The sequence below is a fragment of the Rattus norvegicus genome, chromosome 14 (genome assembly GCF_036323735.1).
Source record: "Rattus norvegicus strain BN/NHsdMcwi chromosome 14, GRCr8, whole genome shotgun sequence".
In the NCBI taxonomy this organism is placed as follows: Eukaryota; Metazoa; Chordata; class Mammalia; order Rodentia; family Muridae; genus Rattus; species Rattus norvegicus.
This window is the reverse complement of record NC_086032.1, coordinates 34,979,445-35,108,060: the sequence shown is the minus strand read 5'-3', so window position 1 is coordinate 35,108,060 and position 128,616 is coordinate 34,979,445. Positions and strand designations below refer to the sequence as shown.

Here is a 128,616-nt window from a genome sequence, read left to right as displayed (position 1 = left end):
ATAGAGGAAAACACTTGATGTTAACGTCTGGCTTCCACATGTACAGAACACGCATGCACACACATACACGTGACACACATGCACACGTGCACACATCCTACTGGTATAAATAAAATAATTTTATTTCTATCAGTAATCCTGGAGAAAGACAATATGAATGAAATTATTTCTGCAGTGTTTTCAGACACACTGTCCAGCACACACAGTCAAAGACGCTGAGCCAAAACCACCATCCATAGAAGCAACAGACGTGAAAAGCAGACCTACCTAACAAAGCTTCAAGTACGGGGTTTATCAGATGCAGCCTCCAGAGTAAATGCAATTTCCAGGTTTAAGGAGAAGCCAAGTTGGAACATTTTGGCAAGAAACTAAAAGTGTGAAGACTTACCTAACAGATTGGAAAAAGAGAAAAATAAATTCTAGAACTCTAAAAAAAATTTACAACTGAAATAAAAAAAATTCACTGAAATGATTTTTTTTTTTTTTTTTTTTTTTTGGAGCTGGGGACCGAACCCAGGGCCTTGCGCTTCCTAGGTAAGCGCTCTACCACTGAGCTAAATCCCCAGCCCCGAAATGATTTAACATCAGAAAAAAAAACAAAGAGTTGGAGGAAAGTTGTGACCTGGAAGATAGGTCAGAAAACAAAAACAAAATCCCACTGATCCATGAGTTGGAAAGACGTAAGGACAAAACTCAAACGCACTGTACACAGACATCACTGTTATCTCTACAAATACACATACTGTCGACGCCATTGATACTTTAAATGGCAGTGTGCTCTGTTCAAATCAAGTACCCATCTCCAGCTACACGTAGTGTTACGTAATCTTTTTTGATTCATGCCTCTTACCCCAGTGCCTCGAACCACCCTGGCTTCACTGATGTTGTCCGTTGCTCGACTCCAGGATAAAAGAATGGCCCTGGTAGTTTGGGCGTATGCGTGGGGGAGAGGTGTGGCTAACCAGTTTCTCTTTACAGCCCAGGCAGTGCATTGTAGTGGAGATGGAGAGTCCAGCCTATGGTCAGTGGTGGGGCTGCCATCTTGATAACCGATGGTAGATGCTTTAGAGATAATGGTACCGTGATTGAGCTCATTAAAGACTGTTGTAATCTGTGAGCTCAGCACAATGGCATGTGGTCTCAGCAAGTCATCTATAGAGATTAAATGACTTCTATGGAAATCTGCGGGCCTCTTGGTAATACTAACACCAGAGCCAGTGTTCTGTGGTTGAGTCCAGGATCATGAGCTGTTCTGGGACCTAACTCCTTCCCTATGTAGAGAAGGACAGCATGCAAATCACTCCTGTTAAAACACTATATAAATATTTCTCCAGTATTTTTCCATAACAGAAACTTCCTAATAATATCTCTGTGAACACTTTCTAATGTTTTTTGGAACTTATCCACTTTCTTTTTTCTTACAAAGTGCTGCTGGCTGACAAGACATTATGGTTGGTTTTATATTTTTCTTAAATTTAAGATGAGAATAACACTTGTTTCTCTCTCTCTCTCTCTCTCTCTCTCTCTCTCTCTCTGTGTGTGTGTGTGTGTGTGTCTGTCTGTCTGTCTGTCTGTCTCTCTCCTGTTCCCATTTATTTTCGATGTGCTACTTTTAAGCTTCTATTTTTTTTCCTATTGAAATATAACACTGGCACATCTTTATGGAGTGGACTCCCATAGCTTGACACAGGACGGCTATGTATGACAAACTAACCAGGGTGTAAAGCACTTCTGTAGCCTTGGATATCAGTCAGTTTTATGTGCCAGGAATTTTCTATACAGCAGCCATTTGGAAATGATCATGGATTAGTTTAACCAGTATCTACAGTGCCGTGCTATAGAGACCCAGACGTGCACTTCAGTGCCTTCTACGTGGCTACATTCTGCTTCTCCCACACTTCCCAGTCTCTAGTGCCCACGACTCTGCTTCCTCCTTCTACATGATTGAAGTTACAATTTTTATTAAATTATTCTTGGACAATTCATACATGCAAATACTGAAGTCTAGTTACTCTCTCCTTCCCACTCCCACCCCTCTCTTCCCACCCCCACCCCTCTCTTCCCACTCCCACCCCTCTCTTCCCACCCCTCTCTTCCCAACCCCACCCCTCTCTTCCCACTCCCACCCCTCTCTTCCCATTCCCACCCCTCTCTTCCCACCCCTCTCTTCCCACCCCTCTCTTCCCACCCCTCTCTTCCCACCCCACCCCTCTCTTCCCACCCCTCTCTTCCCACCCCTCTCTTCCCACCCCTCTCTTCCCACCCCTCTCTTCCCACCCCTCTCTTCCCACTCCCACCCCTCTCTTCCCACCCCCACCCCTCTCTTCCCACCCCCACCCCTCTCTTCCCACCCCTCTCTTCCCACCCCTCTCTTCCCACCCCTCTCTTCCCACCCCTCTCTTCCCACCCCCACCCCTCTCTTCCCACCCCCACCCCTCTCTTCCCACCCCTCTCTTCCCACCCCTCTCTTCCCACCCCTCTCTTCCCACCCCTCTCTTCCCACTCCCACCCCTCTCTTCCCAACCCCACCCCTCTCTTCCCACCCCCACCCCTCTCTTCCCACCCCTCTCTTCCCACCCCTCTCTTCCCACCCCCACCCCTCTCTTCCCACCCCCACCCCTCTCTTCCCACCCCTCTCTTCCCACCCCTCTCTTCCCACCCCTCTCTTCCCACTCCTCACCCCTCTCTTCCCACTCCCACCCCTCTCTCTTCCCACCCCCACCCCTCTCTTCCCACCCCTCTCTTCCCACCCCTCTCTTCCCAACCCCACCCCTCTCTTCCCACCCCTCTCTTCCCACCCCTCTCTTCCCACCCCTCTCTTCCGACCCCACACTATCCCTTTCTAATGTTCATGATTATCCATTTTGTTACACACGTAGCTTAACCAGGGCCATCTGTGACACTGGACTATGATGTTAAATTAAAGAGAAGGGGCTTATCTGCAATACACGGCAATAATGAATTTATCTTGTCTTAATCATTTGGGCCAGTAGCCTTACTTGTCCATAGAATTTTTTCTTCTTCTTGTGACTTCAAGTTTAACTGTGCCTAAAAATATGAGATGGAAAACTTCAGAACTAAACATAGATGTAAAATTGGATGGTGTTCCGAGTCGTGTGGTAAACCGCATCTCTGCCTAGCGCATGCGTTCACACTGTATATGCTACTCACCCTTTACTCAGAAGCTGCCTTGATGATCAGATCCACTGTCTCAGAAACACGGTGTATTTGTGTGAGCACTTCCTGAAATCTTTAAAGTTTTATTTATTTGTGGAGAGGGGTACGAATGCCACGGCTCACATATGGAGGTCAGAGGACAATTTGTGGGAGTTGGGTCTTGTCTAGTTGGATCTACTACGCAGATCCAGGGAATAAAAGTCAGGTCATCATGTGCATCTGACCACTGAACCATCCCATCGACCTACGAATTTTGTTTTCATAATGTTACCAAAGAGCAAGAGGAGGGCTGCTGGCAATGTAGATATGTTAAAGAGAAAAGTGTTTCCCTTAAGGGAAGGGGGGAACACACCACAAAATACTTTCAAGGAGACTGCATATACTTAATTTGTTATTGTACTATACTGTGGTAATATTATTCTGTTTTACTTTTGGTTATTTTTATGAAATCACTGTGCTTGACTTAGAAATTAATATCTATATAAGAGATAATAGGTATGTAGGTATAGACTAAGACATGATAGATAGATAGATAGATAGATAGATAGATAGATAGATAGATAGATAGATAGACACACAGAGTTTGGTACTATTTGGGGGGTCAGGCATCTGCTGAAGGTCTTGGGATATATATCACTTATAAGTAAGGATAAGGGGGAGCCTGTGCTATCTACTGTGATTCCCATGGGTTTGGACAGTATTTGATTACTATGATTACAGCTTTCTACACTCTAATATCAATGCCATTTAATGTGTCTATTCTCTCTTATAGAATTAGTCTGTATTCAGGAGCTTTTAAGAGTGAATGCCTTTAGTTCCCTTCAATTCATGAGCTGCAAAATAATTAAAGACCCTGGAGGACACTTGGAGCTAGCTGTGGGGGTGTACACCTGACACCCAGCGCCAGGGAGTCCGAGGCAAGAGAATTCTGAGTTTGAGGTTAGCCTGGGTTACAGAGTAAGTCGCAGGTTAGCCTCCATCTTGGGCTAGACAGTGAAATGCACTCCCAAAATAAACATCAAAATAAAAAAGAAACAATTAAGAAAAAATGGGAGGCACCTAGCCAAGCATTGACTTGAGACAAATAATCAGACATGTTCAATACAGTCCTCTGCACTCAGTTTCTAGGTGAAATAGGCAAATCTTTAGAAAATATTCTCACAACACCCCTTCCAAAGGGCTGGAAGGGAAACAGAAGCCTGAGAATTCAGCTCTTTTTTTTTTCCCCAGGTGAGAAAACAGAATCTTGAGGCCTGAGGCAACTTGTGCAAAGACAAGACTGGTGATAGAAATTAGGACATCTGGTCTAGCTTTCCATCCTCTACATACACACACACACACACACACACACACACACACACACACACACACACACACACAGAGAGAGAGAGAGAGAGAGAGAGAATATATTATATATATGTATATATATACATATACAAAAGAACATCAGAGAAAGTATTTTCAGGGCAACTGAGGCCTGGATATATAGTTCAGACTTGCATACTATGAAAAGTGACATTTCTGAATACCAATTTAGCGGCCATCCAAGGCCCTGGTCTCTGAAGGGGTTAGTACTTGAGTTGAGGCAGGCTCATGCGTGTGTCAAACACATTGTAGCATCTGGCCCCAGCTCCTCATCCAGTCAGGACAGATACTTGCTTTTCACCTACAGCCTGTTTCTTACTCCTTCCTTCTTGCCCCTGGTGCTACCACAAGCCAGCTTCTCAATCTTAGGAGGAGACCCCTCTCCCAGAACCCTCTTTGACTTTATTTTTCTCCTTTATTTTGTGAGTTCTGGTATTGACATTCTATGGGAAATTTTACTGCCCTGTCTAATGGGGCCTCCTGAGAAGCGACTACTCCCTGGCTCCATGATCACGGGCAGTTTGCTTGACTGACTGGTTAGTTACCAGAGGTCACTCCTCTCACCAGCTCCCTTGCTTTTCCCTCCAATTTTGTTACCTCCCTAAGAGACGAGGACTTTGCTTCTTGTACATTCTAAAAGGACAGAGTCAAGATTTCCTGTGTGGCTGAGGACATTAGCTTGCTGTTCCTATGGAGGGACCAACGGGTTCCTATGGAGGTCTAACTGTTCTTGCTTTAGTTATGAGACTTTTCTGAAAGAAGAAATCAAAGCTCTTCAAAGCATTTTGATGGTTTTTTTTAATGAGCAGAAACTCTCACCATTAGTATTACTATAAATCCATTATATATACATATATAAACATTTATACATATATACACACACATATAATATGTATATAAATATATACACACATATTTGTGTATAAATGTAAATATATGTGTGTGTGTTTGTGTGTGTAAAAAATGTAAAAAGAAATAGAAATAGTTTCTCCTTGTACTTCCTCTCTACCTCATGAATGAGGTAAAGTGCATGCTGGGTACAGTGGCATCGTGCCATTATGACAGCTGTCACATTTAGAGTTCTCAATGAAAAGTAGACCTTTACATAAAATCCTGAACCCCTTGCTTCTCCACAGGTGCTCCATGTGTTAGACACTGTGTTTACCATTCTTTTGCTAAGAAATCGAGGCTGTAGGTGCCTGAGCTTTGCGCTTGAGTCTCCTGGACCGGGAGCCTGTGTCAATCACCGGGCCACCGCTCTGCAGGGCTTGAAGGCAAACATTTGCTGACCGTTTCCTTGCGTTATCTCTGCACCAAGAAGACAAATGGAGCCTGTGCCATCTTAAAACTCTTCTCCCAGCATCCGATAAGCTTTTATCTGGGTGAATATATTATTTTGTGATATTTTTTAAAAGTGATTGCATGACGTTGGTCGTGAGGATTTTTTTTTTCCTTTTCTTCTCATCTTACGAGGTTACCTGGTACACAATCACAGCATGTTGGGAATCTGTTGACTTTTTGTGGCATGATTCCTTTGGGCAAACACATTTTGAGTTGCAAACCCTCACCTTATGAATAGAGTTACAGAACATAGTCCTGTCAGGAGTTGAGGTTTCCTGAACTCTTTCCTAAGATGTGAGGCAACTGTAACAGGCCGGGGCTAGATTTCAAGAGAGAGTCCTGGCATTCTCCAGAGGAGGTGACTTGATTGAATGACTTGCCCACACAGTACATTGTGTAGGTGGGGAAGGAGACCTCAGAGTCCAACACCAGTGGGACCTCTGCCCTGTAGCTATGCATACATTTCTGAACACCTTGCTGCCCACAAAGAACAACGTAACACATTGCTACGACTTTTTAAAAAATCAGTGTGCCCCCCCTTTTTGAGGTAAGTTACTGGGGACAGGATTGAGAACCCTTGAAGACTCTGTCTGTCTCTCTATCTCTGCTGGTGTCTCTGCAGTGCTTGTCTCTTCCCATTCATCATTGACCTTTCCGACGTGGGACTTGGAGAGGCAGAAATGGGGGACATGAGAGGCCTTTTCCATTAAGAGGAGGGAGGCAGGACATTGGGATGGATTTTGCCTTTAATGTTCAGATTATCTTGCCTTCTGAGTAACTGAGGGGATTCTTGGTCTGTGACTAAAACCACTGTGGATTTAGATGGGTGGGGTTGGGAATATAAGGAATAAATAACAGGTGGAGAATGAGGGTGAAGTGATGATTTTTTAAATTTTTTAAAATTTAATTATTTTTACACTCCAGACTTTATTCCTCTCCTGGTCTACCCCTAGACTGTTCCATATCCCACACCTCCTCCCCGCACCCCACTTCCCCCAGTCTCCACTAGGATGTCCCCACCCCACACACCCTACCAGACCTCTAAACTCCCTGTGGCCTCCAGTCTCTTGAGGATTAGGTGCATCTTCTCTGATTGAGTCCAGACCCCTGGAGTCCTCTGTTGTATAAGTGTTAGAGGCCTCACCTCAGCTGGTGTATGCTGCCTGGTTGGTGATCCAGTGTCTGAGAGATCTCGGGGGTCCAGGTTAACTGCTGGTCCTCCTACGAGGTTGCCCATCCTTCTCAGCTTCCAGCTTTCCCCTAATTCAGCCAGAGGGGTCAGCGGCTTCTGTTCATTGGTTGGGTGCACATATCTGCATCTGACTCTTTCAGCTGCTTTGTTGGGTCTTTTGGAGGGCTGAAGTGATGTTTTGACTATACTCCTTAGCTTACAGGCGTTTCCGCTAGGCTCCTCCCAGGGACCTAGCAACAGCTTATGTCATTACCTGGTGCAGGTGCCTCTCCAGCTCTCTCTTTCACTCGCTCTTTGTTCCCACATTTTTCCATCTGGCTTTTCTTTCTCTCTTGTCCTTCTTTCTGTCCCCGCTTCTCTACCCTTGTGGATCCGTTCCCTCTGTCTGCCTCTACCTCTTCTCCAATTTTCTCACTCCCCTCCTTTCCCCCAAATAAACCTCTCTTATACCAGGTCTGTCACTTGGTGTGATTTCTTCGGGGGTGGGGGAACCCTTGGCATGGGCCGCTAGGTGTCCCGGCCCACTGCCACGTTGTATTTCATAACAATATCAATCAGTCCTTAAACTGAGACATTGTCCCTGGAAAGCAAGAGCACATTTCGCAGCAACTTTCTTGCCCAGTAACAATGATTCTCTTGAGGCAGGGTTTCAGTCTCCTTAGGACAGTGGTTCTCAACCTTCTTAATGCTTCAACCCCTTAAATCAGTTTCTCTTGCTATATGATCCGCAACCATAAAATTATTTTATGGTTGCTACTTCATAACTATAATTTTTCCACTGTTATGAATCGTAATGTAATTTCTGATGGGTTTTAGGTGACCTCTGTGAAAGGGTCATTTGACCCGGAAGGAGTCACTGCCCATGAGAACCACCGGGCTAGGAGTTCCTTATGCAGTGCGGGGTGACCTTGAACTCACCAAAGCCCTTTTGCTTCCTGGGATTACAGGGAGCCACCACACTGGACACAATGTTTCTTTTTCCACCCCGCATCTGCTGCTCTGCTCAGCTGTAGGAAGTCCTGCCATTATCTAACAGGAGGCTCTTTGTCTTTACTGGTAAACTCTTTCTACTTTCCTTTATCTCAGACCATCAGAAGAAATTTCCTTTCCTTGGTTGAAGCAGAGGCAACACCAACCTTTCCCCTGGTTCCTGTTAAAGCAGAATCTTTTCAGAACATCCTGGAGATTTAATTCCCTTCTCTAAACCTTTGCAAACACCTCCTTCCTTCAAAGCTCTGGGATTTGTCTTATTCACTGCCTAGAGGCCTTCTTTATTTTACACCAAATGACAACACGCTGAAGAGAATCTGGAGAAACCGGACTGTACAGAGGGATACCCCTCCAGGCACTCCCGGCTATAGCTCCGAGGCCTAGCACATCAGGTACACAGAGCCTGGACTTCAAAGGTACCACAAACTCAAATTCGATCAAAGCACTACTCACCCAGAAGGTTGTGCTTTGTGGCTGTCACGTCCAGTGTTGCAGCCCCTAGAACTCTCATGAAAGAAACAGAGGGCTGCAGAATGCATTCATTGTATTGAAAGTGATGGTGGCTGTTCTCACCAAGGGAAGGAAACGAAGGTGAAGGAAAGATTACAAAAGCCGAGTCAGGCGGAAAAGGAAAGCAGGTGTCTGAGCACGGTGGGGATCGGTGGGAGCACCAGCGAGCTCACCCTCCTCATCTTACCGGCAGGGTGGGAGGCCTGGGCAATTTCTGTGGGTTTTCTTCTAGCTGGTCTCTCTGCCTCCGGTTAGTACAATGGGTTTGCAAACAATGTTTCTTCTAGATCTGCCTGAGAAAACTCGGTGGGTGCAGGAAAAAGTATTCATTAGAGAGAAGAGGGAGGGAGGGGGAGGAGGAGAGGGAGGGGGAGGAGGAGAGGGAGGGGGAGGAGGAGAGGGAGGAGGAGAGGGAGAGGGAGAGGGAGAGGGAGGAGGAGAAGGAGAGGGAGAGGGAGAGGGAGAGGGAGAGGGAGAGGGAGAGGGAGAGGGAGAGGGAGAGGGAGAGGGAGAGGGAGAGGGAGAGGGAGAGGGAGAGGGAGAGGGAGGGGGAATGTTTGCATGTGTACGTCCAGGAGTCTGAATATCAGGTGTCGTCCTCCATTGCTTTCCCTCATAGTTTTCGAGACAAATTCTCTCACTGAACCTGGAACTCACTGGTTGAGCTCACTGAATGACTCAGCAAAACCCCAAACTGCCTCCCTTTTCCAGCACTTGGAAGATAGGCATGTATGCAGATGTTTTTAGGTGCATGCTGGGCCATCAAACTCAAGTTCTCACGCCTGCCTGGCAAGCATCGTACCAACGGAATCCTCTCCTCACTGTACCTCATCGTGTTCTAATATTCTGAATTTCTACCTCAGGTTATGTTTAAAGTGATGCCTTCGAGGAGATCACCACAGGCAGAATCAGTATTTCCTGTTAAAAATGCAAATTCTTGGGTCCCATCTCAGTCCTACTGCAGGTTGGAAATTCTGGGAGATCTGTGCTTCCAACCGCATGCGATCCTGGTAGCTGTGACAGTTTGCAGAGCAAATGGGTTTCCAATGTCTACAGTATACATATAAATAAGTGCGCATAAATAAGGATATATAAGGTATACCGGAGAGCTTACTACTGTAAGTCTGAAGACCATGCTATAGTGACAGCTGCAAAGTCTCTTAATTTCTTAATCTTGACGAGTACCCTGGGATGGGGTGTGGGTGTCATTTTGAGTCTTTTACTTCCTGGGTGAACTTAGGTGAATCACTTTACTCCTCTGGAGAGAAGCGTAATATAGTAGATGCCAAATCCTTGAAGGGATCCAAGGGCTTAACCCAGCCGCCGCATCATTGAGGGACTGAAGAAAAGACCAGGACAGACATACAGAGGAGCTGGGGCAGGGTGAAGCCACAGAACCCTGGGAGCTCAGTGTGTTTATCGTATACAGTTGAGCAGTTACTGTATACAGCTGAACAAGGCTTATTACATAGCAATAAACAAGAGGCAGAGTTACAGTGTACATCAAGGGGACAGGGTCAGCTAATCTCAGCAAAAGTTATCTCTATAGGGGAGCAATCTCATAAAAATAAGCGCCGAGAACGCTATGGTGGACATTGTCTATATATACTATGTGATGGTTTGTATATGCTTGGCCCAGGAAGAGACACTATTAGAAGGTGTGGCCTTGTTGGAAGAAGTGTGTCACTGTGGGGGTGGGCTTGGAGACCCTCCTCCTAGCTACATGGGGATGCTGAATCTGTTCCTGACTTCCTTTGGGTGAAGATGTAGAACTCAGCTCCTCCTGCACCATGCCTGCCTGGATGCTGCAATGCTGCCGTGCTCCTGCCTTGATAATAATGGGTTGAACCTCTGAACCTGTAAGCCAGCCCCAATTAAACGTTGTCCTTTATAAAAGTTGCATTGATCATGGTGTCTGTTCACAGCAATAAGACCCTAACTAAGACATACTATCAATATCTGCACTTGGGTCCACAGAAGGCTTCGCCATCCCTCAGAGCCTCCCCCAATCCCCCAGGGTAAAGGTTTGGTGTCTTTTCATGGGTCTGGAGCTAGAGTCCTTGACATGGTAATGCCCACACGACAGCACAGTCACCCAGGACTTCCTTCCCTCCTCCACTCCCTACAGTGAGAGGTTACCCTGCCGCTGCTACCCTGAGGACTAAGTGAGCTGGTACACACTCAAAGCACTTGAGCATGAGGTAGGTGCTCAGTTTCTCTTTTCCTCTGTAGCTGGAGACCCCAGGCAGAAGTAGTTTCTATTCCCCGGCTTGCTGGGGCAGAAAGATTATCAGTCCCCAAGCTCATTGCAATATTCCATATATGGAAACCAGAACCTGGTATATTTATTACTTGTTCAGAAGCCCTGACAATTAAAGGTGGATGGGGACAGCAGTGAACAGGGTTGTCCAACATATATTTGAAAGTCACATGTAATTTCCCACCGAAACGGCAAGCTGCGGGAAACATCAGTAAATCCAGCGGCTGCCCACTGACTGCAACCGTTCAACATCGCATGGCTGCAAGGAACCAGTGAAGCTGCAGGGATGTTTACCCTGGAGAACGAAGTCTGACTCCTGCCAGGAATGCTTCATCTTCACAGCTGGGTCCAGCTGGGCCAGCTCATGTACGATTACGACAAGTTTGACCGAAGTTTTTCACTAAAGACCCTCCGCCCCCATCCACACATGAGAATCATGGGGGTGGGTGGCGGGTTTTTGCTTCACCCACAGAGGGTTTGATTCTCTGGGTAGAAAATGGGCCTCCAACGCCTCATTTCCAAGGAAATTGCTCACACCGCAAGTGGTCGCACACAGAAAGAATTTATCTGCCCGTAACTGTGGACATTTTAGAACTGATAAACCGTGTAGAGTTCATCCTGTGTAGGATAGCTTCACGTTTTTTTTTTTTCTCTTAAGAGTCAAGATGATTGTCATTAAGATAAATGCATGACACTTTCTCACTAACATATTCAGGTTTGACAAAGCTATCAGAGTCTGTAAGATAACTGTCTATAATATTATATAGTATATAATATTATATTAATATTATAATATTCACCATGGACTGAAGCATAGATACGATTTGTTTAACTAAATGCCGTCTCTCCTGAAAACGTACCCAGGAAGAAAGAGTAAGAGTGAGCTCGGATGGCCTTGAATTTCTGTATGTTTCTAAAATAGTTTGTTAGTATGCACTTTATCAGTAATAGATTTCCAGAGAATACAACTTGCTCTATGACTCTTTTGTTCCTCTCTGTCTTGTGTGAGAACTTTCTAGTTCTATCTAGAAACAGGATGTGATAGCTCTTCTTGGTTGTCAGGTGGACTATATCTGGAATGAACTAAAATCCAAAACTGGGGGGGTACATCTGTGAGGGATTTTTGCTTAATTTGAAGTAGGAAGTTCCACTTCTATTCCAGATATTTGAAGCAGGAAGATACCTCTGTGCTGGAGACATTTAACCTGGGCCGTGTGGTCTGCTGGTAACCCATACAAGGACATAGAAAAAGGAAATGTTTGTTCTTTGCCTGCCTGCCCTCCCCTTGCTAACAAGTCTATTACTTCACTGACATTAGAGCCTATTTCTTTGGATTCCAGCAGATACTGGAGACCAATTGAGACATCCAGTCTCATGGACTGAGCAACTATTGAATTCTTGAACTTTCCGTTCATGGCCAGCCATTATTGGATTAGCTGGACCACAGCCTATGAGTCATTCTAACAATTCCCCTTTCTATATGTAGAGAGATTCATTCTGTAAGTTCTGTTATTCCAGAGAACCCTGACTACTACATATGGACACACAGAGAAAAAGACCACAACTGACTACAGACTACATACATGTCCCATCATCTCTGTCAGCCAGGCATGGCCATGAGCTTTCTTGCTAACAAGACAAAAAAGGGCAGCAATGTGTGACTTCCAGACAACATCCTCACAGAAAGCTCCAAAGGATTGTTTTGGTTTAAGATTGCTGGGTTTTCAGGGGCTGGAAAGGTGGTTTGTTTGGTAGAGTGCTTGCTGGGCAATAATGAAGACTGAGTTCAGATCTCCAGTGACCATGTAAAAGCCTAAATCCCGACACTGTGGAGGTGGAGACACGGAGATCCCTGGAGCTCACTGTCCAACCAGCCTCTGTTCAGTGAGAGAGAGTCTGTCTCAAAAGATTAAATGAGGATTAATGGAAGAAGACACCCAAATCAATCTCTGGCTTCTACAAGCATGTGCATACATGCACCTACATGCATACATGTACATATTCACATACATACATACATTCAGAGAGAGAGAGAGAGAGAGAGAGAGAGAGATTCTTAGTTTTCAATAATCCTGTGATGTCCCCCCCCCAGTTGCATCTCTCTCCATCACTCAAACAAGGGAGGGCATTGCCCTCAGAAGGAGAAAATACATCTGAGCCACAGAAAGGGGCAGGGAAAGAGATTGAACAGGAGTGGGAGGGGCCCAAGAGATGCTACCTGTATCATGGGAGCCCACTATAGGGACAAACATGAAGACAGGGCTCCTTGAAGAGATGATCTCTTTGGTCTCTGGGTTGCAGAAGATGTATAGTAAAAATCTTAGGGGGTGCTGGAGAGATGGCTCAGTAGTCAAGAAGACTCGCTGCGCTGCTCTTTCAGAGAACCTGGGTTCAGATCCTAGCATCAACAGAATGGCTCATGACCATTCATAAACTCTCGTTCCAAGGGATCCAATGCTCAATTCTGACCTCTGGGGACACCAGGCAGGCACGCACGTGCTGTACTTCCATACATGGAGGCAAAAAGCCTCGCACAGAAATTAAAAAAAAATCTCTAAAAAAATCCCACAGAGGTATGGTAGGTCTTGGTATACACACAACAAGATTGGAATAGGCAAGGAATTCATGACGATAACTGTGAGGAGGATGAGGAAGGTGGAAGCAGAGGATTTGCCTGTCTATGTGATTTCTAGTTTTGTTGCTTTTGATGCCAAGAACACAGTCCCTGGTCTGGAGAGTCACCTCAAAGTGTGACGTTCAAGAAAGGGGTGGGTCCAGGCCCGGCGAGCACGGCTTTGGCTGCAGTATGTATTGAGAATGACTCCAGTGGAATACAGTAAGGGCTTAGGGTTCTGTTGCTGTGAAGAGACATCATGACCACAGTAACTTGTATAAAGAAGAACATTTAATTGGGGCTGGCTTGAGTTTCAGAGGTTGGGTCTCTTGTCACCATGGTGGGAAGCATGGCATCATGCAGGCAGAGACGGTGCTCGAGAAGGAGCTGAGAGTGCGACATCTTGGTCCACAGGGCAGCAGAGGCAGAATTGTCTCATTGGGCATGGCTTGAACATATATGGGACCTCAAAGCCTGCCTCCACAGTGACACACTTTCTCCAACAAGGCCATCCCTCCTAATAGTGCTATGGGCCAAGCACAAGTGTAGGAGAGCTATACCTATTCAAACTACCACAGTGTCTTTAACTGACATGTTATAGCCGAGAACTTCAGGCTGAGTGGCTTAAACAACAAATATATATATTTCCACAGCTCTGAATTGTAGAAAGGCCAAGATCAAGATATCGGCCTATCACTGGCTTCTATTAAGCCTCTGCTTTCTGGCTTGCAACTGGCTACCTTTTCATCATGCCCTTGTTTGGGAGAGTCATGTAGTCTCTCTTCCTATAGGGATATTACTCTCATTATGGGGGCCAACATCTTTACTTCATATAAATTTAATTCCCATTCAAAGGCCCTATGACCGAACACCATTACATTGGGGGTGAGGTTTTGTGTTATTTGATTGGACTGACAGAGCAAAGCACCATAGACTGGTGGCCTACAAACCACTAAAATTGATTTCTCACTGTTCTAGAGGCCAAAATTTCAAGATCCAGGCATCAGTATCCTCTGAATCTGGTGAGGGCTGACTTTCTGGTTCGTGGGTGTTCCCCACTGGCTGTGCACTCCTGTGATAGAACAAGCAACGTGCTCCCCAGAGATCACTTTTACAAAGACATTCATTCCACTCATGAAGAAAAGGCTGGCCATAATCACAAAATCTGCTTCTTGAGGCCATCATATTTGGGGTTAGGAAAATGAGCCCCGAGAGGCAGCTTTGTGTAAGAGCTCTGGCTGCCCTTCCAGAAGATCCCATTTGGGTTCCAAGTAGCCACATTCACCAACTCACCAGTGTCGGTAGCTCCAGTCCTCAGAGATCTGATACTCTCTTCTGGCCTCCCTAGGCACCTGTACCTGTGTGCCATCTACGCAGCCAGACACATACATATTAACACTAGCAACATTAGGGGAAGGCACCTTCTGATCCTGGACGGGACGAAGGGGACAAAATGTCCACTGAGGAGCAGGTGCCTCACGGTGGCCTAGGATTATGGGTTTGTGAGTTATCGTTTCAGCACCTCTAATGCCTGAAACAGCTATTTCTATATTCAAAGTAGCCCTGATGGATGTGCCTCAAGAGGAAAATATCCACAAAAATAACACATTTAGATTCTCGGCGTAGCATCAGGCGTGACAGAATACAAACTAATAGCAAGCTGGGTAAATAATAATTCATGGAGGGAATAACTTTTATATTGCTGCCCCACAGAAAGGAGATCAGGGAAGCCTGGCATTTATGTGAGCTGACTTGATCAGAATCTTACTAAAGAGAATTCTGACCTTGACAGAATAGCTTCTCTGTAGTATGTCCACCCAGGAGGAAGCTAGGGAAGGGGTGCTTGTGGGCTTTGAACAGGTAGAGACAGGGAGTCATTTGAGAGCAAAGACTGACTGAATTTGTAAATCTGGTAAGTGACTGGAGCTGTCTCTGTTTTCTTGGGGTTTTTTTTTTTGTTTTTTTGTTTTTTGTTTTTGTTCTTTTGTTTTTTGGTGATGTTGTTAGGAAATGTTTTGTTTCTTTGTTTTGTTTTTGTATACAATCTCTAGTCAGACTAGACTGGAACGTCTCCATGTAGCTTCCTCACGACTTTATATTTCTATCCTTCAAAGTGTGCACCACCATGCCTGGTTTATAGGGGACCAGGAATTGAACTCAGGGCCTCACGCATGCTAGGCAAGCTCTCTTGGTCACTCTACCAACTGAGCTTCGTTCCCCAGTTCAAAAGGTTTTATTTCGGAATAGATGGGCTCAAAGGAGCAGCTATTAGAATTACTTAAGTTTAGGCAGTTCGTGCTGGGCACAGGAGGCTGATGGGATTTGTCTGTTTTGCGAACCTCGTTTGCCAATCACAGTTTCTACTGTGTTCTCACTGCGGCACGCAGCACAGCGCCTGTGTAGGTACTCAATGACATTTGACTGAGTTAGTAAGTTATTAAAGAGAAAAAAGCAAAATTAATGCTCTCACACGCCTGACTATACAGCAAGCATACGGCAGTGGCAGCTTGCTAAACATACAGGTTCCTAAGGCTGTTCCCATAGAGTCTAATTTAGTCGGTGTCTACATCAGGTGTCCTAGAGAATCTACTCTCTAGGACGAATGTCAGTAGAGTTGTATGGTGATGACCTTCCAGTATGGAGGCAGAGTCAGGCAGATCTCTGAGTTCAAAGCCAGCCTGGTCTACAGAGTGAGTTCCAGGACAGCCAGGGCTACATAGTGAAACCCTGTCTAAAGCAACAACAACAACAACAACAACAACAACAACAACAACCAAAAAACAAAAACAAAAAACAAAAAGAACAAGGACTTACAGTGTTAATATGAGAGAAAAGAGAACCTTAGAGCTGTCTCTCACCATTGATCCCAGGTAATCTAAGAGTGGCATCCCAGACTGGAGCTAAGCAGTTCAGAGCACTGTCTGCTCTTCCAGAGGTCCTGAGTTCAAATCCCAGCAACCACATGGTGGCTCACAACCATCTGTAATGGGATCCGATGCCCTCTTCTGGGGTGTCTGAAGACACCAGCTGACAGAGGAGAAAGCAGAATGAAATGCTTATCTCAGAATGCATGACCCCTTAGCAATCCATGCACCTGCATGGGGAGCGCACACGAGAGCGGGTGAGGGAAAAGGTGAGAATTAAGGAAAAGAGAAACTGAAGCAATTTTGTTACATGAAGGGCACTTTCGATTGTGGTGTCTGGTCACAGTGAATGTTGTCAGTACGTTATTTTTATCCATAATACCGTCCCTAAATTGGACTGCTTTATTAAGTATTTTTATTGCGGTGAAACTCACATAACACTAAACTGCTTTAAAAACAAACATTAGGTTTTCCCTGAGGTTGCACAATTACCATCAACTTCTAGCTCAAAAATATTTCAACATAGTGATTAAAAAAACTTCCCACTGAGCAACTCCTTCCCAGTATCCCAGTATTTACCCTCTGGAGTTCCTGCCAGTCACCATTCTCTGTCTGTCTGTCTGTCTGTCTGTCTGTCTGTCTGTCTGTCTGTCTCTCTCTCTCTCTCTCTCTCTCTCTCTCTCTTTCTCTCTCTCCTTCCAATTTGAGCTTACTAGATTGTCAAGGCTGGACTTGTTCCTTCTGCCTCCGCCCCCCCTCCGTGTCCCCCACCCCCACCCCCGTTGTTGCACCAGGTCTGGTATGCGAGTGAGTTTCCTGTTCTGAATGTCTTTTGAGAGGGTCTTCTTTCACTTATTGGAGTGTTTCAGAGCCACACCCCCACTCCCACCCTTACTCCCAGCATGGACTACAAACAGTTCATTCCCCTTTATGGAGAGTGATGTCCTGCTATGGCTGAACGATACAATAGTATTAGCCCATTGTGACTTTTTGGCTATTTTGAACTGTGCATTGTTTGTGCACAGATACTTGAGTTTTTGTTTCAGTTTGGGGTGGGTATACCTTGGACTAAAATTGCTAGGTCAGATGGCAATTCTATGTGTGAACTTTGAAAAGGAACTGCCAAATTATTTCACAGACTGGCACAAACATTTTATGCTGAATCAGAAATAGATAAAGGTTTAAGTTTGCTCACACCATCACTGACAACTGCTACTTATTAGCTTTTAGTTACACTCACACTTATGGAGGTGTTTAGTTCTCTGTGGTCTGGTCTTGCTTTTACTTAACAGTTAGTGGCCAGTGTTTCCTTTGCTCATCGATGATGTGTACTTATCATCCAGGGAAAGGTTTACTTCAGGCTCCTGTCCATTTAAAAATTTGTGGGTGTTTTCTTATTGTTGCTATATTGTAAAAGCACTCTCTCTCTCTCTCTCTCTCTCTCTCTCTCTCTCTCTCTCTCTCCTTTTAATTTTGAGCTTACTAAGTTGTCAAGGCTGGCCTGGGCCTTGGGTTCCAGGTCTGGTATGAGAGTTCTTTCCATACTCTGGATGCCAGGCCTTTGTCAAACCATGGGCACTATTTTCATAGCTGTACTTCATTCTCATGAGTGGTCACTATCTTTATTCTCTTTCCTCATAAGAATCAAGTAATCAATCTTTCTACCTATATAGATTGCCTATTCTGCACAGTTCATCAAAACTGGAACTGTGCAAGACGTAGCCTCTTTGAGTTAGCATAGTCTTATCAAGGTTCATGTTTCAATATACATGAATATTTCCTTCTTATCACTAAATAATGCTCCATTTTGTGTGTGTGTGTGTGTGTGTGTGTGTGTGTGTGTGCGCGCGTGTGTTACATTTTATTCATCCATTGATTCGTTAACAGATAAGCAATGTTGCCAGGAACGTTTCTATGTTCTTAAGTGGTCATGTGGGTTTGTTTTTTTTTTTTTTTTTTTTTTTTTTGTATTTTTGGATATGTGCCAAGGAGAATGGGTGGGTTATGGGGAGTTTCCATGATCAACCCTTTGAGAAATTACCAACTGTTCTGCAAGCCTGCGGTGGGCCTCACGTTTCCACTTGCCACACGTCCTCCCACCTGTTAGACAAGATTTTCAGTATTGACCAGCAGAGCAGGCCTGAAATAGCCTCTCATTATGGTTTGCAGTCACACTTTCCTAAAGAAATGGGATGTTGAATGCCTTTTCCTTGTTTGGGGCTGGAGGTGTGTATGCTTATTCAGCTACGTGCATGTGTGTATGCTGTTATGTTTGTAAGGGGCCGGAAGTCAACCTCCAGCGTGGTTTGTCAGGAGCTTTCTATCTTTTCCTTTTCCTTTTCTTTCTTTCTTTCTTTTTTTTTTTTTTGAAACAGGGTCTCTCAAATTTGTAAAGCAAACTCTTTACCAATCCCTGGTCCCTTGGGAACATTTTCATGTATCAATGGACATCTGCCTGTCTTATTTGTCACTGAGGACATGGGGTGCTAGGAATAGTGAGTGTGTTATCTATTTTTGTCTTCAAGGTAGAGTTAGTGTCCCTATTTGGTCAGATATGGATTCAAGGTATCTGTCCTGCCTAAAGTCGTACATGGAAGCGCTCTCCTTTGTGACAATATTGGGAGTAGGGCCTTAAAGAGGTAGCCACATCATGAGCAGCAGAGTCCGTATGTGTGACTAGTGCCTTGTGAAAGGTTGAGGGAACTTGCCATGTCTTCTTTGTCCTTCTGCTTTCCATTAGAGGCATTAGAGGACATGGTGGGTGACCCTTTTAATGCTTTTCTGCCATTGGAAGCCACAGCAAGAAGGCCTTGCAGAGAAGAGGGGCGAGCAGATCTCTGAGTTCAAGGGCAGCCTGAGACAGAGCAAGTTCCAAGTAAAGAACAGTGTAGGTCCAGATCTTTAATCTGGGCTGCACCTTCTGCTGGAAGCCTACGGAATGGAAGAAGGAAGGCTCACTCTTCTTCATCTGCTAGTACCGACTTGCCAGCACATCTGTTGGAACCTACTGCTTCAGGATTCCAGCTTCTACAGAAGACCAGCTGAAACACCCAGCCTCGTGGGACTGAGCAACTGCTCAATTCTTGCACTTCCCATTGTTGGGTTAGTTGGACTAAAAACTGTAAGTCCTTCCAACAATTTCCCTTAATGTTTAGAGACATTCCTAAGTTCCGTGACTCCAGAGAACCCTGACTAACACACATCTTCAAATTCTTTTCTGCTTCCAGTCAGGAAACCAGCTTTACCTGAGTTCCTAAACAATTATGAGAGTGTGCTTAGCTTCCTGCAGGTGAGAGAGTATAGTTGTGCTTCTGTCCCTGGTGCCTAAGACAAAAATGTCCACAAGTGAATCCTTCTTGTGATGCAGGAAATGTTGATTGAGTTTCTCCTTTCTTAGCCACATGGAGGAGATGTTTCCATGGAAACTATGAGAAGGTGAACCTGGCAGAGAGCATGAAGGCTGGCTAGATCAGAGGGGCCGTCCAGACAAGCTTTGCCTCTGTGTGTGTGCGTGTGTGTGTGTGTGTGTGTGTGTGTGTGTGTGTTTAACTTTACATATGTGAGTACACTGTCACTGTCTTCAGACACACCAGAAGAGCGCATCAGATCCCCATTACAGATGGTTGTGAGCCACCATGTGGTTGCTGACAATTGAATTCAGGACCTTTGGAAGAACAGTCAGTGCTCTTCACCGCTGAAGCTCCTGAGACTGGTTGTGACTGAGACCTAATTTGAACCACTGAGAGGCATTTTGGAAGGGCAGGATAGAACCAACATTTGAAAAACCAGCTGACCTTTCCTGGAAATGAATGTGGCTTCAGAATGGGGCTCCTGGCTAGGTGAGCTCAGTCTACATGGGTTTATCTTTGTACAGTGCCCAACCTGTGCAATTGTTCACAGACGTTGAACCACAGTTTTGGTTATACACAGTCTGAAAAACGACCCTTTTCAGTGCCTGCTAAGATGGCGGCTTTATTTTGCTAGTTAAGGGACATCTAATTAAGGAAGGTCTCCTCATAAACTCAGAAGCCCCATAAAGGGGGAGCAACTGTGGTTGTTTGTCGTTTCTAGAGTTGAGTGAGCTGAAATATCAGAAATCCTTGATAAGCAATGGTTATTTCGAGAATAAATGAGTGAATGGCTGCAGAAGTAAACGAATGTTTCTGTCATCTGATTCCCCAGATGCCTTTTCCCTGAGTGGGGGAGCTCTGATCTCTGGCTGCTGTGAGTCCATTAAGCAGAGCCTCTGTTTTGCCTTTACTGGTTTAAAATTCCAGGGAAGGAAGTTGATTGGCCCAGCTCAGGTCACATGTTCCCTGGAGTTGGGGTGGGGCTTCCTGACTGGCAAGCTTCATCATGGCTTTGTTTGGTAAATATTGGGGTCCAAAAAAGAGGGAAGTAAAAGATGGGGTGTGCTAAACAGGAACTGTTGTTGTCCCCTATCTATGCCTTTGCAGGTGTTGCCAGAAGCTCCTGGGGTTGCGGTGGGGGTAGCTTTCTGAGCTCACCTCTCACGTGCCTCAGCACCATCGTTCCATCCCCTTTGTCTTGGTTCTGTTCTGAGGCAAAATTCGGTTTCAGTGTTAGAGAAGACCTGTGGATAAAGCCATGACAGTGGGCAGCCTTGGCCAAGCAAGGCTTAATGGAGGTGAGTTGAGCGGAGAGAGGAACAAGAAGGGTGGGCTGGGGGCTGAAGGACGAAGGTTGGGGGGTGTTACCCCATCAATTTCTTAACTGATCTCTCTTTCTCCCCCAACTCAGTTTACCCAAGAACATCAAGCCTGTCATCCACAAGGGTCTGAGGAAATGAAACATTGGAAAGGCAAGTTTTGATAGGAGCAAACGGATCACAACATCCATCCATTGCTCCCTTAGTGCGCAGTCTCTCTGGGCCCCTGAAGGTCTTTACTCTGCTGGGGGTGGAGTCTGATTGACACTAAAGTAGACTGATCCCAAGGTCTGCGTAGGGATGCCTTCAAATCTAAAGCGAAAATACCAAAGACAATGAAGAGTAAAGGTTTATTTGGCCCCTGGTTCCACGGTTGAGGCCCGTGACTCGTTAACTGTTGTCTTGGACCTGTAGTAAGGCAGCACAGTACGGCAGGAGCTCACTCACGACTAGCAGGAAAGGATGCAAATTGCAGGGAACTCAAGAGGCAAAAGAGAGATTGGAGTACCACAGCCCCTTTCAAGGCCATGGCAAGTGGGTCGTCGTCCCCCCTCCCGCTTTCTCAGTGTCCTAAGCTTTGTGCCTAACTGAAGACTTAGCCTTTAAATCATGGGTTTAGTGGTTTTGAGAGGTAGGGAGGCATTCCGGATCCAAAGGATCGCTGGGAGACAGGGCAGCAGAGAGAAGTGTCTCCATCTTGTGCTATTAAGTTGCGAGATGCTCTCTACTGGTCCAGTCAGCCCCAACAGCTTCCTAGGCCCACTAAGATCATATGACCTTGGATCTTGTTGGCTCCTGCTTGGATTCTCCAGGCTCCTTGTCTGTGACTTTCCTCTTGGCTTTTGTTCCAGCCCATTGTAATTCTCTTCAACCCAGATAAGGAACACTGAGGCTTGCCTTCACCAGCTAAGGATAGGTCAGCAATACGAATCACTTTGGGCACGCCTTTCAACCAGGTCCCCTGGGTATCTGGAAAGGAAGCTGGGAAGGGCCGAAGGGGGGGGGGGAGCTCAGGGGAAGGGAGCACAGTTCTGGCCATGCCCCTCCCCAGACAACAGTGCTGCTTTGGGTCCTGTTCTAATATTCCCCTGTTCTAATAATGAGATCCTGCTTTAGATCTGCTCTGAAGCTTAACAAGGAAGGGAGGAAAGGCTCCTGCCCTGGACCAAAGATCGGTGCTTCTCACTAAGACTTCGTGGGGATGGAGAATGGGTTTGCGCCCAAGGACGATCTATGCTCAATGTGCCTAGCTACTAGGGCTAGAAGAATAGACTCGGACCCACTCGTGTTCAAGGGCTCCAGGAGTGTTTTAAGGGTGAACAAGCAGTCCTGGCTGGAATATCGTAGAGAAAACTGATAGAGCGTGCTATGCCGGTTAAAACAGATTCGGGGAGAGCCTGCTGGGGTAGATTTTCCCAGCTCTAACTGTGTGACTCTGGGCAAGTTATCTTACCTCTGGGTCTTGGTCTCCTCATTTGTAAGATGGGTTATACGAAAGAACCTACTGGGATGGTTGGGAGGAGTGAGTTAACATGGGGGTGTTCAGAACAGTACCTGAGTGAGTGAGCAGCACGTTTAGTAATAGCACAAATTTGTGAAGTCTGTTACGGGTGGTATCTTGGAAGGTTTTGCCAAGATGAAGTTATGGAATGTAAATGGAGCTTGTGGTGTTAGAGCTTCGGACCCAGAGATGGCGGAGATGGAGGGATAGAAAATATAACATGGGCTAGTGTGGACTTCAAGGATGGACTCAGGGTACACAACTTTACCTGCAGAATGGGGGGCAGGTCAGCTGGGAGCCCTTGTGTCCCTTTGGGGGAGAGGCAAGATGTTGATTTGGGGTCCTGGAGCCAGGGGAGTGAGGAGAGGACATCATCATCATCATCATCATCATCATCATCATCATCATCATCATCATCATCAGATGACAGCAAAGACATATAGAAGGACCGTGGACAGGGCACAGAGCTCGAAGGGTGGCCTCAGAAGAAGCAGCGCTGGCTTGGGTCCAAGTTGGACTTGGAAGAAAAATCTGGAACGAGATAAAGTCTATTCTTGGCATTTCTGTCCCAGAGAACACGACTGCTCTTGCCCAGTGCCCAGGATCTTCTCACTGAAGGCGCCATAGGAGTTCCTCAGCCTAAAGCGGCTACCCTTACCTACCAGCTCTTCACCAAAATTCACATTCGGGTGCAAGCGCAGTTGTCAGCAGTGCTTGGGAGGAAATCTAAAAAAGAAAGAAATGAATCCCACCTGACAAAATTACAGGTGACCACCAACTGTTGCCAGAAGCCCTGGGACTTCAAGAAGGCAAAACCTGCCAGCCCGAATGAATGTCTAAACCAGGCATTCTTAGTGGAGGAGGGTGATGGTGGGTGGTTATGGCTGCATTTCAGACCTTCAATAGAGAATTATCAATGACTCTGAAAAGGGTCTGAGGCGTCTCAGAATGCTAAGGACACTGCCATAAGGAAAATAAAGTAATAGGGAAATATCTGGGTTAGTTGAAGGAAATAATTTTCAGGTAGGTAAATATGAGCTCTGTTGTTCGTGATTGGGCCAGCATTTGAACTACGTGTGAGTGTTTGTATGTTCTATCCCTAGTTTGGAACCATTGAACTTTCTTGAGTGTGTAAGATACCTTGCTTTTGTCCCATCAGCGTGAGACCCATGGTAGGTTGTGGAGAGAGAGTATGTGGTCGGAGATGGGAAGAGTCTAAGGCAGCTTCAACTATGTAGGCTAGGCGAGGCTGGAATTTGCTGACTCATGGGGTTTGGGTATTCTGCATGCTAGTTCTTTCTAAAACAGGAAGTTCTTATCCCATAGAGTAGTATCTCCTCTCTCCCCTCCCCCCTCTTCCCTACTGCAGTCTGCCTTCTCCATCCACTCTCCCAGCATGCTTCACTCTGCCATAATGAGATGCGAGCTCTGGAGATGGATGGGGTCTCCTGTACCGCCCTGAGAGGGATGTTAAAAAGACATTGTGTTCATGAAAGCAGGAGAGAGGAGGCAACAAAACGGAGAGCACATCAACACACAGAAGCCATTGTACAAGGAGAATGGTTATTCTTTCTGTCCATCTCCTGCTAGCTGCGGTAATTGAAGAAATGCTGTATTCATGAGAGTCAGCGCCAAGGTCAGGCATTGTTCAGAATTGGGAAGTTATTCCTTCTGAGATTGAATCAAATGCAGCATCATTAGGACTTGATTAGCTCAATGTGGAGTAAGGAAAGAAAATCCAATTCGGAGAGGTTGGGGTAAGGAATGAATACATTTTTATTCAAACTCTGTTAATTCCCTAGGCAAGTGTAATCTCCACAAAGTGAAAGGCCCTGGATAGAAAGGAAAAACCCCACTGAAGCATCCCATATCTGCTCTAGAAGAAACGATTAGTTAAAAGATCGATTAATGCTACCTGATGACAAGAAATCTTGGAAGTTAGAAATAGTAAAAAGACAACCCCCCAAAAAACAAACAAAAACAAAATAAAAAAAATCCCACCACCACCACCACCACCACCAACAACAACAAAACCCAAAAATTCCTGTATTGCCACTATAGGCAAAACAAATTCATTGCTAAATGAGACCAAAATGAAAACACGATGTTAAGTCTAATTGGAAAATTCTCAGCTCTGTTAAGGGATCCTCCAGATGACTGCTTCATCAAGAAAGAGTCATTTTTAGTTGAAATTATCCCTGAGTTGGGAAGAAGCCAGCTCTACCAGACAGACATGTGTTAGGCTCATCAGGAAATAGGAAGAGATCCTGGGCAGTGGGAGTTCACACGCCCCTTCCTGCTGTATTCTCCTATAGAAGTGGTTTTATATACTTGACATCCTGAATTACACCTTGGTGAAATTATTCCTGTTTTTGTAGATGAAGAAACTGAAGCCCAGACAAGTTGGCTTGTTTTTTTGTTTTTTGTTTTTGTTTTTTCTTTTAGACATGCCCATGCAATAGAGCCTTGACCTTGTCATCCTCCTGCAATCAGTCCCCTGGGTCCCATTGTACTACTTGGCTCTCTGATAAGCTTAACGTCTTCCTTTGATGATTGGAAATGGTAGGGTCTTTCTTACTCCAGCTTGCCTCCTCATACAAAGCACTCAAAATCATTTGCTTTCACGTCAGCCTACCTGATTCAAAGTGTCTTAAGCAGGACTGGGAAGGTGTCTTGGTAGAAAAGGTTGCTATGGGTGCAGGAGGCCAGTAAAAAGCCTTAGTGTAAGCATGAAATCTTAGCAGTGGGAAGGTGGAGTCAGGTGGGTCCCTGTGGCTTGCTAGTTAGCCATTCTAGGTGAACAACAGGTTTGGTGGGAGACCCTGTCTCAGACAAAATATTGTAGAGAACAACTGGGGAGGGCACTTGATAGCATTCTGATCATTGCATATGTGCACGCAAGTATATGCTTATGCAAACGTACACACACACACACACACACACACTTGCGTGCACACATACAGAGGCACACGTGCACACACACACATACACACAGTGTTTAATATCAGCAACTGTGGCTCTCAGAGAAGAGTAATTATTTCAAAGTACAAAGAAGGGGTTGGGGATTTAGCTCAGTGGTAGAGCGCTTGCCTAGGAAGCGCAAGGCCCTGGGTTCGGTCCCCAGCTCCGAAAAAAAGAGAAAAAAAAAGTACAAAGAAGAGAAATCATTCATTATGGGAATACAATATGAGTGTTCATAGAAAATCTTCTGGAATGTACTTCAGTCGGCTCATTTTTCGGATACTAACTTTCTGTACTCACAGGACTTCCCTGTGTGATTCCCGATATGAACATGACTTTTTCTTTGCTATACGAACGTTTGCATTTTCTGCAGAAGCAGGCTGCACTGGTGACTTGTCTTGTCTAGTTTGCTCTTGCATCCCTGGCCTCTACCCCCACCGTTAATTTCCGAAGCTAGTGAAGAAGGAACGCAAGTGTCCCGGTTAGCTTTCTGTTGCTCTCAGAAAGCACTGACCAAAAGAGCTTGGGGAGGAAAGGGTTAATTTGGCTTCCAGATTCCACGCCATCGTCTTGAGTTCCTACCTTGGCTTTCCAAGACGATGGCTATTGCTTTCATATACAACCCAAGAACAGAACACGTGCCCAGGGTTGACATCACCCACAGTAGGCTGGTCTCGGCCTCACTGATCATTAATCAAGAGGACGCCACGCAGACATGCACACAGGCCAGTTGGATGGAGGCAAGAACTCCATTACATCCCCCACCCGCCTTTTCCAAGTCACTCTAGTATGTATCAAGTTGGCAAAACCCAACTAGCACAGTAAGTAAATATCTACGATCCAGTGAGGAACTAGCTTAGGTAAAAGAAAGAGGTGGTGTGCGAATCAGCATGCAGGGGATGTGATAGTACTTAGAGGGTGGTAGCCATAGCAACCGTCTCACCTGTGTTCCGGGACTCAGAGTCTAAAGTGTTAACCATCACTATGATATTGAGCTACACTGTGCCCAGTATTACAAGCAATTATAGAACCTGTTGTTTTTTTTTACTATTTTTGAGAAAATGAGCAGAAGTATATTCCTTAAGCCAAAAATGGCCATCGAGGTGTTGACTCAAGAACGGTCTTAAAATTCTATGTGTTAATTAAAAAAAAAAACTATTTGGGGGACATGCTCTAAAGAGTTATTTATTTTTATTGTGTCTGCGTGTGCCTGTGTATATGTGGATGCAGGTAGCCTGGGAGGGGCTGGGAGTCCCCAAAGCTGAGTTCAAAGGCTGCTCTGTGCTGTTTGACGTGGATGCTAGGAACTGAACTTCAGTTCTCTGCAAAAGTAATGCTCTCCCTTAGCCACTGAGACACTTCTCCAGCTTTCCGTTTTGAGGCTGTCTTACAGATACAGTGGTGGCTTGTAAGAAAATGGAGGCACCATTAACGTGTCCTCCCTGCACAACAGGGTTTTTTGTGCATTTTAAGCTCACAGACGAGTAATATCTATTCTAAAAGGTTTGAGGAAATTAACTATCCTGTCCTTTATGAATACACTTAAATTTTTATTCATTCTCATTTCCATATCTTGAATACCTACTTAGCCCGACTTTTGATAACTGGAGGAGTTTTACATACGCTGTGGAATCAAAGGTTACATGAATTGCAACATGCTATGTTTCTTTTCTTCAAGCCATACCAGAGACACATTTATCTACTAATCTAAAGGCTGAATTCTATCTAAGTCTCCAGGGCTATGCTGTTTTCAATTCAGTATCCCAACCTAGTTTACACAGGACAAGCATACATAGTGGAATTTGGGATATTGGGAGGAAACGTTTAAACCCCAAAACTTGTGCTATCCTTTCACTAGACTCCCATCAAATTCTCAACTAACAAAATAGGTAAGTCAGGCACCAGTGACTTGGCTATTCCTAGTTGGCAACATGACTATATCTGGAATGAACTAGAATTCAGAAATGGAGATCCTGAGACTGGAAGACACAGGCTTTTGGTCTAGATCTTGAGGCATAGTGGCCAAGAAAAGCTTGGGCCCAGACATGGTAGTGCATGCCTTTAATCCCAGGAGAGAGAGGCAAACAGATCTGTGAGTTCGAGGCCAGCCCAAGACAGAGTAAGTTCCACATAAAGAACAGTTTAGGTCCAGGTGTGGTGATAGAGACCTTGAATCTGGGCCATACCTTCTGCTGGAGGCCCACAGAAGGACAGTGGAAGGAAGAAGCTTCTCTACCTGCTTGCACTTACCTGGCAGCACATCCGTTGGAACCTACTTCTTCAGGATTCCAGCTTACACAGAAGACCAGCGGAAGCACCTAGCCTTGTGGGACTGAGCAACTACTAGATTCTTGGACTTTCTATTCACAGCTGCCCATTGTTGGCTTAGCTGGACTGCAGACTGTAAGTCATACCAGTAATTTTCATTAATAGATTAGAGACATTCCTAAGTTCTGTGACTCTAGAGAATCCTGACTAATACATTTTGAAACTTGTTCATATTGTGTTTTAAATCCTAACCAAGTCAATAAAGTGATGTGTTATATTCTCAAATCTGCCCACCCCCAAGTCTCAAGACATTCTCCACCCCTCCCCCGCCGATTTGAATATAAAAGATGGTATTTCAGTAAACATTTCTATAGGGGGACCTTGCTATTTGGGAAAGTTATTGAATGAGAAGAAAAATTGAAATAAGATTATTTATTGAATGATTCCTTGAAGAGGCTATATTTCAAATATGAAGAATAGACTTTGTATCAGCGTGATAGAACTCAAGTAGTCAGGGAGAGTACTGTCCCAGGAATATGAGATTTTCTCATTTGACCAGTGTGGTGATGGAGAGATATAGACAAGGAGCTGGAAACTTGAGTTTTTAAATACTGCTTTGTTCTTGTGTAGCCCGGTTACTCGGATTAGATGTTTAATTCCTTTGAACTTCAGGTCTCATATTCTTATAACGAGGAAGTTGGGTTTGGAATCTCCGAGGTTTCTTTCAGAGATAAAATTCCCCAATAGTTGTCATCCCTTCACACTCAGGAACAGTGAGCCAGTATCCACTCTTGGAAGCCACTGGACTAAGTGCAGGAGAACGGAGAACATAACTATAACAAATTCCCTGACCATGAAGATTTTTAATCTTATGGATGGTTGAAATGTCTGGGTGATAGTCAAAGAGCGTCATTTCGTTGTTTTATTATTCATGAGACTTGTGGAGTAATGAGGCTCAGCTGACTAAGAAATAGTATTTCCTTCTCAGGCTCTAGCTGACCACGATTGGTTCTGACACCTCGCCTCTGATCGCCTCTGGTGGAGGCCACTATTTTGAACCTACCCACTACTCACGACCACTACCCTGGTCTGAGTAAATCAAATCTTTATTTTACTTGAAAACAATCGGTCTGACTTTACTAGAACAAACTCTGAGAAACAGCAAAGGTTAGAATTCTGTTCATATTTTTTTTCTGGATACTTTGTGTCAAGGAAGTTCTGAGAGCCAGGGAGAAAGCAAACTGGCAGGTCCTTTAGGTTTAATAATCTCACAACGATAAAGTTTGCTGCAGATAAATCAATATAGCAAATTAATTGCTAATATAAACCATGGGGTTATTTTAATTTTGAAGTACCAAGAAGCAAGCCCTTTTCTTGCAAAACAATATGGGAAAACAAAACTCAAACACATACAAATATTATACATAAAAAAAAATCCCAGGAACAAGAATAAACTGTAGTTCTTATTGGATTAGGCTGAAATCAGGAACAGAAAAACAAACGCAAGAAGACTTTGCCCACAATAAGCCTTTTTTTTTTTTTTTTTAAATTACAGAAGTTCCCTACTTAGGAGCCCACAAGCACCTTCCTTTGTCTATGAGGCTTAGCTTACAGAACAGCTAAGACACTGTTCTGTTAAGTGAACCCAAAAGAATGCTTTATGAAGGATTGTCTTCAGGTGCAATTCTGAGATTCTGCAATTTGATGACGTGAATCCTATGCACTTGAATGACAAATATGAGAGATAACATTACAGGGATTCAACTTAATTACAGAGAAATAGAGGGTGATGGGATGGAACACATCCCAGTAACACAGTAATGTAGATGACAAGGACTGTCAGCTACTTCGCTATTGTAACATCCGTCCAAACATCCGTCCAGATTTCGGAACTCTGCAACTCAAGAGCCAAGGCGGTAGAATTCAGAATACTAACGCTGGACCGGACCCCTTTGTTATTTTTGGACGTATCATCCAATGTCTGTGGCAGAATCTATAGGCAGTCCAGGCTGTGCTTGGGGCAAGGGCTGTTGGAGGTTCCCAAGTGGAGAGTGTGTTCGCGGTGGGGGCGGGGCGCCCGTCCTCCAGCATCTCTTTGCGTTATTGCATTACCATAGTGATTGAGGAGAATTGGTTTTCAAGTACTGAAAAACGTAAAGAAACAACAACAAAAGCAGTATTTTGATTCAAGACACTTAACAATCACAACCCTATTAACGCTTTCCTCTGTTAAACAGCGGTTTGGCCAGGTTCAACTTATGTTTCTTAGACGTATAGTCAGGGGACCTAGCTTGTCCTGGTGACAGGCTGACTGACCCCAGAGCCTAATGTGGCACTGGGTTTTTCTCTCGCTGTCTGGGGAGCATAGAAGTGTCGGACGGACAATGCCTGCGCATTCGAAACCTTTGGCGCAAGCAATGCACAACTCTGAATAATTGACTCTAAAAAAAGGAGGCGCATTTCCAAAGTTGGGGACAGAAAGGTTGTGGCATAAAAGGGAGGAAAGCGGAGGCTTTTTTTTTTTTTTTCCTAATTTCCCGCGATGGGAAACGATTGATGAGAACTGGCGCGACCGGGGCACGGGCAGGATCAGGATCTGGCCGACCGCCTACCAGGGAGCACCGGTCCCTGTGGCCCCCAGCTTGGCTCCGGGTCCCTCCGCCCGCTTTGTTTCGGATGCTTAACCTAGGTTCTCCGTTGGTCTCTCTGTTGGTCTCCCGCTCCAGGACCCGCCCGCCACAGGGCGGGGCTTCAGGGTCAAGATAGACCAAGTCCCCTGTCTCGCCCCTCCACGCGCTTTCGGACCCTTGAATGACTGACAGCCGTTGGGTCCAACCTGCGGCTCCGAATAGTGGCCTCTACCAGGGGCGGTCCGAGGTGAGGAGCCGGGGCCAATCACGTTGCAGTCTAGGGGGCGGGGTCCTTTTGCCTGCTGCAGGCGGCGCAACCTGCACTCCTTCGGTCAAATGAGAGCCGAAGAGGGGCGGTCCCTCGGTGGTGGTCTAGCCAATGAGAAAGGCGGGATGGGCGGGTCGGAGTAGGAGCCGCCGGTCCTCTGTTGAGAGCTAAGGTTTGGGGAGTCGGTAGGGGGACCGCGAGTGGAGCGCGGGAGCCCGGGCGGCAGGCGGGTGTGAGCTGCCCGAAAATGCACTCGGATGCTGCAGCTGTCAGTGAGTAGCACAGAGCCAGCGGGCCGGCGCGGGCCCGCACACCCGGTCCGCTCCCGTGCTCCCTTCTCCACTTCTCCGGTTCCTACCGCGCTGGAGTCCCTGGCCCGGGAACGAGCTGTTCCCCTCCTGGAGTCCGAGGGCCGTGACGCTGCGGGCGGCTGGGGCGGGGGCAGGGGCGGCGGGGAGGGGGTGGGGACTGGCTGGCTTTCCGCGGTGGGGGGAGGGGGGACATATTCTGAAGGCCGGGGGCCGGGAGTCGGTGGTGCACGGAGGTGGAGACCGCGGCGGGCGCTGGCAGATGGGGTCAGGGGTGGTACGAGCGGGCAGGGAGAGACCCTACGGTCTGAGTACCGGGTGAGGCTTGCGGTGCCGGAGCTGTGCAGTCTACCGGGGAAGGCGGGGGAGTGCGAGAGGAGCGGGGGCGGGGACAATAGGAAGGAGGGCTGGGGGCGGGGGCGGGAACAATGGGTGGGGAGCAGGGGCAGCGACCGGGCGGGTGAGGGGTTGGGGGCTGATGTAACCCGGACACGGAGTGGGAGACACTGCAGTGGGATGGGAGAGTTGTGGAGTCTGGTGTGCGGGACGGCGGCCGGGAGTGGCGAGAGGGCTTGGGGGCAGGTGTTGGGATGGGGGTCCCTGGAGGAGTGGATGGTGGGTAGGACTGCGATGCAGTTTGTGGGCTGAGATAGGGGTCGGGGAGGGTGTGCAGAGTGAGTTAGGAAGAAGAGTAGGTGGGGAGGAGCGGGATGGGGAGGGCTGTCATCCTCGGGTTCGGTGCTCTTGGGGCGGGGTGGGGAGCGTTGAACTGTGCATTGGGGGAGGTGCTTCCTCCCGGGAGAGGCCCGGTCCAGCCTAGGAGGGGACCACCCTGAGCATCGGGGTGCACAGAGGAGAGGGGGCGGGGCCGGGTACTCGGGAGGTGTCCCGAGGCTGGCAGTGGCTGCCACTTTTAGCGAGCAACCGGGAGTGAGGTCAACGCGGGCTGGGATTACAGGACCCGGAGGCCGCTGTCTGCTTGCTGACCGGACCTGCAGGGGTCCTAGAGGCGGGGTGGAGGAATTAGCGTAAGAGGTGTCAGGGTCCCCGGCGGTCCGTAGGTTTGGCAGTGTGTGACGCAGTTCCCTAATTTCTGACTATCAGGTGTAGAGACTGATGCGTCAGGACCTGTTAACCTGTATGGAGGGCCGCTTTGGAGGCATAGCAACGCGCGTGCGAGAAGCTACCTCCGCCCGAAGCACCGGGAGGGTCCTTTAGGGGTTTCCTTTAGGGTCTGGCTCCTGGAACCGGTGTAAAGGGAAAGGCAGGCTCATGGAATTCTGGGACTTGTAGTCTCAGCTGCCCGGGCCGCGGTTGGATTGGGTGCACGTGGGTAACTGTGGAAACGAGTCCCAGAATGCAGCGCGTCCCTTGGAACCTCCTTGCTTGACTAACTCGTGCTTTATGCCGCGGAGACCCAATGCGTTCTCTCCGGGAGATTCCTGGATTCCTTGGGCACCGCAGAGGGCGAGCCCAGGCCAAGCCCTGGCCTTTCTCCGAGTTAATTTTCCCCTGCATCTGGTAGCCTTGCGGAACGAATGCTTAGTTTTGAAACATCTTGCATACATTCGTTTTAAAGCAATGTTTATCATGGAATATTTAGAGTGTATTCAGTGTATGGAAGTCTAGGGTGAAGTATATACATCCTTACATAAGTATGGAAACTAAGTAGAGACAAATACATCCCTTGTGAAGAAAATACAGACAACTGCACTGATATTTCTTGGGCAACTTGGTTTGCCCAAGAATTAGGGTTTTGTTTTTTGTTTTTGGAAGCAAATCAAGAATGGCAGCTTAGTGGAATTTGAGGTTGAAGTAGTCTCATGCCAGAACCTGAAATGAAACCCTAAAGGTGAGCAAAGGGGAACTGTGATGTCTTAACTTTTATGTAAGTAAAGCAAACGGGGCTGCTGTTTGCCCTTTGGATGCCAAGCTGTCCTTCTCTCTTGACCATTACATGTCTTCCTGAGTTTGTGGACTTCCAGCCACCAGCCACATCCTTTGCCAGTTCTCCTTAGTGATCACTCCCAAAGTGGGGGCTTTAAGATTTTTTTTTTTTTTTTTTTTTGGTGTGTGGTGTATCGAATTCTATGAACCATCAGTAATTGGAATGGTCATTGGAGGGGTGTTTTAATAACCCAATTGTAAACATCTTTTTTTTTTTTTTGTTTTGTTTTTTGTTTTTTTTTTTTTTTCCCGGAGCTGGGGATCGAACCCAGGGCCTTGCGCTTCCTAGGTAAGCGCTTCTACCACTGAGCTAAATCCCCAGCCCCCAATTGTAAACATCTTGATGAGTTTTTTTTTTTAATTTTTTTATTATTATTATTTTTTATTAACTTGAGTATTTCTTATATACATTTCTTGATGAGTTTTAAGATCTGGAAACGACCTGACACAATTAAGACAGTATTGAACTTGTATATGTAGCAGACAATTCTTTAAAACTTATTTTTACTATTTTTAAGTGTATATATGTGTGGGTATGTGCACGTGCATATAGATGCCATAGAGATCAGATGAAGGCTTGGGATCCCATAGAACTGGAGTTATAGGTGGTCGTGAGCTGCTCAACTGAGTGCGGGGAATGAAACTCAGATCCTCTTAGGTGTTGGGCAGTCTCTCTAGACCTTACAGGATGGCTTTTGAAATAAGAAACTCGTTAGAATATGGTGTTTTAGAGAAATAATTTATATCTATCCTGTTTTGACTTACATCTGCAGTAAAATCTCTAAGAACCGTCTTGTATATATTACAGACATTTTTCAAAAAAGTATTTAATTTAGGATTTGCTATTGCCAAATGATAAGGGGAAAAAAAAACAAAAAACAAAACAAAACAAAAAAAAAAACAAAAACAAACCATGAGCTCTAGAACTGTCTTCAGGATCTAAAGAAAACATTAGTCTGCATTTCTTTTGTTTTCATTTGTTCTCATCACATCCTGAAGGACAAGTCCCCTTCCCTCACACAATCCTCCAGCTAGTCTGGAAGCCCCAAAGACCTAGGTACTATCAACCTGTACTGTCTACTCTAGTGTTTGTGACCTTTGAGTTTTGGCCCTTGGCTAGGTCTTATATTTTCTTGTGGATTTAACTATGCATTTAAGCAGTTCAGAAGTTTTATTGAAGATGTTTGACTCTGTATTGGAATTATTTGCAGGGGGGTTGTATTAAGGTTCTCTAAGGGTATCAACTTATAGAATGAATCTGTATATTTGTATATATACATATAAATCCTAAGTATGTACGTGTGTGTGTAACACACACAGAATTCAGTAATTGTTTGGTCTACTAGGCTGGATGCTTCAGCTGATATATATTGGAATCCTGAAGAAGTAGGCTCTAATGCCAGTGAAGGAATGGACTTGGTAATGAATGAGGCAGGAGCAAGCAGGCAAACAACAAAAGCTTCTTTCTTCCACGTCCTTATATTAGACTTCCAGCAGAAGGCGTGGCCTAGATTAGAGCTGTGTCTTCCCACCTCAAAGGTCCAGATTAGAGGTGACTCTTCCTACTTCAAATTAAGCAAAAATCACACACAGGCGTGCCACTCCATTTTGGGTTTTAATTAATTCCAGAACTAGTCAAGTTGACAAGGAGAATAGTCATCACAGTAGTCTTGTCTATAACTGCCAAAGACAAAAGCTCTCTCCTCCTCTTCCTATTTGGGATCTGTGTACAGTGACTTTCTCCATTCTCCATTCTTGGCTCACAGCAGGACCATACTTGATGCTTGATGGCGTTCTTACCTCTGTAACTTCCTTCCTTCTTCCTGTTTTGATGTTGCATTATTCTCATCTTAATCACCATCATGGTCATTCTTATAATTGTAGCTAATAATAGCTAGTCATTCTGCTGACATAACAGCAAAATGCAGTCTATCAGTTAAGTATCCAGTACTTTATAGCCTGGTGACTTTGGTGAGTGTTCGTTCCCAGGGGCATTTAGATATGAGTTGTACCAAGGTACCCATGTACTGGAAATAGGCTGTGTGTGTGGCCCTAGCTTTGTAGTTAGGCAAGGCAATAGGAAACCAAAACTAGTTAGTTGGTTTAGTCCCTTTGGTTAATGAAGCCACAGTAATTTTAGTCATCCTCATTGGAACCTTAGATGCTTCCCATGTTTTCCTGTTACGTAGTGGGAGGGAGAGTCTGTGTATGCAATGTCTTTTTGCTGTGACCAAATAGCTGACCACAACAACTTGAAGAAGAAAGGGTTTATTCTGGATTACAGTTTGAGGATACACTCTGGCAGAGCAGAGAGGATATACTCTGGGAGTGAGGGGCAGGATTTGGGAGGCGGCTGGTTACACTGTGTCAGGAAGGAGAGAAGATACTGGTGGCTGGTTACAGAGACGATACTGGCGTCTGGTTACACTGTTTCAGTAGGAAGGAGGGACGATACTGGCGGCTGGTTACATTGTATCAGTAGGAAGGAGGGACGATACTGGCTCTCTGCCACTTTCTTTTTTGTAGTTCAGCCCATGAGTCCACACTCATGGTGGGTCCTTCCTCTGTTAACCCCGCCCCCCCCCATGCCCTCACAGAGAGACCCACAGTGTCTTTTTCATGATTCCAAACGTTGACAAGATAAACGATCACAGGTTGCATCTCTTCCTGTCCCCTACAGTTGCCCTCCCCACCCCCCAACTCATTACCACCATCTTGGGTCTGAGGCAGCTTGCTTTCTGAAAAGAGTGAATCTGTGTGAGGCCTAGTCTGTGCTACATTGGTCTCTCAATTGTTGAATCATCTTTACTTTTGGTATTTCCTTTCCTACTCAAAAACCTTAAAGGCTTCCAGGCCTCCTCAGAACAAGAATCTGGTGTTGTAGGATGGCTTCTGTCATTGAGGCCTGGCTTCTCTCCTTGGAAGGCTCCCTCCTTCCTCCCTGTCCTCAGAGCATGGGACAATATCCTCCTCCCTAAGACCTAGCACCAGTGACCTCCTTGCTCCAGAGGTTCCATAGTTTTTACAATCTCCAAGTAAGAGCTGAGCGCTAGTCACTCAAGATGTGAACCTTTTCGGGACATTCCCTGTTCAAATCATAACATAGCAGTAAGTAAGCAGCATGTTTGATATGGAGAGATTAAATGCTGCAAGGTACGAACAGGGACTAGGAAAAGTCTTTTTGGGACAGGAGGTTAGATCTGTCAGCAGATCTGTTTGGGAGATGGGTTGACACTATTTTAATTTTTCTCTCACTTATGGCCAGGTCCTGGTCAGTTAACAGTAGAGTGAGATAGGAGCTGGTGCGAGGGCTTGGTGGTTAAGAGCACTAGTTGCTCTGGCAGTGAACCTGGGTTTGGTTCCCAGTTCCCAGCACCCCCATGATGGCTAACCACAGTCTGTAACTCCAGTTCCAGGGAATCTGATAACCCTCTTTGGCCTCTGAAGGCATCCATCACACACAGTCACAGACATCCAGGCCAGTAAAATACTAAATGCACATAAAACCAGAAAACAGTACAATAAGTTTGTTGGTGTCTTTTCACTTACTATGTTAGATGTTAAATGTGCAAGTTAAAGCTAACATTGACAGAGGGAAGTGTGCTGGTTGGGAGCCCGAATTGGTGTTGATTGCCTCCTACAGCTTATTCTTACTGTGAAATTCAGGTCAGAAGTACCTCTGGAGAATTATTATTTTAAGAACATACTTTAGAAAGTGTATCTTAGGAAGAAAAACACTTACATGCATTTTAAATAGAATTTCATGCTTTAGTTAGTGTCACATGACAGTTTTAGAGCCAGGACCACTTTTTCTTTTTTCTTTTCTTTTTTTTTTTTTTTAGTGGAGTGTCCATGGCTCTTCAGAGAGTACCTTCTACCTGAGGTTTGAATTTCTTTTCTTTTAATTAGGAAATGTTAAACAAGTTACTGTCACCTAGGAAGACAGTCTGTTGTTCTTGAAATTGCTGAATGTATGGAATAAAAACACTTAATGGTGGGGAAAAGACCCCTCCTTCCAGGTGCACCACCCCTCTGTGTGGGATGGATTTTTGTTCTGTTTTTTGTTTTTCGTAGTTCTTTGTGGACTTCCTTTTCTGATGAGTGTTTAGCAAACCTTTGTCTACCTCTGCCTGTATCAGTAGGGCCTGCAGAGTCATCCCAATAGTGCTGTCTGGCCTTGGGGATCTCTTCCTTAGCAGGGAGCTGCTTGGAAGCACTCCTCCCACCTCAGACCTCCTGAAGGTGGAGTCCAGCAAAGGGAAGAAGGCTGTAGCTTGAGGAGAACTGAAGGTAGAGACCAGCAAAGGGAAGAAGGCTGTAGCCTGAGGAGAACTGAAGGTGGAGGCCAGCAAAGGGAAGAAGGCTGTAGCCTGAGGAGAACTGAAAGTGGAGGCCAGCAAAGGGAAGAAGGCTGTAGCCTGAGGAGAACTGAAGGTGGAGGCCAGCAAAGGGAAGAAGGCTGTAGCCTGAGGAGAACTGCTGTGGTGGGTGCTTAGCCATGGCAGCTCTGTTGGTTTTGGAGCTGGAGTTGGTCTAGTCCTGGTTCTGTCTGTGGGGAATCTCGCCGTGTGCCCACAGGACTTCTTTCTGTTGTGTGATCGACAGGCCTGGCTTTCTCATTTTCCTAGTGAGTCTTAGTGCTATATTTAAAACAAACAAAAGGAAACAAAACCAATGCTTTTTCGTTTAAACTTGCCACAGCTGGTTTCCCATGCTGGCAACTAAAAACTCAGTCCTCGCTGCTCACTGTCCATTTACCTGGCAGAGGCTCTCGTGGAGAAGAGCTGCGTTTTTCCTTCTCAGTATAGCTGCCTGTAGGCTCTACTCAGAGATGACCAAAAGCCGACTACCAGCATTGCAGGTATTCAATGTTAGCATTTCTTCTATGCTCCTCCCAGCAGTTGCCTGGCAATAGCCAGGTAGGCCTGGTTGCTATAAAAGGGGCTGTTTACCCCCCCTCACTTTCTCTGCTTCTTCTCTCTCTCTAACTCTCTTCTCTCCCTGACCCCTTTTCCCCCTCCCTTCTCTCTCTCCACGTGTTCCTGGCTGACCTCTTTTGTCTGTCTGTCTGTCTTTCTCTGCCTCAACTTCCCTTCACATGCTCCAAATAAACTCTACACTATACCCATTATATGGCTGGTACCTTAGGGTGAAGGGATGCCTCAGCATGCCCGCCCCCGCACCCCTCCCACCTCAGCATACCGTGCTCTACAAAACCTATCCTTGGCTCTTTTTTTATAAAACACAACACAGGCAGGCCAGCCTGCTAGCTCTTAGCTGGAGCTGTGGACTCCTGTCCCCATGGATAGCCTCTTTTGTCTCTAAGAAATCCATTTCAGAGGTGGGATGCTTAGAAGCTGGCCTCTAACCCCCTGTGCATGTACTGATTTGAGAATACTATTTGTAGGTTTTTCTTGGGTGAAGTATTTTGTTTAGCCAGAAATAATGTCTGATAGTTCTAAAGGAAGCCTTTCTGGTCATCTTTACTGAGGTTATAATTTACATGTTAAAAAGTTATACCACTTAAATGTGTAGTTGGATAGACTGGTGAACAAATGCCCTGTCAGAGCAACTGCTAAACCCAGATATAGAGATACCCATCGCGCTTAAGAGCCTCTTTATGTCCCGACCTCCCGTGAGTCAGTGCCTCCCCGAGGACCCCCCACCCCAGATACTTGGCTCTTACGTTGTATTTATGGCCTTCTTCGTGTTCATGGGTGGTTGTTTTTCTTTGCATGAAGGTACTACAGCATCACACACTGATCTAAAGGAAACTGTCGAGGCTGTGTGAGCCCCATACCTCATGATTGGTGCTTTTGCCACTGAGAATGATGACTCCAAACATTTACTGGGGCAGTGTTTCTGTGGCCCAAAGACATGCCCACCCCGGCATCTATTCCATGGGTGTGGTGCAGTGGTGTCCCCTCTGCTCTGTGGCACTTTGGGAAGTCAGGACATTGCTTGGTAGGAGTAGAGCCTTGAGCCAGAATATCTGGATTCATGACAGCCCTATGCCATTTATTAGCTGTGAGATTGTAGTTGAGTTCCTCAACTATTTTGTGCTGAGAGATTTCATGTATAAAAACTAGCCTCTCTGGGATATGGGGCCGTCAGTCATCAGGTGTGAATATTGAGTACCTACTGTGCGCAAAGCCCAGTTCTTCATGTGTCTGAAAGTTTTCATTATGCTTCAGTCGAGAGGCAGATAATAAGTAGGTATGGTTTGTAGTGATCAGTTCTGTAGAGAAAACAAAGTGGAGGAAGCGTGTGCGCGTGTGTGCGTGTGTGGGTGTGTGGGTGTGTGTGCATGCGTGTGTGCGTGTGCGCGTGTGTGCGTGTGGGTGTGTGCGCGAGTGCAGTTGGATGTCGGTGGTCAGAGAAGGCCTGACGGGAGGGAGGAGGTAAGGTACAGAGAGTAGGGACATGTGGGATGTCTGAGTGGAGAGGAAGCAGGAGGAGAGGGGAAAGGAGATGGCTAGAAAGGGACAAGAGGAGGGGGAACTAGGCCTTTTATTACCGAGTTCTCCACCCTCCTCTCCAAGGAGGTCACGGGTGAGGAAGCTGAACTATAGGAAGAGGGACCTCAAGGCCACTGGGGTTAAGGTTCTTTACACAGTGCCTTGGCCTTCCAGCTCGAGGGTCGGGTGCTCTCCACTGCAAGTGAACGGGTCCTAGTTGTATTCTTGCTTTTCACTTGCTCCTCAGAGGGGACGTTGTACTGGCCTGTGAGTGGTCAGAGCCCACTGGTACTGGTCTCCTTTGCTTTGGGCTCTTCCTCTTGGAGCAGTGCAGCTGGTAGTCGTCTGGAGTCTTGCAGCTTGCTCCTCTGCATAGTTCTAGGCAAGGTGGTCTGCAGTGATGACAGGTATCTAACCCTGCTGGAGAACTGTGGCCCAGAAAAGTACTCTGCACCTTCTTGTTTGCTGCTGAAGCAGTTTAAGTTGTTGGAGATAAGGAAATAACCTTGCAAGCTGGAAAGTACAGGTGATAGCTAACATTGCAGAAAGCCAGAGAACGAGACTTGGCGTAGAGCCACTCAGCAGCTTTATAATGAAGGTAATCCCCATCCCCGTTTTTACATCTTAGGGCATGGCTAAGTATTTATTTTTTTATTTTTAAGATTTATTTATTTCATGTATATGTGTACACTGTAACTATCTTCAGACACACCAGAAGAAGGCATCAGATCCCTTTACAGATGGTTGTGAGCCACCATGTGGTTGCTGGGAATTGAACTCAGGACCTCTGGAAGAGCAGTCAGTGCTCTTAACCACTGAGCCATCTCCAGCCCAAGTATTTATTTTTAACGTCTCTTTTTTATAGATGCCATTCCCTGAGCTATTCTACAGATTCCTAGACCCGGTCAGTTAAATCGGGGACGTTGTCAGTCAGTTCAGGGGATACTGTGTTAATGGCCTTAAAGATACATCTCCTTGCTATCCTTCTTACATGCCTTTCTGTGCAGCTGTTCCAGGTCCAGGCCGAGCGGAGCTGGGGTGGGGTGTGGGCATCACTCTGTCAGCGTGCTTCGTGTACCTGCTGCTCACTGTGCCCCCAGGAGCTTGTGGAGGGGGTTCTGTCATTCTGGCTCTACAGATGGGGCGGAGTTAGATTGGTGATATGTGAGGTGACTCAGCTGGGACACAGCAGAGTTGGGACTCTGGACTAGAGTGTACTAGGCCTGGTATTCTTTGCTGTAAACCTGGGCCCTGCAACATTATCGAGATTGGATGGTATTTTGTCTCTTAGTGACCCTGTGAAGCTCTCTTCTCAGTGGTAGGCAGGGTGCGAAGAAGGAATCTGGAGGCCTTTGTACCTTGTCACATTGGGAACACAGCCAGCCCATGTGTCCTGAAGTGACTGGATCCTTTGAGATGGCAGTGGCAGGCACAGACAGGGCTCTGATGGCAGGTCTCCTCTTGGGTTTCTCTTACCAGCTTCTTCCCTGGGTTCTCTGAGAGTGAGGGGAAACTGCCCATAGCCAGATGCGTGGAAGGATGTAATTTTGGCTCTTGTGCTCTATGCAAATGGTGCATTACACAGTGACCTGCTTATCCCTGCTCCTTCTATAGCTCCCTTCTGTTGGCTCTTTGTTCCAGTAGCAAATATCCATTGACCAGACAAATGAAGTTAACACTTTCCTGTCTGCTGCCTGCCTTCCTTTGTCCGGTATGCCTGTCCTGCCTTGACCCTTGGTTCCCACACTGCAAGGGACTGGGTGTGCCTTGTTGGAGTAGCAGGTGATGGCTGAGTTGTTGAGTGTGTTAGAATCCATGCTCCCATTTTCATGAATTGATTGGGCCATACCCTGGCTTCTGTGGCATATAGGCTACTTTTGTGTTGCCTAAGTAGGTAGCAAGCTGGGGTTGGTTTGTCTGTGCTGGGAGATGGTTAAAAGATGCCACCCTCTGACTCGTTGCCAGCACGTAGGTGTTCCCTCCCATGCTCTAGGCGCTGATCTAAACTTTTTAATTCTTGCAGCCTCTTTGTGAGGCAGGCACCATTAGCCATTTAGTAGACATGTCTCCTGACAGTGAGGACTGGCAGCGAATGTGGTAAAGGGGCCGGGAATTTGATTGTGGTGATGGTTAGATAACTCCCTGAGCGACTAAAGCTGGCGCATTGTGACCCTCAGATGGTGAGGGATGTGGAATGTGGACTGTATATCAACAGAGCTGTTGAGAATACCAGCAAGGGGCAAGGTCTGTGAGGCTGAGTCTCCCGGAGGATGCTGTCCTGCCTGCCTGGGGTGGGGAAGCCAGAGCCGATGAGGCTGTATGCCAGTCGAATCCTGTGGGAGAGTCACAGCCCTGCACTGCTTGGTCCCTGTGATATAGTGGTTTTGATAACCTTTCATTTTGTTTTGGTTTTCTGGCAATAGCTGGCTGTTATCCTGCCCTTACCAGTGAGCCTCTCCTACTGCCCCTGCAGGGTATTTCATGCATTTCATTGTCACAGAGAAGGCATTTATTGTGAGCACAATGGGACCTTAACTAGGTAGTCTGAAGTATACAGGCTGCTGAGCCTCCTGTCCTGTGTGGCAGGGGAACAGATTCCCCCCTGTCCACTTTACACCAGACTCTTGAGCCAGCCCTCGTCATTCCTCCCTCAGACCCTTGCTAGGCTCTGTTGGCCAATATTCTGTTCCTTTTGCTACAGGATCTTACTCTCTAGCCCAGGCTGGCCTGGTGCTCATTATAGTTTACTAAGCTGGCCTGGAGCTCACTCTGTAGGGTAGACTGGTTTGGACTCCCACCAGTCCTCCTGTCCCTGCTTCCAAAGTGCCTGGCCTGTACTTTGAGAAGAACTTCTTAGCTTTTACATTGATTATGCATATTCTAATGGAAACGACATATGTAACTGACATGCCAGTCATGCTGATCTGTTCACCACACATTACACACACACACACACACACACACACACACACACACACACACACACACATATCCAGTCACCCTGATCTGTTCACTACACATTACACACACACACACACATCCAGTCACCCTGATCTGTTCACCACACATTATACACACACACACACATCCAGTCACCCTGATCTGTTCACCACACATTACACACACACACACACACACACACACACACACACACATATCCAGTCACCCTGATCTGTTCACTACACATTACACACACACACACACATCCAGTCACCCTGATCTGTTCACCACACATTACACACACACACACACATCCAGTCACCCTGATCTGTTCACCACACATTACACACACACACACACACATCCAGTCACCCTGATCTGTTCACCACACATTACACACACACACACACACACACACACACACACACACACACACATCCAGTCACCCTGATCTGTTCACCACACATTACACACACACACACACACACACACACACGCACACACACGCACACGTATATATATTCACACACTACTTCCAAAACTATGTATCAATTAAAGCTAAGTAAAAATATGCAGTATTGGTCTTCTCTGCCTTATTTCTCTTTAAATGGCCTCCAGTTGCCTCTTGTCACGTCAGGTGGCAGATTCCATTCTGTTACAGCTGTATAGTGTTCGTGTGTGGTAGTCTTTGCATTTGTCTGTTGGCGTGTGCTGACCTGACCGCATGCCTTAGTGAGCTGTGTCCAGTACATATGCGGAGCCTCCCATGTCCCTCTCACTTCAGTCTCTACATCCCCAGCAGGGAGGTGCCACATCGTGAGGGCTCCCTCTCCTAGTGTTTGAGGAGTGTTTCTTAATGGCTAATTATTGATAATTAATTAGTTAAAGTATTAATATAACTAAGTCCTAATTTGTTCCCACCAGCTGCCTGTAAGAGTTCTTCTCAGACCTAGTGCAGCAGTTTCTTTCTGTCTTTTTGATAATGCTATTTTAACCTGTGTAAGGCGATGTCCCGTTATGACCGAATGGCATCGTGCCATTCAACTAATGTTGAAGATTTTTGTATTAATTCACATGTTACTCATTTATCTACTGTCTTAAGAAATCTCATAAGCCAGTGTCCACACAGGTCATTTGTCCATTTTGAAGTGGGGTTTGTTTTGGTGGTTTCCTTTTTTGCTGTCGACATGTTTAAGACCGTTTATGACTTAAACTCTCAGGTGATAAAGAGACTCTCAGACCCTCTCTTCTGCGCTTTGGGCTGTGCCTCTCTCTCTCTCTCTCTCTCTCTCTCTCTCTCTCTCTCTCTCTCTCTCTCCATTGATTGTTTCCTTTGCTGCACAGAAGATTTTCATTTACCATTTGTCAGATTTTGCTTTTGCAGCTTATTTTTTGGGGGATTCATATCTAAAACATAATCTTTATCCAGACCCATGCCCTAAAGCACTTCCCCTGTATTTTCACAGTAGTAGTTTGGGGTTTGTGTTTAAGTTGTTGACCTGTTTTGAATTGATTTTTAATTTATCTATTTATCTAACCTCTATCAATCAACTATCTGTCATCTATTTTGTGTTTGTTTTTGAGGCATGGTCTCACTCTATAGCCCTAGAATCCTGGAACTCACCTTGTAGACCAGGCTGGACTCCAGCTCACAGAGATTCACCTGCCTCAGTCTACTGAGTGCTGGGGTTGGATGCATAGGCCTTGATTTTTCTTTTAAATGTGTGTGTGTGTGTGTGTGTGTGTGTGTGTGTGTGTGTGTGAGAGAGAGAGAGAGAGAGAGAGAGAGAGAGAGAGAGAGAGATACTGATTTTCTTGTTTTGTCTGATTTTTCAAAGATTTAAGGATGAGACTTTATGTAATTATGTTCTTGTTGCATTTGTTGTTAATCTGGCTATAGATATATAGGCTTATTTTTGGCTTCTTTAGTCTGTTTATTTGGTCTGTGTCTTTTTTTGTTTGTTTGTTTGTTTTTTCTTTCCTTTTTTTGGAGCTGGGGACCGAACCCAGGCCTTGAGCTGAGCTAAATCCCCAACCCCCTGTGTCTTTTTTTTTTTTTTTTTTTTGTTTCTTTTTTTCGGAGCTGGGGACCGAACCCAGGGCCTTGCGCTTCCTAGGCAAGCGCTCTACCACTGAGCTAAATCCCCAACCCCCCTGTGTCTTATTTTTAATACCAGTATCATGCTGGGTGGGTTTTTGTTTTTGTTCCGTTTTTGGTAGTATATTGTTATTGCTTTGAAGTATGTTTTTGTTTGTTTGGTTTAGTTTTTTAGGACAAGGTTTCTCTATGTAGTCCTAGCTGCCTTGAAACTTGCTCTGTAGACCAGGCTGGCCTTGAACTCAGAGATCCACCTGCCTCTGCCTCCACGTGCTGATCCGAAAGGCGTGCGCCAATATTTCTGGGCTTTATAATAGTTTTTAAAACCAGGTATTGGAGCCTCAAGATTTTTTTTCTTTTTGCTCAGGATTGTTTTCATTGTTCAGTCTTGTGAGTTCCACACAGACTTTTAGTGTTTTTCCTACTTCGATTAAGGATGTCAATATTTTAATAGTATTTTCTCTATATTGAGATCACTTTGGGTGGCCCGGGCTTTTTGACACTATTCCATGAACATGGGGCATTTTTCTGTTTTGTGGCCTGTCCAATTTTACCAGAATTTTGTATTTAGTGTAAATGATGGTTGATTTTCCTTGCAAGGATTTTGGGTTTTGTAGGTATCGTGTAAGTAGTACTGCTTTCTCAGCGTCTTTGGGAACAGTGATCTTGGTGAGTGACAAAGATATTATCGGTCTTTGCATGTCTTTCTATCCCCGATTATGGACTTCATGAGTTCTAACCACTCTTGGTGTCCCGTGGTCTAGCTACATTGCCTCACTGTCTCAGTCACTGAAGCAGTCGGATCTTCTGCCTGCGGATGGATAACTTGGACTCTTCCCTGTCTCCTGCTCGTTATTGTATTCTCTTGCCTGTTTCCCTCTGAAGTTTGTAGAGAGAGACTCAGCCAGTTTTAAAATAATTTGTATACTTGATAGGGTAGTACAGTCTATGTGGGACATGGTCTTAGTCTCATAGGGAGGTAGAGTGGAGAAATGCCTTTGGGCTAACAGGAAGTGTGACATATGTATTCCCAGGGTGGCCACGGCTGCCATCTAACTCCTATGTGAAATAGTGAAAAGGGAGAGAATCGGACAGACACAGAACAAGGCATCTCGAAGTAATCCCATTTCCCCCACCCCCATGCATTCCAGTAAAAATTTGTGTGTGGGCCATTTCTTAAGTTCCTCACTAAGGCAAATAAAGACTTCCTTTTGGCTTCAGTAGTGTGTGAGTATGTGTGTTCTCTGAGGGAGTTGGTTAGCCTGAAGCAGCTGCAGCAGCTGGCCTGCCCTGTTAGCGCAGTGGACAGTGCAGCTGTGCACTGGAGTCTGGCAGAGAGGTGAGGGCAAAGTGAGTGTGTGGAACCGATGAGATGCGGGGCTCCGGGCCCAGCGATGAGCTGCTGTCTCTTGCCTTGAATGCCTTCCCCTTCTACTGTGGCTGAGGTGGGAGCCAATTTCAGTTGGTTTCAAATGCTTCCTGATTGTTCGTTGTTCCTCCTGAAAGACAACCTCTTTCTAATAAGGAGAAATGCTCTCTTATTTAGTGGAATATAGTGGCTCAATTCTTCAGTCACAGCACTTGAGAGGCAGAGGCAGGAGGATCTCTAAATTCAAGGCAGAAGTCTGGTTTACTGTCCCCTTCAGGGCAGCCAGGACTATGTAGAGAGACCCTGTGTAAAACAAACAGGTCCTTTTATGGTGTTGATTATATCCTGTGTATGCACAGAGACCTAGGCACGTCCTTTCCCTTCTGGTCACCCTCACTCTGCACTGTCCGCTGTTGTACCGCTGTGCATATCCACCAGGTGCTGACTGGCAGTGCCTAGGGGCCAGGGCGACCTGCCACCGAGGTTTTACAGATGATACTTCTTCGGCACACAGCCTCACTCCTTGTTTATGTATTAGCTAACTGCACTCGAGCTGTAGTGGCCAAGTAGTAGCGGAGTCCACAGAACCCCAGGGTCATAGTGTGCCCCCTGCAGTCTCTTTGCCTCTGCTCCATACCTGATGTTAGACCTGAGGAGGAAGCTCATGCTTACCTCAGCACGTGCTTGGCAGGGCCAGCATCTTTGTTCTCAGATTGGTTCCAAGCCTTACCTTCCTTTCTCCTCCCATGATTTTTCCAAGGGTAGGAGATGGCTGTGGGGGATGGGTGGGCATACAGGGGTGGAGTGTGTGAGAACTGCAGGGCAGGCAGAAGAGGAGTTTGATTGCCTTTAATTTGTAGTTTACTGAAGGGAGAAGCCGTTGCTTCACAGCGTTGGCACTTTCCCCTTCCAGAAACAGCCATCTCTGTTGGCACTTACATCGGCCACCAAACGAGAGTGTCTGCATTTCCGTCTCACCTTTTGACGTTTATTCCTTTATGTATTATTGCCTTTTGATGCTATTATAATTGAGATCTCGGTTATATTTTACAGTTGGCATTATGGAAGAAAGGAAGGGTTTTGCTTATTGTGCATTTGTTTCTGATTCTTATGGATACATAAACTATCAGAACGTAAATGGTTGTTTGACATTCACGTCTGCATTTACTGCCCCAGATCATCTGACTCCTGATTCCCTGCGTCCGTCCGTCATAGCTACAGTGCAGAGTGGTCTGTGTCCTCTCTTCCCTTTCATCTTGCAAACAGTAATTAAAGCAAACAGCATTTTCATACCCAGTTAGCATCCGTTGGTGGTTTTGAAAACACCCAGAAGATAGTTTAGGTGAGCTCTTTATCAGACAGACTGCTGTGTGGAGCTGATGGCTGGCTGTGGAGGGTGCTGTCACCTGCACTCACACCACCACTGCTCGCTCGCTGTGGAAAGCCTGCGGATCATGGAGTACGGTTGACTTAACCTTGTATTTTCCCTTTGGAATTGAAAGATGAGCGGGTTTTTATGAATCAGTTAGTGCTTTCCTGATGTATTCTCTGTAAAGCATTTGATCTTTACCCTGACATCTCTGCCTTAAGGATGTGAAATCTATTTTAGATTTCAAGGTCTGTTACTTGCCCTAAGCATGGAACGGATGAACCATAAATCCAATATCTGTTAACCTTTGTGAGGTTATCTTTTATTGCTATTTTTTCCTTTTTGTTTTTCTTCTAAATTCCTGTCTTCTTACACTGAGAGATGAAAGGGCCATTCATATTACTGGTTTCATCTGTTTTTCCCTTTTGAGTGCAGTGATGGCCCGTGGCTGTGGTAGGAATTGGTACAGAAATGGATAATTGACACAGTGTGTTGACTTGTGAAATGAACCGTTTTATTGGCTTTAGTGACGTGTGACTTCATGTATGGAATGTAATGGTAGGCACTCCTGTGTCTTGTCTAGTGTGTGGAGATTCCCTGGCACAGCCATTATGGATATACATTCATGGTGTAGATCAGTGCTCTCTCTCACAGGCTGTGGAGCTGTCTCAGGCTGCTCACCTCAGTCACCAAGCTCTGACTTTGGGTTTTTAATACAGGGCTGGTGTTAGATGGATGCAGATAGATACTGTTTTCTCTGATTATTGGTGGGAAGTTGATAGTTTTTATTGAGTACTTACTCTACTCTAGGCGTTATGGTTGGGGCCCGACACTTGTAGGCATTGTGGTAGGCAGCCAGTTAGATAGTTTTGTTCTTACCACACTGTAAAGACAGCATCTCATCTCTAGATGAAATTGAAAGTTGGGTTGAAAAACTAAACCAGTGAGCTGGAGATTTGAACCATCTTGTAGGCCCAGAGGTCAGAATGTGAAGCCCAGTAGTGCTTTTGGTATGTGCACTGCGGACTAGGTTGAGTGTGGTGGGAAGACTGGAGTGGAGGGAGAAGACACTTGGAAGCCAGGGCAGGGTGTAGTAGCTCATGAACGTCTGGGGATTCGGTGTAAAGATAATTTGTTTCTTACCTTGTGAGCCTTCCATCTTTACTACAGGAAGAGGAAGGTTTGTTCTGACACTTACACAAAGGCTGGCAGGCCTGAACCCCAGGCTTGTGAAGTGACATGTGGTGGCCACAAAGATGCATGTGTGTGTGTCTAAGCCTTTGACACATCCTTTCTCCTTCTCTTCTGTTGTCCTCTGTGGCAAGACAAGCCGTTGTCTCAGCTTTGACTCAGGGGGGGGTGTGTAGCAAAGCGATGGTGGATGTGTTGACCCTGTTCCTGTTTCTAAACAGGAACAAAAATACCAAGATGATTCCTGTGGTCCTGCGTCTGCAGAAGGGTATGGGCGTGAGTCTTCAGTTCCTCATGGCTTCGTTTCTAGCTTGGAGACTCCTGTCCACTTTTATCAAGTATACACAGGAGGAGTTCTACATTTGGCATACACTGCACACACGCACATTCTCACCTGTGGCTTTTCTGGACTTCCCCTGTGTGGTTGTGCCAAGTGGGTTCTGTGCCGTTTACCTTAAGTATGGCTAGATTATTCAGATGCAAACAATTATCAGGGGTCTTAGGTTTGTGTGTGTGTCTTTCTAAGATTGGGTCTTGAGCATGCTGTCCCCTCACCCCCACAGTGCGTCAGCACACCTGGCCAGGAGGCCATCGTTAGGGCCCATGTAGAAGCTCAGACCCTGCTCTGGCCGTCACTTAGCCGGCACTGGCAGTGACCATGAGAGCAGTGCATGTACACACGTGTGAAGGGACAGCTTGTTGCTTATCTTCTAGCCCTGCAGGGCTTCTCAGGAATGGCTTCCTAGTGCAAGTAAGCCTTTTTGACAGAGGGTCCAGCCCAGCAGCCAACTCAGAGGGTGGCACTGACCCCTGGCTGGGTTCTCCATGTCTGGTGCACGTCCCAAGTAATAACTCAGTGAAGTGACTTACTTCTTTCTCCCTAGAATGGTATGCTCCCTAGAATAGAGTGTCTCTTCGAGGTCACTTTCCCTAACATTTGTGATAGGAAAGAAACAGAATTAATGCCAATCCTGGTATTTATACAATACTTTTCCAAATATGAAATTATTAATAACCCGTTAGCATTTCTCTATAGCCTGCATATATGTATGTGGGTATACTTTATAAAAACGTGCCTGCCTGTGTGGCACTAGGGACTGACCTAGGGCTTCATGCATTCTGGGTTCGGATTCTACCACTAAGCTGCACTCAGCCATGGAGACGTTAGGGTGGGAAATCCCAAAGCCTGGTAGTGTGCTGCGGCCGCACTACATGACACTCTGGACCGAGCAGCCTGGGAGTCTCCTGCTTGACTGAGCACGCAGTCCTGAGGCGCTTACAGGTGGTGGATGGATGGATGCCCCTCTGTACTGGGGCTGCTTCCCCATGAGTGCGGCTTTAGAATCTGTCATTCTCCACTGCTGCAGGGCCTGCAGGTGACTGCACACCACCCTGCACTCTGGGACCAACAGTTCGCAAGACATTCTTCATCTGCCTGCCTAAGGGCAGGTGGAGGGTGGTAGATTCCTGTGATGGAATCATGTAATCTGCAGGAATACACTGTTAGGTTGTAAAGTGCTGGACTCCGGGACACCGCTCTGTCATTCTTCTGAGCAGGAGCATGCTTATACCAAAACTCTGGGGAAGGATGGGGAAGCAAGCCTGTTCCTCTGAGAGCTGAGCCGTCTTCTCTTTGTGATCGTCTGAGTCCCTAACATTATTTATATCCTAAGAAATGCAGGTCGGCTGCTGGCACAGTTTCACAGCCACTGCAGTGTTTTCTTTTACTTGAGAGCTGACATGAACTCCCATGACTTTTAGCATTTGGGTGGAGATTCGACTTTACTGTCAGAGCTTATTCCTGGGGGCTGGTTCAGTGTTGCCATGTACTTGTAAGTATCGCGTTAGTCGAGCTGCTGAGAACCATTCGCGTTTACTCTTGAACGTTTGCAATTTCTTGCTGAGTGAGAAACAGCTAACGCTGATTTCTTTTCTCTCTTTTAAAGACTTTCAGCTGAACTCTCATCTCTCAACACTGGCAAACATTCATAAGATCTACCACACCCTTAACAAGCTAGTAAGTGAGTCTTTAAAGACAGTCGCCAGCTTTGAGGCGGCCCTTTTGTGCAAGTGTGTTTGATAAAGAATTTACACTGTGGCCGTCCCTTGCTTATCACAATACTGAGTTTTCGGGCTTACTGTAGGGCTTACTGCGATTTCTTGGTGTTAATGATCGTATTTCTTACAGAATCTGACAGAAGACGTTGGCCAAGACGATCACCAAACAGGTAAATGCAGACAACACTACTGATGTTTAAGTGAAGGTGCCGAGATGGAATTGTGCAAGGGAAGCGGATAATTGGTCCCCCTATTGCCCTCCGTTAACAAGTTGCCACACTTGAGGACCAGGGGGAAAAGGCAGTCAGGGTACAGCTCCTTCCCGTGGGGACTCGATTCCTGAGGTGCAGGAAGAGTTTCCAGTAGCTTTCAGGTGCAATCCTTCTCCTTACCTAAGCATCTCAGCTCTTGCCCTGGAAAGGTGGGTGTCAGTTACAAGGCAGAGTGGTTTGAAACTTGGGAAGGTTTCTGTGATTTTGCCATGAGGGGAGGTCCTGAGTGAATTTAAAGAGATAAGCGGGGTGCCTGACTGCTCCCAGGTATGGTAGAGAAGGTTTATTGTAGATAAGAGGGAGCGCATACACAGAAGCATCTGGAAGGGTCCAGTCTGAACATGACCTGCTAACTGAACTGGGCCATGAGAGGAGAGAGGGGTTGTGGGGAGAGCTCAAGAGAGGGGAACTAAGAGCACAAGAGGCCAAAAGACTGACAGTCGTCAAATATAGGGAAGAACAGCTGAGGAAGGAGCAGCCCAGCCTAGTCCCTGGGCTAGGAAGTTTTAGGTAGGGGTGGGGTATACCTGTTAGGAGGACTCTGTAACTTGCTGGGAGAATCTGGTAGACACTGTCAGCTTTCATATGTCAATAGGCACCTCTCTTAGCCTTTGCCCCAGGTTTATGACCTCATCGTGGGAAGTGGAAATCTTAAACCTGAGGTCCTCATGGTTTAAGTAGCACGATGATTGCCTTAGCTCAGCCCTTGATGTAAGTTTGAGGTATGGTCTCAGTGTTTGCCCATCTGACCGGCACCTAGGTCATGATGCAGCCGACCAGGGGACCAGGCTCAGAGAACCACTTCTCTAATCCAGTTAGGATTATAAAAGTTCAGGAATGTGCATCTGATCTAAAGTTACAAAGTTGTGGCAAAAAACCTTTAAATGTATTGTAAAATGGAAAAATTACTACAGCTTCATGTTAGCTGATCCAGGCTGCCGCTACAGAACACCCTAGAGCAAGTAACTTATAAATAGTCATGTCTGCCTGTCAGTTCTGGAGGCTGGAGAGGCAGGTGGCAGATTGCTGTCTGGTGAGGGCCCTTAGATGGGGTGAGGGCTCCCTGCAGGCTTCTTTTATAAAGGTTCATTCTCAGTTGCTGGGGTTTCTCCCATTACTCAGTCAGCCCTAAAGACCCCAGCTTTCCATCCCAACATTTTGGGGATTAGATGCCAGCGGATGATTTTTGGAGTGACACATTCAGGCCACAGCTTGTTGAAGACATTTGAACAGCACCAAAGTGAATGGAGTGAAACCTGGTTGTCTTTGGCTCTCCCAATCTAACACTCTCTTAGTACTACTCTCTGTAATTTGTTTTCCTTCCAAATACTGTTATAAACATACATGTTTGTGTCCCTGAAGCATCCATGTGTTTTACATTTTCATTCAGTGGTAGATTGTTGACATGTAGTTCTCCCCAGCAACTTCTCCCCAGATTGATTCAGAGTAAGGTGGAATTTAAACGTGAGGTGGAGGTTGAAGAAATAGTCTGCTGGAGTGCCCTGGCCTTTCAGTCGGTCCTCCCTGGGTCCAGGCTGGCACACCTGCATGCTCTCCGCCGGCCCTGTAATGGAGAAAGACTTCCTGCTATGCTGGGGTGGCAGCATCTCAGAGTGGCTTGGCTCTCTGGCTCTCAGAGCAGACAGGACTCCCAGTTCATAGGAGTATGAGACGGGAACAGACCGCGGCAGGTATGTTGAGGTTGGCTGCAAGCAGTCCGTTCTTAATTGCTGCTTATGTCAAGTTCATGGGTATGTCATATGTTCTTCAGGCTTCTGATGTGCTTGTGTATGCTTGAGCCTAACTTTCAGCTATTTTCAGTAATACGGGAATGAAATTTCCAAAGTAATTTCCAAGGGTCAAGTTGATATTTAAGGAGAAAACGACAGTTCTCTGCTTGGAACTGCCAGTGGTTGGGAAGGTTTTTTGTTTTTTGTTTTTTTTTTAAAAACAAACAAAAAACCAAAAAACAAAAAAAACTTAAAGGAGTTGGTGTAGTTTTAGTTTTGTTTTTTCAATTTTTTATTGGATAGTTTATATATTTACATTTCAAATGCTATCCCCTTTCCCAGTTTCCCCCTTTCCCATCTCCCTCCCCTGTAGTTTTAGTTTTTAAAATAAGATTTTGTATTATTAAGACTCTTAAGATTATCTTAGCTATGGTAACAACACCTCTTATTTCTGACTTGTGAATATTTTATAGTTAATTTTGGAGTTTAGATTTAAATGAGTAATTGTTACTATAGTAATTTCATATCTAAGTGTTAAACTTGAAAATGGCACTATGATAACTAAGTTTCAGTTAAGGACAGTAATGGAGGAAAGGGTTTTGGCCCTGGGCCCTGTTTACCTTTTGGTCCACTGCTGCCACAGTGCCTAGATGTGCTGATTACTGCTCATGATGTATGTGTGCTTGTTTGTGTGCTCATGGGGTGTGTGTGTGTGTGTGTGTGTGTGTGTGTGTGTGTGTGTATGCATGCGTGTCTGTATGGTATATATATGTGTGTATATATATGTATGTATGGTATATATGTAATATGCATGTGTATGTATGTGTGTATGGTGTGTGTATATGTATGTGTGTGTATGGTATATATGTGTGTATATATGATATATGTATGGTATATATGTAATATGTGTGTGTATGTGTATGGTGTGAGTGTGTGTGTGGTGTATATATCTGTGTGTGTGTACTGATGTATACGTGTGTGCAGGTATACTATGTGGGTGATGGTGTAGGGGCCAGAAGTTGATGTCTTAAGATGTCTTCACTTGCTTCTCCACCCTATTTTTTAAAACAGTCTCACTGAGCCTTGAGCTCTCTGGTTTTGGCTAAACTTGGTTGGCCAACAAGCACCCAGATCTGCCTGTCTTTGTCTATACCTCTGGGGCCTTGGTTACAGGCACAAGCCACCATACTTATCTTTGTATGTGGGTGTTGGGGATCTAAACTCATGTCCTTATATTTGTATCCATGGAACCATCTCCCTGGACCAAGGCTTGTTTTCCAGTCTTTCCCCACTGTCGCACACCTGGCTATGGTATCTGTTGTGTTTCCTACTTGGCAGTGTGCACTGTAAAAGTGAGGCAGTGAGCGTGAGGCTTGGAGATATGAGCGAGAGTTTTCCTGGGACTGTGTGGGCCCAGTGGGAGTGTGGGCACTAAGCATTGTGTACAGGAGAGCCAAGGCCACTTCAGAATGGGAGCATCTCATGTGCTGCCTGTGCTCCTGATCTTCCATGGGGCAGAGGGAGATGAGTGAGAGGAGAAGCAGCTCAGAAACAGAGAAACGATGAACAAAAGAAAAACAGAGGCAGAAAAATGTCAGGACAATGATTGTCCATGCCAGAGTGCCTGTTACTTAGAGATAAAGGGAATTTCTTTTGTCTTCAGTAGTAGGAAATTTTTGTCCACTCAGTGGATTGGGCTTTGTGGTCAGCAGTAGAACATTTGCCTGGCTTTCGTGAAGTCTGAACTCCATGCTGAAGGAGAAGCTCTGTGTCTCTGTGCCCCTAAAGCTGCGGCTTTGCATCCCCTCCACCTGAACTGCCGCTGGCTTGTAGGCTCTTTGTGAAGTAAACAGACTCGGGAGCTCTTGCTTGTGCTAGCTACTTTCTGATTCTTTTTCTGTAAAGTATAGTTAAATGGAGGTAAAGTATGTATCTAAGCTTTGAAGCCTAAATTTACTGATAGAAATACATACGAATCTATAGATTTAAACATTTTTTAATTGTAAAAAGACTTATCTCAATTGTTCTAAGAAGCATACACTCTACCTGCCAGTAAACATGAAGTAGACATGGAGTCAGCCTGGAAGATTGGTGCGTTGTCTCTCTCTCTCTCTCTCTCTCTCTCTGTCTCTCTCTCTCTGTCTCTCTGTCTCTGTCTGTCTCTCTGTCTCTGTCTGTCTCTGTCTCTGTCACTCTCTGTCTCTCTGTCTCTGTCTCTGTCTCTCTCTCTGTCTCTGTCTCTGTATATCTCTGTCTCTGTCTGTCTGTCTGTCTCTCTCTGTCTCTCTGTCTCTCTCTGTCTCTGTCTCTCTCTCTCTGTCTCTGTCTGTCTTTCTCTGTCTCTGTCTGTCTGTCTGTCTCTGTCTGTCTCTCTCTGTCTCTGTCTCTCTGTGTCTCTCTCTCTCTCTCTCTCTCTCTGCTCAAGGGTTTCAGTGTCTGGAAATGCTCCAGTTTTAAGCGACTCCGTTTATACATGTTGTATGAACACATTTGCTCAGTGAATACTTAATTGTCTATGGAACTCAGTAAAGTGTATTTCACTATTATAAATTACATTTGCGGTATATATTACCAGTGAACCAACAGGAAACCCAAACAAAGACATGCTTTTTCCCCCTTTTTCCTGTATTTTTGTTGTTGTGTAGAGACCATGTTTTAATCTTTAACTCCAATTGGCCTTGGGCTCTCTCTGGTAGCCCATGTTGAACTTGCATCCTTTCTACCTCAGCCCCCTGAGTGGTGACCTCAGGCCGAGACAGTAGACAGTGGCCACTCTCTGTCCACAGTGCACTTTAGAAAGTCCTGGTGCTTGTGATTTGGCAACGGGAGGAGCAGAGGAGAGAGCAGGCAGGTGTTGGGCAGAACTTGTGTGTGTGCTGCTGACCCGGGGTCTTGATGGTAAATTGTAAACATGCAAAGCATAGCTTTCTTTGTAGCCTGGAAAATTCTCTGAGTCAGTGTCTCCCCCATCCATCTTGTGAGGCAGCTGCTGGGCAGGGGCAGGGGCAGGGGCAGAGCGATTGAATAGTGGTCATCAGAGAGCAGTCATGGCGTATTTGGGGGAAATGGCCAGTTAACAGTGACTCTCTTATGTGAATACTTAGAGCAGAAAGATCTAAAAGAAAGTCTTGTCTCCTAGCTATGAGATCAAAGTTTTGGATACAGTAAGGTACCAAACTGGAGGAGATGTAAGCAAGGTCTACACAGATATGAGAAAAAAATGGTTCGTGAGATGTGGAGAAGAAAGCCTCAGAGTGGTGGTTTGAATAAGTATGAGCCCCATAGACTCCCGCGGGTAAATGTTTGCCCATAGGGAGTGGCACTCTTAGGAGGTGTGGCCTTGGAGGAAGTGTGTCACTGGGGCGTGGGCTTTGAGGTCCTTTGCTCAAGCTGTGCTTAGTGTGGCACCCAGTCTCCTGCTGCCTGCGGATCAAGATGTAGACCTCTCAGCTCCTTCTCCAGCACTATGTCTGCCTGCACGCTGCCGTGCTTCCACCATGATAATGGACTGAACTTCCGGAACTGTAAGCCAGCCCCAAGTTGTCCTTTATAAGAGCTGCTGTGGTCATGGTGTCTCTTCACAGCAATGAAACCCTAACTAAGATACTCAGTAAGGAAAAAGAAATGTAAGGAAATAGGGTGATGGGGTGATGTGAGATGTTTGTGTGCTTATGGAAGATGTGCTACTGTGGTGAGTAGGATCGGTGAAGGCATTTGTGTTACTGTTCCTTATGCAGCAGGCGCTAAAGGACCTAATGAGTCACGGTTTACTAGGAGACATTATTTTCAAGTGCTCATTGCTCATGGACTGAGGAGAGAAGTGCATTTCCTGTGTTCTGTAAATACCGTGGGAGAGAAAGGCCGCTGCTAGACCAGATGCTCTGGGAAGGAGCTGCCTTTTCTCACGTGTGTCCGTATGTAGGGCAGCAGAAGTCCACTCCAGCCGTAGGCACACTCCCAGTTCTGGACTCTGTCTCAAGCTGTACAGTTAGGTAGCCAACATTTTCCTTCTGTGAGCCTGACCCAAGGCATTGGTAAGCAAGGACAGCATCATGTTCAGGGCTGATAGTCCTCGGAAGCTTAGGTCACAGCAGTGTTTGAACCCTGGCATATGCTGGCGTGTGGTTTGAGTCCTGGACACTTCTCCGTAGGGAAGGTGAATTGAGTGTGTCAGGTGCTAGGCAGCATCCTCTCTGGCTCTTTTCCTGTCCTCAGCTGCTGTTGCAAGAGGTAGAGAGAGCTTTGTATGTCTGTGGAAGCTTTCACTCTTGGACAGATGTAGGTAGGCTCCAGGTACGGTGGCCGGAAGTGATTTGCCTAAGCCTGCTGGAAATCAGGTCTGGGCTAAGGGAGCAAACGGGCTCTAATGCACAGCGACTGTCCAGTATGCTCTGAGGACTCGAGTCCATCTGGGAGACCCTGAAATGTAGCAGAGCAGTGCAAGCCTAAGGGTGACCCAGGATTTGGTCCCAGCTCATCATTGCTCTCTGTAGGTTGTGGCTCTGACTGCTGACCTCTTGCCTTGCTTGTCACGCCTCCCAGCTAACTGTGTCTGGCCCCCACCCATCAGCCTAGCTCTTTACTACTAAATGTAGCCTGAGCCACCTCACACAGAAGCCTTCGTGTGGCCATGGAGCCACCCCCCCACCCCCCGAATCTCCTCTGGTGTCTGGGACACCATAGCAGTTATTAGCTTCCTTTTCCTGTTCTGCCAGGTTGTTGACCTTCCTTTTTGGCCTCTTGAAGAGCTGTACTTCCTAGGGTTAGGGGTTACAGAGGTTGCAGCTGATGGTGGGTGAGAACTGGCTGACTGCCACCTACATACTATGTGTGTCTTCAAATGCTTGCTGAATAGATGTCTCTCACAATTGTGAGAGAGTCAATGAGAGAGACACCTTTACCATTCTTCAAATGATGAAGGAATAAGAGGCCTAAAATATGTTAGCAGTGGCCCATGCTACAGTGTTACTGGAAAGCTGACTTTGAGTGCAGATTGCTATAGCCCCGCATGCTTGCGGCATGGTTATCCAACAGCCTTTTAACCGTTTTAGAGACCTTGGAAAGTTGCCAAATGCCTGAGCTGTGGTTTCTCCGAGCTGTTATGTAGAGAATTACCATTGCTTATCGTGTACGGAGTTCTTGGGAGAATTAAGCGTCATGTCCAGTGGCACTCATACCCAGATGGGGTATCTAATATCTTCTATTCACAGTTTGAGTGTCTGTAGTGAAGCAGCTCAGATTTGACCCTGGTTTGCCGCTCTCCTGCCAGCCTTCTCTTCTCGGTTGCGCCTCTTTCTTCATAGTCCTTTTCCTTAGGAGCATGACTGAGTGTGTCTGCGCAGGGCTTGAAAGCAGGGCCTGTGCACTGTGAAGATGTCGGTGTTACTGTGCCAGATTCCATCTCCTCTCTGAGGTACAGTTGTACTTCCTCACACGAGCCCTATCTGAAGGAAGCAGTCATTTACAAGCGGCAGAAATGGGGAACAGTTAACGTGAGACTTCTGTTTTGAAGTCAGATCTCTGCCCACCTCCCAAACCTTGCCTACCCCATCCACTATGCCTGCAGCCTGTGGTAGGACTGGCGTGCCCTAGGCAGGGGTGCTGATCAGTCTGCTTAGCCTCATGAAGTGTGTGTCTGTGATGGGAAGCCAGTTTGTCTTGAAGGAGCATTGACGTGTAAGAAGTGACTTCCCTGAGTGCCATCTTGACAGTGAATTCACTTCTATTTCTGCTGTGGCAGGGTGGTGGGGAGTATTTATTTGTGTAATGGTAAGGTTTATTTCTTGACTGCACCATTTTCCTAAAAGAGGAACTAAAACTCACGTCTCTGTGTAATGGCACTGACTGATAACGGGTAACCGCTTCACAGGGTAGGCAGGCCTTGGGGTGGGTTATTTAGTGGTGACTCTGTTCGGAAGCAATGCGTGTGCCATGCCTCAATTTTGTGTGCTCCAAATTCGTTCCATAGGAAGCCTGCGGTCTTGCAGTTCTTCGGACTGCTTTAGCAAAGTGATGCCGCCCAGGAAAAAGAGAAGACCTGCCTCTGGAGACGACTTATCTGCCAAAAAAAGCAGGCATGACAGGTAGGATACAAAGGCCGCCGACCCAGCGCATGCGCAGAGGTGTGAGGTCTGCCTATGCAGCGAGGGGCACCGTAGCCTGCAGGTGGGCCGCAATCCTCTGTTTCTGTAGGTGACTTCAAGGTTAATTATTTAATGATACTTATTTTAGGTCTTGGTTTGTATTTAAGAAAAAAAAAGGCAATTTGAGTTATTAGAAATTAGTTTCATCTAATCAATTGATTTTCTGAAACTTGGGTGGCATCAGTTTATTTCCGTTGAAGCCTGGCTGGCAGTCTGTCAGGACTGGGTGTCTGTCCTTCAGAGAGGGTCTCAGGAGCTACAGCCCTGGGCCAGAGCGAGGCAGCTGTTGTGAGTGTCCTTCTCGATTGTGGGCCGGTCGTGTGCTAACCACAGCGATGCCAAACCTACCATGCTTTACGTTTTCCTTATTGTTCCACCCTGATGTAATAAGTAACTTTTTCATGTCTTGTCATCTTTCCTCCATGTTTCTGTCTTTCCCCATTCCCACTGTGTGGGTCGTTTCATCCGTGGGCTGCAGTTTTCTTCTTTAAGTGGAGGGAGTTAGATGAGTTTGGTGTTTTTCTTGCTGTCATGCTTCATTCGTTACAACTCAGTTGGAAGAGCAGAGACAGACAGCAAAAATGAAAATAACACCACAGTTAATATCTCAGCAGAAACTGTTATCCAGGAGCAGACAGTGACTTCTGAGATAATCACCAGCTGTCTTCCGGCCAGTGGTTTTCAGTTTTACAAAGCTGATAAATTCTCACACTCATGTAGGCCTCTGTGCTGTATTTTTCTTCAGTATAATTTGGTATGATATTATTGTTCTATGGAAAAGCCAGCTTAGGGGGCTGGAGAGGTGGCTCAGAGGTTAAGAGCACTGACTGCTCTTCCAGAGGTCCTGAGTTCAAATCCCAGAACCACATGGCGGCTCACAACCATCTGTAATGGGATCTGATGCCCTCTTCTGGTGTGTCTGGAGACAGCTACACTGTACTCACACACATAAAATAAATAAATCTTAAAAAAAAAATAAGAAAAGCCAGCCTAAACATTGACAGTCAGGTGAACTTTTTGAGTTTGATTCTTGGCCTCTTAGTAACTTTATTTATAGACCATAACTTTGATACATTCTAAGAGTCTAATTCAGTGTGTTTTTTAAGTTAACTGAGTTATACAGACGGTCATTACAAGCCAGTATTGGAACATGTCCACTGTCCCAGTCAGTCACTCGTATACTTTATGGCCTAGCTCGCTGTTACAGCATCTTGTGTAGGTAAGTTTCTGTGTTTCATGGTTTTTAGCTAGCATGATGTTTTTTGAGGCTCATCTGTATGATAATGAGCACAGTATTTTGTTTCATTTAGCTGCTGCATTATTTTTCCATGGCATGGTTTTGGGCAAATTTTATTTCTAGGAAATTGTTAATTTAATGCTGCCATACCAGAGAACTACAAGTTCATTGATGAATAACAGGCTCTGAGCTAAGATCTCTCTGTCCCTTTGTCTCTGACCCCTTAGATGGCATCCATTGTCTCTAGCTATGTAGGAGACGAGACCTCGGGGTTTGTAGTTTTGATAACTTAATACTTTCCAGCATGATGTTCTAAAGGTAGTAGATGTCAGAGGTCTGCACAGGTAATCAGTCACTCACAAATACATGTTCATATGAATTCATAAATTCATAGGAGAATTGTTTAAGATCTTTATATTGCTACATAAGTGAAAATTATAACCATAAATATTAATATATGTAGATAAGTGTGATGGGTTAAACTTTGTTCATATTTTGTATCTAACTCACAGTTTGAAGCCCCTGCTCCTGTCTCCCATGTGGAAACTCTCTTCAGGCATATCGCAAGATAAGGGGCTCCTGAGTTGCCCGAGGTGTTCTCCCTGTTATTCATGTCTCTGCCCTGGCTTTGCAGGCTTACAGAGTAGCACCAGGAGCCAGGCTGCTCTCTCCTGAGGCCTAGGGCTATGTTAATACGGGAACCACCGGAGATGTGTTTGTTCAGCCTTGCACCTGGATTAATTTGTTCTAGAAGACTGGGCATGAGTTGTTGGTTCTCTTCATTTGCGTGAGGTTTTCTGGCACTATTACTGACAAATTCCTCCTGCCTGTGCTTAACTCATGGCACAGGAGTCAGAACTCAATAGAGAGGTAGGGATAATTAATGCTTTTTAAGGAGCATTTTAGTGCCTGATTTCTTGCCATATTTTACTTCTAGGTTGTGAGGCAGAGGAAAGTTTATTAAATAACTAATCTATTTAATTCTAATTGTTTATTGATAAGATAGTTGCAGTAAGTGCCTACTATTTAATTCTTTATTAAAGTATGGGTGTATTTCAGCACTAGTTATGAAACTGCTAATGCTTAAAAATGCAGTTTAAAATACACTTAAGCACTGGTGGAGGGGATGGCTGGTTTAGGCCAAAGTGGAAATTACCTGCTACTTGAACTCAGTGTCTTTAAATAACGTAAAGATGTGTTTTCAATTTGCAGCATGTATAGGAAATACGAGTCAACTAGAATAAAGACTGAAGAAGAGGCCTTCTCCAGTAAGCGGTGCCTGGAGTGGTTTTATGAATATGCAGGTAGGTAATGACCTGTGTCATGTAAAACTGATCCTTAGGGAAATGTGGGGCATCTTAGAGGAGGTTACAGAATTTTAAAGCATGTACTTATAAAATTGTGTGTGTATGTGCATGTGTGTGCATGTGCATGTGCATATGTGTGTGCATGTGTGCGTGCACGCTGGGGTGGGGTCAGGGCAGGTAGCAAAGAGTCAAAATGGAAGAAAGAGAGATAGTTGGAGCCAATCACGAGTACCTATTTATAGCCAGTAGCTAAGCCCAAGAATTGAGAACTCTGGACAGGAACTGGAAAGATTAGTTAGAGTACTATGGTGGGTAGTTACTTGTTTAACCTCCAAGTAAGCATTGCTGTTTTGAACCTCATCATGGTGTGGTGGGGTTTCTGTATACCCAGTGTCTCTAATTTGGGAAGACCGTCTGGCAGAAAATGTTTACTTTGTCCTTTAAAAAAATGTCTTGAGGTCGAGTCTTGTTTTAAGTTTTCTGTGACTGGTGATGGTGCATTGCAGCCTGGGCCTGTGGTCTGTGCTTGGTGCTGGGACAGAGCATGAGGGAGAATCTCATCTCCTCACCGTATCTTAGGCCTTTCAACCAGACCGTTGAACTTTTGCACAATCACCTTGACTGTTTGAACAGCTTTCACACCCACTTTTGTGTCACCAGTCTTGGTTCTAGACTGAGCCCCACGTGTCTCTGGTTGTCTTATGTAGAATAGAAGTAGATGGAGCAGCTCATATGTGCCTTACTCCCTGGCATTCCCCTGCCTGCTGCTTGAAAATCTCTGCTGCCTCCAGGATGCCAGAAATGGCTCAAACATCACTCTACAGAGTGCCCTCTTCACTTTCTCATCTGACAGTGACCCTTCGTTTTACTTCCACTGATATCTGCTGACCACTGAGACCCAGGCTGGGCTCCTGAATTACAGCAGCTTATCGGCTTCTCTGTGCATCTGCAGGACTTTGACCAGAACTTGTTTTGTCCAACTTCGAGTATAAAAGTTGGTTTTCCCTTTTCCCTTGCTCTATCGAGAGTCGTGCTCTTTCACCAGAGCGACTGACCACCAGGGACCAGGTTCTGGGTTGTGTAGACATGTGCTGGGAGAAGAGCGTTGTGTGTGTGTTCTTTGGGGGTAGGGGGTGTGGTCGAAAGGACACAGTCCTGACTCCTTAGTTTTCACTTAGTGTAGTGTCTTTGTGAAGCCCCTCTGTACATCTAGTAAATTCCCAGCCAGATTGTATGTGCAGGGTATGGGCATCGGTCCAAACATTTGATGGTGCTGGAGTGTGTCTGTGTTCATGTTCATTAGAACATGATTCTTGAAGATGTGTTAATCGGGTGTACAAGTGGTTGACAGTTTCCACAGGCCCAGAAAGGGCTGAGTGGATGAAGCGCTGTGCCACTCTCACTAAGTTAGGAGGGTATTTGGTTGCCTATAGTGAGTCATATTTATCTCTATGAAAATATGTTATAAAATAGAAATATAAAATATAGCTATTTTTGGGGTATATGTTTTTCTTTAAATGCAGATGGAAAAAAGGTCTTTTTTTTTTAAAATAAAGAGGGCAAGATGGAATTACCATCTCGCTTGATCTTTTTTCTTTGACTTCAGAAGCTGACATTTGGAATTAAAAGTACAGCCGTGTTCTTTAGATTCCTTGGGGTCCCTGCTAAGCAATTATAGACACTCATCCCTGCATAGTTTATGTGGGCGATTTTATCTGTATGTTCCTAGTCCTTACACCCTCTCCCCATTTTATCCTTTTCTTCTTTTGTGCCTTCTCAGTAGGAACAGTGCCTTCAGATTGGGAGTAACTGAAAGTTCCAGTCGGCACCACACTCACTCTCTCTAGGACACATGTCTTGGCAGTGCAGTTGCCCATAGGCTGTGAGAGGCACTGGGGGACTTGGGTATGCACTGTGGCATGTGTCTGCAGGTAGAGGCTGTGAGGCTCTACAAGGGTGGCCCCAGAGCAAGTGTGCTGCTTTGGGCTGAGGACAAAAGCACATTCCTGCCTTTTAACCTGAGGTGAGGGTGAACAGAGCACAGCCATGGGCAGATGGATTCATGTGGTGGATCTCTGGTCCAGAGGCTCCAGTTCTACTGCTGCTCCCAGGAGCCCACAGCCCAAGTTCTACTGCTGCTCTTGGAGCCCGCAGCCCAAGTTCTACTGCTGCTCCTAGGAGCCCACAGCCCAAGTTCTACTGCTGCTCTTAGGAGCCCACAGCCCAAGTTCTACTGCTGCTCCCAGGAGCCCACAGCCCAAGTTCTACTGCTGCTCCTAGGAGCCCACAGCCCAAGTTCTACTGCTACTCCTAGGAGCCCACAGCCCAAGTTCTACTGCTGCTCCTAGGAGCCCACAGCCCAAGTTCTACTGCTGCTCTTAGGAGCCTGCAGCCCAAGTTCTGCTGCTGCTCTTAGGAGCCTGCAGCCCAAGTTCTGCTGCTGCTCTTAGGAGCCTGCAGCCCAAGTTCTGCTGCTGCTCTTAGGAGCCCACAGTCCAAGGCCAGCATGGGCTAGCACATGCTAAGGTGGAGTTTCTCAGCTTTCTAGACCGGTGTATACTCAATCAGTGATTCCAGACATTCAGTAAATAAACCATTTCCTCTGGGACTCCTTCCTCCCAGTGTCTATGTTCATACATTTATTCCATATTCTAATTTGGAAATAGGATTGGCTCCGGGAAAGGCATGGTTTAGTTTCAATTCTTTCTGAAAAATGGAAATACTCAATTTTATATTAACAGTTTATCAGATACCTTATAATTTATGAAGTCAATATAACAATAAGATGTCAGAGTTTTTACAGGTTTTAAAACTTTTTATTTATTTTTTAAATGGTGCTCACACATATAGGTTATGTTATTTGTGTAGGCTGTGACTATAAACCCTCAGGCCATTTTGAGTTAAGTTCTGTAGTATTTGTGTTTTGGTGCATGAGAAAAAAACAAAAAACAAAATGGGATTAGAGACTAGGAAAATGTAATAAAATATATTTTAAAATTTGTTTATAGAATATATAAAGTATTTTTTTATTTCTAAAAATTTATAAAATACCAAAGTGGGCATTCATAAAAATATGAAAGTGTCTTCTGTGAAGATATGTTAAAAACCAGTGAAGAGAACCACGGAAAGCCTCTCGTTCCAGTGATATGTCCTAGTACTATATGAGAACGTCATTGTGAGGGTCTTGGGTGTCCAGAAAGGGTTAGATGTGTTTAGTTAGACGCCCTGTGTAAGGGGCAGGAAAATGGGGGACATGACTTAGCTCTTTGATTTTTCTCGTAATCTGCCTTGCCCAGTTTCCCTCCGGTGCTCAGTGAGCCGTGGCCCAGTTTCCCGCCAGGGCATCGCATGGCTCACTGTTTAACACAGATGCATTTGTCTTAGATCTTTCTCTCGCTCTACCTTCAGACCACCCTTCTTGATCCAGTGGCATATTCCTGCATGGCACATCCTTGCTTGACAGAAGTTATTATCTTAATTATACAGATGAGCTGACAGATTTACTCTAAAATATATCCATAATTCCCCTCAGGGTTTCTGTTGTGTTGTTACACACCATGACTGAAAGCAACTTGTGGAGCAACTTAGAACTTTCAGGTTTGTGCCATCACTGAGGGTAGTCAGGGCAGGCACTCAAGGAAGGAACCTGGAAGCAGAAACTTACCTGGAGGCCTTGGAACAGAGCTTGCTCAGCCTGCTCCCTTACAGAGCCCAGGACCACCTGACAGAGGCAGTGCCACCCAGCGTGAGCTGGGTCTTCCCATAAGTGAATATGGGAGAGACACCTGAAAATTAAGGGCCACTTGAGGGGTCATGTGGAGACCCAACACAGTAGATGCTTCCTAAGACGTGTTCAAGTGATCTAGATAAAGGTGACAAATAACCAGCTGGCCATCTCTTGTCACCACATGAAGCTTCTTGTCCGGGGATTGGATCACATCTAATGTGGTGTTGGTCAAAGGGCCGATGGGAATTCTGGAAAAACTCAGGAACTGTAGCAAGGCCCCATTGCTGAAGATTCCTGTACAACTCATCGAACATGGAGGGGTGGGGCTGGTGCCTACATAGAATCCTCACCCCTACCTTCTGGTGACTTTGGTAAAGGAAGGTACTCTGTATGCTACCAAAAGAGAAAGGTAAGCACCTAGCCACAACCCCTCTGACTGTGGTGTGTTGCCTGCAAGATATTTTAGTGCAATAGTGGCACAGAACTCATGGGAGTGACCACAGCCAGACAGTAGGCAGAGTGAGAGACCTAGGAACACTCATCCGTAAACAAACAGTAGACAGGATGTATCCGTCAGACCTTGCCCCTCAGGGCAAAGGAACCTTGCAAAGAGGAGGCAGAGCCAGGGGATATGGAGACCATTAGGAAAGCAAGGGCCTCTAAGTTCACACAGACAAAGCTCATGTGAATTCACAGAGATGGGCAGCATGCACAGGGCCTGCGTGGGCCTGTACCACATCATGGTGTGTCTCTTAGACTTTCAGTTTAGTGTCTCTGTGGGATTCCTGAGTCAGCGGAGGAGCGAGCTCTGATTCTTGTGCCTTCTCTTGAGCTCTTTTCCTTTTGTTTGTTTGTTTTATGCAATTATGATGTTAGTTCCTTCTGTTCATCCAATTCTGATAGAAACTTTTGTTTAATCTTACTGTATTTTATTCTTACTTTTTTTATTAGGACAATTTAAAATTTATTTTGATCGTATTCTTCCCCTCCCCTAAGTCTTTCCAGATCCTCTCCCCCTTCATACCCATCCAACTTTAAGTTATCAGAAAACAAAAACCAAACACAATAAAATCTCCCCAAACCAAGAAAACAAAATAAAACCACACCCCCAATCAAGTCAAACAAAATACCAAACTATAACCAAATAAAAGCATACAAAACCAAAAATTCTGTGAGGTCCATTAAATGTTGGTCAGCTATTCCTAAACATGAGACCTGTCCTGGAATGGTTCATATACCCAGTGTCAGTCTATCTTTTGGAAAAACTGATTTTTTCCTTTCTCAGCAGATAAAAGTGGCATTTCAGTTGTTAATTGTAGTGATTAAGTTCCCTCCCTCCCTCCCTCCCTCTCTCCCTCCCTCTCTCCCTCCCTCTCTCCCTCCCTCCTTTGTTTCTTTCTTTCATGAAAATGCCCTATAGACTTGCCTATAGGTCAGTCTTATGGGGACGTTTTCTCAGTCAAGATTTCCTTATTCCCAGATGGTCCTAGCTGTGTCATGTTGACATATACAGCAGCCAGCAGTGAGCAGTCTGCTGACCACCAGATTGAAAGCAGTGTTAAATGACAATGGCAAGCAAGTTTTAAATGACATTTATTAACAAGCTATGTTTTGCTATATTTTAGAATATACTTTTGACAGTAAAGCATCATAAAGTATTTACTGAAGTCATGTTCTCTTATAATACACAGATGAGTCTCTGTTAGCTCTGGATGTCCTAGAACTGGCTATGTAGACCAGGCTGGCTTTGAACTCATAGAGATCTCTTGCCTTTGTCTCTTTGCCCCAGCATGTGCTGCCACACCGGATGCTAACTCTTGTTACAGGCTTTCTGTAAAGTGTTTCTGGGTTCTAGTGTGGTTTGCAGGCTAATAAGTTGAAAACTATCATCTTGGTAATAAATGTGGATGGTAGTAGAGCGAGATGGGAAACACGCACACACGCACACACTCACACACACACTCACACACACTCACACTCATACAATACACACACTCACACACTCACACTCACATACACTCACACTCATACAATACACACACATACACACATACTCATACAATACACACTCACACACACACTCACACACACTCACTCACACACACACACACACACAGGTATGTAGGTTCAGTGGTTGTCTTCAATGAGTTTTTAAAATCAGGAAGAATAGGAATGAAAACAAATCACAAGAAGATCTGTAAATACCAGAAAGATGTTTGTTCCTCAAAGCAAACCTTATAGTAAAATGGGAATAAAGGTCTTTTCTTAGGTAATCTTTAATCTCCTGCCTCTGCACTAGTTAAGCAAGAATAAATACTCAGGTGGAGTCACAAGGAGTACCAGACTCAAGGACAAAAACTGAGTTACACATAAATCGAGCAAGCTTTAAACTTGTCAGCCATTGAACAACTGTATCACACGGTATAGCAAGCCTAGGGGATGCTTGCCCAGTCAGGAGGAGATGGAAGTGCAGCTTCCAGCTTTACTTTGTATCCTTTATACTCGAAGAGTTTGTCATGTTAATGCATTAATGTGTAGTTCCTTCGGCATTGCACATGTGATCGTGTGTCCTGGAGCCACAGCTGCAGGTACATCAGCATCACGTGAGTTGTGAGTGATGTAAGCATGTCCTTCTCACTGTTCTTACTTGCCATTGCTCGGGTAGCCAGTGCTATTGCATAAGAAAAAGAACTGAATATAAATATTGGAAAGGATAGGCAAGTGGTTACTCACCCAGAGCGAAACACTGGTAGACCATGGTTTCCTGGATGGCCAAAGAGAATTTCCTGAACAAAGGTAGCAATGTGTACAGTATGTATACATTCCATACATTTACATTTTTGCGAAGAGCTTATTTGGGAAGGAAGCATAGGAAGGTGATAGATCCTGCTGGACTTAGTGGCTTACTGGATCTGGACACAAACATATTCTTCAGGAATCCCCCTATTATGACGTCACTCGCTGAGTAAGCTCTTACAAAGTAATGCTAGGTTAATGCTGCAGCTGGAGGAAAATAAATGGGTCTTGCCCCCGAGTTTTCAGGGAAGGGAAAATGGCTGGCACTCTTGAATGTGGCATGCTAAATGGGGACCACTGTCCCCAGCATTGAAAGGAGTCATAATGGACATGGTTAATGTGGCTTGAAGTGGGAGTTGGGGGAGATTGCTTGGTTTTATTCTCAGTGGTTGAATGAGTTATCCCGTGATGAAGGGGAAGGAGGACAGGTAGGCGGGGGCATAAACATGTTATGGCATCTGGCAGTGTCTTGTATTGTGAAACCACATACAGGTCAGTATGTGTTTCTATCCACCCACCCACCCATTTTTGAGAAAATGTCTCCCAGAACCCATGCTGGCCTCATCTTGCTTGTGTAGCTGACTTTGAGCTCCTGATCTTCTTGACTTCACTTCCTGAGTGCTAGGGTTACTGGCTAGGACCATTATTGTTGCCCTAATATATAGGACCTCTGGGTGTATGTGTGCATGTGTGCCTGTGTGTGTCTGTGGGGTGTGTGTGTGTGTGTGTGTGTGTGTGTGTGTGTGTGTGTGTGTGTGTTGCTAAATCATAGCGAACCTTAGCTGATGTGCTAAAGACTTGGGCTTAGACTTTAGGTAATGAGGAACCGTTGGAGGATTTAAGTCAGCATGAGATTTGTATTTAGGGAGGACCTCTTAATGACCTGTGCAGCATGAGTCAGTGGTCTCAGAGAATGGAGCCCGGGCTGGGAAGGAGGGGTGCCATTAAGTCACACTGAGGAGGTGGGGCATTTGGGATAGCTGCCTGGTGAGGGAGAAGGGAGAGTGACTCCCAGGCTTGTTTCTAGGTTTGTACGCTTGACAGAGAGGCCACATGTCACCTTGAGGTGTGCTGGAGAATGAAGTGGGGTGGCAGTGAGCTTGGGGAGAAGGTTGATTTAGTTTCAGACGTGGGACCAGAGTGGGTGGTCAGGTGGACGCTGTAGATTGGTCAGGAGATCTGAGTAGTTACACTTTTGCTGGTTGGAAATTTTGGACAAGAGTCTAAGCAGTGGTTCTCACCCTTCCTCATGCTGTGACCCTTTAATACACTTCCTCATGTTGTGGTAACCTCCCAACCCTAAAACTTTTGGTCACTACTTTATAACTGTAATTTTGCTACTGTTGGGAATGAATTGTAATCTAAAATGTTTCAGAAATAGAGGTTTACCGAAAGGGTCACAACCTACAGTAGGTTGAGAGCCTGGAGGTCTAAAGGCTATCAGTTAATGTTGACCCCTCATATCTATTTTAATGAGCTAAAGAGCCTGCAGAGAAGCCAAAGGATGAGAAGGCATTTCTGGAGTCTGTGAGAGGAGAGCTTCTTGAATAAAGAGCTGTATCAAACCTCCAGAGATCAAGTCCAATCCAGATGGAAGTCGGCCATTAGATTGGAAAGCTAAGGAGTTATTGGTGACTTGGGCAAGAATTTCAGGGGGAAGATAGGTGTAGGAAAGAGAAAATTTCAGGAAAGAAGAAGCATGAGCTGAAGTGGAGAATACAGGCAGTCTCTGGGAAGGAACAGGTAGAACTGAGGTGTGAGTATAGATCGAGGGTAAGATCTGGCTGGACAGATGCACTGAGCTTTCTGGGGACTGTGTTTGGTTCCTGGCCCTCATTCATACCATCACCCACCATCACAACCCCAGCTCAAGTGGATCCTACACCCTCTGAGCCTCAGAAGGCAGGCAGGCAGCCACAAAGACAGACAGACAGACAGACACACAGAAAGAGAGAGGGAGGGGGGGGAGTGATTGATTGATTGATTATAAAAAGGGAACAAGGGGTTGGGGATTTAGCTCAGTGGTAGAGGGCTTGCCTAGCAAGTGCAAGGCCCTGGGTTCAGTCCCCAGCTCTGAAAAAAAAAAAGAAAAAAAAAGGGAGGGGGGACAAAATGATAGATGCTCCATGATACATTCTGGACATTGGTTCCGGGCCTGGAGCAGGGACCAGAGTCCACAGTACTCAAGTCTCCAGTATCACATGAGCTAGCACTGGGATCGTATGGTCTATAAAAACCGCCTGCCTACTCTAAGTCATTTTGTTTCTAATACTAAATATATAGTATAATTTATATTCCATGCCAGTATATATTATGTCCTACTTAGGAAATAATGGCAAGGAAAATTTAGTACGGCTTTAGTATAGAAATCATTTTTTCAAAAACTTTGAATTTAGACATGTGGGATTGCATTGGATTTTTTTCTACATAAAAAACAGGTTTTATTTGCTATTTTATAGAGATAGTGTGTGGCTCTTTGTAATGATCCTAAAAATTGTTGCCTCTGTTTATTATAGGAACCATTACCAAGTCAGAATGTAGAGTTTTTAGACACTTTAAAAAGCAGTGGTTTGAAATAGCCTTGTCCTTAGAACTGACTGCCTTCTCCAAGGCACACTGGTGAGCTCAGGCAGAGTTCAAAGTAGACCCTTAAAGGTTTAATCCTTAAGGGCTCAATCGAATATTTTCTAATTTGTACTTGATTTCTTCCCAAAGGAGTTAGGGCCTTTCCTTCTTCTCGGTCGAATTTGATAGTGTGCCAGATTTGGTTCACGTGACACCACATTTCATTTACAGGAACTGAGGATGCGGTGGGTCCTGAAGGCATGGAGAAGTTCTGTGAAGACATTGGTGTTGAGCCAGAGAACGTAAGTCCACCTTGGGCAGTGTGGGTTGGGCTTCCTCTCCTGTCTCTGTTGGTCTTTTGCCAAGCAAAGCAGTAAAGGAAGAAGTAATTGTGTGCTGGTTTACGTAAGGCCAGCTAAGAAATATGTTCTAATTCTAGTTTGATTTGTAAGTGCAATGTTTTCTCTCCTCTCCCTCCGCCTCCTCTCTCTTTCTTTGTTGGAGACAGGATTTCTCTGTGTAGCCCTGTGTCCTGAAACTTGCTCTGTAGACCAGGCTGGCCTCAAACTCAGAGATCCAGTGGCCTCTGCTTCCCAAATGCTGGGATTGAAGGCATGCGTCCCCCCCACCCCCCCCCACCCCATGTCTTCCCTTTAAGTGTTGTGCTGTAACTGTGATCATTTACTGGGTTGATTTCTTGTACATTAAGTGATTAATTCTGATGTATAGAAGGTGTGGGCACACATAAATACCCAGTGCCAGATGAACAGTGGGTCCGAGTCACCGTGTGCTGTGTGCCTTTATCCCCCTCAGTAGCTATCCCAATTTAATAAAGAGTTCCAGATTTTAAATAAATATTCATAAAGTGTTGAGTAGGTGGTAATTTCCATAAATTTCCCACAGGTCTTTCACTTCTAATTGAACTTAACTCAAACTGACTGAATTTTAGTGTAAAAGCATTAAATATTTCCCTCGGAATTTAGAATTATTTTATATATGCGTAATTATTTTTGCCTAGTTCTTTGGATCATGACTGTTAAATAATCTGTCTTATCCTCACATAATATGTTACAATAAAATGAAAAATTACATGTGTGCCCCAGTTCATAAATGATGCAGGTCAGGGTTACTCTGCCTGCCAGTGTAACAGACAGGGCAGATCCTAGAGGAGCTATGGTCTGGAGAGGTCTCGAGGGACTGTCCCTTTTGTCAGACTTTTAAAGACATCTGGTGCGCACGGTGTATACTGTACTTCTTCTTTTTTTTTTTTTCTTCTTTTCTTTTTTTCGGCGCTGGGGACCGAACCCAGTATACTGTACTTCTAATGAAAACTGGGAATTGAGACTTTACACCTTCTGGTCTTCATTTCCCTTTTTGTCTTTTCTCCACTTTGCTGGCTACTTCCTCCCCATAGTCTCTCCAAGAGGAGAGTTAAATTTTCTAAAGTACTTTTAGAATGTGTTTTATTAGGTGGAGTTTTGCTTTGACATGTTAAAGTGGTCTTAAGGTGTTCTGGCTGCAGTTATTCACCTTGCTCTGAAAGTTTAGAGAGGAGCAGGTCATTAGTGTCTCTCATGGCAGCCTCTGCTGTGCGAACGTTGGCTCCGCTGCCCTTCGGGAGGCGGTTCTCTCTAGGCGTTGGCTGAAGGGTGGGAGGGAGTTGGGCCTGGCAGGGGTTAGAGAAACGGGCAAAGAGGAGATGGAAGAGGGACTGGTCACAGGTCGATGAGAGTAGAGGTTCAGGGTCAGGCTGCAGGAGTCTGAGGGATGAGCTGAACGTTTAACCTGAAGCAGAAAGCCTGTCTCCATGTGGGATGGCCTGGCTTTGATTCTGACTGGAAAAGGAAAGTGCTCCAAGTTCCTCACCAATAGCAGTTCTCGAGAAAAGGCAGCTAGCTATTCCTGGCATCCTCGCTGGCAGTTAGGAACCCTGTAGAACTCTTTCTGTAGGAATAGAGACAGTCTTGACATGTAAAATTATGTGGAAGACTAAAAGACTAAATTCAGAGTTGGAGTGTTTCCAAGTATGTGCTTCTGTTCTGAGATGCCCAGGGGTGGCGGTGTGTTTCATACCCTGAGGTAAGAAGTGTTTAATAAAGCCCGCCGTATGTCAGTCCTCAGGCCGCAGCCTACAGCAAGCAAAGCAATGGTTGAGGGCAGTGTTTGCTTATAAAGATTTTTCTGCCTTTACTAATGAGCACTTTAAAGGCGCTTTAACTCCCTGCTTCCTGATTTTATCAGGCCCATAAAGTTCATTTGTTAAGGGGTAGGGAGTCCTTAAAAACACATAGCTTTCTCATTGACTTAACCCAAGGATAGTGAATGTCCACTGCAGCTCTTTAGCTCTGTGTGTGTGTGTGTGTGTGTGTGTGTGTGTGCGCGCGCGCGCGCTATCTTGTGCATGCATGCATGTGTGCATGAGTGTTCATGTGTATGAGTTCATGTTCCTTCACTCTTAGCTGCTTATTAAACATGTTTTTATGCAGAACTTTAAAAACACTATTACATCTATTACAAACTAGATATGAATTAGTATCAAATGCTAAAATACTATTCCCTTCCCCTTTCTTCTTCAAAATATATACATATACCCCTCTTTGCTCTTTAAAATTCATGACCTTTTTTTCCTTAATTGGTGTCTGTCTGTCTGTGCACATGTGATGCATACTCTTCCCAGGGAAGACTAGTTCTCCCACTCTGGACAGTCCTTACTGGCATTCCTTACTGACCTGCAGTTCTTTGTGTAGGATTGATGCCTCATGGATTTCCCCTGTCTGTGCTAGCGTGTCCGTGCTAGTGTGTCCGTGTTAGCGAGCCATCCACGTTGCGCTCATGTTTACTTTGAGTCTTTGTGACAGAACTGAATGGAGACTAAGCTTGACAATATGCACAGACAGTTAGGAATGTGGCCTGGCTTACCTGAGTGAATTGGTATTAACATGGCAGAATTGTAGGACACCTCTGAGCTGGGAGAAACTCTACAATGACTAATCTGAAGAGCATATAGTGTGCTTTGAGAGAGAAACTTTCCTTAGCAGCCCACTAATTTATAAATCACATTTTTTTACCTCTATTTAATAATCATATTTTGACCTCTTTAAATCTAAAAACCTTACTGATTTTTTAATTTAATGTTTTAAATGAAAATGATTTTATCACTAGTTTTATTCTATTATCTTTGTCAAACTCAGACTGTTTCGAAGCCACCCTTCACACCTCTGTGACTGGACCACTGTGCATAGAAGTTCTTGCGGGACGCTGGAGTAGCTAACTGCTGAGGTCTGATCTGTCACTGTATCTCTGTATTTTAACAGGTGGTTATGCTTGTCCTAGCTTGGAAATTGGATGCACAAAACATGGGCTATTTTACTCTGCAGGAATGGCTGAAAGGAATGACTTCCCTACAGTAAGTCCGGGGCTATGCGGGTTGAGGGTGGTTAGTGGAGGGGTGTGGAATATGGGTAGAGTAAAGGAGGGGCCTCTCCAATCTCCTCTGGTCTCCCTTTACCCATCCATGAGAGGCATGTATGTAAAGTAAAATGTTATAATAGCCACATTAAAAAAATAGTTTCAATACAATTTATTTAGCCACAGATACCCAAAACATTAATACTCCCATACATAATCGTGCTTTAAAAATTATGCTATTTTATATTTTCTTTTAAAAATTTATTGTGCATTTTACATTTTTAGTCTATCCAATCAGTTATTAGCCATGTTGAACCCCTTAGTCCAGACTAAGAAAAAAGATTGGTAGGTTTTTTTTTTTTTTTGGGGTTCTTTTTTTCGGAGCTGGGGACCGAACCCAGGGCCTTGCGCTTCCTAGGTAAGCGCTCTACCACTGAGCTAAATCCCCAGCCCCAAGATTGGTAGTTTTATGTATTTAATTTGTGTGTGTGTGTGTGTGTGTGTGTGTGTGTGTGTGTGTGTGTGTGTGCGCGCGCGCGTGTGTATGCGCGCGCACGTACTTTCTTAGCTTAGAGTTTCATTCAAAAAGACATTATTTGCTCTATGGGAAGGAGCAACTTGGGAGAGGTAATGATTCAAATGGTGTCCAAGATGAAGCACTAGTTAGCTTTGGTCTAAGAACCAGGGGACCAGGGTGTTTTTATCTTTTTCTTTACCCCTTAACAAGGAATAACAGATTTAAAATTTATTGAATTGAAGTTGTAACTGAAATGGCTTCATGATTTTATTTAAGCCATGATGGGTTTGTTGGCCTTGTTGGCTGCCTTTGTGGGACAGCCTTCACCGAGGGCCTTCTCTTTTCTGTGTTCCAGTTTGAACCCCACAGTGTGAAAGCGGGCAGCTTGGCTGAATGCTGAGCATTGCACAGATGGGGAAACTGAGGGCTTAGGAGAGTAGGGCTGGGAAGGAAAACCAAGACTTGTTTCTTAACTCAGTTTCCTCTGCTAGCATCCTGTGGCGTCACCATCCTTTTACAAACACATTTCTTTTTTCTTTTTCTTTTTGCATATCTTTTTTTGGCTAGTTTATGTATTTACATTTCAAATGTATTTACATTTCAAATGTTATCTCCTTTCTCAGCTCCCGGCTTCCACTCCCCTTCCCCCACCCACTCCCACCTCAACCAGCTGGGGAAATGAACCTTCACAGGACCAAGGGCCTCTCCTCCTATTGATGCCAGATAAGGCCCTCCACTGTTACATATGCAGCTGCAGCCATGGGTCCCTCCTTGTGTACTCGTTGGTTGTTGGTTTAGTTCCTGGTTGGTTTAGTTATCTGGTCGGTTGATATTGTTGTTCTTCTGTGGGGTTGCAATCCCCTCATCTACCTCAGTCCTTTCTCTAACTCCTCCATTGGGGTCCCTGTGTTCAGTCTGATGATTAGCTGCAAGCATCTTAATCTGCATCAGTGCAGCTCTGGCACAGCCTCTCAGGAGACACCCATATCAGGCTCTGTCAGTAAGCACTTCTTGGCATCAGCAGTAGTGTCTGGGTTTGGTGGCTGCATATAGGATGGATTCCCAGGTCGGGCAGTCTCTAGATGACCTTTCCTTCAGTCTCTGCTCCACTCTTTGTCCCTGTATTTCCTCCTCCGAGTATCTTGTTCTCCCTTCTAAGAAGGACTGAAGCATCCACATTTTGGTCTTCCTTCTTCTTGAGCTTTATATGGTCTGTGAATTATATCTTGGGTATTCCAAGCTTTTTTTTTTTTTTTCCCAATACTCCTGGGCATATACCCAAAAGATGCTCCAACATATAACAAGGACACATGTTCCACTATGTTCATCGCAGCCTTATTTATAATAGCCAGAAGCTGGAAAGAACCCAGATGCCCTTCAACAGAGGAATGGATACAGAAAATGTGGTACATCTACACAATGGAATATTACTCAGCTATCAAAAACAATGACTTTATGAAATTTGTAGGCAAATGGATGGAACTAGAAAATATCAACCTGAGGGAGGTAACCCAATCACAGAAAAACACATGATATGCACTCACTGATAAATGGATATTAGCCCAAAAGCTTGAAATATAAACACATATTTTTGTCTGTGTGTGCTACAGTTGTGGGGTGGTGGCCTATGAAATGCCTGTGTAATGGTGACTGTCGTGTTGGAGCCTGCTGACCCATCCTTTCCCTCATTACTTTTTCTGCTGCTGACAGCAAGAGTATTTTGTAGTTGTTCTCTGAGAGTCCTTATGTGGAGACTTTCTTCAGCTCTTCAGAGGCAGTGCCATCTTTCAGGCCAGTGCTCAAAGGCCCATGCTTATTTGTTCTTGATGGGATGGTACTCATTTTCATATAGTCTTAGGCTATGTCAGGCATTTTTTTTTCCACAGATTTCTTATTCATGCGGTCTTGCCCGTGTGTTTGAGTACTACACTTCCTGAAAGAGACCAGTGTCTCCTTTGTGGGGACACAGGACTCCATGAAGCTCTTGGTTGTAAACCAGGTTCTGTGATGTAGCACAGTCTGTGATGGGTGGATTCTCCAAGGCGGCTATGACTTAATTCTAGAAATTTAGACTCACTGTAAAGGCAGAGGAATCTGCTATCTGTGTGTGTGTGTGTGTGTGTGTGTGTGTGTGTGTGTGTGTGTGTGTTGTAAAATTTGGAGACTGGTTTTCTTATCCAACATGGAGGCATTCATTCAGGATAGAGTTACTGTTCTTTGTACAATCTCAAGTTTTTAAGGACCCCCCTGCAGCCTCCCCAGATTAGCCCTCTGTTTAGGAAATGTTTGAATGGCTCTGATATGTCATATCCTGGGAAAGAAACCCCGTGAACAAGATTCTATCTCAGTGGTTCTCAACCTGTGGGTCATAACCCTTGGGGAAATCAAACAACCGTTTTACAGGGGTTATCTCTGACCATTGAGAAACTCAGATATTTACATACAATTCATAACAGTAGCAAAATTACAGTTACAAAGTAGCAATGAAATAGTCCTATGGTTGGGGGTCACTACAATATGAGGAATTGTATTAAAGGATCACAGCATTGGGAAGGTTGGCAGTCACAGCTCTGTCACCACAACCTGACAAGAAGAGTGGTGATTTGAATGAGAATGTACCCCACAGCCTGGGTATTTGAACATTTGGTTCCCAAGTTGCTGGCACTATTTGGGGACATCTAGAAGGTGTGTCTTTGCTGGAGGAAATATGTCACTGGGTTGGGATTTGAGATCATATAGCCTCGCCTTCTACTTTTCTCCCTGTTCCTTGCTTGAGTGATCTGGCTTCCTGCTACCATGCCTGTTGCCTACTATTGTGCCTGCTGCATGATGGACTCTGAGCCATCTAGAATTGTAAGCCAGAATAAACTTCTCTAAGTTTCCTTGATCAAAGTGCTTTATTGAAACAACAGAAAACTAATGCAAGAAGCAGCCCAGAGAGAGGAGAGGCTTGTGTTGGCGCACGCCATGAATGGATGTCTGAAGTGGGGGAGGTCTGGCCGCAGAGGCATACTGGTCTGCTTCCTCCAGCCTGGCCTCACTTCCCAAGAGCTCCACAGCCTCTCAAAACCATGCCGCTGACTTAAGTTTTCAAACATAAGCCTCTGGTGGACACTTTGCATAGGCTCATGGCCACCTCATAATGCCAAGTGCATTTAGATCAACCTAGAAGTCTTTAATAGTCTTAGGATTCCAACACTTTTTAAAAGTTCAAAGTCTCTTTTTAGAGTCAAGGCAATGGGTTAGTTATGGGCCCTGTAAAATTAAGAAAACAAACATACTTCCGGTACACTTTGGCATAGAGTAAACACTCCAATCTCCAATCGGGGAGTTGGGAGGATAGCAAGAAAGACCTGCCTAAGTGAGACCAGAAGCCCTAAGTGAACACAGAACCTTGACACTCCATGCCCAGGATCTGAGGGCTCACGGTGGCTTTCTCAGTGCTCCAGTGGGATGGAGTAGCTGTGTGTCTCCCACTGTGTCACCTGTGGGACACATGGCATATCTCTCAGGCCAGCTGCCTTTGTGCTCACACAGGTTCCTCAGTAAACTTGCCCACCTTCCTGGCTGGCATCTGTGGTATTTCAGGGTCTGTATTGCAGTGTGACTTTAGTTTCACTGCTTGATGCCCTGCCCACTCAGGAGTTCTGGGCAGGGTCTCCTTTTCTACTTCATGTTGCCTGGCTTCCGTGTCCTTAGGGAACCTTGGCAGTTCTCTCTCTGGGACTCCATAGTTCTTGTACTGTGTGCATGCCTGAAAACATAGCCAAGTTGTGTTGCCAGCTCTAAATACAACCTTCAGCCACCCTTGTGTGCCTTCGAAGCTGAGCCCGGGGAGTACCTTCCTAGCACTCCCAGGCGGCCTAGGTGCTGCTTGAATCCGTCTCTGTCTTCACATGGAGCTGTCACGTGAGTCCGCATCGCTGCATTTAGAAGTGGGATCAGTGTGAGCCGAAGGCGGAGGCTTTCCCTGGCAGTGATGCTCGTCTCTTACCAGTTCCAGCTAGCTGCTCTGTACCCCTCAGTTCTCATCTGATCCCAGTATTAACGCAGTTCAAATCCTCACCAGACTGGCCCGTCTGTCTTCACCTAGCCGTGTTCACACTCCTTTCTTCCCGTTCTCCTGATGGTCAGTGTAGGTGAACGCATGTGAGCCGTGTATGCTGCAGCTTAAACATTTTACACTTCGTGTGAAGTGTCCCCTTGGACAGAATGGACCAATACTTTTGAACTCAGCCTTCAGGGTTTTAGGACAAGAACAGTTGGTTCCTTGGCAAATATGATTGGTCTCCAGTCCAGTTCCCAAAGCTCCATCCCCCACCCATGCCCCATGAGAAGTGGTGAGTGGTCATCCACGTGTGCCCTCCCCGCCGTTGGCACTCTAGTCTTCCACACGTGGACTGGGCTTGCCCCAGAAGCTCTGACTATGACATTCTAGAACTTCACGAGCCTCAAACCTTTGCGGCTTTACTCTTCTGCAGCCCTCCAGAAAATTCACTCTCGGTGAGCATGAACCACACTGTCAGGTACTTACCTTTATGCTTCCTTCTGGTTCAGTTCAGGAATCCAGCCCCTGGGGTGCTGCTACCCACCTTCTGGGTGAATCTAGTGCAGCCAGCTTGACCATAAAGGTGACCCCTCACCAAGACGAAGTGCTTTAGGGGCAGGACTAAGAAAGAATAGTTGAAAAGTTGAGAAATACTAGTCATTCTGCTATTTGAATCAAAGAGCCCTGTGTTTGTAAGCTGTGTTTACCTAGTCCTCAGGACAGCTCAGAGGCAAGTTGCTTGTGCATACTAAAGTGGAAGTGGTCTGTCTTTACTTACCTGTTTTCTGTTTTAGAGTTCTTCCCCTGGTTTTGGTCATCTTCACATTTATTAAGTCTGTCCTGTTAAATATTTTAGATTCAAGTTGGAACCCATGTGTATACAGTAAAAACCTGTATTTATATGCAATGACACGCATTTTTCTTTATTTAGATGGATATAGCTAAGTGCTATAGAGCGAGTGGCTTAGGAAGGCGTTTGTCTTACAGCTCTGGGTGAAGCTGTAGGCCCAGGCTCCAGCAGCTCTGCTGTCTAGGGGCAGCTTGAATTTGGCTTATCAAGGAGTGCCTGGTGGCTGTGTGCTCACACGCTGGCTAGGACAATCGAGCTGCTTTAGGTTGCTTTTAAGGACATTAATCCATTCACAAAGGCTTTGCCTCCATGACTCAGTTCAAAATTTTAAAAATATTTTGAATCTGCTTGTTTAAAATCTTATGAAACATGTATATATTTCGATCATAACAGTTCACTACTCTTCCTACCTTCTGGTGACCCTCACCCCATCTCCCTCCTAAAGACTTCTCTCTCTCTCTCTCTCTCTCTCTCTTTCTTTTTTTTTTTTACATTTTTTTTTTTTTTTGGTATTAATAACCCCTGAATGTAGTTAATTCTTCCCTGCGTGCCTGGGCGTGAGGCCATCCGCTGGGAATGATACTCCACAGTTTACTGCCATTGCCTTGGGCATTAAGATTCCAGCATATACAAATGGGTGGTGTGTATGAGTGGGAGAGAGGGGCAGACACAGGTAGAGACTGCAGCAGTCCAACCTTTGGTAAAAAGACAGCCTCTCACGGTGGTCGTTACCCCACAGTGGGAATGCGTTAGAACTGGAAGGGCCTTGAGTTGGGGGAGGGGGAGGGCTGGTAGCCAGTTTTCATGTAAAACTCTGGTGGGCTAGGAAAGCAGCTTTGGATGCAGGTTTGAGGGGCTGTGGGGAAAGCGATCTGACCTTAGAAGTGTGTTTCCCTCCTTGAACTTTGTGACTTACCCTGCATAGTACACTTGAGATGGAAACCAGCCACTTTCCAGTAAGCCCTCTGGGTTGAACACAAACTTGTTTGACCACTGTCCCTTATCCTCTGACAGGGCCTTGTTGGGTGGCCACTAGATGGCAACCTCTTGTCCCGGGCAGGGCAGCAGAGCCCTGTCTTCTTAGTGGCATGAATGGAGTTTACAAAGAAGAGCCCCGTGATAGTGCTACTGGATACTCGAGGTGGAACTTTGGATATACATTTGATATGTGATCTCATCTAAAATAGGAGCCGTGCTCATGTCTCACAGCTGGACCTGAGCTGCAGGTGTCTTTCTGTAGGAGAGAGGTCGCCCTGGCCTGGCCCAGCTCTTGTCTTGGTTTCACACACTGTTCTGCCCCAGCACCCACACACACACTGTTCTCTCTCAGCAGCTCTGTCCGCTCAGGTGCCTGCACCTGGATCTGTTGCCCGGGACTAAATGTGCCCCTTGGGGTTCCTTTCTAGTGACAGTTAGGAACCCAGCCTTACATGGTTTTGGACTAGCTTCCCCCTCTCCAAGCCCTCCTTAGTATTGGTAACGTTATTAATTTTTCCTTTATTAATAGGGTCTAGGTTCTGCAGTAGTGCACCCAACGCCAAGTAAGCCCAAGCCGGCCACTCCAATCCCAGCCACGCTACCCATGCCTCTGCCACCCTCATGTGGGTCCCAGCCACCCTACCCCACGCCTCTGCCATCCTCATGTGGGTCCCGACACTAGGACTATAGTCAGACTCTCAGCTTCTTAACTTTCCTTCCTACCCCAACTTCGAGAGATCTGAAGAGCTGGTGAGGGTGCTAGCCTGCTCGCTCTCACCTTTGTTAGGGGGCTGCCTCTGTTGTTTGTAGGATTCAATATAAAGCTTTCCACAGTGGACCAGCTATTCTTTTGGTTTTGAATGAGTGAGTTCATTAAGTATATCAGCAAATGAAGGTAAAAGATAAATATAGTTAGTAACAAACATCAAATTGAGGGCTCAAACTGTCCAGCAGAATTGATCGTGGGAGCCCTTTTAAAGCAACCAATGGCATTCCTGATAGAGTCCCTGGCAGAGCTGAGTCCCCTCAAGTAAATTTCCAAGTAAAAGAACAAAAACAACAGGAAAGTTATGTCATTAAGTCAGGAGCTCACACATCCCCCAGACACTGACTGGGAAACCCCACTAAGGCATTGGCTGTAGTTCCTGATTGGGTGGTCCAGGTAGAGCAGCTGGAAACCCATTGGAGAAGTTGAGGCAGCCCAGTGGGGCTCCCCCATTCCCAACACCACCCCCAGCATCCCTAGGCTGAGCTTCCAGTCTTTCCCACTCCCCCATCCCTCCTTTCCCTCATTTTAGGCACTTTTATATTACTGGGTAAACAAGCCGTGGAAGCTTCTGTGGAAGAACTTTGCCTTCAAGCAGTTTTTAAGGAGACCACGTCTGCTGTTCAGTTCTCTGTAATCCCTGCCACCCACCAGGGAAGACACCCTGTGCCCCTGACAAAGATGACACTTACATGTGTTTGAGCAGGGACTGTGCAGGATGGGACTGGGACCAGAGGACAGTCCACCCCTCTTTCAAGAGCCAGCTTCTCAGTGAGTTCAAGCGGTACATGACAATTCACCAGTGCACCGTTCATTACAAGGTCAGAGGAGGGCTTTGTACTGTTAAGTGAGCTCCTGGGATAGAGCTCAGGTCACCACATTGTGCAGTAAGCACTGTCACTGCCCCCACCCTGCCATCTTGTCAGCCTGGGTCTCAGTTTTTAAGGCTTACATGTTACAAACAAAATTCATTTGTGAAAATAGCTAGTGTGCTTATCTATCAAAGCTAAGCACTGTTACTGGTAAGAACAGGTTGTCATCATCAGGGCTCCCTGGAGAAACAGTTGGTTTCAAGTTTGGAGCAGAGAAAGAACAAATTGGGGGCTGGGAAATTCTGTGCCAGAGAAGGAGGAAGTGTGCAGAGATTGGTGGGCACACACCAGAAGCATGCAGCCAGGTTCAAGGGCCACTGCCCAAACTGGAAGGCTTACGCACTGCAGAATGGGTGAACACGTGGAATCGGAAACGGCAACCCTTAAGTCTACAGAGTGAGAACAGTGTTATCCAGGGATAACTCTTCACAGGAGGACGGCAGGTCAGGAACCCATGTGCTGTCTTCAGGTGTGACCCTCGCAGGGTATGAAGGTGCTTCGTGTAGAGGGGGTGTTCAGCAGCCATCCAGCAGCGCTGCATTTGCTGCTAGGAGATGCACGTGAGGTGTCAGAGGCTGGGGTGGTGCTTGCAGTGGCTAAGGGGAGCACTAGCAGAAGGCACGGAGGACTTTCATTGATGAATGTCACCGTGTCACAGTAAGGATCAGTGTCTCTGCACAAGTATGTGTGGTCGGTAAGTTTATTTATAGACTTCTTAAGGGGAAATTGAGGCGTCAGGAAAACAGCAAGTTAAAAAAAAATGATGAGCTGAGTAGTCACAGTCTTGTGTGTCCCCCATGGGCTGCTTAGTATTTCAAAGCTAGGCAAGTACACTCCGGGGATGGGGAGAAGGCTCAGTTGATAAAGTATTTTTTATTTGCTGTACAGGGCTAAGGTCTGAGCTTGGTTCTCAGACCCCATGTTCTGTCCTCAAGCATAGTAGTATACACATGTAAAGCCCAGCACAGGGGAGACGGAGACAGGAAGGTCGCTGGGCTCATTGGCCAGCCATTCTAGCTTACTCAGTAGATTGCTGGCCAGTAAGAGACCTTGTCTCAAAACACAGGGTGGACAGCACCTGAGGAGCAGCACTTGAAGCCGACCTTTGGCCCCCAAATGTACACACACACATGAACACACAAATAAATAATAACTGGAGGATCTGGTGCATGCCCCTCCCTGCAGCAACACAGATTAATTTCTGCAATAGGGGACAGCCTGATGTGGCCAGGTTCCCCATGGTGTGCTCTGGAAGGACACGAGGACTTGGTGTCGTGTTCCCATCAGCAACATGCATAATCATGGGAACCTACGTGACAAAGTGACATGCTACAAAGACAACTGTAATGGTCTCTAAAACGCAACTACAAAGGCACTTTGCACAGCAGTTGGAGTAGGCAGGCTGAGAAAGTAACATGGGACACTGACATGGTGTGAGGGCTGATGGGAAATGCCATTGAGGCTTTCAGGTGGCACAGCACACACTCACTCATGCACACACACAGACACACACGTGAGAAGAGCATACGTGTGAAGGGGAGTGTGTAAAGTTGTGCTGGGTTGCTGTGTATCCTCATTCTATGCCTTTAGCATTTATTAAAAAGTGCAGAGAGCAACTAGTCATTATGGACACAGTCCCATTTCCAGCTTTTTATTCTTTTGGTTTTTATATTAATTACTCCAATTAAAAAAACCACTCAGGTTGTAATTTACCTTTATTCTGTTTCCTAGATGTGATACAACAGAAAAACTCAGAACTACTTTGGATTACTTAAGATCATTATTAAACGATACAACAAACTTTAAGCTCATTTACAGATACGCGTTTGACTTTGCACGGGTGAGTTCTCTGGAACCTGTCCAGATGTCCCCCTCTCCCTCCCTTCTTTTATTGCCTTTGGAGATTTGCTTTTTACACCACAGCAAAGACCTTGAAATGTTACTTCCAGGGCATGAGCTAGTGTTTCTAATGCTTCGGGAAACTGATTCTGGGCAAATGTGTGTTAGTTAAAAGCTTCCGTGGTGTCACTGAGCAGCTCCTGTGAGGGGCTGAGGAGCAGGTTGTGTGTGAGCCCCGCTTCTGATGCTTAGAACTGTCAGGTGCTCGGGGGAGGCTGTCCGTCCGTCCGTTCTCACTAACCGACTTCTCCCCTAGAGAGACCAGACTACTGACTGTAGCTAATCCAGTTTCACTTTGAAGGCGGTCACAGGGAGAAGGTGATCCAAACCAAGGCCGATTTCCTGTGTATCAGGAGTGAACAAAAACACGGTCACTTTAGGTAGTAAAGGACTTAGTGGTATGACCATGGAGACCTGGCCTCAGCCCTTATAACCACACTTTACTCTGATTGGTATCTTCTCTGTGTTTGTTGGGTTTAGATGACTAGACTTTGGTTGGCTACATTCTTTTATATTTCTTTCTTTTTTACTTATTAATTAGTTTACTTATTCCCAGTAGAGTGAGGAATGATTCTTCCCTTTTCTGTGCTGGCCTTTTTTGTTCTTTACTCTTTGGCTTTTCCAGTTTTAGCACCAAAAATGCATTCCATGATGAATTATAGTCTGCAGCAGAACGTGAGCAGCGCTATGTGGAGTTAATTCATGGCATTCTGAAACCGCAGCCTTACAGAGTCACGATGTCCATGGAGTTAACCGAAGCTAGGACTGGAAGGATGAGAGTCACACACGGTGCTTGATAGAGTGACATTTATGGAATTATTTGTAGGACGTAGAGGTTGGTACTAGTTTCTGGGTTCAGTACATAATCCCCCTCCCTTTAAACACACAGAGGTTTCTTCAGGAATATACGAACTTTCTGCACCCAAGTCAGCTCTTTTTGACTTCTTGCTTAGGTGTCCCAGTTCTGTTCGCCGCCCTCCGTACTTTAGATTCAGGTCTCATTTGCTCCTTCCTGGCTTCTCCGGTTCTGGATCGGTCACTGTGGCCCACCTTATGGGAGCTTTCATCTCCTCTTTCTTGGTGCTTCTACCCCACTGCAAGCTTGTCAGTGAGATCCTTGTTACTTGTAACCTGCCTCTTACGATAGCTGTCTTTCCACACTCTGGAAGTCATCAGTCTTTCTCCATCCCCACCTGACTCCTGAAGCCTTCGGCACCTCTGCTACATGCATGCCAGTGCGTGTCCTCATGGGGCTGATGCATCTGCCGCATAGCAGCCAGGAGGTTTTACTCACTTCATACAGGAGGAAAGGGAGCCAGAGGGAGGAAGAGAAATGACCTCTGTCACGTTATTAACAGACAGTGGATCTCTCACTGAAACAGTTGAATCTGTGGTTTCCTCTAGCCCCACATAATCGTGTTCTAAGCTCCTGAGCTCGTGATATCTGCAGGGAACTAACTGTATTTTGTGACCTGCTGAGCCTGACGCCTGACCTTTCAGCTTTTCTGCTGTCTGCTTCTGGTCATGCTGGGCCATTGCCTGGAGCCCTGTTTGCACTCCCACATTATCTCCAGCCACTTGCAGCTTTCTGGGTCAGCCTATGTTGAAGGGTTTGTGCCACGGTCACTTACACAGCCCAGTAACTCCTTGCTGTGACATTGGAGTTTGAGTACATGCTTTCTATATTCCTGGTAGATTGAGGACTGTGAATTTTCTGTGTGTTCAGTAGAGTTCTTTGTTTTTGAGGGGCATCTGTTTTGGTAAAAAAAATAATAATAAAAAACTAATTTATTTTATCCCACGCTAGTGCTGGCACCATAGGGCCACATGGCATCTGAGGGATATTTTCTTTTTTTTTTTTTTTTGGTTCTTTTTTTCGGAGCTGGGGACCAAACCCAGGGCCTTGCGCTTCCTAGGCAAGCGCTCTACCACTAAGCTAAATCCCCAACCCCGGGATATTTTCATCTCAGCAAAGTGTCTCACCCGCTAAGCTCCATCGCATCTCACACTGCCGACGGCTACTCTCTGAGCCTGGCAGCAATCTCTCTACCCATCTCGTTCCCAAGGCGGGTTGCTGCCATGCCAGTTTCATACAGGGATCGCCTGTCTCGCATTTTCTTACTGTGAACTCAAGTAGCCACATGAAAGAACACAATAACCTCTGACCCAATTCATAAGATAAAATTTGCCCATCTAGACAGCACAAAATCCTGTACACACCCACCCTTAGAAATCGTCACAGCAACCTCTATCCGCGTGCAGAGAAGAATCGTAACAGCTGCCTCCATGTTCTCCCAGGTCCTCTTTCTCACTCCTGCTCATTCTCCCCTGCCTTTCCCTGCCTTCTAAAACCTCTGTGTCCGCCTCCCTTCCTTCTCGTCCAATGACAGGCCTTGTTTCATCTTGTCTGCCTTCACCTGCATAATGATAGCAACCTACAGGCTCTTCAACAGTAGTGGTGAGTTACTCCTTTTTATGCAACGAGGAATAACTACTGCTCATTTTATCATTTCCTTACCAAAGCCATTCATTTCAGCTTGAACACACACTGAGGTGAATCTTGAATAGTGCTTCTTTTGTTTAGCTGTATCATACAAGTTTGGGGAAGTTGTGTCTTCATTTGCATTAGTCAGAATATTTCTAGGTTCTGTTTGCACCGGCTTGTGGCATAGCACAGCAGCTCCTAATCCTCCCCTCAGCCTTCCTTTTTGGTATGTTATTTAGAAGCATGTTAATTATTTTGCAGGTATCTGGGATTTCCTGGGCAATCTTTGTATTATGGAGACCTAGTTTATTTAATTCGGTTAGTCAGAAACGTACAGTTTCAGTCTGTTTAATGTATGGTCCAAAATATGGCCTGCTCTTGATTGTCACATATCTGTCGTCTGACGACTCTGTTGGGTCAGTTGGGTTGAAGGTGCTCAGGGCTTTCCTGACTGCTGTCTGTTAGTTCGTGAGGAACTAACAGCTGAGGAATAGCGAGCTCCTCCTCAGTTCTAACTTCCTGTTACCCTGTATCCAACCTACTCCAATGTATTTTGAAGCTGTGCTGTTGGGTCCTGAGTGAACTGACCCCCTTGCACTGTGAAGTGTGTCTCTTCTTTATTCCAAAGCCACTGTGTGAGAAGCGCAGCCGTGCATCCAGCACTTGTTGGCTAAAGTCTGCATGGTGTGTCGGTTCTTCCCCCCACCTCAACCCACCGTGTCTGTGCATCTAGAGTGGATTTCAGATAGATGGCATGCATGTGGATGTGACAGTAAGTGTCACACAGATGCTGACTCTGTCTGATGTGGATGTTACTGACATCCTCCTCCTGTTTGCTGCTTCTCCCTCTTTATCCAACCTGTCCTTCAAAGGGGAAAATGTCATTACCGTGCCTTGTCCTCTCTTCGTGCCTTCGTAGGGATGGATTGCCCATCATATCGTGCACTCTACCCGTGCTGTGAGCCTTACGCTGTAGTCTTGGTTAAACAGGCGGATGTGTCTGTTGCAGGTACCCAGGGTGATGATGGTTCCAGGTGGTTCTTTCCCCTTGTGCAGACCAGTCTGATACCATTTTCCTTCTGTGGAACAAAACTTCCTTCACAGTCCTTGCAGGATAGACCTGCTGCTGCTGCTGCTGCTGCTGCTCCCTAAGATTTTGGCTTTGCCTTCCTTTTCCAAAGATGCTCCTGTGGGTAAAGACTTAGAGGCTGGCACTTTGCCCTCCCGGTGATGTCTTTTGTGTTGTCTCCAGGAGTGTGGCATCGGTGCCATTCCCATATTTATTCTCCACGCATAATGCCTGCTTACTGAGATAGTTTTTCTTTTCTCTGCTGTCCAGCGAGTAGACCATGACACTTCTGACACAGTTTTATTTTCCTGGCTATTATTCTGATTGGGATTCGTTGGTATTTTTAACTCCGTGGGTTCATCGCTGATATTAAACTTCGAAATCTTTTAGGTGTTACCTTTTAAATGTGTTTTATGTTCTGTCTCTTTCTTCAACTATAAAATGTTGTTATATTTCTTGATATTGTCCCACGGACCACCGATAGCACGTTCTCTTCATTTTAGAGTTTTATTGTTGTGTTCTCTGTTACTAATCTTTAGCATTTTCTAATCTCCTGTTAACATCTCTCATCGCAGACACTGTTTCACGGCATCTGTCTTCCATTGCATGTTGTATTGGGCAAGTTCCTCCTGACTCTGACTCTTGCTGTGGGGTTTAGTTACTGCCTAGTCCTTGCCTTGGAGGGTGATGTGAGTTCTGTGTTACAGGTTGCTGGGTTCCTTCTCCTACTTAGATTCAGTTGTGTGAGTTGAAAGGGTCAGACCAGCCTTCATTGTAGCAGTGTCATGGTATCTTAAGGCAGAGGCATCTCAGTGCCTAGTGTGAGCTCTTTATATGCTCACTGTGGAAACGCAAACCATCTCCAGTCCTCTGTCAACTCCGTTCTGTTTAGCTGCTCCAGTAGATCCTTCTGGAGGCTCTCCTGTGCACACCAGTGAGTGAGTGGCCAAAGATTAGCGGCCACTCTGGACACGTCCAGGCCTCTGTTTTGTGACTCTTGGCTCCTTGTTCCTCTTTGGCCTACAACCTGTTTTCTGTAGCTCGGGAAAACCCTTGGGCTGTCTGTGTTTGAGTTGCCCCTTTTATTTGCTGGAGCCTGGTGTCCTGTTGGTATTTCCGATATTACAGTCTGTTGTCAGGGTGGGAGAGCAGGCATTTCCTATCCACTTCCGCTTTCAGAGAATACCCAGTTGTGTCCAAGCGAAAGCAAAGTCCAAGCCCTTCCCTCTGTCCTCTGAGTCCTAAGGAAAATGACTTTGGGAGTCCTAAGGTATAATTAGCACAACAGATCTTTTAAATTGTCATGTCAATGGAGTTGAACTACTTGACAGTGTTAATATCTTAAATGTTGCAAAACAACACCGTATAATACATTAAATATTTTTGAGTGACACTTTAATATACCAACAACAAACTATAAGGCAGTGCTTCTCAATCTGTGGGTAGAGACCTTGAAGGGGTTGAACAATCTTTTTTATAGGGTCACCTAAGACCATGGATAATACATTGTGATTCCTAACAATAGCAAAATTACAGTTATGAAGTAGCAATTAAGTAAGTTTATGGTTGAGGGTCATAACCATAGCATGAAGAGCTGTATTAAAAGGTTGTGGTAGTAGGAAGGTTGAGAGCCACTGCCATAATACAATATTAGAAAATGGTAAAATGGCCCTTTTGATGGCTCTTCACCAAAATTGGTAGTCCAGGAGAATTATCATTTCTTTCAGCAGATGACTCAGTGGTTAAGAGCATTTGTTCTCACTCAGGGCCTGGGTTTGGTTCCCAGCACCCACCTGATGGCTCACAACTGTCTGTGCCTCCAGTTCTGAGGGTGATACCCACAAGGCACCTGCACACACATGGTTGCACATACATATATGTGGTGACACACCAAGTGTTTGTATTGGTTTCAGTGGCTCTCACTGCTCTGTAGTCTTGTTGATATCATATAGTTGTGACTCTTAAGAGGTTACCTGGCGCAGCCTGGTCCGTCCTCGGTGATGAAATAGTGATGGACAGGAGGGCAGTTAAAGGCCATTGCCCTGCCACTTCTTTCCACAGAGACATGCTGCCTTCCCTGTCTCAATTTTGCCTGTGTCCTCAGGCATCTTATAAGAGAAATAGGGGAATAAAAATCAAAGTTTGCAAGAGTTCTCTTATATAACTGACATCCTCTGACTATTTTCTGCGTAAGATTTCCCCCTGGTGAAAGTTGTTTCTTATATAGCTGGTGCCATGAAGAGTCTGCCCCGTTGACAGTGTTTTCCCTCAGTTCCCTTGAGCTTTTATAGAGATAGCATCTGGCCGTGCTTTCAGGCTGATCCCAAACTCCAGGTTATCCCAGGAGCTTAGAGAGCCTGTCCAAGCACTGATGCTGGAAGGCAACTGAGAGAGTGGAGCATTGGCTGGGGCAGGGCAAAACTCGATTTTTCAAAAGTAAAAGTCTGCTTATTATTAATAAGATTTACTCTTCTTGATTCTTCATTATTCTGAGGCTAGAAGCCAATGGCTTCAGGTGAATTAACACCTGTTGCTTAACCAGGAAGGGAGTGGGGGGTAGGTAAAGGGTTTATTAATAGTGCCCCCTTCTCTTTAGCCTCTACTAGTCTCTCACTGACTAAGCTGGTTAACTCTTTGTGGACCAGAGAGGAAGGAAAGGAAAAGAGGCAGGTATGCACATGTACACTCATACATACACAGTCTGGCCAGACCCAGCCACTGTCTGAATCAACTCCACAAGTGTTCATGCATGCTTACGTACATACACATACCTACACATGAACATACAAACAAACACACATGTACATTTGGAGGATGGATGGAGCAGAACTCCCCAAGCCAACACCATCATTTGTATTTCTTTTCTCTGGCCTTTTATAGACAAAAGTTCATAGAAAATTACCTCATAGATAAAATGTTACACAAAATGAGAGTTACAAAATGAGGAAGGATGTTGATATTAAGTTCAAAGCAGTATTTCATTCTGTAAGCTCATTATAAGTTCAAAGTAACAGTTACACTGGCCTTGCTTCATCATAGGGCACACCTGTGGCTTCATCCTTGGACCTGATCTAGAATGAATATAAATTCCCTTGATCATAAATTTGTCCCAAGCTGATTTCTCCTTTTAGTGTAATTGTGAAAGCTCATTGTATTTCTTACTATGCAGCCCACTATTACAAGGAGTGGGCACATTCTATTCTTGATTCTAACTTTATTAAATCTTTCTAGCAAAACAACTAAAACCATCTCTTAAAACTTTCTTCCTAAGATTATTTGAGTCAAATCAGGAACTCTATAAAATCATTAATTCATCCAAACAGCATTAATTCATGAAAGTTCGTCTTTATGTTGATCTGCAGAAATCTGATCAATAGGGTGGGCTAATGCGCAGGGATTGTTGTATTAATTTAGTAATGACAGGAAAGCCATATCAGTTGTGAGGAGAAATCCCGAGTTGACGTCTCTTTGGGGCCTTGACTGTCAGTGCTCACCCTTCTTAGTCCATGCCAAAAGGCGGGCCACTTCAAGGAAGGCCACCTGCTAGCCTTAGCCTCTCCTAGACGTCTCCTGACACAGTTCAGCTGGTCCTCCTGTCTCAGCCTCCTTAAGAGCTGCACTGCACATGCCACCACAACTGATGTTGACTCCTTATTCGAACAGGACTTAGGGAAAACAACTTGATATTGAATAAAGAAAATGAGATAAAGAGCTAAGTCGAGGGATTTTTCACTTCGATGTGAGAGTAGTCAGTCTGATTGTATCTGACTGTTATAATCTCCCTAGTTGGGGTGGCCACTGTGGTGAGAGTTGGAGGGGTGGCTTTTTGAGAAGACTGATGGCTACATGCAGTAGGCCTACTGTCAGCAGCAGTGGTAAAGGCCAGGGGAGAAAGAGGCTCTGAGTTTCCACTGTGGACACCATCCCTGGTCCACCATGGCTGGCCTTCCTCTAGCGGTGCTCTCTTTCCCTGATGCAAAACAGCCATGGCCTCAAGTGACAAGTGTGTGGGTTTGCAGTCTAGGAGTCGAGAGGAGCCTGTTGGGAAGAGAGCTGAACTGAGGTGGCACTTGGGAGGGAGTGGGATCCGGCAGAGCTGGAGTATGTGGAGAGAAGAGGCCTTCAGGATGAGGACAGAAGGCTGAGATAACGATCCAGAACCATGAATGATGTGTGTGTGTGTGGGGGGGGGGTTCTTTCTACTTCTTGAAATAGCATTTGAATGGAGAATGTTTTTGGAAGCAGAGGACATGTAGAAGTTTGAGAAAAGACCTGTGACAAGTTAGCTGGTTATCAGATCCAGTCAGTCAGGGCTTTGGTGGTCTGCTCGCTGTTCAACAGTAGCAAAGCTGTCGGTTACTGCTGCTCAGCTCCTCTGAGGAAGTGAGACAGGAGTTAGAGTTGACACAGCCAGCATTGCCTTCTCCTGTCAGACAACAAACTGCAAGTGACTATGGCTGCTATGGGCTGTGCCCGGTCTTGTGCTCAACAGAAATCTTCCTGCAATCTTAAATGGAATCTGATAGGAACAAGAGGATTTTGCTTTCCAATCTCCACCAAATTCTCACTTGCCAATGTATTTGTCTACTTTCATTTTCTGCACAACCCCCAAGACACAGACTCTTGACAGCTGTGCCTCCACTCTCTTACACACACACACACACACACACACACACACACACACACACACACACACACCAGTTTTCCCTCATAATCTCATTGTCCAGTGCAGTGGGAACAAAAACTAGGTCTGGACGAGAGGCATGATGGGAGCTACGACACTATCGTCTCCTCTCGGGTCCATAACCCTGAAATCGGTTAGTTCAGCTTTGGACTTGGCTGTGGCTGTAGTTTGTCAGGAGTTGCTTGTCCAGTCTGTTGGCTTGGGAGTCTGTTCTCAGGGTTGTGCCCAGGAAGCACCTCAGAGTTCCGGAAGCACTCAGGCCTAGGATCAGAATAGACCTTAGAGGGTGGACCTCCAGGCCCCACGCCACTATCTGTCACTTCCTTATGTGAGGTGAGCATGGCGTGAGTTTGTATGTAAAGATTGGGTGTATTCTCATTCCCTCAAGTGGAAGTAGTGGGAGTTCAGGTTCAGGAAAGTGTCCTTGCTGAGTCTTCTCCCCATCTGCTTCACCAAACCTGTGGTAAGGGAGGCAGTGCCTCCTGGGGGCAAAATCTGACCATGCTGGCCCTGCCAACACTGGGAACTGTATGCTAATGCTGCAGTTCTGTTCTAAGAGCATAGTTCTGTTCATTTGTCAAAAAGACGAGGTCGTTATATTTTCAAGTTTTATAAGCTGAGCCCCGGGACTGAAGGTTTGTGTTCTCCTGAACCCAGTTTTCAGCTCCTACTTCTAGGCTGCACCAGGAAGGGCCGTCCGCTCCTATGCCAGGCCATGTGGGACTGAGCCTTGGTGAGGCCTCGGATTTCATATGCCAGTTGGCAGCCTGGTTTCTACCTTAGGAGTCATGGCTGCTTCTGTGGACCTTTTTGGGGGATGAGGGAGTCCAATAAAGCTTCTTAGAAAACTTTGGACTTAAAATGAAAAGATAAAATCTTCAATGAAAAAATAAGTTGAGTATAAATCTCAAGCCATTAAAGAATGAAAATTTGTAATAGGCTTCGAGGAGCAGTTAGGGGACTCTGGTAAGCAATACAGACACATAAAGCTTTTTTGTAACATCGACTCCTTTTGTAACATTGGTGTTACTTTTACACACTTAAGATTCTTTGGGTTTTGCTGAATCCTTAGTGCCCCTTGAGAAAAAATATTTATTACCCCTCACAAGGGTCTAACTGGGATGCTCTGACATAATCAAAGGCTCGTAAAACTTCTGGTTATTTCTCTCCATTAGTGGTGAGTGGCCTCTGGAGTGCATTCGTTCTGGGCAGAGTACCATCTTGCAGTGTCTACCAAGGCCCTGAGGTTGAGGGCTGCACTGCTAAGCCTGGTGCTGTGCAGCCACTGCATCTTCTCCCTCAGGAGATAGTGTCTGTCAGGATGGAGGGGGCACCCAGACCTGCTGGGTCTCTGTTCCTTGGAAAATGGCACAGAATGACTCTCTTTGTTTTAGCAACTTAAAGTTTACGGAGTGCTTGGGTCTGGAGGTGGGTGGAAAGACAGAAGAGTTGTGTTTCCTCGTCTTTCAGCCCTGTTGGGTCTCTTGGCAGCCATCTTAGTGAACTTGAGCTTCTATTCCCACCTGCCCATCTGCCCATGTCTCGCCATGGCCGGAAGCCGCAGCTCCCAGTCCTGTGGCTACTGTACTACTTTAGTGTCTTGCTTGCAGAGAGCTCTTGGATGTCTCTGCCATCCATGTACCTTGAATTTGAAAGGTGATTTTAAATAACTAACTAAAGCCTGTTATGCCGATGGCCTCCTGGTGGCATCCTGGCAGAACCGTGTCATTCGAGTCAGGAGCTCCCTCACAGAAATCATTGTTGTCAGGGGACCCGGGAGTATCTCTGCTTGAGTGCATGAGAAGGCGCTCTGTGGGCCCTTTCCACCATGGCATTCCCAGGACTTTGGATGTTTACCACTCTGGTCCTGGCATTTGGCCACAAGGCTACCATGTGCACTGCTGGTGGTCAGTGAGATGCTCCTGTTCAGGTGGTGCGTGCGTCCATAATGCCTCTCTCTTATTCGATAGGCAGAAGATGGTGGGAGTGATTGGGAGCGGCTGGCTGCACCCTGCAGAGCAGGAGTGAGCGAGTGCTGTTCAGCTGTCCTCGTGTGAGTCTCACGCCTTCCTTCCCTCCATGTTCTGGCATGGCTGCCACACACACGCAGCAGAGCCTTTCCTGACATCAGTTTGTCAGATGGTTGCTGTGTCACAGAGTCTGTCCAGGTCTTCTGTCCTTTTTTTATTTTTCCCACTGTAGTACATGTCAAGAAAGACTGGGATCCTGTGATGACAGGAGACATACAATATGAGAAGTGTGGGGGGCTAATGAATGCTTATAAACTCAGCCAAAGGAAATCTTTTAGGGTGCCAGTGTGGTCAGTCGTGCTGAACACACTTGTTAAATGGACTTTGGCCAGATCTTGTGGTCCCACATGTGTTTCTCAGCACTTACTATTTTCCTTGTGGCTTGCTTCATGACGTGGTACGCTGTTGCTGTCTGCCATGCCCACATTGCAGGCTAAGTGGTGTTTTATATTTGTTTTCCCAGAGTATCACAAAAGCAGAAAGACGACACACCAGCCAGGGCGTTGAAAGAGTGTCTGTTGTTAGATTATCTCTTCTGTCCTCTTCCCCTAGCTGAGTTAATGCTGCCAAGACACGATGGGATCATCTGCTTGGCCAAAGGGTAGGCAGAGAAGTGGGCCCCCCATCCCTTGCGGGAATGTCCTCCATCACCGGCTTCAGTGGGGGGTAGCCTTTAACAAAAAGGCCGATGCTGCGCCATTGACCTGGCCTATTAGCAACAGCTGTCCTCACACTTAGCGACTCTGAGCAGAAACCATCCTGTACATCTTTCTTAAGTGCCAAGTTGCTGTACCTTCCTTTCCGTCGTTAGTGTGTTGAGTGAGGCTCGTTGCTGTACCCACTTTAAGTCCTCTGAGGATCAATGGCACGAGTAGAAGACTCACTATATACTGACCAGCACGTCACTGCTCTTGTCAGGAGGTATGGGTGGCCGACAGTGGTCGCAGTGTGGTTCCTTAATGTGGTGGACACTTGACGCTCTACTCCAGTGGGATAGCCAAGCCTCACCCCTTTGTAGAAAAGTCTTTTTGCAGATTCCACTCTAGTTGAACCACACGAAAGAGAGCTGTAGATGTGTGAGCCTGCCCCCTGTGTTGGAGAATATTTTTCCCTGTATGAACAGCCTGCCTGTTTAGGTTTTAAAATGGAAATGCGTGTGAAACGAGAAATAGAATCTTTAATTACAATTAAAAGTGGAGTAAGCTGCTCTGCATGTACATGCGTTCTGATTTCCAATTTCCCATGGTCAGTAGACACTGGGCTAGGAGTCAGGTGTATGACACACAGACCCGGCTTCCCTAAAGCAGCTGGATGATTGGGAGAAGCTCCAGGGCTCCAAACCTTCCTAGGAGCTGAATTTAGTTCCAGTGTATTTAGGTAGAAGAGAAATATTTATCACACAAAATGAAGTTAAATAAGTCTCTAGGGAAACCCAATTCAAAGTACTCAAAAGCAGAATCCTTGAGTCCACTGAGTCCACTGCGGGGTTCTGGTCAGCAATTGAAACTCTGGTAATTATCGTAGTGTAAGACAAGCAGCCATGATTTTTATTTGCCCAGGAGATGACTATAGATACCACTGCATGATAGGCAAGGCATTAGGGTAAAGTTATTCTCTTGGCATCAGTCTTTCTCAGAATAAATGTACCTGTGACACTCAGTTGTCAGTTTTCCATTGTGTTTGGCTGCCGTCCTCCCCTTCAGGGTTTCATGACGTGTAATAAATGATCCATTTGTTTACCAACTTCTTGCTAAAGGGAACTACATGTTTGGTTTATTAGAGTTTGTGATTTAGAAGCATCTGGCTTACTTTTGTTTTTGTTTGTTAAACAGGAAAAGGACCAGCGCAGCCTAGACATAAACACTGCCAAGTGCATGTTGGGACTGTTATTAGGAAAAATCTGGCCCCTTTTTCCAGTTTTTCACCAATTCTTAGAGGTACCAAGTTACTACTTTATAAAATGTTATGTTTGCTTGCTTAGAACTAACACATACTTCATCTAACCATTTTATGTGATTTTTATTTGCTGTAGCTTTTTGCTCATAGAAATTGTGGTTCCCTGATTGCTGTCATCAGCAAGCTGCTGCATGGTTTGGAGTGTGTCTGTGTGTTCATATCTAGTTGTGTATCTGAACAGCCACAGCACTCCCTCTCTCCCCACAAGCCATGGAGACTCCACTGGCATCAGATCCCCAGTCTTAGTGCCAACAACTCAGGGTTACTTTCAGATGAATGTCCAGTCTTAAGCCAACATTAAACACAAGCCATCTTGTTAAACACGAACCAAAACTTGTTTGTCATCTCTTCATAACCACTCATGCCCAAGTGCCTGGCGGAGTACCTGGATAGCTGTGAGCACTGGACTAGGTACCCAGCAGTGTTTTCTACAGTTTAAATGTGCTTAGCCTAGTGTCAGAAACAACCAGCATTTCTCTATACTGTGGCTGTTTGCTTTCACAGTGGTCAAAAGTTTTGAGCCACCAATAATTGACAGTGGGTTTTGGTGAAATGTCCTTTTGCAGAACCTGAAGGAAGCGGAGACATGACTGTCGAGTGTGGCATCTGCTTTGCCCACTCCTACTCAAGCCTTTTGAAACATGGTCTTTGCTTTCAAGGACGAGTATAAGATTTGGGGACAATCTTGGGTCTTGCCCAATTCAATTCCCACTTGAAATAATCTTTCTTACTACTTGCTTTATGTAGTTAGTGGTCCAAAAAACAACTGATGTCATTTTTACTAGAAACTACTTCTCCTAGTCCTACTAGAACTGGGACTCTGTAAAAAGCCGATACAAGCTGCTTATTAATACTTGTTGGCAGGACGGTCTGCTCTACATATGAGCGGCTCTAGCTTCCATGACACGAGCCATCCCCACTGGAATAGGGATGGAAGTAGGTTCTTGTACACAGGGCCTTTAGTAGGATTTGAAGGTCCTTTGGCTAAAAGATGGGGCTGTGAGTAAATTTGGCATTACTTAGTCCCAGAAACTTAATTGGCTGTTTTGAAACTTCTAGACTTTTTATGCCTCAGAAGTTAAAGTCTGTGCTTTGCTCTCATGTAAGTTTGTATTTTTTTCCTTTTAGAAGGAGGGTGGCAACTCTTCCTTTCCAGCCTGTCCTGTGCCTGCATCCTCAACCATCGGCTTGCCTCTTTGCCTTTAAATATATATATATATATATATATATATATATATATATATATATATATATATACACACACACACACACACACACACACACACACACACACACACACACACACACACACTGGTTTTGATTTTTTATTTATTATCATAAGGATTTTTAAAATGTTAGTTCTGGATTTTGCTTTTGAATCTTTAGGATATCATATTAACCTCCCTGTAGCAGGTTTCTCGTCTAAGGGTGCTAGAGCATGTTTCTCCTAGTTTTTTTCTGAGAGTCCCCGCAAGAGTTCCCAGCTCTGAGCACTGGCAGCATTTATGTGGTCCCCAGCAACTGGCTGCCCGATGCACGCACTTCAAGGCAGCAGCTTGGCTACAACACTGTTGTGTGGGCTTTAGCATTTCCTTTGTGCCGAGTACTGGCTCACATGCTTTCTAGAAACTACGCAGTCCTCTTGCTCATTTAAGCCTTGCAGCACTGCGGGGAAATAGGCACTGCCACCGGTTAGACACCTCCTTACAACAATGTCGCATTGACAAATACAGCGTTTTGAATTACTTTCTCTGACGATCTTCCTAGTTGATGCTTCAGTTGAGTTAACCCTGCCTGAGCTTTCTCAAGTTGACTCATGCAGAAGCTGAAACCACCCCACTTGTTTGTGTCATTAACCATATCGCTCTCCTCCTCTTCAGCAATCGAAATATAAAGTGATAAACAAAGACCAGTGGTGCAATGTGCTGGAGTTCAGCAGGACAATAAGTCTCGACCTCAGCAACTACGATGAAGACGGAGCATGTGAGTACCGGGTGCCGAGTGAACGAGCTCTCCTTCCTCCCACAGTCCTCCCACAGTCCTCCCACAGTCCTCCCACAGTCCTCCCACAGTCCTCCCACAGTCCTCCCACAGTCCTCCCACAGTCCTCCCAGACGTGCTCTGTACATCTTCCTCCCCAGGAAGAGCCTCTAAGCCCAGCCTGTGGTCTTTCACTGCCCTCTCCCCTCCCTCCCCTCCCCCCTCCCCCTCCCCCCTCTCCCCCCCCTCCCTCTCCCCTGTCCCTTCTCTCCCTGCCAGTTGAACCTCGGCCCCATGCATGTTAGCTGATGCCTGACCTCCACAACATCTCTAGGCCTCACATGATTTATTCTTTGTCTCTCCAGGGCCAGTTTTGTTGGACGAATTTGTGGAATGGTATAAAGACAAGCAGATGTCCTAGGACCTTATGCATAGCAGCGCGAGAGTCACTGTTACCACGGTCATGTCACCCATTAGCCATAAACTGCTGTTTGTATCGAAGCGCATGCTGCTTTTCTTGCACTGTCTGCCTCTCGCAGGGGTGTTTGGTGTTTGCTATTGGATGGGCCGCTCTGCTTGATGTGTAGCATTGTTCTCTTGGAGGCTGCTCTGCAGTCCATTTTCACACTACAGATTGGTGAATTGCCAACGTCCTCACTGTGATTATGTGTATATTGCTGTTTAAATTTGTATATGTGTATAAAATGAAAAGCTTCACCTAGAGATTATTTCTGCAAAAATGTATTGTAAAAATAATTTTGTGGCATATTTTTAGTCCCCCCCTTTTTTTTTCAAATGAACCAGTTATACTTTATTTGGTCTCAAATGTAGCATTTCAGAAAACATTACAACTGTCCCCATAAGCAAGTATTGCCAGAATCAACCTCACTGCTTAAGAGGCCAACTTCTGGAAGAAGTAGGAGCCGTGACTTTCTGTGGCATAAGCTAAATATGACTTGGTTCCCTTGGCAACTTTGATATTTTAAAGTGACAAAAGTTATAATTTATTTGAGCGCACAGACATATGACATGCTACAAAGCATTTCTAACACAAAAAGTACAGGTTTATGGGGGTTTTTCCTTCCTCCTCCTCTTCCTCCTCCTTAAGTTGCTCCTCATTTAAATTGAAAATTAAGTTTCCATCAATCTTTCACTGTTTCCCGCTTTGTGTTCCTCTAGCAGTGTTTGGTCAGCTGAAGCTCTCTGTGCCACTGTGAGTAAAATGTCCCATGAGCCTCCTGGTTTGCTGGCGGCATAAGCACTTTGAACTATGGCTTGAGACTTTAGTTCTTCTTGTATGGCGTCTGTAGCCCACGAGGGTTTTGGAGTTTTTTGGTTTGTTTGTTGTTGTTGTTGTTGTTGTTGTTTTAAACCACAAGTGAGAAGTGTTTGTTTTCTGTCTGTTTCTTCTGTGCTGGGCTTTTCCTGGCAACACGTCCATTGCAGGCAGTGGACTTGAAACCACCAGCATTGAGCTAACCCTGTTCATATTGGGACCTTTCTCAGAGGGGCCACTTGTCATTCCCGGAGTCACATGTACAGAGGGTGGTAGCCATTATGTGGATGAGAAACCAGAGCCAACACAGTGGTAGTTGTGCATTTGTACCTTACGTCTTATTTTTAGGGTTTGTACTTGCTCGCCTTGCCCCTCTTGCAGAAGCTTACAGTTACAAGTTTTTCCAACTATTTGGTGCTATGACTCACTCAGTCCCTGAAGTTTGTGAACACGTCTGAGATTTAACCCAGTAAAGAGCCATGGCTTGTTTGCTGGGTAAACGGTGTAGTGGGATAAGATCCGTGCCTGCCCAGGCTGCTGATGACTGGAGGATATTGGGATTATCTGCCAAAAAGAAAAAAAAATGTCCTCTACATTAAATGTGAACCTTTAAATGGCATTAAATGATCAGAGCACACAGACAATGCTACCCCGACCACCGTCCTATAGTTCCTTTTCAGAGTGTTGCTATTTTCATATTTCTTTCCCTGATTGAACCACCAAAGACAGAAATGTTTATGTATGTACCGTGTGCGTGCATATGCAAAATCATGGTGTGATAGAATGTTTATGTATATACCGTGTGCGTGCATATGCAGAATCATGGTGTGGTAGAAGGCAAATACTTGCCTTTTCCCACCAAATAATGCGATTTGGTTTGCTGTGAAAAATAAATCAGAAGTTTGAAAAACCAACAAAACAAGCCAACGTTTCTTCAGCATAGTTAATCATCCTTTGTCCGCAGTCTCACAGATTTGTATCTGAACACAATGTAGACTTCTTGGAAAACCACAGCTGTTGAGACTGCTCTGTGAAAGGCATTCCAGTGCATATGGGTGTGTGACAGTGGGGACTGCTAAAGACAGGCACGGCTCTGTGGAGAAGGGTTCCTTGTCGGGTGTCCCAAGGTTACAGAATCATTCTCTCAGGGCGCTGTTCTGGAGGTAGATCAACTGTTGATCGCCTCATTGCAAGGATGGACCGTAGATGGGATTGTTTTAAACGCTGTGTGGGAATGGAGAGAATGTTTTAAACACTAAGCACAGTGGATCTGTGAATAAAGGGTTGTTACCAGGGTGAGAAATTCCATTTCATCTACAGTGAGCATTTTGGTAATAGTGACTCAAGTAAGAACCACCATGATGTATACGGTATGGAAGTTCGAATTCTGGAGGGGATAACCAATATTTAGAACTCCAGATAATGTCTGGACTGCCTGAAGAAACAAACCACTGTGACGTGGCTTGCCTTTGGATTTCTCGATTTTACAGAGCTATTTTTAAGGGAGTCAGACACAGTAATAAGACACCTTTTCTTGAAGAATCGCCAAGTTACGCAAGTTGAACGATCACCAAGAGCACTTATGGCCAGCGTAGGAAGAAGCCAGGGCGCCTTCGGTTCTCCAGTACCTGAGCTCCAGCCACCCTTCCTCCCTTCACCTGTGTTTCAGGGCGCTGCGACTCGTCTTGTTGGGGTACGCGACTTGTAGACATTTCCACTGCACTAGGTAGAAGTTACGTGGCAAGATTTGCTGGATACCCATTGTAGCCTTAGGTGCGCCTCTTTTGAAGCCTGAACTCTTGAGTTCAGTATTGATATCTGATTAGACAAACCTCTAGATTCTGGTTTAACAGATTTCTGTTGCCTCTAAGTCTCCATCCTAACCATACTTTTGAAGTTTATACAGAAAGCTTTAAGAGTTTAGTTTGTGTCCTTGGTTTTTATTTTTACAACTGCTAAAATACCTCTGTAAGCCTTATCCTTTATTCTTTCATAGTTGTATAAAATTGTATAGAATTCATTGACCAACTGAAATGTTGGGTATCTGTAAATGAGACCAAAATGTGGTTGCTTTTTTCCATAAACTGATTTCCATTGGGCGCTGCTGTGATGTGAGCAGCAGCCAGCCTGTGACTGTGAATGCCTCGTGTCGTCAGTATTTGCATTACATTCATACAAGTGTGCAAGTCCTGTGACTCCCAGCTTAACTAAAATACTGTCATGCCATTTAATGAGCACAGAAAACTGGTTTAGGTTTTAATGGAGTTGATGTAAAATGATAGCCCATAAATAAACAGATATTTGTGTTTGGTTTCCGAACTGATTCGTGGGTTCTTTGTACTCTTGGTTTCTCTGCCCAAACCATTTTTAAATTTTTTTCCCCTTTTTCTCAGCCTGTTTTATTCAAAAATCTTACAGGCTCAGGGGGAAAACGCAAGAGTAACTCAATGGACATGTATATCCTTGCTATGTAGGCAGATCTTACGGCATTTCCTGTCTGTGCGTGTGAGATAGACAGATGGACAGATGGACACACAGGTAATGCTTCATTTTCTGAATCATTTGACAGTGAATTACATATGGACAGCACACTGACATTTTGGAATAAGATATACTATGATACGCAGGGATCATACTCAAGAATTTTAGCAGGATGCACAGAATTAAAATCTCCCTAATTCTATCAATAATGGGCATTTTATTTCCCAGCCAAGGATAAGACTTTTATAAGAATATTTCCATGAAGAACATCCTGGAAGCCTTGGCAAGGACAACTTAGACACTCGTCACATTGTGATGGCAGGATGATTTGTCTACTCTATTGGTGTTTTGCTAAACATTGATAAGTGATTATGGGCCAAGAGCTAGGCAGCAGTGAACATTTCACTACCTTAAAGCACACTGTGCAGGAAACTGCATACCCGTCTGCTTTCCACACTGTGTCCCATACTAGAATGTGAGTGAGGACAGTGTTTTGACCCACCCTGGGAAGGAAGTAATAGTTTCTAGTCTGACAAAGCACTGTCAGCATGTAAATTAATCTTGAGAAGATCTGGATGTAAAAATGAGAAAGACCAGTATCTTAGTTAGGGTTTCCATTGCTATGAAGAGACGCCATGACTGTATTATAAAAGACAACATTTAATTGGGTCTGGCTTACAGGTTCAGAGATTCAGTCCATTATCATCAAGGTGGGAGCATGGCAGCATCCAGGTAGGCATGGTGCAGGAGTGTCACGCCCACCTCGGCCGGCAAGGAAGGCGCAACACGGTCAGATCCTTGTCAACAGCCTTTATTGCAGGACACCTTCATTGCTGATACGGGGGCCACGAGCAGCAATCACGCTCGCCTTATATACACAACAGTATGCTAATAATCTCTCAGGGATTGGTGGGGCACGGGTCACCCCACTATCACCCCACTATCACCCCCCTACTTGTCCTCCAGGGATTGGTGGGGAACGAATCACCCCACCAGCATGGTACCGCCCCCCTCATTAGCATATTAACGGCCAACTGACACCAGGTGCAAAACCTGCGCATGTGCAGTACCGTCGTTCACCACTGGAGGGCGCCCTACATCTCCCCCTTTTTTTGTTTAATAAAATGACTGGTCTAGATCTGGGTGTCACGTCAATCTTGTCATTGCCCCTGTCTTAGGTCATTCTCATCCAAACTCGGCCTTATCCGTCGTAGAGTTACCCTATCACCACCGGGCCCCATGTCTTAGGTTGGTCCGAGCTCGAGGAAAGTTGCCTGTCTCTGGATACAATGACTCCACATGACAGTGACAAAAATGATCTAGGGAGAACTCTCAATCTTTCAAAGAGGCCAGCCATATGTTGGGAGAAGCACCCTTTTTAATGGTGGTCATAGCCTGGAAAACAACCACTTTGTGTCTGGCATGTTCCCTTTTTAAACGGCCAATAAGCCAGAGACCTATTCCGCATCCCAGGAGGACAATAGCTCCCCAGGCAAACATGCCCGCCCACTCCTTAAAAAAGGAGAAAGCATTGGTAATTCATGAGGTAAAGTCTTCAATTGTGATGGGGTCCAGCCTAGTGCTGTTGAGGACAGCAATCTGCATCAGCAATTGTCTTGATAGTTGCTCTGCTTTCATGGACCAGTTTCCTTTCAGATAATTCGAGATTTCTTTGCTCTGTTGAGAATGCTGAGAAAAGTTAGTTTGCAAAGGAGTAATGCATAAACCTCTAAGGGAGGAAACACAAGACAACTGCATCATATGACACAGTGTTTCAATTTGTTTTTGAACTAAATCTATCCTTTGATTAGCTAATAGAAAGCCAGATGCCAAATGGGTACATTGCTCACATTAGAGCTTATATTATATTGAATATTGAAATGTGGCTCTACGCAACCAAACGCAAGGCAGGGAAGAGTCCCCAACAGCAAAACATAAGGTATGCAACAGAGAAAAGTTAATGGCGGCATACCGTTGGGGCACCTCTCCATCCGGCACCATACAGGGAACATCACACAAACAGGAGGTAGAGAAAAAGTTTGGCAAAACAGTAGAATTGCTATGAACTGGCATGGGTACTGGCCAGGATCTGGCAATAGCCCACAAGATGAGTGAATCAACCTGGATTACCATTCCCAGTAATAGTAGGGTTCATAGTCTCATCTTCAGGAAGAGCAGAAGGCAATCTTCGAGTCAAGCGCTCAGGTACCCAAATTGGATTTTCTTGATTCTGCGGAAAAACACAAATCGCTCCCCTAGATCTCGAAATCACAGGATCTGGGCCACGCCATTCATCAGTTAAGACATCCTTCCACTTTACTTCTGCATTAGTTATAGGTGTAGTAGTAGCATGGCAATCTGCAGCAGAGCGGCCATGCGCATCCAGAATTAAGAAATTTAGAGTAAAAAGAGCTAAAGAAAGTTGTTCTTTTGGTGTTTGGCTGCTGGCAATTCCCTCTTTTTGTTTTTGTATAAGCTCTTTTAAGGTACGATGAGCTCTTTCCACAATTCCTTGACCCTGAGGATTGTATGGTAATCCTATAGTATGACCGACCTGCATTGTCTGGCAAAATGCCTGAAAGGACCTTGCAGTGTAGGCAGGCCCATTGTCTGTCTTGAGACTATCAGGCTTTCCCCAGGCTGCCCATGCCTCTAAGCAATGACTAATGGCATTACGAGCCTTTTCACCAGTCATCAGAGTAGCGTGTATAATACTGGAACAGGTGTCAACAGAAACGAGCATATTTTAAATTTCCAAATTGAGATATGTGTGTGACATCCATCTGCCAAAGTTTTAGCGGGATCAGACCACGAGGGTTAATACCCACATGAGGAGGGTGGTGAATTTGAACACAATTTTGGCAACGTAATACCACATCACAAGCTGCAGCTCTAGAGATTTTAAATTTTTGTTGAAGAGTAAAGGCAGGTACATGAAACTTTTGATGAAATTCTCTAGCAAGATCAACCGGAGCAGCATGAAAAATAAACTCTCTACGAGTACTAGCATCCACCAGGGCGTTATTACTGGTCATGGGACCAGGCAAATTAGTATGGGCTCGAATATGTTGTATAAAAAATTTATTTTTTCTGGCCCAAATCAAATTTTGTAATTCTAAAAGAATTTGACATACAGTACTAGTCGACCGAATTGGCCCTGCAATTTCAAATGAGCGCACCACATTAACTACATAAGCAGAGCCAGAAATTAACTTAAAAGAATCATGAAATCTTTTGAAAACTTCCAGTACAATTTTATATTCTGTAATTTGGGGGGTACCTGGACTGTATTGAATTAATACTGGTTCTTGAGAATCAACCATATAGGCACCTACACCTGTTTTGGAGCCATCTATATAAATATCTAACGCTCCCGGCAAAGGCTCTGAGGCAGTGATCTTAGGAAAGATCACTGGGTGTTCAGTAAAAAATTGTAGCAAAGGATCCTTAGGATAATGATTGTCAAACTCTCCATCAAAACTACAGCGTAATATGGCCCAATCATCTATCAAGGCACACAATGTTTCTATCTGAGCAGTTGTATATGGTACAATAATTTTCTTGGGTAAAATACCAAAATGCTGAATGCAAGATTTAACGCCTAGCACAGCAAGCTGTGCAACAGCAGAAGGGTAATATTCAAGGGTCTTATTAGGAGAAATATGGGGATAAATCCAAAGAAGTGGACCTTGTTGCCATAATACTCCTGTAGGCTGACGAAAGGTTCTTAGTATACACAAAAGGAGATCCTCCTTTTCCTTGTACCTTTTTAGCATTGCCTTTTCCAGTCTTTCTTCTACTTTCCTCAAGGATAATCGTGCTTTCTTGGTTAAAGCACGGGGTGAAGTAAGCTGAAAAATCCCCTTTCAGGATCTCATAAAGTGGTTGTAAATCTACATTGGGCATTTTAATATAGGGTCGAATCCAATTTATGCTTCCTAGTAATTTTTGAAAATCATTTAATGTTTTAAAATGATCTTTTCGTAATTCAATTTTTTGAGGGGAAATACTATGAGGAGTGATTTTAGTTCCTAGATATTCCCCCATTTGGCCCATTTGAACCTTTTCAGGTGCTATGAACAATTGATTGTTTTCAAGTACCTTAACCACTTTCGCATAGGCCACTTCTAGGGTGCCACAATCTTCATATCTCTCCCTCTCACACTGAGCAGCCTCTTCCTCGAGATCAGCCTCATCATCCCAAAATCCACTCTCCAAAACACCAAGTCTATCCTTCATGCTACAAGGTTTGACTGCCAATTCCTACATATGAACACATGATGGTGCGGTCTCCAATACTTAAATAAAGAGACATTGCCTTAAAATCTTTTAGAAGCCTGGTTTCTAGGATAAGATTTCCATAAAAATATCATCCCAATTTAGACCTGTTTCCCTAGATTGGCTCATGCCACATGTTGTCTAGAATGACTCCATCCAAATTTACCAGTTTTATGTCAACTTTCTGTTACCAATGTCACATTTTTTTAAAAAACCATATCCAATAACTTAAAAGCCAATAGTCCATAACCAAGGCATGTAGAGAATATTTATACATTTAAAACCAATCAGAAACAAAAATGAAGTGGCTACACATACCTTTAATATTTAAATCAATCACCATTTTTACTTTTTCTAGCTGTAGTTTTAAGAGAAACACCTTGTCACCTGTTGAGTCCAATAATCACAGTCAAAAATTTTTCTAAGAGAGACAGCCATCAGTTCCATTACCTTAGAAGCTGTGAAGCTCCTGGTGTCTTTAGGGTCGGCTAGTGTAAACATTTAGCCAGCCCCCTGGGGAGCTTGCCCAGCCGACTTAGGTTTCTAGCTACAGATGCAGGCTCCAAAAGCCAATTGAAACTTTTTATTTATTTGTTCCTTTCTTGAAAGGAGTTAAAGCTACATCAATGGGTGAATCAACCAGCATTTAAAATTTTAACCTTTTAAACATGAAACATAAAACATTCAAGCAAGGAGAAGCAAAACCCAGACATAAATTGACATACATGGACAGCTTGGTGCACCAAGGACAGACAATAGACACAGAGGAAAAGAACTAGATGGTGTTCCACCAAAGTGACCCAGACATCCTGCCTAAAGAACCCAGAACCAGAAATAAGCACTTCTCCAATAGGAGCCAGCAAGGAGGCAAGACGTCTCCCACCTCCTTCTGTTCCCAGGAGAGCTCCAAAAAGTTTAAACTCTTTTCCTTCTTTTGCCAAAGCATCTGTGGAGAGTTCGGGAGGACTGTTTTTCTCAACCCCATTCTGTCTCTTGTCCAGGGTGTAAACTGTCTCTAGTCAGGATCCAAAGACTAAAAGCATCTATGAGAATCGACTTTGCTTCTCTAGATTTTAACATAACTCTAAAAGAGCACATACACAAAAACATTTTACCATTATTACCTTGTCCCCTTTTGACCACTACCACTACCCCAAATCTTTATCTTTGCACATGCTTTCAATTTCTGAGATCTTTTTGAATTCTGCTTACTGCGGCCTTTAAAATCTGTATCCACCACCTGATTTCCCATTCGAGGGGTCAATACGAGTCTGGTGGTGGAACTGAGGTCGAGTCCTGCGCTTCCTTTTGTTGCTCTGCGGGAGGCCCGGAACCCGATGGTTCTACCTTTAGTTTCACTTTCTCTAAGCTGTCGGTGATGCTTTCTAGATTGTCTGACATTTCTAAGGCCAAGGCTTTTAAAGAAGAATATATCTTATTTGTTTCCTGGTCCTGATTATCCTCTTTTTTTATCTCTGCCTTCTCTCTGTTCCTTTTATCTCCTTTTCTTTTCTTTTTTTCTTTCGAGACCTTTTCTCCCTCTGACATACTTTCTTGTTGCTCTGCAAGGACCCTCTGACCTGTCCTAACGGCTGTAACGGCTTCCCACACAAAGAAAAAAATAAACAAAATTACAAGCCTTACCCACAAAGGATCCATTGGAAACAACATTGCCGTAGTTTACAAACCTTTCGGCCTCTATACCGAGGCTTTCATCATCTCTGCTTACCTCCAGAGAACTTTATCGTCCCTTACCGGGAACTTTCCGACGTCGCCATCCTGAAGCTGAAGACTTCTGGATCCACGAGAATATTCTCGGGTCTCCGTACAGGGCCACCACTTGTCACGCCCACCTCGGCCGGCAAGGAAGACGCAACACGGTCAGATCCTTGTCAACAGCCTTTATTGCAGGACACCTTCATTGCTGATACGGGGGCCACGAGCGGCAATCACGCTCACCTTATATACACAACAGTATGCTAATAATCTCTCAGGGATTGGTGGGGCACGGGTCACCCCACTATCACCCCCCTACTTGTCCTCCAGGGATTGGCGGAGAACGAATCACCCCACCAGCATGGTACCGCCCCCCTCATTAGCATATTAACGGCCAACTGACAACAGGTGCAAAACCTGCACATGCGCAGTGCCGTCGTTCACCACTGGAGGGCGCCCTACAGAGGAGGAGCTGAGGATTCTACATCTTGTTCCAAAGGCAAACAGGAGACTTGCCTTCCGGGCAGCTAGGAGGAGAGTCTCAAAGCCCACACCCACAGTGACACACTTTCTCCAGCAAGACCATGCCTGCTCATAGTGCCACTCCCTGGGCCAAGCATATTCAAGCCACCACCCCAGGAAGTGATAGTGTTTGGAGTCTCAGAAGCTTTGGGGAGAGAGGAAAGAGCAAGATGACTGAGAAATCCAAATACATACTCTTCAAATTGGAGACTGTCATTTGGCCCAAAAGCTAAGGACCAAGCCAAGGAAGTATTTTTCCAGATACCCAGGAGAGAAGATGGCAAGTAGACATATTTGTATCTAATATTGTATTTAATGATAAGTTAATGGGAAGGATCGGGGTGAACCAGGCTTCCTATAGGGCATGAGATGGTCTTGGGCAGTGTCCATCCACACGGAGAGTTAGGACATACATACATTTTCCAGCAGTGTCACTGGACCAAGATAAATGGGAACTGTTACCCAGGCCTAGTCAGACCACCTGAGATGCGTTGTAGCCATGCAGAGAAGAAAGTTACAAGATGGTGGATTTCAAGGACCTTTTATACCCTTTGAAATAATGAGATAGGAAAAGGATCTTGGAGTGAGATGTGGGGAAAAATCGGGGCCGAAGACAGCTCGGTGGTAGGGTACTTGCCTAGCATGCACAAGGCCTTGGTTACAGCACCACCCATGAAATTTCATTTTAGAGCAGTGGCTTTTGGCCTGTGGGTCGTGATCCCTTTGACAAACCTCCATCTCCAAAAATATTTACAGTATGGTTCATAAAAGTAAAATGTTTATAGTTATAAAATAGCAACAAAAAATAATTTTTATGATTGGGAGTGGGGGTCACCACAACATGAGGAACTGTATTAAAAGGTTGAAGCCTTGGGAAGGTTGAGAAGCAGTGCTCTAGAGCTTTCCAGATCAAGCACGGTGGTGTGTGCTTCTATACACCTGGGAGGCTGAGGCGGGTCTGGCCTCAGTTGCCATGAGGTTTAGGCAGGTCTGGGCTACAGTTTGAGACCCTGACTAAAAAAAGTTAAACCAACCATTGCTGGAGAGGTAGCTAGTGATTGAGAACACTGGCTGCTCTCCTGAGGATTGGGATTTCCAGACTGGAATTCCCACAACCACCACCACCACCACCACCACCACCACCACCACCACCACCACCCCCACCCTCCCCCAGTGGCTCACAACCTCCTGCAACTCCAGCTTTAGGGGACAGACGCCTCTACAGGCACCAGCCCAAGCATGCACGTCGTGCACAAACACTGACAGAAAATAGTCTGTTAATAAAATATCTTCTTGGAAAAAAGATGACTATTGGGTCAAACCCAGGGCTACAGAAATGAGGAAACTTGGCACTGTGTATGATCTATTTGTGCCTAACAAAGGCAGAGTGCCCTTTTTCAGAGATGAAGCGCGCGTGCGTGCATGCGTGCGTGTGTGTCTCTGTGTGTGTTTCTTCGTATTGAATTCCTCTTATATCTCCAAATCCTTATGTGAAGAATAACTTCTATGTAGATCCTAGAAAAGGGTTTCTGGTTCCACTAGAGGTCACTTGTCTTTGTAGTTCTCTCAGCAGGCAAGACAACAAATGACTCCTGTGGACTCTCAGGCTTTCTGGCCCCATCCTAAGCTTGTGAGGCAGAGAACCACCCAACATGGGCACACATACTACTTTTGGCAGACAAGTTTTAATTTTTCCCTGGTTCGAATTCACTTCTGGCATTTCATCTCTAATCACTTGAACAGAAAAGAAGTTTGTTTTCAGAAGTCATGCTCTGCAGGCCACACTGAGAGTTGGAAACTGAAACAAAAACAATAGAAAGACTGAATAGAAAGATGCAAAGTCCCATCTCCCTAAGAAATGTGTTCACACTCAAAGAAATTCCTTTGAAGGCGTTTCGTGGTGAGTCTGTGTGAAAGTCAGCTCAGCAGGCCCTAGGTGTTTGTCCCTTAATAAGGTTCGTAACTGACATTTTGGGATTGACCTAGTTTAAAGTTGTAAACAAACTTGTGTTCCCCAGAAATGAAAACAGATATGAGGAGAAAGACATACTTGCTCCCATTACTAGTGAACGGTATCCTGGAAGAGTAGGTCTGGCTTCTCGGGCCACACTATGTCTTCTTCTCTCAGCTTAGTGATTCATTTATGTTCCTTGGCCTCTGGTGGTTCTTCTGTGATGCATCCTGAGAGAGAGGCTGTAATCCTTTGACAGTCTGAAGATGTGACGTCACGCCTCTTGGCAGCCCTTTCTTGTGTCTCAGTGAGCATGAACCCCTTTCCACCACCTCTTCCACCTCAAGGCTGATTTGCGAATTTGGTGTAGCCATCTAAACCTTCATTGTGTAAGGCAGGCTTTCCATGTGAATTTGGTAAGAAGATGCAAAAGGGACCAAGGAGTAGAAAGTCAATGGATAATAGAATGAGAGGGCTGAGAATAGCTCATGGACAAAAGAGTTATTTAGGCTTATAGTTCCAGAGGACTAGGAGTCTATCATGGTGGGGAGTCATGGCAGCAGGCACTCATGGTGACCAAAGCAGGAAGCTGAAAGGCCACACCTCTAATTACAAAAACGAAGTAGAGAACTGGAAGTATGGTGAGGTTATGTAATCTCAAAGCTCACCCCTAAGCAACATGGCCCCATCTAAAACCTCTCCAAGCAGCACCATCAACTGGGAATCAAGTGCTCAAATATCTGAGACTAAGGGGGACATTTCTTACTCAAACCACCACAGTAGGCATGAGCCCCCCCCCGCCCCCAAACACCACCACAGTAGACCAGCTGGCTCAGCCGAGACATCCTCAGCCCTGTAAGTAGAGGGCTAGATGGAGAAGGCAGAGGCTCTCCTCAGAGGACTCGTGCACACTCGTGGATCTAGTTTTGCTAGCTTTGTGAAGCCTGGATGTCTACAAGCTGTGAGTTCACAGTTGAGTCTAGTCGATGGCTTACTGACTTCTACATGGCAGTTCTAGGAGACCATGCTTCAGCCAGACAAGGCTCTTCATGCTGGTCTCACTGATACCCTGGAACATTTTAGGAAACATACAGAGAAAATGAGGTGAAAAGGGTGATATATTTAGTTTGGGGTTTCATTGTGGTTCCTGAATTTCCCCTCCCCAATGCAGGTGGAATACATAACAAGCTAGAATGTCTCTTAACCCAGTTAAGTCATGGAAGCTCTTCCCCACCTGCCTCTCGGTCTTGGATTAGCTATAAATTATTTCTCTTAGCTATCTTGGTCTGATACTCATAGACCTTTTCCTTCTAGAAGGTGCTGCCCCATAATCTGGAGAGAAGAATGCCTTCCTGAGACCAAGAAGAATCTAGGCAGGCCTTGCTATGTTTCAACCCAGCCTACCAGTGCTAAGGCATTTATTTCACTCCCATCATATTCTAACGCACTTCCCCATGCCTCATTTATACCCAGCCAAATCCAAAGCACAGGAACTTCTCAATATATGGCGGTTACTGGGGTGTGATGGTCCCAGAGGGGGCCTAACAGCTCCATACCCTGTCATTTCATTTGTGTCCCAAATAGTATAATCTTGTAAATAGGGGTGTCTCCCCCAAGTTCTTCGAACTCACACAAATTAACTCCAGGGGCAGGTATGGAAACCTCTTTAATAGCCAGCCAATGAAAAGCACCAGGAAAACTCCCAGAACTCATGACTGACATTTGGAAGTTAATGGCTGAGCCTCAGCTATGGGATTTGGTGCTATCTCTAGGAAACTGTCAAAATTGAATTATAGGATATCTAGGTGTCACTGGCTTTTATCAGTCATCTGTGTTGTAGGGAGATGTTCAGAAAAAAAATATTTTTCCAACACAGAATCTAGTGTTTTTTTTTTTTTTTAAAGTTAAGTCCTTTATCTGAGTAACTGGGAAGCTGATATTTTTCTCCATTACTATTTGGTGGGAAGGCACAAGATACCACAAACCTCTGTCAGGAGCTACAAAGATCGGCGCGGGTAATCTCTGTGGGCTGCTTGGTTCATTTAAAGGCCACACATGCTCTTTACAGGAGTCCCCTCTTTGTTCTTACCCCAATCCAAATTTTCTTTCTTCCCTAATTTTTCCAGAATGCCATACAAACGGAATTCTATAGTAACTACGCTCCTTGGTATATACTTAAATACTAGATAGAAAAACAAATACTTAAATCTGTAATGTAAACTTCCCAGTTGTTAGAAGAAAAAGGACTAAAAGAAGAGGGGAAGAGAATGTGGGAGGGGAGAGAGAGAGATTGAGAGATGACTTAGTGGCTGTCACAAAATTTGAATGCTGGAATTCCAACTTCTTGTATGAGGGATATTAGGAGGTATCTGGGTCATGAAAGGATTAGTATCTTTATTTTTTTTTTAAAAAAAAAGAGTCCAAAGAATATTGTTTCTGCCATTGGAGAAATGGAGGGAAGTTGGCAGTGCCGTCTGGAGAAGTCTCCGTAGACTGCCAATACTCTGACCTTGGACTTGCTGTCTACAGAGCTCTGAGAAGTGCATTTCTATTTCTTATGAGGTTCCTGGTCGATTGTACTTTGTTATAGATGCCATAATTGATAAGCCTGGCACACACACACACACACACACAGTGGCAATGGGAGGAAATACTGGGACAATTATAGCCTTGGTGACTGTAACGTCGCGTGGAAGACTGACATTTATAAACTGCCTTTTACTATTACCATACTGAGTTCCCTTTGCCCTGAGCAAGCATGTCAGCTGGCCATAGTTATTCACCAGGATGAATGGGCCAGCCAGACCTTCACCCTTGAAGTGTTAGGAGTTTTTCCTAGATTGGGCCATTGTAGTTTCCTTTGTTCTTTTTCCTTTTTAAAATTTTTTATTTTGTTTTAAGATAAGGTCCCACGTAGGCTACATTGGCCTTAAACTCACGATGTGGCAGAAAATGACTTGGAACTTGTGATCCTTCTGCCTCTAAGTGCTGGGATTTTAAGCGTGCACCGTCACGCCCCCTTTATGTTGGGCTGCGGATTGAACTCAGGGCTTTGCACATGCTCTTCCAGGTGAGCTACAGCCCCAGATCCTTTCTCATGAGACATAATGCCTACAGGAGCTCCTGTCTTTTCCTTCTACATGGAGTTTCTCTCTGTGCACTTACGGCGTGCCTCCCTCACCAACAGCGGCACATGCACAGCATTGCTTGAAACCAGGAAACTCACCTCACAGAAAAATAAATGAATGCAACCATGAGCCGTACCCAGAACTGGCTGAATGTGTTCCCACCATTGAGAAATGAGCACAGTTTCTCCTTGACAAGATTGGTGTGCCTAAACCACCTGTAATCCCTTTTGTTAGTTCACAGGTATGACCGTTCCAAGAAGGCCAGCAGCAGCCTAAACTTCCAGTTCAATACAGCTACTGTTCTACCCTCTGGTGGAAACATCCTTCTTTGGGCACCAAGATGTCTTGGCCAGCAGAGCAAAGGCCACAGACTGAGGAAGTACATTTTGCAAGTGACTCACAACAGATGATAACGAATGGTGCCACTCCCGTTCCCACCCCATGAATCCAGGCTTTCAGAAAATAGCACACCTGATTCAGGGCATGTACAGCCTTGTGGAGATTCTTGTCCCAGCTCTGCAAAATATTGCTATCTTGTGAGTTTCTATTATGCCAGCTACCTTAAGATGGTGGGAACATAATCAGTGAATCCCGTGAGCATGGCCCATGGCTGCACTTGCCTTGCGGTGGAGTGAGTTTCTTGATTTCGAGCAGTGCTGTGTGGCATGTAGCTGCTGCTGGAGAGTAAGACCTTCTGTAAGTTCACAATGGGAGTTTGACTGAATATGCTGCGTGTAAGGAAGGCAAATGCACATTCAGAGTCAAGCGTCTGATCAGATAGAACAAAACATTGCCCTGTCCGTGATGGAAGCTGTTCAGCGCAATCCAGTTGCTGTGAGAGAGCTCACTGATCACCCCAGAAGAGTGGTTCTTATGGTGCTTCAGTTGTTAGTCTTTGGTGCTGGCACACTGACCACCCAGCATTGATCTTAACCAGATCAACCTTGGTTGCTAAGCCTGTGTATGATTGCCATGTCTGCTTCCACAGTCCTTTGTTCATGAACCAACTGGACAATGACAAGACTGTCTGGCAATAAAGACTGGCTGGTGTCCACAGGGAAGATCAACTATCAGTTGATTAGTCAGGTCTTCCTCTGTTGGGAACACCTTTTGGTGAGCATTCATACAGGATGTACAGAAGTTGGGTTTGTCCATCCTTTACTTTGTCTCCAATTTTACAGTCTTGTTTATCCCAAGTCTCTGATCATCCAGCCAAGAAATTAGTCACAGTTCATGTAATGATATGTCTGGCAGTCCTCTGTTTTGAAGAGCTTGGAGGATGTCCCTTCACTACTGTCCTTCAGAGATGTTCCAGGAAGGGCCATGGGGCTGCAGTCACCTTCTTTAAGGTGGTCCCTACATATCACAAGGAGCCATTTATAATGAACACCTAAATCTCTATTCTGTTGTCAGTAGGTATCGAGGGAATTAATCCCTGCCCCTGGTCCCAAGGGCAGCTGGGATAGAGAAAACAGCATAGCACAATAAAGACCCAGAACCATTATATAAACCTTTCTTTATATGATTTATGAATGCTTTCTAGGCCTGCTCAGGCCTGGTCTCATACACTCACTCGCCTTCTGCTTGATGATGAAGTACTGAAGTGGACTTAACTTTACGGTCTGGAGGATCAGCCTACACCCAGCTCATGATGGGCAGTTCAGGTCTCGTAGTAATTTAGTGCCTGTGGTCTAGCACTCAGTGTTTGCTCCGGCCCAAAAACTGCTGAAGATATAAGGTGGATCTCAACTCAAAAGGTGCAGATGAAGGTGGATCATCCTACTTCAAGTCAATCAAGAAAATCCTTCACAGGGGAACCCAGGTGCTTGAGTTTTGGTTAATTCCAGATGTAGTCAAGTTGATAACTGAGAGTAGCCGTCTCACTGGGTCATGAACAGTCAAAGAAGCAGAACAGCCTCCTACAGTGTCCCGGACATTACAAACATTACAGACAACATCTTCTTGTATTCTGGACCCTACTCACTCAAAATCTTTGACCCTGAAAGTCTGAAAGTTGATCGGTGGCTATGATAATGACCTTTATTTTAGATCTCCTTTCACTTACTTCCCCACTCCTAGCTGCACACCTCCTCCCAAGGAGCCACACCTCCTCTGACAAGGCCACACCTCCTCCCATGAGGCCACACCTTCTAATCCATCCAAACTGTTCATCAACTGGGGACTAGGCATGCAAATATAGGTGCTTATGGATGTCATTCTCATTCAAATTACTAAAGAAAAAAGATGTGATAGGGCCTCTGGGAACAGGAAGATAGGGGCACTCATTGCTGTGGTCCAGACACTGGATCTGAAGGGACCCAGTCAAACAGCTCCCTGCACCCAAATCCCATGAGAGGGAGAGCTAGAGCTTCAGAGGGGCAGACACACCTGGGAAGCCAGAGGAGACTACTCTCTGCCCACATTTCTGATGCCAGAGGAAAATGCCTAGCGCCATCTGGGCCCCCTGTGCACAGGGTCCCGAGCGAAGGCGGGGCAGGCCCTTCTGGTTGCTCCCCTCATGGAGAGCTGAAACCCGGATCTGAGAAGTGACTCCAGGCCCGAGACCAGAGGCAAGACCAGCTTTCTGCTCCAAGTGACCTTCCTGATGGACTCAGTACAAATGCCCACAGGAACACCTGAAGACCTGTAGACAGGAACGACTACATGCCTGAAAGCAGAACACTCTGTTCCCATAACTGGCTGAAAGAGAACAGGAAAACAGGTCTACAGCACTCCTGACACACAAGCCTATAGGACGGTCTAATCACTGTCAGAAATAGCAGAACAAGGTAACACCAGAGACAACGTGATGGCAAGAGGCAAGCACAGGAACCCAAGCAACAGAAACCAAGACTATATGACATCATCGGAGCCCAATTCTCCCACCAAAGCAAACACTGAAAATCCAAACACATCAGAAAAGCAAGATTTAGATTTAAAATCACATTTGATCATGATGATGTAGGACTTCAAGAAAGACATAAAGAACTCCCTTAGGGAAATGCAGGAAAACATAAATAAACAAGCAGAAGCCTATAGAGAGGAAATGCAAAAATCCCTGAAAGAATTATAGGAAAACACAATCAAACAGGTGAAGGAATTAAAAATGGAAATAGAAGCAATAAAGAAAGCACAAAGGGAGACAACCCTGGATATAGAAAACCAAAGGAAGAGACAAGGAGCCGTAGATACAAGCATCACCAACAGAATGCAAGAGATAGAAGAGAGAATCTCAGGAGCAGAAGATTCCATAGAAATCATGGATACAACTGTCAAAGATAATGTAAAACGGAAAAGGATACTGGCCCAAAACATACAGGAAATCCACAATGAGAAGAACAAACCTAAGGACAATAGGTATAGAAGAGAGTGAAGACTCCCAACTCAAAGGACCAGTTATATCTTCAACAAAATCATAGAAGAAAACTTCCCTAACCTAAAGAAAGAGATGCCCATAAATATACAAGAAGCCTACAGAACTCCAAATAGATTGGACGAGAAAAGAAACTCCTGTCACATAATAGTCAAAACACCAAATGCACAAAACAATGAAAGAATATTAAAAGCAGTAAGGGAAAAAGGTCAAATAACATATAAAGGCAGACCTATCAGAATTACACCAGACTTCTCACCAGAGACTATGACAGCCAGAAGATCCAGGATAGATGTCATACAGACCCTAAGAGAACACAGCCCAGGTTACTGTATTCAGCAAAACTCTCAATTAACATAGATGGAGAAACCAAGATATTCCATGACAAAACCAAATTTACACAATATATTGCTATAAATCCAGCCCTACAAAGAATAATAAAGGCTAAAGACCAACACAAGGAGGCAAGCTACACCCTGGAAAAAGCAAGAAACTAATCATTTTGCAACAAAAACAAAGAGAAGACAAGTACAAACATAATCTCACATCTAAACATGAATATAACAGGAAGCAACAATCACTATTCCTTAATATCTCTCAACATCAATGAACTCAATTCCCCAGTAAAAAGACACAGATTAACAAACTGGATACCCAATGAGGACCCAACATTTTGCTGCCTACAGGAAACACACCTCAGAGACAAAGACAGACACTACCATAGAGAAGGGGAGGTGGAGAGGTTAGGGGGATGTTGGCCCGGAAACTGGGAAAGGGAATAACAATCAAAATGTAAATGAGAAATACCCAACTTAATAAAGATGAAAGAAAAAAAACTATAAAAAAAAACCAAACATACAATCTGGATACACAATGAGGACCCAGCATTTTGCTGCCTATAGGAAATGCACCTCAGAGACAAAGACAGACACTACCTCAGAGTAAAAGGCTGGAAAACAACTATCCAAGCAAATGGTCTGAAGAAGCAAGCTGGAATAGCCATTCTAATATCGAATTAAATCGATTTTCAACCAAAAGTCATCAAAAAGATAAGGAAGGAAACTTCATATTTATCAAAGGAAAAATCCACCAAGATGAACTCTCAATCCTAAATATTTATGCTCCAAGTACAAGGGCACCTACATACATAAAAGAAACCTTACTAAAGCTCAAAGCACACATTGCACCTCACACAATAATAGTAGGAGATTTCAACACCCCACTCTCATCAATGGACAGATCATGGAAACAGAAATTAAACAGAGACATAGACAGATTAAGAGAAGTCATGAACCAAATGGACTTAACAGATATTTATAGAACATTGTATCCTAAAACAAAAGGGTATACCTTCTTCTCACCACCTCATGGTACTTTCTCCAAAATTGACCATATAATCAGGAACAAAACAGGCCTCACCAGATACAGGAAGATAGAAATAATCCCATGTATCCTATCAGACCACCACGGGCTAAAGCTGGTCTTCAATAACAATAAGGAAAGAATGCCCACATATACATGGAAGTTGAATAATACTCTACTCAATGATAACCTGGTCAAGGAAGAAATAAAAAAAGAAATTAAAGACTTCTTAGAATTTAATGAAAATGAAGGTACAACATATCCAAACTTATGGGACACAATGAAAGCTGTGCTAAGAGGAAAACTCATAGCTCTGAGTGCCTACAGAAAGAAACAGGAGAGAGCATATATCAGCAGCTTGACAGCACACCTAAAAGCTCTAGAACAAAAAGAAGCAAATACATCCAGGAGGAGTAGAAGGCAGGAAATAATCAAACTCAGAGCTGAAATCAACAAAGTAGAAACAAAAAGGACTATACAAAGAATCAACAGAACCAAAAGTTGGTTCTTTGAGAAAATCAACAAGATAGATAAACCCTTAGCCAGACTAACAAGAGGACACAGAGAGTGTGTCCAAATTAACAAAATCAGAAATGAAAAGGGAGACATGACTACAGATTCAGAGGAAATTCAAAAAATCATCAGATCCTACTACAAAAGCCTATATTCAACAAAATTTGAAAATCTTCAGGAAATGGACAATTTCCTAGACAGATACCAGGTACCGAAGTTAAATCAGGAACAGATAAACCATTTAAACAACCCCATAACTCCTAAAGAAATAGAAGCAGTCATTAAAAGTCTCCCAACCAAAAAGAACCCAGGTCCAGATGGGTTCAGTGCAGAATTCTATCAGACCTTCATAGAAGACCTCATACCAATACTATCCAAACTATTCCACGAAATTGAAACAGATGGAGAGCTACTGAATTCCTTCTATGAAGCCACAATTACTCTTATACCCAAACCACACAAAGACCCAAGACCCAAGACCCAGAAATGAACCCACACATCTATGGTCACTTGATTTTTGACAAAGGAGCCAAATCCATCCAATGGAAAAAAGATAGCATTTTCAGCAAATGGTGCTGGTTCAACTGGAGGTCAGCATGTAGAAGAATGCAAATCGATCCATTCTTATCACCCTGTACAAAGCTTAAGTCCAAGTGGATTTAGGACCTCCACATCAAACCAAATACCCTCAAACTAATAGAAGAAAAAGTGGGGACGCATCTCGAACACATGGGCACTGGAGAAAATTTCCTGAACATAACACCAATGGCTTATGCTCTAAGAGCAAGAATCAACAAATGGGATCTCATAAAACTACAAGGTTCTGTAAGGCAAAGGACACTGTTGTTAGGACAAAACGGCAACCAACAAATTTGGAAAAGATCTTTACCAATCCTACAACTGATAGAGGGCTTATATCCAAAATATACAAAGAACTCAAGAAGTTAGACTACAGGGAGACAAATAACCCTATTAAAACATGGGGTTCAGAGGTAAACAAGGAATTCACAGCTGAGGAATGCCAAATGGCTGAGAAACACCTAAAGAAATGTTCAACATCTTTAGTCATAAGGGACATGCAAATCAAAACAACCCTGAGATTTCACGTTACACCAGTGAGAATGGCTAAGAGCAAAAACTCAGGTGACAGCACATGCTGGCAAGGATGTAGAGAAAGAGGAACACTCCTCCATTGTTGGTGGGATTGCAGACTGGTACAACCATTCTGGAAATCAGTCTGGAGGTTCCTCAGAAAATTGGACATTGAACTACCTGAGGACCCAGCTATACCTCTCTTGGGCATATACCCAAAAGCTGCCCCAACATATAACAAAGACACATGCTCCACTATGTTCATAACAGCCTTATTTATAATAACCAGAAGCTGGAAAGAACCCAGATGCCCTTCAACAGAGGAATGGATACAGAAAATGTGGTACATGTACACAATGGAATACTACTCAGCTATCAAAAACAATGACTTTACGAAATTCATAGGCAAATGAATGGAACTGGAAAATATCATCCTGAGTGAGGTAACCCAATTACAGAAAAACACACATGGTATGCACTCATTGGTAAATGGATATTAGCCCAAATCCTCGAATTACCCTCGATGCGCAGAATACATGAAACTCAAGAAGAATGACCAAAATGCGAATGCTTCACTCCTTCTTTAAAAGGGGAACAAGAATACCCTTGGGAGGGAATAGGGAGGCAAAGTGTAGAACAGAGGCAGAAGGAACACCCATTCAGAGCCTGTCCCACATGTGGCCCATACATATAGAACCACCAAACTAGATAAGATGGATGAAGCAAAGAAGTGCAGGCCGACAGGAACCGGATGTAGATCTCTCCTGAGAGACACAGCTGGAATACAGCAAATACATAGGTGAATGCCAGCAGCAAACCACTGAACTAAGAACGGGACCCCAGTTGAAGGAATCAGAGAAAGAACTGGAAGAGCTTGAAGGGGCTTGAGACCCCATATGAACAACAATGCCAACCAACCAGAGCTTCCAGGGACTAAGCCACTACCTAAAGACTATACATGGACTGACCCGGGACTCTGACCTCATAGGTAGCAATGAATATCCTAGTAAGAGCACCAGAGGAAGGGGAAGCCCTGGGTCCTGCTAAGACTGAACCCCCAGTGAACAGGATTGTTGGGGGGAGGGCGGTAATGGGGGGAGGGTGGGAAGGGGAACACCCAAATAGAAGGGGAGGGGAGGGGTTAGGGGGATGTTGGCCTGGAAACTGGGAAGGAAATAACAATCGAAATGTAAGTAAGAAATATTCAAGTTAATAAAGATGGAGAAAAACAAGAAAAAAGAAAAAAGAAAAAAGATGTCATGCTCTGGTCCTTTTGACCCATATGTAAGATCCACATGGTGATGGAGAATAAGTTTTACTCAGGAATTCTGAACTCCCCAATCTTCCTCATGCTCAACTCTCTTTATTGTTCAAATCTCAGGCAGAGTGGAGGAAGTTATGGCCTCGTCAAAGATGAAGGCCATCAGAGAATGTCATGTGCTTCACAGTGGACAGCCCTTTTTCACAAACACTAGTTACTTAGGCTGAGCATGTGTGCCTTCTTGTATAAGAACAGATCATATATAGCATTGGATCTACAGTTCCAGAAAACTCTTGAGAAAAGTCACCAGGTGTGACAGTTATCACAACAGTCAACAGTAAGTCCCTCTTGTTATGAAAGCGAAAAGGGGCCCCAGAAACAAGACCAATTCTTATTCTAAAATGGCTTTTGTTCTGCTTCCAAAAGTGGCTAAATTGCTCGAGTCAGTACCTGTTAAGAATAATTATAAAATTTAAGCATAGTATTATTATTATTATTATTATTATTAGTAGTAGTAGTAGTAGTAGTAGTAGTAGTAGTAGTAGTAGAAGAAGAAGAAGAAGAAGAAGAAGAAGAAGAAGAAGACGAAGACGAAGGAGAAGGAGAAGGAGAAGAAGAAGAAGAAGAAGAAGAAGAAGAAGAAGAAGAAGAAGAAGAAGAAGAAGAAGAAGAAGAAGAAGAAGAAATTGTCAAGCTACTAAGAAAATAAATATCCAAGCAGCAAACAGCAAACATCTGGAAGAAGAAAAAATCTGAGGTGTTCCTAGTATATGAGGTCGCTTTTTCTCCTGTAGGAAGTTGTCAGGTCCAAAACTGAACACAGAGGCTGGGGTCCTCAGGAGACCTCTAGACAGTACCACTGGGGGACAGTAAAGAAAGATCAAGATCACACTGGCCAGACCGAGAAGGTTTGGTAAGCCTTCAGATGTGTGAAGAGGGATCTGAAAAGCCAAGAGCTCCCAGTAAGGACACGACAAAAATAGACCTATAACCAGAGGCTAAAAACTCAATCCTAAATGGGCACACTCCCTGCTGGGACTCGGGTGGGCGCTCCAACCTAACTGCCTGCCACAACCAGAAGTAAAGACTCCCTGGAAAAATCCATTATCCATCGGCGACACAGACGTAAAGTTTGCCTTCAGTAGGGAAAGATCCACATTGAAGACAAGATGCATTTGAACTTTGGCAGCGTTAGTAGGTAAAAAGAAAAGCAAACCAGGAAGTCTAATGACAGGGCCAGAGTTCATTTCCTGTAACCTCAGACATGGTTTCCTCCGTGTCGGCTGAGATTTCACCCAAAGGTTACCATTTGTCTCGTTTGAATATTCCCTCTCTTCTTCCTGCCGTGGATGACTGGCCCAGGGTGCGTGCCCATCTCAGAGGAACCGTAACACGCCGTCCCAAACTCAGTGATGATTTAACTTGTCATTTTATTTTTCCAACTGACAATAGTGTAAAAGCAATACACACCTATTGGAAAACACCTTATTTTGACTTTGAATTTTTATATTTCCAGGGGCTTATGATATAGAGGACAATATACTCTTAAGACAGTGGGCAAAGGAGTACAACTTGGAACAGTAAAACAATGACCACACAGTAAAACAGACCAAAGGGAAGCCTCACACACTGAGTATAAATCCTGTCCAGGCCTCTGACTCATCCCTGAACTACACCGGTACACAGAGGTGTACGCGTGTGTTTCGAGGACGGGGTGGCGGAACCGAAGTCAGATTGGTCTGTTCAATCTGAAGAACATGGTGTGTGGGGAAGGACTGAAAGGCAAGCAACACAACAGGAGAGAGGGTTGGGGGAGGCCTCTGAATAAATTGGGAAGAGGGACAAGTTGCAATAAAAGACTTTCCTCTGTAGGCCTCCCCACATACTTTCTTTTGGTCTGAGCATTTTTAGCTTCTATTGGCCTGTATGCGTGGGTATGTGAAATAAATGAATGTCTGCTTTTCTCTCTGGTTTCTCTCATGAGCCGCTGGGCCAGTGCAGGAATGTGCCTTAGATTTGGACACTGTCTTAGTTAGGGTTTTACTGCTGTGGCAGACACCGTGACTCTTATAAAGGACAACATTTATTTGGGGCTGCCTTGCTGGTTCTGAGGTTTAGTCCATTATCATCATGGCGGGAAGCATGGCAGAGTCTAGGCAGGCATGGGGTTGGAGGAGATGAGAGGTCTACACCTTGATCTGAAGGCAAACAGGGGAAGACTGACTCCTCAGGCAGCTAGGAAGAGAATCTCAAATCCCATCCCATAGTGACACACTTCCTCCAACAAGGCCACACCTCCTAATAGGGCCTAGCATATTCAGACCACCACAGACACTTTCCCCCACATCTAAACAACAAGAACATTCTCTACCTCCAAAGCTTCATACCCACTAGATTGGACCTCCTCTTACGGTAGGTGAAAGCTTCTTTAAATTTTTGTCTAAGAAACGAAATGGACGGTACACAGCGGAGTTGGTAGCCAATGGAATGTCACCAGATCATTTTGACTCACTTCTGCACGCGACTCTGAGTTTCTGGAAATGTTTGCTTAGAGAAAGTTCTATGAGAGGACTTATCTATAAACAGGACCTGGCTCAGACTCGGGGTGCCAGGCTGGCTGAGAACTCTGCTTCCAACCCAGGTAACGGTTGGGCATCACCCGATAGCTGAGCATTACCTCGCTGGAATGAAGCGTGGACAAAGCCACTCACACTCCTGGAAACATTGCCCAAGGGTGAGCTCAGCACTTACAGCTCCTGCTACGTATGGCTCATGTCATGCAATTTAATGATAGAACAATTAGTTTTGAGGCCATTTTCTCTTCCAGTCGTCAGGTTGATGAAGCAGAGGTTTAGAAACGCCAAGTATACAAGAGTCAGGAATCGAGTGACTCGTAACATTGGTTTCTTGGACAGGGGCTGACACAGATTCTCTCAGTGATTTGGGCTCTGTTCTGCTATAGATGGAATCAAAGGTGGTCTTTGATCTCGGTGAGAGCAAAACTCACGAGAGCACATCCGAGACAAAAATGAGCAGAGAAAGATTTCTGTCCAGGGCTTCCCTCCAACCAAGGCAGCCTGTTTCATTCAGGGGCCCTCCACATGTTCCTAAGGGGCTCATCCATTCCTGAGCGTACTCAGATTAAGGTCATGGATATTAAAGCAAGGACGGGACATTAAAGAATTGGGCATGCTCAGGGTTCATGCTATAAAGCTTACCTCCAATAAATGAAAGGGTTCTTGGAAGGCCAACACAGGAGTCTGACCCTGAAGGTCTTAGTGGCTGACGATGACCCAAGCAGAAGCTGTGAACCATAATGTGTAACTGAGATCCTTTGCTTCCTGTGAGTGACTTAGTGATAAATGCGATTTTCTGTTCCTTCCACACTTTCACCATCATTTTATCAGAGTAATGTGAATGTGGCTCCAGGAATTGCATAATTTACCAAGGCTTGCAGGGAAAGCCCGAAGCCCTGCACACCACCAATCTCAGCTTGGTCCACTGCCTATTTTAATATCCAAGAACTTTCTCTTTGTAGTTGCTCACCTGTTCTCCAATGTATGTTTCCCACTGCTTAATTTTACTCAGTCGGTTTATTATGGGCAACGTTTGGGGACTTTATGGGAAGTGATGAGCTGCCAGAAATATCTTTAAATTCAGCTATTTTTGAGTCTGTCAGACGACCCAGACTGCAAGGCCAGCAGCTGACTGGAAATCCAAGGAAGGCAGGTATCTTAGGGTTTTACTGCCGTGAACAGATACCGACACCATGGCAAGTCTAATAAAGGACAACATTTAACTGGGGCTGGCTTACAGGTCCAGAGGTTCAGTCCAGTATCATCAAGATGGGAGTGTGGAGGCATCTAGGCAGGCACGGTTCAGGAGGAGCTGAGAGTTCTGCATCTTCATCTGAAGGCTGCTAGCAGAATACTGACTTCCAGGCAGCTAGGGTGAGAGTCTTAAGCCCACGCCCACAGTGACACACCTACTCCAACAAGGCCACACCTCCCCAGAATGCCACTCCCTAGGCCAAGCCTATACACACCATCACAGTGGGTATTTCTGAAGAGGAAAAGGCCATAAACAGAGCAGCTGCGTTTGAATGCCATTCAAACCTGTAAGAACGCCACTAAGGTATCCAATATAATATGGAAGCGTGAGTTTGAGCTAGTAGAATTTCAGAGGTCACGGGAGAGCTGCCCGGCTGGCGTTCTCACTGGACTCCACAAACACTCACCAGAGAGTATGCAGCAGTGGAGGAACGGTCTGTGCCATGGCCAAGGAACTCAGAGAGGGAGTCAGCCTCCTCTATAGTTAGCTACTGAGAGAGGTGTCACTTTATCCTTCAGGCAGCTTATGGTAACAGGACCCTGAAGGGGTCAGAAATGACAGCATCATATTCTTAACATTCACTCAGACCACATGGCGCTTGCCTCTCGCAACAGCGTGCAGACATAGTCTCCACGGACTTGCCTCAGGGCTCTTTAGGGCCCAGAGTTGTCTAATAGACATCTGGGTAGCAGCCACCTCAAGTGTCATTTGAAGTAGGCTATGGGTCAGGCTGAGGGGCGGGACCTTTACTTGTGGCCAGTTTTCTGAATGAGGTATGAGACGAATGACTAGGGGAGGGTCAGTGTCCTTGCTGCCCTTCAGTCTTGGGGGCGTCTCTTCTTTACCGTCCCACACAAGGGGATAACACAACTATAGGTTTGGCTTGTGTACTGTATGGAGTGGAGTCCTGAGAGGTCAGAGTTAAGTTGTGTGAATGTTTTCAATCTGTCTGTACCTTGTGTTTATGCTGGCGAGCTAGTGACTGTTCACTCACACAAACAACGTGCAATCTTTTTGCCGAGCATTGGCTCTCCCAATGGAGCATACTGTTGTCTTACAAGATGGAGTCACTCAGGACAAGGCACAGCTATATGACGTAGAGAAGCTCAGATGGGAGCACCATTTAATCTTCACAATGGGCAAAATATTTGCTCTGTAGAGGCAGCAATAAGCTTGAAGGGAATGTTTCTTGTTATTGGTGTTTTATTTGCAACTTAGTTTCGCTTCACCAGCCTCTGCCCCGGAGGGTATCATTTAGGGAATGAAAATCCTTAAGTGTCTTGGAATCATAGCTTTTTAGAGCAAGGGGGAAAAATGGCAACAATTCAGTCTACTTTTGTGTAATAAAAGCCAAGGTCACTGGGTCACTGGTCAAGGCTGTGACTAGAACGCAGTCCAAAGCTCATTCTAGTGAGTCACATAGAACTTCATGGATATTAAATCAAGCACTAAATGACCAGGTGTGCATGGCCTCGGTCAAGCCTAGGATTCCTCTGAGTGACCAAGGCTGAGAGCAGAAGGCTGCTCAGAAGCATATGGGAGGATATGGAAATCATACCAACGCAATCACAGTCCTTGTCTTTGGAAGGCTCACAGAAAGCTAATAAGTAATAGGATAAAATTCTTTATCCCCCTGACCTCGAGTGATCTCACAGAGATGCTCTTTGTGCGGTGCCCTTCATGGTAAAGGGAAAATTCTATGTATTACCTGCAGTTCTCCCCACTGTCCTGTAAGGACTCTGTCAGGCTCTAGCAAGTTCTCTTCAGAAGCCTCTAATCAGGAGTCTGTCTCCTCTGAAGCGTTCTGACTGGTCTTTTGGCGGCTGGATGTGAAGTGGTTGTTAATCTTGATCTCTGATTCTTCAGACTTCCTGGATGGAAAAAACAAAACCACGTGTTTTTCCCAGTGGCTCTTGTAGCAAACAAACCAAGCATCATCTCATTCTTTTCTTCCCCTTTGGCATAGATGCTACCCTGAGGGGAATCGTTTTACACCCAATAAACATCATAATGGGTCCTGCGGCTCGGCTCGGCGGCGTCCTACTGCCGGGATAATTTTCTCAAACCCAACTATGCTGCAGTCTCATCTGAGAACACGTGTCTTGTGAATGAATCAAAAGAGGAAATATTCACGGGAGGAAGGGGATAGCAAGTCAGCATGGCCAGACAGCCTTGCCACTAGGGCAGGAGACTGGATTCTACTGCTGACTCACCCACTAATTCTTTGCTGTTCTAGCAATGTGATGCTTTCTATATGCCTCAACTGTTTAACTGTTAACTGTTTAACTGGGCATAGTTAGGCACTAGCTGTGGGGAGGTTTGAACCATGAAGTCCAGAGCTTCTCCATGGAAGGTTTTCTGCCTGTCTCCTCTCTCTCTCTCTCTCTCTCTCTCTCTCTCTCTCTCTCTCTCTCTCTCTCTCTCCCTCTCTCTCTCTCTCCTTTCTTTCCTATTTCTTCTTTTTGTGTGCTACAGCCTTTAGCTTGCTAGGCAAGTGCCCTAGCACTGAGCTCCACCCACAGCAGGCTTTCAAGGTGGTCCCCTCCCTCATCGCTGCTCTTCATCTCAGTCTGGAAGAAGGGAGATTGGTCACACAGAGGCCAGGTCAAGACCCATGGTGCCGGGACATTGCTGAGTTGAATGTGTATGAACGCTAACTTTCCCCTGAAGCCAACCAGATGTTTTATTGGCTCGGTGGCTTCCAAAAAATGCAAAATGCTTTCCAATCCTGTATAAGCTCTACTGGAGTGGTGGGAGGAACGGTGGCTGTCCTTAGGTTAAAAGTTTGTAAGGTTAATTATTTATACCAGGCTCGAGTGAGCGCCCTTGGGAAGAGGGAAGGAGAAAAGTGTTTTTCCACTTTCTCAGTCTGGCTCTCTTAGGGTTTAAATCTCGGCCCAGGCCCGGACAGAACACACCAAGCCAACATGGTTCCACGTGGAGAGGTTTAATGAGAGAAGACGAGGAGAGGAGAGGAAAGGAGGCCGGCCATGGGCACATGGAGGGAAGGTGGGAGGGAAGAGAGAAGGGACAGGGAAGGGGGCAAGAGGAGCGAAGAACAAAGATAGCAAGAGGGAGAGGAGGGGCAAGCAGCCCCCTTTATAGTCAGGCACAGCCGGCTTTTGCCAGGCAACTGTGGGGCGGAGCATTCCTGGCTGTTCCCGGGCTGTGGGGGTGGAGCTTAGACAGAATACCAATAGGCTCCTCCTCCCTGCCCATAGCCTACTGTAACTCTCTCCCAGCTCTCCAGCCAGGCTAGCTGCTGGCTTGCTCTCCTTCCCTCCTTCACCCCTGATATTCATCCAGGCCGTTTTGCGCCCTCTCAACAACCAGCTAGAACAGACTATACTTTTGGTCCACAGCAGCAGACTGGGGAATTTTCAGAAGTTAAGACGCTCAAAGACAGGGCTGGTGTTGAAGTGGTATTCACTATTCTGACTCCAGTGGTCCTGGCAATGTGAAAGACTTTGGCATCCAAGCACAACCTCTTCTACCTGGAAAGGCTCTCATCGACATGGTACTTCAGCCAGATCCCTGTGCTAGGAGGTGGCAAACACCACTCAACGGATTTGAGCCTAGCATTTAGAAGAGTAGAATTTCATCCGTCATCTATCTATTAAATCGTGCGTTTCCAGAATCCTTTCTTAGAGCCAAGAATGGTTAGAGACAAACATGCTTCCCCTGCCTGGGACATTTTCCAAGGCTTCGCCCACAAAGCTGACTTGATGGTACTTGTGCTCCTTTCTGGTCCAGGCTGCTTTGCTCTGTCCTTTTGCAAGCCTGCACCGTGAGCATAAAGCTCATTGGTTGGAAGGTTCCCAAGTAGGCCCTGAGGTTGTTTGTGCCCATTGTCAAGATGGTCTTGTCAGCCTGCTGAGATGTGACATACTCATGGAAAGTTTTACTTTCAAAAATGAGGTTGGTGGCTCTATTTGCTTTATTTGTTTTTACTTGTGAACCACACACAACATAAACTTTCCCATCCTTACTGTTGGAAATGGCTGGTAGTATTGCTGTATTCACATTGTTAGGCTGTCTTAGTGTTTCGTTGCTGTGAAGACACACCGTGACCAAGGAAAGTCTTGTAAAGGACAACACTTAACGGGGGGCTGGATTATAGGTCCAGAGGTTCAGTCCACTGTCATCACTGTGGGAAGTGTAGCAG

The 128,616-nt window shown here is 45.3% G+C and overlaps 1 protein-coding gene across 9 annotated transcripts; it reads left to right on the top strand.

Moving 5' to 3' along the window:
* The first annotated feature begins 20,775 nt into the window (after positions 1 to 20,775).
* Positions 20,776 to 101,269, top strand: Dcun1d4 (defective in cullin neddylation 1 domain containing 4). 9 transcript variants are annotated; one of them, XM_017599288.3, is made up of 12 exons: positions 20,776 to 20,961; positions 21,075 to 21,135; positions 50,237 to 50,307; positions 50,479 to 50,518; positions 58,319 to 58,433; positions 60,943 to 61,034; positions 70,357 to 70,427; positions 73,440 to 73,531; positions 83,296 to 83,404; positions 95,564 to 95,668; positions 97,568 to 97,670; positions 98,033 to 101,262. In XM_017599288.3, the coding sequence occupies exons 1-12, from the start codon at positions 20,956 to 20,958 to the stop codon at positions 98,086 to 98,088; spliced, it is 921 nt and encodes a 306-aa protein (XP_017454777.1). In that variant the 5' UTR covers positions 20,776 to 20,955; the 3' UTR covers positions 98,089 to 101,262. The 9 variants fall into 9 exon arrangements, with proteins under 9 accessions (XP_017454777.1, XP_038948104.1, XP_063129408.1 ...); XM_039092176.2 differs by lacking the exon at positions 95,564 to 95,668 and having other exon boundaries at positions 20,849 to 20,961; XM_063273338.1 differs by lacking the exons at positions 97,568 to 97,670; positions 98,033 to 101,262 and adding an exon at positions 93,672 to 93,754 and having other exon boundaries at positions 20,850 to 20,961.
* The last annotated feature ends 27,347 nt before the right edge of the window (positions 101,270 to 128,616 follow it).

Coding starts and splice junctions, on each gene's coding strand:
- Dcun1d4 (XM_017599288.3), top strand. Junction 95,669..97,567: donor TTTTTCACCAATTCTTAGAG/GTACCAAGTTAC, acceptor CCTCCTCTTCAG/CAATCGAAATATAAAGTGAT. Junction 97,671..98,032: donor CTACGATGAAGACGGAGCAT/GTGAGTACCGGG, acceptor TTGTCTCTCCAG/GGCCAGTTTTGTTGGACGAA.